The sequence below is a fragment of the Leopardus geoffroyi genome, assembly GCF_018350155.1.
Source record: "Leopardus geoffroyi isolate Oge1 chromosome E3 unlocalized genomic scaffold, O.geoffroyi_Oge1_pat1.0 chrE3_random_Un_scaffold_51, whole genome shotgun sequence".
Taxonomy (NCBI): domain Eukaryota; kingdom Metazoa; phylum Chordata; class Mammalia; order Carnivora; family Felidae; genus Leopardus; species Leopardus geoffroyi.
Window position 1 is genome coordinate 62,627 of NW_025543570.1, and position 111,164 is coordinate 173,790.

At 56.8% G+C, this 111,164-nt stretch overlaps 1 long non-coding RNA gene across 6 annotated transcripts; it reads right to left on the reverse strand.

Annotated features, from left to right (window-relative positions):
• Positions 1-2,948: 2,948 nt before the first annotated feature.
• LOC123595707 lies at positions 2,949-73,089 on the reverse strand. 6 transcript variants are annotated; one of them, XR_006711320.1, is made up of 8 exons: positions 72,156-73,089; positions 56,864-56,951; positions 39,709-39,925; positions 38,284-38,307; positions 37,259-37,282; positions 34,757-36,851; positions 29,328-29,417; positions 2,949-3,072 (listed from the first exon to the last, which is right to left on the reverse strand). It is a non-coding gene; the product is annotated as an uncharacterized LOC123595707 (long non-coding RNA). The 6 variants fall into 6 exon arrangements; XR_006711319.1 differs by having other exon boundaries at positions 34,757-34,780; positions 36,828-36,851; positions 37,760-39,925; positions 72,156-73,087; XR_006711318.1 differs by having other exon boundaries at positions 34,757-34,780; positions 36,828-36,851; positions 37,259-38,307; positions 72,156-73,081.
• Positions 73,090-111,164: the final 38,075 nt, after the last annotated feature.

Consider the following 111,164-nt stretch of genomic DNA (forward strand, 5'->3'; position numbering starts at 1 on the left):
GAAACTGAATGAACATCTGTTGATGATCTTTTGTGTGCAGATACATTCATTTCCACCCTGAGGAGAGTGAATGCCCACTCATCGCATACATTTTACAAATTCCTTATGTGCTTAACCACCTCCTCATCGCACTGACCTCAGAGACCAACATTGTTTCTGCTTCTCAGATTACAATGCTGAGGCTCTGAGTTGGCCCCACTGAGAGCTGGCATTAGGGCTGAGACAGCAGGATCACAGGCAGTGCCTCTGGAAATTGTGAGGGAAGTTGCAGAGATGTACACCTTCATGCAGGGTCATGACAGTAGGTTCAGGGGTGTGGTGACAAGATTCCAGCAGGGGCGTTTCCTGGTCAACCCTGAATTCCCTGCTAAGAGTCTGATTCAGGCTGAAGGCCAAGGAAGCCACACAGCTAATCTACAACCTTTCATCACATTTAGTCTCACAGAGGCACACAAACTTAGGCAGACAAGCATCCCATAAGAACCAAGGTAAACTACAAATCTCCAGGGCATTCTTTCACAAGGATCCAGAACCTTCAGGAGAACCTCCAAGGGAAACAACAGTCTTTATTTAGATAATGAACTAGGTGCACTTTGGCCACAATGACATTTCAGAGATGATACCTGCATGAACTATCCTTGGACCCACATAGCAGCTCTGTGTGGATGCCACTCTGCACTCACTATCCCTGCCCAGGTTGTGGGCCCTGCCACAAATGGCCTCCAACTCCATCTCACTGAGTCCAACACCCTCCTCTCTGTACCATCTCAGCTCTCCCTTCGCATGCACAGTCTCCAATTCATTCCCATGAGATTCATGTCTCCGTCTCTTATACTTGAGGACCCATTACTGGAGCTGCCAGTATTGTAGACCAGAAGCTCCATGTAATTTAACGCATGTAACTCTCTCCCCATTAGGACAGTTGAAGCCCCTGATGGTAAGGGTTTGCCTCATCTCTCACAGACCCAGGGACATGGACTGTGTGCTGGGTACATCTGCAGAACTGATATGTCTGCTTTTCTATTAAAAGACTCTTTCCTTCTCCACAAAGGATATATGCAGCCCAGCTCATAATGGAAATGACACAGCCCAACATATGTATGTCCTGAGAAACTTGAGGAATCTTAACAGTGTCCTCATCCAGCAGCACCCTTGCATTACAAAGCGTGTGAGGCCATCTCTCCATCCTCTCAAAGACTCAACAACATAGAAGCTGAACATGCTGAACATGTCAACTCATAGAGCTCAGTTCATCTCACAAATAGTCGAGGTGGAGGTGGTGGGTCCTGTCCCTGAGAACATCAAGGAGCTGGAGGTAGCCCATAGAACCCATGAACAGTGATAAAGAGTATCTGTTGGGGATGGACCTGGGAAAGAAGGAGGTCCTCTTGCATTCATAGGGACCTACAGAAGTGACAGGTGTGTTGGTATGACAGACAGAAGCAGAACTCCCACAGGAGCTGAAACAATGAAGTAGGTGTCAGCACCTGGCCCCTTGTTCATTCATGGGTTGTGTAGAACAGAGCATCAGTGTCAGAAAACTCTACCCTTCCATGAGGTCCCACCTATAGCCTGAAAGTACCAGATGCCACAAGGAAAAACTACTGTCGCCACACATCACTGCACATGTTTACAAATGCAGAAAGCCAAGGAGTCCTATTCTAGAAGATTGATGGCAGTAATGCCAGTCTAATAAAGGAACGTATTCCAGAGAGGCAGGCATCTGTGTCCAGGACCCCTCTGGTGTCCTCTTTCCACCAGATCTGAAGACTTTTTATTTGCACATTGAGAACAGATAGAACATGAAGAATGAAAGAAATGACCAGAACCACACAGGGATCCAGGGCCACCCCAAGGTCAAAGCTCTACCTGCCATCCCATGCCTGTCCTCACTCTGCTTCCCTCCCTGAAGAAGACATCTTCTGTGCAAGGCCACAGAGACCTCTGAGGAGATGGGGGTTCCTGGAGTCCAGCATTGGGTCCTGGATATGTGTTTTCTGAGGGAAACACATTACCTGTGCATATTCACTGGTCTCAAGTATGTTTATCTTAATTCACAGGTAATTCAGCTTTTAAATACAATATGAGTTGCAGAGCTATTTTGTGCCATTTTTGCAGAGGTAGAAATTCTACATAAAAGAATGAACAGAAACATGTATCAATTTCAGGTGAAAACTCCCATAAGGTATCATGAGACAAAGTACCAATTACAACTGCTCCCGGGACACAAGAGAAACTACTCATATAAACACAACTGAAGAACTCTGTGAGGTATTGGCCCTGCAGGTAATCACTGATTCTCTCCCTTCACGACTGCAGTTCCACGTACATTTTTTATTACACGTGACTCTTCTGAAAATTCAGAGTATTTCCACCTAGGGGACAACTGGAGAAATTCTCTATCGTACATTTACCAACACAGAAGGACTAGTAATGAATTCTGAAATGTTTCTAAGAACCCTCAGCACTGCACAAAGCACACAATATAATGTTGGAAAGACTTTTATCTATTCCAGTCATGAGGCTCATAGCAAACATTCTGAACAAATTCATGGCGTACACTGAAATAGGAAAAAATGAAAATAATCAGGATAATCCCGTGTAAAGAAGGTGCCGAAGGAATCAGACACTCCAGAAGACTTGAGGGTGCAGTGAAGTGTCATCCTCCTCAAGTTATTTCCACAAACACTAAGTGAGAGCCACGTGGTCCTCAGCCTCCATGCACTTGTGGTGTCCAGAGGCACTAGCTAACATGATGATGTTACATTGGAGAAGCCTGGAGGCTTGTGAGGACGTAAATCAAACAGTAAAGACAACAGTAGACAAAAAACAAAAACAAAAACAAAAACAAAAAAAAAACCCAAACAAAAAACAAAACAAAACAAAACGAAACAGACAAGGCCAGATAAAAGTTTTCAGAAAGTATTGCAACTGAAACTGGCAACAGAATTTACCTTGTCTTTTTCTGCATCCTTGGTAGAGACACAAGTGATATTTCCCATTGGAGCTGCATCACGTCTTAGGTCTCATAAAGGATGGAGGTTGATGGAGGTTGATTCTGACTTGCATAGACTGTGTGGAAGAAAAACAAACCATCCTGAACATGTTTCATTATATTCAACTCATTCACACTCTCGGGTCCCTTACCAGGGACAAAGTGTTTTTCATGTGCCTCGGGTGACCCTTGAGGACAAGAGGGAGATCTGATCCTGTCTCTTGAGGAAGGTTTACAGGGACCTGGTTCAGGTGTTTTTATAGCTAATCAAGCAGCTGTGAACAGCTCAGGTCTCAACTCGCTAGAAAGTATGTTAGGAGCGTGCTTCATCCCTCAGAGAGCCCAGCACATGATCTCTGTACAAGCTACATCCTAGGGAGTGCTATGTCTGTCAGCACGTATAAGGCCTCTTTCCTTCTCTATCAGAAACACGTGTTGCCCAGCTCACTATGTGGAAATGACTGCCCATTTCATGCATGTCCTGAGAAACTTGAAGAACCTTACAACGTCCTCACTCAGGCTGACCTGAAAGCCCTGTGGTGCCATCACTGCATCTTCTCCAACACATAACAAGTAAAAGACAAAACGTGTTTTATAAGACAACTCATACTGGTCATATCATCTTTCCACATGGTGGAGGAGGAATGTGAGGTCTCAGAGGACCCCAGTTTGGAGAAGATGGGGGTGGTCCAAAGCCCATGGGTTGTGATTAAAGTCAGCCCACGGGGTATGACATGGAGGGCACTTCGGGAAAGGAGGAAATATCCTGGAAACCACGTGGATGGACCTGAAGGACAGAAATTAAACTTTTGAGATTTGGTAGGGTAAAAGGTGAAAAATCCAACCCCAGCACCAACACTAACATACCTGAACCCCAATGAAGCCGGAATGGTACCTGTCTCCTTCCCCTCCACCTGGTTTCAACAGGGCAGCATCAGTGCCACTAAAATCCATGCTTCCCATTGGGTCCCTCCTAGAACTTCTATGAGTTGGAGGAGACAAAGCAGTGCCTTGCTGGCAGCATGGTACTAGCTGTGTCTGCAAATGTGGGGAAGGAAGTGGGTAGTCTTAAAGGATCAGAGGGATAATTCCAGACAACTAAAGACAGTCTGTTCCACACACACAGTCTTCTATGTCCAGGACTACTCTCCACCCAACCCTTCACCACCTCAACAGCTCCGTCTTGGCATAGTAAGAGATGAAACGATGAGGAAGAATTTTGTTTCCGTACTATTCATTTACATCTTTAATCCATTTCAAGTTAATTCTTGGAGTGGTATAACATAAGGTGATAAGCTTTATTCTTATACACGTGTATATCCAATTTTCCCAGCCCCAGTTATTCAAGAGACTACCCTTCTCCACTGTGTATTCTTGACTCCCTTGTCAAATACTAGTTGACTGTTCATGCAAGGGTTTAGTTTGGGCTCTCAATTTCCGTTCCATTGTCTTGTGTGTGTGCTTATGCCAGTGACATAACTGATTTCTTTGTGTTAGAATGCAATTGAAATCGAGAAGTGTGATGCCTCCTGTTTTGTTCTTTCTTGGCATTGGCCACTTGGGTTTTTTTTTTTTTTTTGTGGTTCCAAATACATTTTAGGATATGTATTTCTAATTGCATAAAAATTGCATCAGAGTCTTGATAAAGATTGCACTGAATCTCTAGATGGCTTTGGGTAATATGCACATTGTATCTATATTAATTCCTCCAAAAGATGGACGTGGGATGGCTTTTCACTGACTTGTGTTTCTTTCATCCAAATTGAATTTCTTCCATTTCAGTACACGGGTGTTATAGTTTTCTGTAGAGAGATCTTTCACTTCCTTGGCTAAATTTATTCCTATACAGTTTATTGTTTTTGATGCTATTGTAAATGGATTGTTTTCTTTTCTTCTTAGATAATTTTGTTACTGTATAGGAAAGCTACAGAATTTGATATGGTGACTTTCTAGTTTGGAACTTTAATGCATTTCTTGATTAGATATTAACAAGTTCTTTTACACTGAATTATTTTATTCTTTTACCTTATTAAAAAATCATGTTATTTGGGAATAGCTGATACAGTCTGTTACATTAGTTTCAGATGAACAACATAGTGGTTGGACAAGTGCATACATTCTGATATGCTAACACAGGTGTAGCTACAATCTGTCACCATGCATCACTATTCCAGTACCATTCTCAATGTTCCCTATGCTATATCCTCTATCTGTAATGTATTATTCCATAACCAGAAGCCTGCATCAACCAATCCCCTACACATAACTAGAGCATCCTTGTCTTGTTCCTGATCTTAGAGGACAATCTTTCACAATTTCACTATAGAGTATGATGTTAGATATGGGCTTCACATACATGGCCTTTCTTATGTTGAGATATGTTCCCTCTACAGGGAATTTTTAAAGAGTATTTTAGCACAAATGGATACCAAATTTTCTCAGAACTTTTTTTTTGTGTCTATTGACATCATCACAGGGGTTTTCTTTTTAATTTTGAAAATGTATGGGGCGCCTGGGTGGCTCAGTTGGTTGAGCGTCCGACTTTGATTCACATCATGATCTCATGGTCTATGGGTTCGATCCCCGCATCAGGCTCTGTGCTGACAGCTCAGAGCCTGGAGCCTGCTTCGGATTCTGTGTCTCACTCTCTCTCTGCCCCTCCCCTGCCCCCCCCACTGTCAAAAATAAATAAACATTAAGAAAATTTTAAAAAATGTATTTATTTAGTTTAGTTTAAATGTATTTATTTATTTCTTCAGTATTTATTTTTTCAAGTTTTTATTTAAATTCCAGTTGGTTAACATACAGTGTAATGTTAGTTTCAGGTATACAATGTAGTCATCCATCACTTACATACAACACCCAGTGTTCCTCACTTCTAGCGCCCTCCTTAGCCCATGACCCATTTAACCCATGCCCCTGCCCACCTCCCTTCTAGTAATCCTGCGTTTGCCATTTATAGTTAAGAGTCTGGTTTCTGGTTGATTTTTCTTTCATTCAAGGATGTGAGGAGTCACATTTATTGATTTGTATTTCTGAAACATACTTCCTTTACAGGGAAAAAACCCTACATCACCGTCAATGATCCTTTTTATGTGATGCTGAATTTGGTTTGCCTGTATATCACTGGGAATTATTCATCTATATTCATCATGGGAATACTGGCCTATAGTTTTCTGTTCAGGTAGTATCCTTTTCTGGTTTCCTGCCAGGGTAATTCCAGTCTCATGAAATGAGTTTATGGTGTTCATTCCTTTTGAATCAGTGAGAGGACTGCTGTTATTTCTTCTACAAACATTTGGTCACATTCACCAGTGAATCTACCTGGTCCTTTTCTTCCCTGAGAGAATTTCAATTAGTGTTTCAATTTACTTACTTTGGCTATCTTCTTGTATTGATGCAGTCTTCCTTAATGGGTCGGTGCAAACCTTCTATTTCTTCCTGATACAGTCTTGGTAGGTTGTGTGTTTCTAAGAACCTATCCATTTCTTCTAGGTAGGCGATTTGCTGGCATCTAATTTGGCCATGGTCGCCTCTTTGTCTCCTTTATGTTTCTTTGGTATCAGGTGTAATGTCTTCTCTTTTATTTATAATTCTTTTGAATTGGGTCCTATCTCTGTCTTCGCATAGTCTATGTATAATCTTGAAATTTTGTTTCACTCTTCAGAAAACCCACTTTTGGTCTTCTTCATATTTTCTATTGATTTCATGGTCTCAGTTTCATTCGTTTCCACTCTCATATGAATTACTTCCTCCCTTTTGAGAACATTGGACACTGGTAGATTGTTGTTTTTTTCTAGTTCTTTGAAGTTAAAGGTAGGTTGTTAATTTGAGTCCCAAATCTATCCTCCACACATGCAAATCCAGTGACTCATCAGAGAACCTTCAATAGGTCTCTCCTGCCCTATTTCTCATTCTCCAAACTCTGAGAAATTGAACCAGAAAATTTATTTGAAGACACAATAGATGAAAACTTCCTTAATGCGGGGAATGAAACAGATCCAGAAGCAGGAGGCAAAGAACCCCCAAAATATTCAACAGAAGAAGATCCACATCAAGTCATCTAGTAATTAAAATGCAAAATGCCATGATAAAGAAAAAAAATTTAACAGCAGGAAAACAAAAGATGACAATTACCTACAAGAGAAACCCCATAAGGTTATCATTGGCTATTTTTCAGAAGAAACTTTGAAACTGTAAGTGAGCAGCACGGTATGGTAAAGGTGCTGAATGGATAACATCTGCAGCCAAAGAGAGTCTATCCACAACATTATCATTCAGATGGAAGGAGAGATCAAGAGGTTCCCAAATAAACACTCAGCGAGTTCACAACCAACAAACCACCCCTGCAAGAAATGTTAAAGCGGACTCTTTAAGTGGAAAAGAAACACCTAAAGTGACAGTATTAAAGTGCGAAACGCAAAGGCAATAAAAATGAGTATATCTGTAAAACATCAGCCAAAGTATTCGCGATATGAAAGGTTTTGAAATATGACACTACATATCTACAACACGGGGAGGAGAGGAGTAAAGAACTGGTTCAAATTTTAACAACTATCAACTAAATATAGACTTCTATATGCACAAGTGGTGAGGTACAAATCTAATAATAACCACAAATCAAACACCACCAATACATATGCAGACTATAAAGACAAGCAATTTCAACTGTGGTACTAAAGAAACCCAGCAAACCATAAAAAGGAGAAAGAGGAGAAAGGATCAGAAAGGTTCAGAAACAACAATCATCAAGTAATAAAAGGACAAGTATATGTCTATCAATTACTTTGAAGGAAACAGAATGAATGCTCAAATGAAAGGCACAGGGTGACAGATAGGGGCACCTGGATGGCTCAATCACTTGAGATTTCAACTCTTGATTTTGGATCAGGCTATGATGCCAGGATCATCGGATTGAGCCCCAATTGGGCTCTGCACTCAGCATGGAACTTGCTTAAGATTCATCCTCACTCTCATTATCTCTCTTTCTCTCTATCTTCCCCCATTCCCCCCACCCTGCCCTCCCATCCCTGAGCTCTCTCTCCTCATAATAAAAGGCACTGGGTGAGACAATGAATGAAATATAGGACCTATCTATCCTTTACCTATAAGAGAGTAATTATAGAAGTAAATTATCAAAAGAAAACAGCAGTAGCCATACCTATATCAGACAAATAGATTTAAAAATAAAACACTAACAAGAGAGAAAGAAGGACACTATAATGATAAAAGGTATAATCCAATGAAAGATACAACAATTGTAAACATATATGTGCTCAATCTGAGAGCATCCAATACACAAAACCCTGAAAACCTAAAGAATTGATACTCATACAATCATAGAAGGGCACTTTAACACTGCAAAGACATCAAGGGAGATATCATTCCATCAGAAAATATACATTTGTATATTTTCTTTTTTTTTTCTTTTTTTTTTTTCAACGTTTATTTATTTTTGGGACAGAGAGAGACAGAGCATGAACGGGGGAGGGCAGAGAGAGAGGGAGACACAGAATCGGAAACAGGCTCCAGGCTCTGAGCCATCAGCCCAGAGCCCGACGCGGGGCTCGAACTCACGGACGGCGAGATCGTGACCTGGCTGAAGTCGGACGCTTAACCGACTGCGCCACCCAGGCGCCCCATACATTTGTATATTTTCTAATAACAGCATGCACATGGGTTCCAGAATTGATGAAGAAATACTCGACACAGAACGTGGAATATCACCATGTCATTTACAAAGCGCGATGGCAGCAGCACGAGAGGATACCTGAGGCCAACTCTAAGTGTGGCAATTACATTTGTCTAGCCTTGGAACACATAGAATAATCCTGACCAGCACACAAACTTGTGACTCCACTCAGCCCTTTGGGGAGACACCTGCTCTGCTCTGGGATAACTACCTGGAGCATCCAGGGACCTAACCCTAAACCAAATGGTTACCCTAACCAGAACACTCACCCTACACCTAACCCTATATATCATACTGACACTACAACAGATACACATCGGAGCATGTGCCCACATTTCAGCCTTACATGGAATTCAAAACACTGATGTCACTTCGACCCTGGCGACTTCCCTGGACCGAACCATAAACCTCTCACAACACCACGTGACTGGGGTCCAGAGGTGGTAAAGGGTCACTCGGAATGGAACCTGGAACCTCACCATGTCGCTTCCCAGGCCCAGCTGCAGCTGCCCGAAAGGATTCCTCAGGCTTACCCTACCACGGGGCCATATATTTGTGTGCAATTGGAAGCCAGAGAGTGATCTTGACCGGCACCCCCCCCCCCCAGTGCCCTCAACTCAGACCTTCGGGGAAACCACTGCACTGATGTGGGTTCAGCGCCTGGAACCTCCTGGGACCTAACCCTAATCCTAACCCAACCCCTAATTGGAATCCTCCACCGAAGTCTAAGCCAACATCGAACCCTAACCCTATACTTGAGCCCCACCGTCGCATACGCCCTCACTTCAGACCTCGAGGGAGATCATGAGTCTCGGGCCGAGTGGTCCTGGCAATGTCCCTGGACCGAACACTAACCCTAGCTAAACATGGAGACCCAATACCCCAGTCTGACAACACCACGAGCCAGGGGTTCAGAAGTGGTGCAGGCTCATTCGGCATGGAACCTGGAATCTCAACATGTCATTTCCCAACCCGGCTACAGCTGCCCGAGGGGATTCCTGAGGCCTCCCAGAACAGGGGACCAGAGAGGTTGTGGTCTTGGAAGCCAAAGATGATCCTGAACAGCAACCTCTCATGTGCCCTAAACACAGACCTCCGGGGAGTACACCGCACTACTGAGGGATCACCACCACATCCTCCTAGGAACAAACCCTAACTCTATCCTTACCCGTAACTGGAACACTCCACCGAAACCTAAGCTGACCACAAAACCAAACCCTAGACTTGAGCCGCACCGTCGCATGGGCCCTCACTTCAGCCCTCGAGGAAGATCATGAGACTAGAGTAGCTTCGGCCCTGGCGAGGTCCTTGGAAAGCTCTCTCCCCATGGGGACATAATAACAAAGTCTGAAAATACCACGCACCTGGGTTCCAGAAGCGGTGCACGGTCACTCAGCATGGAATCTGGAAGGTGACCATGTCGTTTCCCAGGCCCGGCAGCAGGTGTGCGAGAGGACTCTTAAGCCTCCCCTACCAGAGGCCCATAGAGTTGTGTGGCCTTGGAAGCCAGACATTGATCCTGAATGGCACCCTCAATATGCCCTCAACTCAGCCCTTCAGGCACACCACTGCACTGCTGGGGGTTCGGCGCTGGAGCTTCCTGGGACCTAACCCTAACCCTAAGCCTAACTCTACTTCTAACCACAACCCTCCACTGAAACTTAAGCCGACCTCAAAATCTAACCTTACACTTGAGCTGCCGCGTCGCATGGGCCCTCACTTCAGCCCTCGAGGGATATCACGAGACTGGAGTAGCTTCGTCCCTGGCGACGTACCTGGACAGAACCATAACCCTAGCTAAGACTCTCTCCCCATGGGTCCCAATCCCAAAGTCTGAAAACACCACGTGCCTGGGGTCCATAAGCGGTGCAGGCTCACTTGGCATGGAACCTGGAAGGTCACCATGTCGATTCCTAGGCCAGGAGCAGCTGCCTGAGAGATTCCTGAGGCCTCCCAGACCAGGGGCCCAAAGAATTGTGTGGCCTTGGAAGCCAGAGACTGATGCTGACTGGCACACTCCCTTGTGCCATCAACTCAGTCCTTTGGGGAGAAAACTGCCCTGCTGTGGGTTCAGTGCCTGGAGCCTCCTGGGACATAACCCTAACCCTACCTCAAGCCGGACCCCTGCAACAAAACCTAATCTGGCCTCGAAACATAACTCTACACTTGAGCCACGCCATCGCATGGGCCCTCACTTCAGCCCTCGAGGGAAATCACAAGAACGGAGTCGCTTCTGCCCTGGCAACGTCCCTGGACCAAACCCTAACCCTACCTAAGGCTCTCTCACATGGTGACCCAACAGCAAAGTCTGACAACACCACGAGCCTGGGGTTCATAAGAGGTGCAGGCTCACTTGGCATGGAACCTGGCAGCTCACCATGTCGTTTCCCAGGCCCAGCTGCAGCTGCCCGAGAGGATTCCCGAGGCCTCCCCGACGAGTGGCCATCGACCTATGTGGCCTTGGCAGCCAAAGACTGATGCTGACCGGCACCCTCCATTGTGCCCTCATCTCAGCACATTGGAGAGACAACTGCCATGCTGTGGGGTCGGCGCCTGGAGCCTCCTGGGACCTAAAACTAACCCTAACCCTACCGCGAACAGGACACTTCCACCGAGAAGCAAGATGGCCTCGAACCCTAACCCTACACTTGAGATGCCCCGTCTCATGGGTCCTCATTTCAGCCCTCGAGGGAGATCATGAGACCAGAGTCGCTTTGGCCCTAGTGACATCCCTGGACTGAACCCTAACACTAGCTAAGGCTCTCTTCCCACAGGGACCCAATAGCAAAGACTGAAACAGCATGCGCCTGTGGTCAGGAAACGGTGCAACCTCACTGGGCATGGAAACTGGAAGCTCTCCATGTCGTTTCCCAGGCCCCACTGCCGCTGTACAAGAGGATTCCTGAGGCCTACACGACCAGGGGCCCATCGACATGTGTGGCCTTGGCAGCCAAAGACTGATGTTGACCGACACCCTCCCTTGTGCCCTCAACTGAGCCCTTCGGTGAGAAAACTGCCCTGCTGTGGGTTCGGCACCTGGACCCTCTTGGGACCTAACCCTAACCCTAACCCTACCCCGAAATGGAACCCTCTACAGAAACCTAAGCCGGACTCGAACCCTAACCCTACACTTGTGGTGACCCATCGCATGGGCCCTCACTTCAGCCCTCGAGGGAGATCATGAGACCGGAGTCGCTTCGGCCCTGGCGACGTCCCTGGACCGAACCATAACACTAGCTAAGGCTCTCTACCCATGGGGACCCAATAGCAAAGTCTAACAACATCACGCGCCTGGGGATCAGAAGCGGTGCAGGCTCACTCGGCATAGAACCTGGAAGCTCTCCATGTCATTTCCCAGGCCCGGCTGCCACTGTACGAGAGGATTCCTGAGGCCTTCCCAATCAGGGTAACATCTATTTGTGTGGCCTTGGCAGCCAATGACTAATCCTGACCGGCACCCTCCCTTGTGCCCTCAACTCAGCCCTTCGGGGAGACCACTGCCCTGTCGTTGGTTCGGCGCTTGGAGCCTCCTGGGTCCTAACCTTAACCCTAAGCTAAAACGAATCGGACCACTCCACTGAAACCTAAGCTGGCTTCGAACCCTAACCCTACACTTGAGCCGAACCGTCGATGGGCCCTCAGTTCAGCCATCGAGGGAGATCACGATACTGGAGTCGATTCGGCCCTGGAGACGTCCCTGGACCGAACCCTAACCCTAGCTAAGGCTCTCTCCCCATGGGGACCCAATACCACAGTCTGACAACACCACGCACCTGGGGTGGAGAAGCGGTGCAGGCTAACTCGTCACGGAACCTGGCAGGTCACCATGTCATTTCTCAGGCCCAGCTGCAGCTACCCGAGAGGATTCCTGAGGCCCTACCAGGGGCCCAACCACTTGAGTGGCCTTGGTAGCCAAAGACTGATCCTGACTGGCACCCAACCTTGTGCCCTCACCTCAGCCCTTCGGGGTGAACACTGCCCAGCTGTGGGTTCAGCGCCTAGAGCCTCCTGGGACCCAACCCTCACCCTAACCATACACCGAATCGGAACTCTCCACCCAATCCTATGCCAGCCTCAAACCCTAACCCTACAGTTGAGCCCCCCGTCGCATGGGCCCTCACTTCATCCCTCGAGGTGAATCACGGGACCGGAGTCGCTTCAGCCCTGGCGACGTCCCTGGATTGGACCCTAATCCTACCTAAGGCTCTCTCCCCATGTGGACCCAATACCAAAGTCTGACAACACGACGCGCCTGGGGTCCAGAAGCATTGCAGGGTCACTCGACATGCAACCTGGAAGCTCACCATATCATATACCAGGCCCGGCTTTAGCTGTGTGAGAGGACTCCTGAGGCCTCCCCGACGAGGGGCCCATCGATGTGTGTGGCCTTGGCAGCCAAAGACTGATGCTGAACGGCACCCTCCCTTGTGCTCTCAACTCAGACCTTCGGAGAGACCATTGCCCTGTTGTGGGTTCGGCAGCTAGAGCCTCCTGGGATCTAACCTAAATCCTAACCATACCATGCAACGGACCCTTCCACTGAAACCTAAGCTGGCCTCGAAACCTAACCCTACACTTGAGCCGCCCCGTTGCATGGGCCCTCACTTCAGCCCTTGAGGGAGATCACGAGATCGGAGTTGATTTGGCACTGGCGATGTCCTTTCACCAAAGCCTAACCCTAGATATGGCTCTCTCCCCAAGGGGACCCAATAGCAAAGTCTGATAACACCATGCGCAGGGGTCCAGAATCGGTGCAGGCTCACTAGGCATGGAACTTGGAAGCTGACCATGTTGAATCCCAGTCCCAGTTGCAGCTGCCCAAGAGGATTCCTGAGGCCTCCCCGACCAGGGGCCCATCAACATTGGGGCTTGGCAACCAAAGACTGATCCTAACCGCATTCTCCCTTGTGCCCTCAACTCACCCTTCGGGAAGACCACTGCCCTGGTGTGGGTTCGGCACCTGGAGCCTCCTGGGACCTAACCCTAACTCTAACCATACCCCGACCAGAACACTCCATGGAAACGTAAGCTGGCCTTGAACCCTAATGCTACACTTCAGCCGCCCCGTCGCAAGGGCCCTCACATCAGCCCTCAAGGGAGATCATGAGACCAGAGTCGCTCCGGCCCTAGCGACGTCCTGGACAGAACCCTAACCCTAGCTAAGGCTCCCTCCCCATGGGGACCCAATAGCAAAGTCTGACAACACCACGCGCCTGGGGTCCAGAAGAGGTGCAGACTCACTCGGCATGGAAGCTGGCAGCTCAACATGTCCTTTCCCAGGCCCGGCTGCAGCTGCTTGAGAGAATTTCTGAGGCCGCCCCGACCAGGGGCCCATCGACTTGTGTGGCCTTGGCAGCCAAAGACTGATGTTGACCGGCACCCTTCCTTGTGCCCTCAACTCAGCCCTTCGGAGAGACCACTGCCCTGCTGTGGGTTTGGCGCCTGGAGCCTCCTGGGACCTATCCCTAACCCTAACCCTACCAGGAACCAGACCTTTCCACGGATACCTAAGCCGGCCTCAAATCCTAACCCTACACTAGAGCCGCGTGGTCGCATGGGTGCTCACTTCATCCCTTGAAGGAGATCACGAGACTGGAGTTGCTTCAGCCCTGGCGATGTCCCTGGACCGAACCCTAATCCTAGCTAAGGCTCTCTCCCCATGGGGACCCAATAACAAAGTCTGACAATACCACGTGCCTGGGGTCCAGAAGCGGTGCAGGCTCACTCGGCATGGAACCTGGAAGCTCACCCTGTCTTATCCCAGGCCTGGGTCAGCTGCCCAAGAAGATTCCTGAGGCCTCCTCGACCAGGGGCCCAACGACGTGTATGGCCTTGGCAGGCAAAGACTGATGCTGACCGGCACCCTCCATTGTGCTGACAACTCAGCCCTTCAGGGAGACCACTACCCTGCTGTGGGTTCGGTGCCTGGAGCCTCCTGGGACCTAACCCAAACCCTAACCGTACCCCGAACTGGACCCTTCTACCGAAACCTAAGACGGCCTGGAAACCTAACCCTACAGTTGAGCCTCAACATTGCATGGGCCATCACTTCAGCCCTCGATGGAGATCATGAGACCAGAGTCTCTTCAGCTCTGACGTCGTCCCTGGACCAAACCCTAAACTTAGCTAAGGTTGTCTCCCCATGTCGTTTACCAGGCCCGACTGCAGATGCCCGAGAGGAATCCTGAGGCCTCGCTGACCAGGGGCCCATCGACATGCGTGGCCATAGCAGCCAAAGACTGATCCTGACTGGCACCCTCATGTGTGTCCTCAAATCAGCCCTTTGGGGAGACCACTGCCCTGCTGTGGGTTCGGTGCCTGGAGCTCCTGGGAACTTCCCCCAACTCTAACCCTACACTGAATAGGAACCCTCCACCGAAATCTAAGCCAGCCTCGAACGGTAACCCTACATTTCAGCTGCCACATCTCATGGGCCCTAACTTCAGCCCTCGAGGGAGATCACGAATCTGGAGTCGTTTCGGCCCTGGCGACGTCCCTGGACAGAACGCTAACCCTAGCTAAGGCTCTCTCCCCATGGGGACGCAACACCAAAGTCTGACAACACCACACGCCTGGGGTCCTGAAGCAGTGCAGGCTCACACGGCATGAAACATGGAAGCTCATCATGTCGTTTCCCAGGCCCGACTGCAGCTGCCTGAGAGGATTCCTGAGGCCTCCCCGACCAGGGGCCCATCGACGTGTGTGGCCTTGGCAGCCAACGACTGATCTTGACCGGCACGTTACCTTGTGCTCTCAACTCTGCCATTCAGGAAGAACACTGCACTGCTCTGGTTTCGTCGCCTGGAGCCTCCTGGGATCTAACCCTAACCCTAACCCTACCCTGAACCGGAACTCTCCACCGAAATCTAAGTTGGCCTCGAACCTAACCCTACACTGGAGCCACCCCATCGCATGGGCCCTCACTTCAGCCCTCTAGGGACATCATGAGACAGGAGTTGCTTTGGCCCTGTTGACGTCCCTGGACTGAACCCTAACCCTAGCTAAGTCTCTCTCCCCATGGAGACCCAATACCAAAGTCTGACAACATCACGCGCCTAGGGTCAGGAAGCGGTGCAGGCTCACTCAGCATGGAACTTTGTAGCTTACGATGTCGATTTCCAGGCCCGGCTGAAGCTGCCCGAGAGAATTCCTGAGGCCTCACCGAGCTGGGGTCCATCATCTTGTGTGGCCTTGGCAGCCAATGACTGATCCTGACTGGCACCCGCCCTTTTGCCTTCAACAGAGCCCTTTGAGGAAACCACTGCCCTGCTGTGGGTTCGGCACAAGGAGCTTACTGAGCCCTAACCCTAACCCTACCCCGAACCGGACCCCACCACTGAAATGTAAGCTGGCCTCGAACCCTAACCCCACACTTGAGCCGCCATGTCGCATCAGCCCTCATTTCTACCCTCGAGGGATATCATAAGACCAGAGTCGCTTCGGCCCTGGCGACGTCAATGGACCGATCCCTAACTCTAGCTAAGGCTCTCGCCCCATGGGTACCCAATTCCAAAGTCTAACAACACCACTGCTTGGGATCCAGAAGCGGTGCAAGTTCACTCAGCATGGAACCTGGAAGCTTAGCATGTCAATTCCCAGGCCCGGCTGCAGTTGCCTGAGAGTTTTCCTGAGTCCATTCCGACCAGGGGCCCATCGAGTTGTGTGGACTTGGCAGACAAAGACTGATACGGACCAGCACCCTCCCATGTGCCCTCAACTCAGCCCTTAAGGGAGACCACTGCTCTGCTGTGAGTTCAGTGTCTGGAGCCTCCTGGGACCTAACCCTAACCCTAACCCTACCCCGAACTGAAACCCTCATCCAAAACCTAAGCTGGCCTCGATCCCTAACCGTACACTTTTGCCGCCCCGTCTCATGGTCCCTCATTTCAGCCCTCGAGGGATATCGAGAGCCTGGAGTCACTTCGGGCTTGGCGACGACCCTGGACCGAACCCTTACCCTACCTAATGCTCTCTCACCATAGGGACCCAATACCATATTCTGACAACACCACATGCCAGGGGTCCAGAAGTGTTGCAGCCTCACTCGGCATGAAACCTGGAAGCTCACTATGTCTTTTCCCAGTCCCGGCTCTACCTACACGAGAGGATTCCCGAGGCCTCCCCGACCAGAGGCCCATCGACCTGTGTGACCTTGGCAGCCAAAGACTGATCCTGACCGGCACCCACCCTTGTGCCCACAACTCAGCCCTATGGGGAGACCATTGCCCTGCTGTGAGTTCAGAGCCTGGAGCCTCCTTGGACCTAACCCTAACCCTAACCCTTCCCCGAAATGGAGCCGCAACCGAAACCTAAGCCGGCCTCCAACCCTAACTCTACACTTGACCGCCCCGTCCCAAGGGCCCTCACTTCAGATCTCAAGGGAGAACCCGAAACTGGAATTGCAAGGCCCTGGTGACATCCCTTGACCGAACCCTAACCCTAGCTAAGGCTCTCTCCCCATGGGGACCCAATACCAAAGTCTGACAACACCATACGCCTGGGGTTTAGAAGCGGTACAGAGTCATTTGGCATGGAATATGGAAACTCACCATGTCATTTCCCTGGCCCGCCTGCAGCTGCCCGAGAGGATTCAGGAGAACTCCCCGACCAGGGGCCCATTGAGTTGTGTGGCCTTGATAGACAAAGACTGTTCCTGACCAGCACCCTCCCTTGTGCCCTCAACTCAGCCCCTTGGGGAGACCTCTGCCCTGCTGTGGGTTCGGCACCTTGACTCTCCGGGGACCTAAACCTAACTCTAACCCCACCCCGAACCAGAACCCTCCACCGAAACTTAAGCTAGCCTGGAACCCTAACCCTACACTTGAGATGCCTGGGCCCTCACTTCAGCTCTCGAGGGAGATCACAAGACAGGAGTCGCTTTGGCCCTGGCGACGTCCCTGGACCGAACTCTAAACCTTCCTAAGTGTTTCTGCCCATAGGAACCCAAAACCAAAGTGACAACACCTCGCGCCTGGGGTCCAGAAGTGGTGCAAGGTCACTCGGCATGGAACCTGAAGCTCACCATGTCATTTCCCAGGCCCGGTTGCAGCTGTCCGAGATGATTCCTGAGGCCTCCCCAACAATGGGCCAAGAGATTTATATGGCCGTGGAAGCCAGAGACTGAGGCTGACCGGCACCCTCCCTTGTGCCCTGAACTCAGACCTTCGGGGAGCCCACTGCACTGCTGCCGGTTCGGTGCCTGTAGCCTCCTGGGACCTAACTCTACTCCTAAACGGAACCCTCTACCGAAACATAAGCCGGCCTCGAACCCTAACCCTACATGTGACCGCACCATCGCATGGGCCCTAACTTAAGCCCTCCAGGGAAATCACAAGACGAGTCGCTTCGGCCCTGGCAACGTCCCTTGACAGATCCCTAACCCTAGCTAAGTCTGTATCCCCATTGGGACCCAATACCAAAGTCTGAAACACCATGAGACTGTGATCCAGAAGCAGTGCCGGGTCATTAGGCATGGAACCTGGTAGCTCACCATGTCGCTTCCCTGGCCCGGTGGCTGTTGCCCCAGAAGATTCTTGAGGCCTCCCCGACCAGGGGCCCAGAAAGTTGTGTGGCCTTTGAAGCCAGAGACTGATGCTGACTGGCACCCTCCCTTGTGTCCTCAACTCAGCCCATCGTGGAGACCACTGCATCCCTGTGGGTAAGGCGCCTGGAGTTTCCTAGGACCTAACCCTAACCTTAACCATACCCCTAACCGTAACCCTCCATCGAAACCTAAGCCGTCCTCGAACCCTAACCCTACACTTGAGCCGCGCTGTCTCATGGGCCCTCACTTCAGCCCTCGAGGGAGATCACGAGACTGGAGTGGCTTCGGCCCTGGCGACGTCCCTGGACATAACACTAACCCTAGCTAAGGCTCTCTCCCCAAGAGGACCCAATACCAGAGTCTGACAACACCACGCGCCTGGTGTCCAGTAGCGATGCAAGGCCACTCGGCATGGAAACTCAATGCTCACCATGTCGTTTCAGAGGCCAAGATGCAGCTGCCCGAGAGGATTCCTGAGACATCCTCATCCAGGGGCTCAGAGAGTTGTGTGGCCGTGGAAGCCAGACTAATGCAGACCGGCACCCTCCCTTGTGCCCTTAACTCAGCCCATCGTGGAGCCCACTGCACCCCTGTAGGTTAGGCGCCTGGAGCCTCCTGGGACCTAAACCTAAAACTAACCTTACTGCTAACCCCAACCCTCCACCGAAACCTAAGCCAGCCTCGAACATAAACCCTACACTTGAGCCGCACCGACGCATGGGTCCTCACTTCAGCCCTTGGGGGAATCACGAGACTAGAGTCGCTTCGGCCCTGGCGATGCCCCTGGACCGAACCCTAACCCTAGATAAGTCTCTCTCCCAATGGGGACCCAATACCAATATCTGACAACACCACGTGCCTGGGGACCAGAAATGGTGCGGGGTCACTCAGCATGGAACCTAAAAGCTCACCATGTCGTTTCCCATGCCCACCTGTAGATGCCCGAGAGGATTCCTAAGGCCTCCACGACCAGGGGCCCATAGAGTTTGGTGGCCTTGGATGCCAGAGACTGATGCTGACCGGCACCCTCCAGTGGGCCCTTAACTCATCCCTTTGGGGACACCACTAAACCGTTGTGGGTTGGGTGCCTGGAGCCTGCTGGGACCTAACCCTAACCCTAACCATAACCCTCCACCAACACCTAAGCCGGCCTCGAACTCGAACTCTACACTTGAGATGCACCGTCGCATGGACCCTCAGTTCAGTCCTTGAGGGAGATCACAAGACTGGAGTCGCTTCATCCCTGGCGACGTCCCTGGTTGGAACCCTAACCCTAGCTAAGGCTCTCTCCCCATGGGGACCCAATTCCAACGTCTGACAACACCATGCGCCTGGGGTCCAGAATCGGTGCAGGCTGACTCGGCATGGAACCTGGAAGCTCAACATGTCATTTCCCAGGCCCGGCTGCAGTTTCCCGAGAAAATTCCTGAGGCCTCCCTGACCAGGGGCGCAGAGAGTTGTGTGGCCTTGGAAGGCAGAGACTCATGCTGAACTGCACCCACCCTTGTGCGCTAAACTCAGCCCTTCGGGGAGACCACTGCACTGCTGTGATTTTGGTGCCTGGAGCCTCCTGGGACCTAACCCTAACCCTACCCCGAACCGGATCCCTCCACTGAAACCTATGCCGGCCTCGAATCCTAACGGTACTCTTGAGCCGCACCGTCATATGGGCCCTCACTTCAGGCCTCAAAGTAGATAACGAGACTGGAGTCGCTTCATCCCTAGCAACGTCACTGGACCGAACCCTAACTCTAGCTAAGGCTCTCTCCCGATGGGGACCCAATGCCAAAGTCTGACAACACCACGCGCCTGGGATCGAGAAGCGGTGCAGGGTCACTAGGCATGGAACTGAAAACTCACCATGTCGTTTCCCATGCTCAGCTGCAGATGCCCGAGAGGATTCCTGAGGCCTCCCCTACCAGGGGCCCATAGATTTTTGTGGCCTTGGAAGCCAGATACTGATCCTGACAGGCACCCTCCCTTGTGCCCTCAATTGAGACCTTCAGGCAGACCATGGCACTGCTGTGGCTTCGGAGCCTGGAGCCTCCTGGGACGTAAACCTAAACCTAATCCTAACCGGAAACCTCCATTGAAACCTAAGCCGGCCTCGAACCCTAAACCTATACTTGAGCTGCACCGTCACATGGGCCCTCACTTCATCCCTCGATGGAGATCACGAGACTGGAGTCTATTCGGCCCTGGCAAAGTCCCTGGACCGATCCTTAACCCTAGCTAAGGCTCTCCCCATGGGGACCAAAAACCAAAGTCTGACAACACCATACGCCTGGGGTCCAGAAATGGTACAGGGTCATACCCGACCCTGTGTGGCCTCCCCGACCAGGGGCCCATAGATTTGTGTGGCTTGGAAGCCAGAAACTGATACTGGCCTGCTCCCTCCCTTGTGCCCTCATCTCAGCTCTTCGGGGAGACCACTCACTGTTTTGGTTTCAGCACCTGGAGCCTCCTGGGATCTAACCCTAACCTTAACCCTACCCCTAACTGGAAACCTCCACCAAAACCTACACCGGCGTCGAACCCTAACCCTACACTTGAGCTGCCTGGTCGCATGGTCCCACACTTCAGCCCTCGAGGGAGATCACGAGACCGGAGTCGCTTCGGCCCTGGCAATTCCCTGGACCGAACCCTAACCACAGCTAAGCACCCCCCCCCCCCCGATTGGGACCCAATACCAAAGTCTGACAACACCACGTGCCTGGGGTCCAGAAGCGGTGCGGGGTTACTCGGCATGGAATCTGGAAGGCCACCATGTCATTTCCCAGTTCTGGCTGCAGCTGCCCGAGGGGATTCCTGAGGCCTCCCTGACCAGGGGCTCAAAGACTTTTGTGGCCTGGAAGCTAGAGAATGATGCTGACTGGCACCTTCCCTTGTGTCTTCAACTCAGCCCTTCGGGGAGAACACTGTACCCCTGTGGGTTCGACACCTGTAGCCCCCTGGGACCTAACCCTATCCCTAACCCTTCCCCTAACAAGAACCCTCCACCAAAACCTAAGCCGGCTTCGATCCCTAACTCTACACTTTAGCTGCACCATCACATGGGCCCTCACTTCAGCCCTTGAGGGAGATCAAGAGACTGCAGTCGCTTCAGCCCTGGTGATGTACATTACGGCCCTAACCCTAGCGAAGTCTCTCTCCCCAAACCAAATTTGGGGACAACACCATGCGCCTGCGGTTCAGAATCATTGCGGGGTCACTCAGCATGGAACCTGGGAGTACCCATGCCATTTCATGGCCCAGCTGCAGCTATCCAAGAGAATTCCTGAGCCTTCCCCGACCAGGGGCCCAGGGAGTTGTGTGGCCTTGGAAGCCAAACACTGATCCTGACCCGCACCCTCCCTTGGGCCCTCAACTTAGCCCTTCAAGGAGTCCACTGCACTGATGTGGTTTCAGCTCCTGGAGCCTCCTGGACCTAACTCTAAATCTAAACCCTACCCCTAACCGGGATCCTCCACTGAAACCCAAGCCAGTCTGGAACAGTATTCCTACACTTGAGCCGCACTATCTTATGGGACCTCATGTCAGCCCACGAGGGAGATCACGAAACTGGAGTCCCTTTGGCCATGGCGAAGTCCCTGGCCCGAACCTTAACCCTAGCTAAGGCTCTCTCCCCATGGGGCCCGAATACCAACGTCTGAGAACACCACGCACCTTAGGTCCAGAAGCGTTGCAGGGTCACTCCGCATGGAACCTGAAAGTTCACCATGTCGTTTCACAGGCCTGGCTGCAGCTGCTCCAGAGAATTCCTGAGTCCTTCCCGACCTGTGGCCCATAGAATTTGTGGCCTTTGAATCCAAATTCTGATTCTGACCGGCACCCTCCTTTGTGCCCTCCACTCAGCCCTTCGGGGATACAACTGCAGTGCTCTGGCTTCAGCACTTGGAGCCTCCTGGGTCCTTACCCTAAATGTAAATCTAACCACAATGGTCAATGGAAACCTAACCCTTTCTGAGAGATTATCCTACATTTGACCCTCCTCGTCGTTTGGGCCCTCACTTCAACTCTTGAGGGATATAACGAGTCTGGATTTGCTTTCCCCCTGGGACAACCCTGGACTGAACTTCAAACCTAGCTAATACTCTCTCCCCGTGGGGATCCAATACCAGATTCTGACAACACCATGCGTCTGGTCTCAGAAGAGATGAAGGATCATTGGACTAGATCCTGGTACATTAGCATGTCGTTTCCAAGGCCTGGCTGCAGCTGCCTGAGAGTTTTCCTGATGCCTACCCAACTAGTGGCCCATACAGTTGACTGGTCTTGGAAACCAAAGACTAATATTGACCAGCATCCTCCATTTTGCCTTCAACTCAGGTCTTTGGGGAGACAACTGCACTGCTGTGGTTTTAGCCCCTTGAGTCTCCTGGGAAATAAACCTAACCCTAACTCTAAGCTTATTCCTCAACCGAACCCTATTGTATAAACGAAGGTCATGAGACTGGAGTTGCTTCAGCCTTGGTGAAGTGCCTGGATCGAATCCTTAACCATGTTAAGGCTCTCTCCCAATCGGGACCCAATTCCAATGTCTGACAACAGCACGTACATGGGTTCGAGTATCAGTACAGAAATACTCGGCATGGAACGTGGAACATCACCATGTCATTTCAAAAGTGCACCTGCAGCTGCACGAGATGATACCTGAGGCCTCCCTGAAGAGTTGACCATATTTTGTCTGGTCTTGGAACCCACGCCTATTCCTAACTCGTACCCTCCCTGTGTACTCCACACAGCCCTTCGGGCAGACAATTGCTCTCCTGTGGGGTCAGTGCCTGGAGCCTCCTCGGACATAACCCTAACCCTAACCTTAACCCTTACCATAAACCTCAACCTACACCTAACCCTATCTGTCACAGTAACTCTACAGCAGACCCACATATGCCCTCACTTCAGCCCTCCATTTAATTCACGACACTTGTGTCATTTCAGCCATGGTGATGTCCCTGGTCGAAATCTAACCCTAGCTACGGCTGTCTCTCCATGGGAACCAAATTTCACAGTCTGACAACAGCACGCACCTGGGTTCATAAATCAGTGCAGAAATACTCAGCATGGAACCTGAAATATCACCATGCCATTTCCAAACCACGACTGCATCTACAAGAAAGTATTTCTGAGTCCTACTCGAAAGGCATCCCTTAGAGTTGGCTGGTCTTGGTACCCAAAGACTAATCCTGACTGGACCCTCCATTGTGTACTCCACTCAGCCTTTCATGGACGCAAGTGCACTGTTGGGGTTTCAGTGCCTGAAACCTCCTGGGACCTAACCCCAATCCTAACCCTTACCCTAACCATAACCATAACCATCAACCTACCCCTAAACCTATCTCATTAAAAAGAACAACAGAATCATAGCGTGCCAATGATAAAGAGAGAGAAAAGGGGTAGAAGCGTTAAGTTAGCAAATCATAGCAGATAATTTTTCTTATCTGAGAAAAGGCACAGACATTAAAATCCAGGAAGCACAGAAGTCTCTCATTAGATTCAAGAAAAACCCACAAGTTAAAGAAATATTATATTCAAAGTCAGAAAATACTCAGGCAAGGAAAGAATCATGAAAACAGCAAGGAAAAAAGTCCTTAACAAACAATGGAAGACAGATCAGATTAGCAGCACACCTATTAATGGAGACTTGGCAGGGCAGAAAAGAGTGGCAAGGAATACTCAATGTGCTGAATCAGAAAACTATGAAGCTAAGAATTCCTTATCCAGCAAGTCTGTCATTCAATATAGAAGGACAGATTAAAAGTTTCCCAGAAAAACAAAACTTAAAGGAGTTTGCGACCACTAAACAAGTCCTCAAGGAATTTTCAGGGGAACTCTCTGAGGAATAAAGGATGTAAAAAAGAAAAGAAAAAAACACAAGAAGTACCAAAGACTGGATAGCACAAAAACCACCACCACAAAATCCAACTCTACAAGACACATAATGACAATAATCTCATATCTTTGAGTACTCACTCTAAACGTCAGTAGAATAAATGCTCCAATCAAAAGACATAGGGTAACAGAGTGGGGAAAAAAAGAAGATCCATCTATATGCTGTTTACAAGAGACCCACATGAGACCTAAAGACACCTTCAGATTGAAAGGAAGGGTATGGAGAACCATCTATTATGCTAATGGTCGCCAAAGAAAGCCAGAGTAACCATACTCATGAGACAATCTAGACTTTAAAAAAAAGACTGTAACAAGAGATGAAGAAGGATGTTGCATCATAATTGAGGGGGCCTATCCACCAACAAGACTTAACAATTGTAAACATTTATGCTCCCAATATGAGAGCACCCAAAAATATAAATCAATTAATCACAAATATAAAGAAGATCATTGATAATAAAACCATAATAGTATGGGACTTCAACACCCCACTATAACAACAGAAAGATCATTTAAACAGAAAATCAACAAACAAACAATGGATTTGAGTGAGACACTGGACCAGACGGACTTAACAGATATATTCAGAACATTTCTTCCTAAAGCAGCAGAATATACATTCTTCTCCAGGGCACATGGAATGTCTGCAGAATAGATATCACTGGAAACAAATCAGCGCTCAAGAAGTTCAAAAAGTTCGAGATCATGCCATGTGTATTTTCAGACCACAATGCTATGAAACTCAAAATCAACCACAAGAAAAAATTTGGAAAGAAAACAAATACTTGGAGACTAAAGAACATACTACTAAAGAATGAATGGTGGAATGCAAGCTGGTACAGCCACTCTGTAAAAACAGTATGGAGGTTCCTCAAAAAACTAAAAACAGAACTACTCTATGACCCAACAATTGCACTGTTAGGCATTTATCCAAGGGATACAGGTGTGCTGATTCGAAGGGACACATGCACCACCCCCATGAGTATAACAGCACTATCAACAATAGCCAAAGTATGGTAAGAGCCTACATGTCCATCAATGGATAAATGGATAAAGAAGAAGTGGTACATATATACAAAGGTGTGTTACTCGGCAATCAAAAAGACTGAAATCTTGCCATTTGCAACTATATGGATCGAACTGTAGTGTATTATGTTAAGTGTAATTAGTCAGTCAGAGAAAGACAGAAACCATATGACTTCACTCACATGAGGACTTTAAGAGACAAAACATATGAACATAAGGGAAGGGAAACAAAAATAAAATAAAAACAGTGAGGGGTCAAAACAGAATTAACTCAAAACTATGTAGAACAGACAGAGGGTTACTGTACAGGATGTGGGAGGGGGTTGGGCTCAATGGGTAAGGGGCATTAAGGAATATACTCATGAAATCAATGTTGCACTATATGCTAATTGGGATGTAAACTTTAACAAATAAAATTAAAAAAAAAAAGGAATGAATGGTTGAACCAAGAAGTTAAAGAGAAAATGTAAAAGTACATGGAAGCAATGAAACTGATAACACCACACCCCAAAACCTCTGGGATTCAGCAAAGGTAGTCATAAGAGGAAGTTTATAGCAATCCAGGCCTTCGAAAAGAAGTAAGAAGGTCTCAGATATACAACCTAACCTTATACCTTAAAGAGCTGGAAAAAGAACAACAACAAAAAAAAAAAAAAAAAAAAAAACCAAAAACCAGCAGAAGGCAAGAAATGATAAAGATTACAGCAAAAATCAATGCTATCAAAACTGAAAACAAAACAAAAACACACACAGAAAAAACAACAACATATAACCCCACACAAAACAAACTAACAAACAAACAGTAGAACAGATCAATGAAACCAGAAGCTGTTTCTTTGAAATAATTAATAAAATTGATAAACCCCTAGCCAGTTGGATCAAAAAGAAAAAGGAAAGGACCCAAATAAATAAAATCAAGAATGAAAGAGGAGAGATCACAACCAACACAGCAGAAATATGAACAATGATAAGAGAATATTATCAGCAAATATATGCCAATAAAATCGGCAATCTGGAAGAAACCGACAAGTTTCTACAAATATATAAACTACCAAAACTGAAAAAGGAAGAAATAGAAAACTTGAACAGACCCATAACCAGCAAAGACATTGAATTAGTAATCAAACATATCCCAAAAAACAAGAGCCCAGGTCCAGATGGCTTTCCAGGGGTATTCTACCAAACATTTAAGGAAGAGTTAACACCTATGCTCTTGAAGCTGTCCCCAAAAAAGAAATGGAAGGAAAACTTCCCAACATTTTCTCTGAACCTAGTATTACCTTGATTCCAAAACCAGAAAAGGACCCACTAAAAAGGAGAAGTATAGACAAATTTTCATGATGAACATGGATGCAAAAATCTCCCACAAGATATGAACCAACCAGATCCAACAATACATTTAAACGTTATTCACCAAGACCAAAAGGGATCATACCTGGAATTTAAAGCTGGCTCAATATCCGCAAAACAATGTGACTTATCACATCGATAAAAGAAAGGACAAGAACCACATGATCCTCTCAATAGATGCAGAGAAAGCATTTGACAAAATACAGCATCCTTTCTTGATAAAAAGCCTCAAGAAAGTAGGGATAGAAGGATCATACATCGAGATCATAAAAGGCATGTGTGAAAGACCCGACTCTAAGATCATCCTCAATGGAGCAAAACTGAGAGCTTTCCTCCTAAGGTCAAGAACAAGACAAGGATGTCCACTCTCATCACTGGTATTCAACATAATATGGGAAGTCTTAGCCTCAGCAATCAGACAACACAAAGAAATAAAAGGCATCCAAATCATCCAGGAGGATCTCAATCTTTCACTCTTCGTAGATGGCATGAAATTCTATGTGGAAATATAAAATAGTGCACCAAAAAACTGCTAGAAATAATACATGAATTCAGCAAAGTGGCAGGATATAACATCAATGCACAGAAATCAGTTTCATTCCTATGCATTAACAATGAAGCAACAGAAAGAGAAAACAGGGAATCAATCCCATTAACAATTGCACCAAAAACCATAAAATACCTAGGAATATATCTAACCAAAGAGGTGAAAAATCTATACACTGAAAACTATAGAAAGCTTAGGAAAGAAATTGCAGATGACAGACACACAAAAAGGAAAAATATTGCATGCTCCTGGATAGGAAGAACAATTATTGTTAAAATGTCAATAGTACTCAGAGCAATGTATATATTCAACACAATACCTATCAAAATAACACCAGCATTCTTCACAGAGCTACAACAAAGAATCCTACAATATGCATGGAACCAGAAAAGACCCTGAATAGCCAAAGCTATCTTGAAAAGGAAAACCAAAGTAGGAGGCATCACAATCCTGGACTTCAAGCTGTATTACAAAGTTGTAATCACCAAGACAGTATGGTCCTGGCACAAGAACAGACACTCAGATCAATGGAAGAGAATACGAACACAGAAATGGACCCACAGACATGTGGCCAACTAATCTTTGACAAGGAAGGAAAGAATATCCAATGGAATAAAGACAGTCTCCTCAGCAAGAGTGCTGAGAAAACTGGACAGCGACATGAGAAGAATGAGTATGGACCACTTTCTCACACTCAAAATGGATGAAAGACACTCAAATGGATGAAAGACCTAAATGTAACATAGGAAGCCATCAAAACCCTTGAGGAGAAAGCTGACAGAAACCTCTTTGATGTTTGCTCCCACAACTTCTTAGTCAACAAGTCTCTGGAGGCAAGGGAAACAAAAGCAAAAATGAACTATTAGCACCTCAAAAAATAAAACACTTCTGAACAGAGAAGGAAACAATCGGCATAACTAAAAGGCAACCAACAGAAAGGGAGAAAATATTTGCAAAAGACATATGAGATAAAGGATTAGTATTCAAAGTCTATAAAGAACATATCGAACTCAACACCCAAAAAACAAGTAATCCAGTGAAGAAACGGGCAAAGACATGAGAAAACACTTCTCCAAGGATGACATCCAGATGGCCAAATGAGACATGAAAAAATGCTCAACATCACTCATCATCAGGGAAATACAAATCAAAACCACAATGAGATAACACCTCACTCCTGTGAGAATGGCTAACATTAACAACTCAGGCAACAACAGATGTTGGCGGGGAAGGGGTGAAAGAGGAACTCTTGCACTGCTGGCGGGAATGCAAAATGGTGAAGCCACTCTGGAAAACAGTAGGTAGGTTCCTCACAAAATGAAAAAGAGGACTACCCTAACCCAGCAGTAACATTACTAGGTATTGATCCAAGAGATACAGATATGCTATTTCGAAGGGACAAGTGAACCCTAAAGTTTATAGCAGCACTATCAACAACAGCTAAAGTATGGAAAAAGCCCAAATGTCCATTGACGGATGAATGGATAAAAAGATGTGGTATATATATATGTATGTATATATACATACACAATTGAGTATTAGCATCCCAAAGAATGGCTGCACAACTCGCATGAATGCAAATATACTTTTTAAAACAAAGATCATTCTGAAATAGACAATCTATGCAGAAAAATCCTAAGTTCTATTTCCAACAACAAGCTCCACCCAAAGAAAGAACAATACTCTCTTAAGTATAAATAACTGACTTTCAAAGTCTACTACAGTTTTCACCAATACAGCTCAGTCATGTTACCAAGAACACATGGTAAACTCTTACAACAAAGGAAATGACCTTTTCCTCTATATTGTAGGAAAAAATAACAGCTATTATCTTGACATTATGAATTCATTGTATAATTCAGACCTGTTACAAAGGACACAAACTCTCTCAGTATTCTTGCTGGCTAAATTTTGCAAAGGGACGAATGCATTTATATAATCAATAAGGATAACAGAAATTGCAGCAGTAAAAAATAAAAGGATGTGATATTGTAATTCAACCTAAGGGTATAATTACTCAGATACTAAACTTAATCCCATTTCCTGGAATGTGATAGCAGCTTTACATGTAACGTTGCTTATAATATACCAGGCTGAAGTATGGCCTTTCCCCGTTCATCTTGGGGACAGTGTGGTAGATGAAAGAAAGTGGGCTTTGGAGCCCATGAGAACAAAGTTATCCAAAGAACAGCACTTACTACTACTATGATCTCAGGAACATGACCTACTCTTTCTTGAGCTTCAGATTGTGGATTTTCAAAATGAAAATAATCATACTTACCTCACCTAGATGTTGTGATGCCCCTGCTAAGGATGTAATTCCAGTGCCAGCCAGGATCTTGGAGTATAGAGGTAGAGGGAAGATGCAAGCCTATACAAATAAATAAACAGAGTTATAACCTAGGCTAAGGGCAAACTGGGATTAGCACTGTGTGAGCAAATAATGGGAAAAAGGGCATAGAGAAAAAAAAAACATGTAGGTAGTGACTAGGTACAACAGACAGAAAACTGTTATGGAATGCTTTTGCCCCCTAAGTCCATATATTGAAGTCCTAACTACCCATGGGACTGTACTTGGATACCAGATCTTGAAAGGTAAAGTAGAGGTCGAATGAGCTCAATTGCTGGGAGGGACCCTAATCTGATAACTGGTGTCCTATAGGAAGAGAGTGGGCACCTACCCACATAGAAGGAAGACCACGTGAAGACAGTGGGAAGGAGGTCGTCCACCAGTCATGAACACAGGACACCCACCCTGGCCACACCTTGATAAAGTGTGAGAAAATTGGGGGCGCCTGGGTGGCTCAGTCGGTTAAGCGTCCGACTTTGGCTCATGATCTCGCGGTTCATGAGTTCAAACCCCGTGTCGGGCTCTGTGATGACAGCTCAGAGCCTGGAGCCTGTTTCCGATTCTGTGTCTCCATCTCTCTCTCTGACCCTCCCCCATTCATGCTGTGTCTCTCTCTGTCTCAAAAATAAATAAACGTTAAGAAAAATAAAGTGTGAGAAAATAAATAAATCAATTTCTGTTGCTTAAGCCACCCAGTCTGTGGTACATTGTGATCGTGGACCCAGCAAAGTAATATGAAATCCCAATATTTACTTGCTCAGCAAATGGTGTTTGAGCCTTTGAAGGAGTTAGACACTGATCTAGGGCCCTACAGAAACAGGCCTAAACAAGCTAGTTTGGTCTTTGCACCCCATGGAGCCAACATTCTGGCAGGGACTGCGGTAGGTGACATCCCTCAAGCAAGAAAGAAAAACAGATGGTGCCAAGGGCCGGGAAGAAAAGAAAGCTGGGGAGGGATATCAAGTGTTCAGGTCGGAGAAGGAGCAGCTTTCGGTTTTAGATAGAGAGCTAGCAGAGACTCCACTGTGCAGGTGATGTCAGAGCAAAGATATGACGGAAATGATGGAGTATGCCATGTTGGTCTGTGGGAGAACATTCCGGACAGAGAGAGGAAAAGTGAGTGCAAAGACCTGGAGCAGGAATATGTGCCTGACATGTTCAGGGAGCAGGGAGGGGGCAGGTGTGGCCGCAGCCTAGTAAACAGGGGAGGGGAATAGGAGAAGCCTTCAGGGAGGAAGCAGAGTCTGGGGAGGGTAGCACCTTTGTGGTATACATTGGAGTCAGTAGTCTGGAGACATGAAGAGCTGGGGGCAGGGCATAAAGACTTGGAGGACCCAGCTTCTGGTAGATAGAAGCCTGAGGCTGGCTGCCATGACATCAGAGTAAGGGTGGACTGAAAGTAGATGGGGGAGGGTGTGGGAAGAAGATGAGTACCAACCAACACAGACACTGGTGAGCAGCGGCCCGGATGGTGGGAGGAGGATGGAAGTAATTTTTAAAGAAAGGGAGTAATCAAGTGAGTCTGTAAAATGGTGCCACGTCATCCACATACTGGGGGTTGAGACTTCACTGTGAGCTTTAGTGATGTATGTCATTCATTAAAGAGATGAGAACTAGGGACGAGTGGGAGAGGAAGCCCATTCAGACTCAGCTGACAGAGACCAGGGAAGGTCTGCAGGCACCGGCACATGCAATGCTAGGCATAGGAAGACCAAACAGGTGGTGCTGGATGGGAAGTGATTGCTCCCCATGGGCTGGGAGAAATAGCTGCAGGTGCACAGGAGGGCCGGGTCCTGAGAAAACTCGCGGGGTGCAGAAGAGAGAGAAGCGGTATGGGAAGCATGTTAGCAAGACATGGATTCCTCCCTTAGGAATACGACCCAACTGTGTCAACGGGACACCAGCCAGGGCCATGGGGATAGATGTAGAAAGGCGGGCGGCTGTGAGGTTGTTGGGAATGTGTGTGACTGGGAAACACGATAAAGATGCCCTACATTCTCTCTGCCTGTAGAATGGGATCATGGCCAGCATTTCATTACTGCTGCACACGAGAAACAGAACATCAAGCCCTCCATGGGGACTCCCAAGTTGTCCTCTTACAGCAGACATTCCCACCTCCTTCCTGCACCCATCAACTTTGTGATGCCTGGAAATCCCTGATTTGCTAACCATTTTTATGATTTTGTCACATCGAGATTATACAAATTGAATCGAAAAGCATGTGATCTTTTTAGGATTCGCTTTTCCACTCTGGGCATAATTCTCCAGAGATTCGGTCCTGCTGCAGTATCTCTCAGCAGTGCGTGCCCTGGCACTGCTCACAGGTGTGCGCCCACCACACGGGGATAGCATGGTTTGGCTGTCTCTCTATGGAAGGACACGTTGTACTAGGCTGTTCAATGTCACTCAAAGAAAGCAAGTCCTAATAGCTGGAATCTAACTCCCATCGATGGGATCTAGTTAAGGATCTTGAGTCCTGGGTTGCCTGAGTGAGCCCTAGATGGAATGACGAGCATTCTTAGAGAGGCAAAGGGAGACTTGACAAATAGGAGGCACTGTGTCCATGGAGACAGACTGGGGTTATGTGGTCACAAGCCAAGGGAGGTTGGTGGCCACCGGGAGCTACTAGACGGAAGGGGTACACTGTCCCCTGGAACCCTGGAGTCTCCACCGGGAGTAGAGCCCTGGTGACACCTTAGTCTCAGTAAAGGGAATTTGGGTTCCTGGCTTCCAGAACTCTGAGAGAACATGATTTTGTTCTCATAAGCCATCAAGATTGTGGTAAAAGAGCAGATGTGCGCACAACAGGCCCCCATTCCCATCTCCCTTGGACTTTGGAGTCTTCCTTCCCTGAGAAAGTCAGGGAAGTTCTGGCATTTCAACCTAGCTGACTGCAGGCAGCCATTGAGTCATTATTATGACTATTCCCCGTTCTCCAGGCAACATATTAAATTACATTTTCTGCAGGAAGAACCGTGTATCCATGTCTGGCCTATCTTATGTCACCCTCTTTGGTGTAATACTCTTCGAACCCACTCCCATACTTGTCCCCCATCTACTACCAGTGCGAAGTGGTAATATCCTGCAACTCCCCTGCATGGACACCTGATCACGTGTGGACCTGATCCCACACCTCCGTTTGGAGTACACTGGAATCCCTCTATTTTCCAGGAAGTAAACACAGATGGTAGACGTGGAGCTTGAAGATCACTGTTCTCAGTCATGATAGTATTGTCTTAGATGAAGCCATTGAAACCTTTTCTCTAGGGGTTCTCGGGTGGGATAGGACTATTTCCTCAGACAGGGGAGTTGCTTCTCTTGGCAACAAACACAAGATACTCACCTCATGAAGTCATACATTTTCTGGTGTTTTTCCCTTGCTTTCAACCTCTCCTATTTCCTGCGTATACACCAGACACCCAAAACTGACCCCAGACAGGCTCTATAACTGCCCCCCATGGCCACAGTGACAACTCCACCCATGATCCTCCAGCATGCTGTCCTCCATCACTCCACACCAGCACTAGTGATAATGTGAGCAAATGTGAAATCACCTCTTGCCACCAATGTCCAGTATCCACTTCTGCCATCAAGGAAGCTACTTGTATGTCTTCTACTGGAAGAGCAGTCCAGTCCCAGAGTTCCAGTTCCAACCGGTTTCCTGTGGCCACTCATGGTACAAATTACCACTGGTACAGGACTGCGACAGAGGCAGACAGCACACCCAAAAGCAGTGAGTGAAGAGCAGTGCAAAGGTAAGGGAACCTCCAAGAGATGGTGGAGAGGCCAAAGCAGCCATGCTAAGCAAAGACAAGATGTTTCCACCAAGAAGAAACTGCAAAGAAAAGTGGTTCCTGATCCTGTAATATTTATCTGGAGAGGAGAGTCTTGTGGGGAGGTGTAATGCAGAGAAACACGACTACAGAAGCTCCTCTTCATCCTTGGGGATATGTCCGGAGACCCCAGGTGGGTCCCGGAAACCATGATAGTACAAACACTGTAGTGGCCATGAAGGGGTGCTGTCGCCACAACCCTACATAGACCATGAAGGGGCACAGGTGGCTCTCCCCTACATAGCCCAGGAAGGGACACAAGCATGACATATATACAAGGCCAATGAAGGGGCACAGAAGGGCTGCAAGTATCAGACCCCTTTATTGCCGATGTAGGGGTATCAAGGCTGTCCTTGAAGGTCAAAATATATGATTCACACACTGTAGGCGGCTGTTAGCGATATGGCCATGAGCATTCATAGTAGATCTCAGGCACTGGTATATGATCTTAAGATCTGAGTATCAAAAATAGACAACCAACACCTAAGTTAACACTGGGTGTATTTCACAATAGAAACAATAATGCTAGTATGTGCAACAAGAAATATTTGTACTTGCCTAAGCTCTATCAGGGCGGATAACCATGGATAGTTAACCATAAGATAAAAATAACCTAACTGTAAAGTCAATATCAAACCAATTGTTGATGCAACACAGATAGGCCATTAAGGAAAGATGAAAAGAAGTAAAAGGAACTCAGGAAACACAAACCCCATCTGTTTACCAGTAAAATCACCTCTAGCATTTCTAGTTTTAGAGGCCCTGACTGCCCAGAGACATTCGTGAAATGGCCATAGTATCCTGACCATGCAAAGGTAGCATAATCACTTGTTCCCTAAATAGTGACTCATATGAATGGCCACACGAGGGTTTTACTGTCTCCTCCAATTGGTGAAATGGACCTTCCTGTGAAGAGGCGGGAATAGGGCAAGAAGACAAGTAGAACGATGGATCTGCTTTCAAATGTTTTTAGCTTCATTTTTTGGAGATAGAGATAGAGATAGAGATAGAGAGAGAGAGAGAGAGAGAGAGAGAGAGAGGGAGAGAGATATACAGAACACACATGGGGAAGGGGCAGACAGAGAGTGAGACACAGTATTTGAAGCAGGCTCCATGGTCAGAGCCATCAGCACAGAAGTGAAGCCAGGGTTCGAACCCACAAACCGTGAGACCATGACCTGAACCAAAGTGGGACACTTAATCCACTGAATGGCTGAGGCAGTGCAAATACGTGTGACCTAAAAGGAACATGAACGCTACATCGCCGATGAAGGGATGCAGAAGGGACACATGCATGATCCCCTCCATGCTGAGGTGGGGGCGAGCACATGAGTGACACCCCTCCATTCCAGAGACAATGGCGCAATGGTGACCCCCCACCCTTGATGTGGTAGGGTGCATGTTTCAACCCCTTTCTGTCCAAAGGCGGGGGAGCGCTAATGCTTGAAAACCTTCCATACCCAGGGTGGAGGAAGTATGACCTAAGACTTACCCTCCCCTTATGTCAGTGCCAACCCTAACCCTTACCTTAAGAGATGCATGTTTCTTCAGCTGTGAAAGTGAAAGAACCATTCGTGAAACATCGCGTTTAATAGTGACATCACTACTCTCTCCCTGAAGGATGGCACTGTGCATGCGTGGCCATCTCATACACCAACCAGGGACAAGGCAGAATTCTGAACCACCTCTGGCGTCAAGTGGGGTGGGGCACATGTTTGAACACCCTCCATCACTGAGGAGGCTTCCGTGCATGTGTGAACACTCTTCCCGCCAAGGTGAGTTGGGACAAGCGTGAACGCTCTCCCTTGCTGAAGGAGGGTTGTGTGCCTGTACAAATGGTCTACCTCGCAGAGAGGGGGTTTTGGGCATACCTGAACCCCCTTCGGACAGGAGGGGGGGCGTTGCATATGCGTGAACACCATTCTGGCGAGGGGAGCGGGGAGCATATGTCAAGGGCCTACCTGGCCACAGAGTTGCATGGTACATGCACGAAAGCACCCCTCCCTCATAGAGAGGGGCTTGTTCGTATGTGTGAACACCCTGCCATGTCAAGGGGGCGTGGTTCGTATGAGAACCTTCTCCCCGTGGAGAGGGCTGGGCGCATGCGTGAACCCCATTCCACAATGAGAGTGTTTGTGCACATGTGTGAGTACCCTTTTGTCCCTAGATGTGGCAGTGCCCATGCGTGAATAGCCTCCTGCAATAAGGGGGTGGGGCGCATATGTCAACACCCTGCTGTGCCAAAGTGGGGTTGGGCTCATGGGTGAACACGCTCCCATGCCAAAGGGGGACACGCTAATGCTTGGAAATCCATGCGAAGGGGGAGGAAGCTTGATCAAACCCTTACCCTACCACTGATGATAATGTTAACCCTAAACATAACCTTAAGAGATACGTTTTCTTCAGCTGTGAAAGTGAAAAGAACCATTCATGAAACATCACATTCAATAGTGACATCAGTACTTCATCCCTGAGGGGTGGCACTGTGCATGGGTGACCGACTCACATGCTGACAGGGGCCCAGGCGGAAGCCTGAACAACCTCCTGTGCTAAGTGGGGCAGGGCGCATGCGCCAATGACCTCCCTGGCTGAGGTGGTGGTTCTGCGCATGTCTGAACACCCTTCTTTGCTCAAGGGAGGGGGGCGCATGTTCAAATGCCTTCCCTCATTAAGGGGGCTGTGCGCATGCGTGAACACCCGCCGGTAAGGCGGGGGGGGGGGGTGCTGTGCGCATGCCTGTAGAGCCTACTGCAGTAGCGGGTAAGGAGCATGCATGAATGCCCTCCCTCGCTGATGGGGGTTGTGCTAATGTGGAAACGCCCTATATCTTTGAGTGGGAGTTTTGTGCATGTGTGAACACACTTCCGCCAGTAGGGAGAGCTGTGCACAAGTGTGAACAGCCCCCCATGGTATGGGGTGGGGCCCACGTGCGAATAGCATCCCTCCCCTAGCCGGGGTTGTTTACAAATGTGAACACACTTCCGCCACAACAGAGCTGGTCACATCTATGAACAACCTCCAGTGCTGAGGGGACGAGGTGCATAGGTCAACACCCTCCCTGCCAAAGTGGGTATGGGGCGCATGCTTAAACCATTCCCTTGCTGACGGATGCATGGCGCATGTGTGAACACCCTCCCTCATGGAGGGGTTGTTGTGCGCATGCATGAATACCGCCCCTCAATGACTGTGGGCTGTTTCCATGCATGAACACAACCTCCCCTCCCGGCAGAAGAGGGCGGGGCAGATGCGTGAATATTCTCCCATGGTGATGTATCAAGTCACATAGGTCAACACCTTCTCATGCCAAATGGGGGATGGTGCACATGGGTGAATGCCCTTACGCCGGGGGGGGGCTTACACACATGAGAACAAACTCCCGCGCTAGTGGGGCAGGGTGCATGCACAAACGCCCTCCATTGCGAAGGGGGGTTGTGAGTGAGAACATCCTTCTACCCTGAGGGAGGGCTGTGTACATCCGTGAACATGTGCCAAGTGGGGCAGGGAGCATGAGTGAAACACCTCTCTTGCAGAGAGGGGGAGCAAGCATGACCTAACCCTTACCCTAAACCCTAGATGTCATGCTAACCCTAACCCTTACCTTAAGTGATGCGTGCTTCTTCAGCTGTGAAAGTGAAAAGAATCATTGATGAAAAGTCACATTTAATAGGGACAACACTACTCCCCCTCCGAGGGGGGGCACTGTTAATGGGTGACACCCTCCCTCGCCGAGGGGTGAGGAGCATGTGTGAACCACCTCCCATGTGGAGGGAGACAGGGCACATGTGTCAACACCCTCACTCACCTTGGGGGGGATGTGCAAATGTGCGAATGCATGAACGCACTACCAAGTGGAAGGGGATGGGGCGCATGTGTGAACAAGCTCCCATGCTGAAAGGGGCGGGGCAAATGCATGAATATTCTCCCGCACTGAAGGGCGGTGCTATTGCGTGAATATACTCTGGTGACAAGGGGGTGTGGAAGCATGACCTAACCCTTACCCTAACCGTTAATGGTAATGCTAACCCTTACCTTAAGGGTTGTCTGCTAGTTCAGCTGTGAAAGTGAAAAGAACCATTCATGAAACGTCACATTTAATAGTGGCATCACTATTCCCTCATTGATGGGTGGCGCTCTGCATGGGTGACCTCTCCCACACCAAGGTGGGGCTGTGCACATGTGTAAAAACCCTCCCATGCTGAGGTGGGCAAGACACATGCATGAATCATCTTCCATGCATAGGTGGGGTGTGCCCATGAGTGAACACCCTCCCACACCGAGAGGTGGTGGTGCACATGTATGAACAATCTGTCCCGAAGTGGGGACCTACGTATGTATGAAAGCCCTACCCAGCGGAGGTGGAGTGGAGCACATGCTTCAATATTTTACCACTCTCAGGGGGTGGGGTGAAAGGGTGAACACTCTCCATTGCTCAGGATAGCAGGGTAATGCGTGAAACCTTCCCATGCTGAGGGGGGAGAGCAAGCATGAACTAACAGTTATCTTAGCCCCTAACTGTACTGCTAACCCTACCCTTGACCTTAAGAGATGTATGCTTCTTCAGCTGCGAAAGTGAAAACAGCCGTCCATGAAAAATGAGATTTAATAGTGGCATCACTACTCCCTTACTGACTAGTGGCGCTGTGCACAAGTGACCCTCTCCAGCGCCTCAGGGGGGCAGGGCACATGCGTGAACCCCCTCCTGCACCTAGAGGCGTGTGCGTGCACATAACTGAACACCCTCCCAAGCCAATGGGGGACTGTGCGCATGCGTGAACAACCTCCTGAGCCAAACAGGGCAGGGCGCAGGGGCAAATGCCCTCCCTCTCCTAGGGTTGTGGTGCCCATGCATTAACACCCTCGCACATGAGAGGGGTGCAGGCACATACATCAACACGCTCCCCCGCCGAAGGGGGCTGGGTCCTATTGGTGAACACCCTCTCAAGATGAGAGGGGGTGTGGAGCATGTGTGAACGCCCTCCCACTCCAAGGGAGGGTGCAGGCATGGCCTATCCCTTACCCGAACCATGAACGGCAATCCTAACCATAACCCTTACCTTAAGAAATGCCTGCTTCTTCAGCTGTGAAAGTGAAAAGAGCCATTCATAAAACAACACGTTAAATAGTGGCATCACTACTCCCTTTGTGGAGGGGAGGCAGGGTGCATGCCTGAACACCCTTTGGCATCAAGGGTGGCGGGGGTCAGGCGTGACCTTCCTCCCTTGCCAAACGGGGAGGGGGGTGCAAGCATGACCTAACTCTTACCCTATCCCTCAGGGTAATCCAAACCCTAACCCTCATCATAAGAGACGCTGCTTCTTCAGCCATGAAAGTGAAAAGACCCATTCATGAAACATCAGATTTAATAGTAGCATCACTACTCCCTCACCAAGGGGGGCCGGCACATGGATGACAGCCTCCCATGCTGAGGGGTGGCAAGGTGCATGAGTGCCTCCCTCCCGCACCTAAGGGGGGGGTGTAAGTGTGACCTAACCTTTATCATAACCCCTAACTCTAACTCTAATCATAACCCTAACCCTAACTGTAACATAAGACTGCTTCTTCAGCTCTGACTGTGATGAAAACTATTCAAGAAATGTTAGATTTAGTGGTGACATCACTACTCCCTTGCCGATGGGGGAGTGCTAGCATGACACCCGTCCAAGGCCGATAAGGGGTTCGAGCATTACACCCCTGCATCGCCAAGTACGTGTATCAGGCTGTCCTGGAAGGGCAAAAGATATGATTCGCGTACTGTAGGCGGTTGTTAGGTCTGTGGCGATGAGCGTTCATAGTATGGCTCAGGCACTTGTATATGATCTTAAGATCTGAATACAATAAAAAAGACAACCAACCCCTAAGTTATGACCAGGTTAATTTCACAAAAGAAGCAATAAGGCTAGTATGTGCAACAAGAAATATTTGTCCTTGCCTAAGCGTCTATCAGAGCAGATAACCATGGATAAACATAAGATAAAAATAACCTAACTGTAAAGTCAATATCAAACCAATTGTTGACCCAACACAGATAGGCAATCAAGGAAAAGTGAAAAGAAATAAAAGGAACTCAGTGAACACAAACCCCACCTGTTTACCAATAAAATAGCCTGTAGCATTTGTAGTTTTAGAGGCCCTGCCTGCCCAGGGACATTCGTGAAATGACCGTGCAAAGGTAGCATAATCATTTGTTCCCTAAATAGTGACTCATATGAATGGCCACACGAGGGTTGTACTGTCTCTTCCAATCAGTGAAATGGAACTTCCCATGGAGAGGCGGGAATAGGACAAGACTCTATGGAGCTTTAATTCACTGGCCTACAGAGACAACATCAATACAACAAATAGGGACAACACATCTCCCCATGGGCCAACAATTTAAGTTGGGGTGACCTCAGAGAATATCCCCTCCAAGGGATTTAGATGTACACTTACCAGTCAAAAAGCACAACCTCACTTATTGATCCAAAATACATGACCAACACCTTAGATTCAATACATGTACCCTGCTGGAGTTTCATTTTGGGGGTGGGTGGTTGTTGTCTCCACATTCAGTGCAGGGTTATGAAACGGTGGTGGTGGGTGTTTTCTCCTCTTCCATAAAGAGTTCCAAGGCGACCATTTGTGGGAGCCAAGCGGTAGCTGGTCTGCTCCTGAATCCCTCTCTGCTTAGGGTTCCCTGTTGGGCGTCGTAGCAGTGACCTAGTGGAAACATGAGAGAAGATGCCAGAAGACACTAAGGTAACCAAAGATGTGAATGAAGAACCTCCTCAAACACCATCAGAAGACTATGGGACAGTGCTACCATCCATAGTTACAGTCCAGTAGCCGGAAGCATGTGGGATGCGCTAGAGGAATGCAGTGTTACAGTGGACAAGAGGTGTCCAGCTCGTACAAGAAATGTTGCGCACCCCTGATGCTGGTTGGGGAAATGTCCGATATGTTGTCAGCTATGCCAAAGATAACAAAAGAACAATGGACGAGACAGACACCCTGCTTCTTCAGGAATGAAAGTGAAAAGAGCCATCCAGGAAATATCGGATTGAAAATGATTTTAGGTACATTAATTTTTGAAAGAGACAAAGAACACAAGTGGGGCATAGGCAGAGAGGGAGAGAGACAGACGGTATCTGAAGCAGGCTCTAGATTCAGAACCATCAGCACAGAATCCACCCAGGGCTCAAAACCAGACCGAGAGACCATGACCCAAGACAAAGTGGGACGCTTAACCCAATGAGACACCCAGGTGCCAAAGAAAACATCTGAATTAAAAGGAATATCACTGCTACATCGCGGATAAAGGGGAGCAGATGAGACACATTCGTGAAGCCCTCCCACACCAAGGGGAATTGCGACCATGACCTAAACCTTACACTGATATCTAATATTAATGCTAACCATAAAACTTGCCTTATGAAATGCCTGCTTTTTAAGCTGTGAAAGTGAAAAGAGATATTCAAGATTTAATACTGGCATCAGTATCAGACTTAATAATGGCATCAGTAATCCCAAACTAAGGAGTGGTGAGGCTCATGGGTGATACCATCGCATGCAGAGGGTGTGGAGGGTCACGTATGTGAACACAACCCATGCACCAAAATAGGAATGGGAGATATGTGAAACCCTACCATACTGAGAGAGGGCGGGGTGATGGTGTGAAACACTCCAGAGCAAAGCTAGAATGGGGCGAGGGGAAAACAACCTGCAGTGCGGAGAGACTGGGGTGATAGCATGAACACAATCCCTCGAACATTGAGGGCGGTGTCCACGCATGAACACCTTCCCTCTCAAAGTGGGGGTGCAAGCATGACCTACTCCTTGACCAACTCCTAATCCTATCACTAAACGAAATCCCACCAACTAAAGCTAACACCTAACCATAACCATAACCCTAATGCTAAATCCTACCCCTACCCTTCCCCTAACCCTACCCCTAACTCTAACTAACCATTAACGTAAACATAACCTGAACTAACCCTAACCTTAAACTTAACCGTCTAACACTAACCCTCTAACTCTAACCCTAAACCCTAACCTTAGTGCTCTAACTCTACCCGCTAACCATAAAACTATAAACCTAAGGCCCTCCCCCACGGGAATCCATATCGAAAGACTGACAACAGCATGCACATGGGGACCAGAAACAGTTCATGAACACTCGGCATGGAACGTAGAAAACACGATGTATTTACAAGTGTGGCTGCAGCTGCACAAGAGGATTCCTGAGGCCTAACCGATGGGTGACCCATGCAGTTGTCTGGCTTTGGAACCCAAAGAATAATCCTGACCAGCACCCTCCCTTGTATACTCCACTCAGCCCTTTGGGAAGACAACTGCTCTGCTGTGGGTTCAGTGCCTGGAGCCTCCTGGGACCTAACCCTAATGCTAACCAGAACTGTGTGCTAACCCTCAACCTCAACCTAACCCTATCTCTCACACTACACACACATATCTACACCAGACCGGATACAGTTGTCTATCCTTGGAACCGAAAGACTAATCCTGACCCGCAGCCTCCATTGTGCACTCCACTCAGTCATTCTGGGAGGCAACTGCACTGTTGTGGATTCAGTGCTTGGAGCCTAGGGACTGATGTGAACCCTAACCATACCCCTATACATAACCCTCAATCTAATCGTAACCCTGTTTCTAACCCTAACCCTACATTTGAGCTGCACCCTTGCATGGGATCTCAGGTCAGCCCTCAAGGGAAATCACGAGACTGGAGTTGTTTCGGCACTGGTGACTTCCCTGCACCGAACCCTAACCCTGGCTAAGGCTCCATCCCCATGGGACCCAATTCAAAGTCTGACATCAGCACGCACATGGTGTCGAGAAGCATTGCAGGAATACTTGGTGTGGAATGTGGAACATCATCATGTCCTTTCAAAAGCCCGGCTGCCACTGCACTTGAGGATTCAACAGGCCTACCCAAAGAATGCCCAAAATATTTATCTGGACTTGGAAACAAAAGACTAATCCGGACTGGCAGCCTCCATTGTGCACTCTGCTCAGCCCTTTGGGGAGACAAGTGCACTGCTGTGGGTCCAGCACCTGGAGACTCCTGGGACCTAACTCTAAACCTAACCGTAACCCTAACTATAACCCTCAACCTAAACCTAACCCTATCTCTCACACTCACTCTATACCAGACAAGGGTTCTCACTTCAGCCCTCCATGAAATTCATGAGACTGGAGTCCCTTGACCTGGTGATGTCCTGGCATGGAATCCTAACCCTAGCTATGTCTCCTTCCTCATGGGGACCCAATTCCAATAACAGATAACAGCACGCACATGGTGTAGAGAAGCGGTGCAGGATTACTCGGCGTGGAACCTGGAACATCACCATGTCATTTCCAAAGCCCAGAGGGAGCTGCACATGGGCGCTGCTGAGGCCCAACTAAGGAGTGTCCTACACCCGAGGATGGCCTTGACACCCTAAGACTAAGAAGGAATGGCACCATTCCTTGCGCCCTCCACTCAACCCTCTAGGAGACCTCTGCACTACTTAGGTTTCTGTACTTATGCACCTCCTGGAACCTACCCCTAACCCTCACCATGACCCTAGCCGTATTCCTCAACCTAAACCTCACCCCAACTCTAACACTAACCCTACCCCTGAACTGCTACCACACACAGCCCTCACTCAGACTCAATGGAGAATAATGGAATGTTGTTGCTTCAGCTTTGTTTATGTCCCTGGATCAAACTGTAACCCTAGCTGTTTCTCTATCCAGATGGGGATCCAATTCCTAGCTCAGAATATCACGCACATGGGGCCCAGAAGCGGTGCAGGATTACTCCACATGGAACGTGGACCACCCCCATGTCATGTCCAAATACCAGAGGGAGGTGCAAAAGTGCTTGCTGAGGCCCAAATGAAGAGTGGCCCACATGCAAGGCTGGCACTGGTAACCAAAGACTAATCCTGACCAGCACCTTCCCATGCGACCTCCACTGAGCCCTCCCGGAGACCACTGCACTGCATGGCGTTCATCACCTGGGGACTCCTTGGAGCTATCCCTCACCCTAATCATGACCCAAACCATACTCCTCAATCAGAACCTCACCCCAAGTCTAACGCTAACAAGAGTCTGGTCTTGGCACTCAAAGTTTCAGCATGACTGGCACCCTCCCATGCGCCCTCCTCTGGGTCCCCCAGGGAAACAACTGCACTGCCTTGGATTCAGCACCTTGGGCCTCCTGGAACCTAGCCCTAAACACAACCTTGACCCTCCCTGTACTCCTCAACCAATACCTCACCCCAACGCTAATGCTAACCCTACACCTGACCCTCACCCGCTCATTGGCCCTCATACAGGCCCTCATGGAGATAATGGGACCGGTGTCTCTTCAGCCCTACTTATGTCCCTGGACAGAACCTCACGCTATCCGTGGTTCTCTCCCAATGGGTATCCAGGTCCTAATTCTGAAACACCACACATATAGGACAAAACCCCTGCAGTATTATTTAGTATGGAAGTGGAACATCATCATTTCGTTTCCACTGCCGGTATAGAGATGCCCCAGGAGGTTACTGAGACCCAAATGGAGCGTGGCACACATGGAGGCTGGCCTTGAAACACAAAGAATAAGTCTGAACTGAAGGCTCCCATGCAGCCACCACTCAGCCTTCCGTGGAGACCACTGTGATGCTAGGGGTTCACCGCCTGGAATTTCTTGGGCCCTAATCCTAACACTAACCGTGACCCTCACCATACCCTGAACCCCAAATCATTCCAACACTAACTCTAACCCTACAACTGACCCTCACCTGCACACGGCTCATCATTCTTCACCCCATAGAGGTAAGTGGAATGGGGTAGCTTCAGCCCTGCTTATGGCCCTTGTCTGAAACCCAACTCTATCTAAAGCTCTCTCCAGATGGTGACCCGATTCTTAAGTCTAAGCATACCTCACACATGGGGTCCAGAAGAAGGGGCAGATTACTCGGCATGGAATATGACCATGTAATATCATACATGTTGTTTCAGAAGCAGCTCCTGAGGCTCAACCAAAGTGTGGCCTACAAAGGAGGCTGGCCCTGGGTCTCAAATGACTAGCATTCACGCATGGGCCCCCATTTCAGCCCTGAAGGGCAAACACGGGACTAGCGTCACCTCGGCCCTATCAATGTTCCTGGCATGAACCCTCAACCTAGTTATGGCTCACTGCCGATAGTGATCCAATTCTGAAATCTGAGAGACCACACACGTGGGGTTCAGAGGAGCCGGATTCCTCGGCATGGAACATGGAAAATGACCAGGTAATTTCCAAAGCCCAGAGGGAGCTGCACAAGGGGGTTGCTGAGGCCCAACCAAAATGTGGCCTATATCCGAGGCTGGCACTAGCCCCTAAAGATTAAGCCTGAATGGCACCTTCCCATGAGCCCTCCACTGAGCCCTCTAGGGAGACTGCTGCACTGCTTGGGTTTCAGCACCTAGGGCCTCCTGGAACCTAACCCTAAGCATGACCCGTGCCATAATCCTCAACCTAAACTTCACCCTAACTCTAATGCTAAACCTATACCTGACACGCATCCGCGCATGGGGCTTAATTCAGGCCTGCATGGAGATAACACAACTGATGTAGTTTCAGCCCTGCTTATGTCGCTATACCGAACCATATCTCCACCTAAGGCTCTCTCCGATGATGACCCAGTTTTTAAGTTTGAGGATACCACACACATGGGGGCCAGAACAGGAGCAGGATTACTCAGCAGGATTATATCACCATGTAATATCCAAAGCCCAGATGTCATTGCAGAAGGGGTTGCTGAGGCTAAACCAAAGAGTGGTCCACAAAGGAGGCTCGCCCTGGCATGCAAACACTAAGCACGACCCATATTCTCCCATGTGCCCTCTACTGAGCCCTCTGGGAGGACCACTGCACTGCTGATGGCTCAGTGCATGAGACCACCTGGGATGTAAACCCAACCCTAATACTTACCAGAACCTTACACATCATCCTCAACTCACTCTAAGTCTAATGCTAACCCTACACATGACACACACCCTGTGCATGGTCCCTCATTTAGACCTAAATGGAGATAATGGGACTAGTGTCGCTTTGGCCATACATATGTCCCTGGTTCAAAAACCATCCCTAGCTATGGTACACTCACGATGGAGATCCAATTCCTAACTCTGAGAAGACTACACATCTGGGGCCCAAAGCAGTGCAGGATTACTCAGCATGGAATGTGAAGCATAATCATATCATTCCCAATTCCCTCATGGAGCTGCACAAGGGGGTTGCTGAGTTCCAACTGAAGAGTGGCCCAAACCAGAGGCTTGCCCTCGCCTTCGCAGACAAATCCTGACCAGCACGATCCATGGGGCTTTCACTCAGCCCTTCTGGGAGACCACATCCATGCTGGAGCCTCCTGGGACCTAACCCTATCCGTGACCTTCAACGTACCCCTCAACATAAAAATCACTCCTACTCTAAACATAACCATGTAATTCACCCACATCCTCGCATGGACCCTCATTGCACCACTCCAAGGAGACCACAGGACAGCTGTCATTTCAGTCCAGCTCACGCATCTTGATTGAACCCTAACTCTAGATAAAGCTCTCTCCCAATGGTCACGCAATTCTTCAGTATGAGGACACCACACACATGGGGCGTCCAGAAGAGGAGCAGGATTAATGGATATCGGACATGGATTATCACCATGTAATATGCAAATCTCAGATGTAGTTGCAGAAGCAGTTGCTGAGGCTCAACCAAAGAGTGGCCCACAATGGAGGCTCACCATGGCACTCAAAGACTAAGCATGACCGACACCCTCCCATATGCACTCCACTGAGCCCTCTGGAGAGACCACTGCACTGCTGAGTGTTCAGCACCAGGAGCTACCTTGGATGTAACCCCAACCCTTAAAGTCACCAGAGCCATTCACATAAACCTCAACCTCACCCCAACTCTAACGCTAACCATACACCTGACAGGAACCCTTGCATGGGCCCTCATTCAACCCTCCATGGACATAAAGGGACTGGTGTTGCTTCAGCCCTGCTTATGTCCCTTGTCCAAACCCTCACCCTAGCTATGGCTCTCTCCCAATGGGGAGCCAGTTCGTAAATTTGAGAACACCACGTACACAGGGCCCAAATTCCCTGCAGTATTATTCGGTATGGAATTTGCACATCATCATGCCATTTCCACTGCCAGGATGGAGCTGCACAAGGAGGTTTCTGAGACCCAACTAAAGAGTTGCACACATGGGAGTTTGGCCCTGGCACGCAAAGACTAAGTCTGAACTGAAGGGTCCCATGCAGTCTCCACCCAACCCTGTGTGGAGACCACTGCACTGCTAAGGGTTAAGCATCTGGGGCCTCCTTGGAACTCTCTGTAACACTATCTGTGACCCTCATCATAGTCCTTAACCTAAACCTCACCCCAACTCTAACACTAACTCTATACCTGACCTTCACCCATGCATGGACTCTAATTCAGCCCTCCATGGACTTAACGAGACTGGTGTAGTTTGGACCCTGCTTGCAGCCCTGGACATAACCCTTACTCTAACTAAGGCTCTCTCTCAATGGTGACCCACCAAGGATACCACACACATGGGGTCCAGAGAGGGGCAGGATTATTTGACACAGAACATGGAATATCACCATGTAATATCCAAAGCCCAGATGTAGTTGCAGAAGCAGTTTTTGAGGCTCAACCAAAGAGTGGCCCACAAAGGAGACTCGCCTTGGAACTCAAGGACTAAGCATGACTGAAACTCTCCCCTGGCCATTCACTGAGACTTCCGGGGAGAACACTGCACTGCTTGTGGTTCAGCGCCTGGAGCCACCTGGGACATAAGCCGAACCCTACTAGTAAACAGAAAGATACACATCAACCTCAACCTCACCCCAACTCTAACGCTAACCCTACACCTGACCCACAGCTGTACATGGCCCCTGATTGAGCCCTCCACGGAGATAACAGGACTGGTGTGGCTTCAGCCCCGCTTATGTCCCTTGCCCGAGCCCTCACCCTAGCTATGGCTCCCTCCCAATGGGAATCCAGTTCCGCATTCTGAGAACACCACACACATAGGGCCCAAACCCCTGCAGTATTATTCATTACGAAATTGGAGGACCATCATGTCATTTCCACTGCCAGGATGGAGCTGCCCGAGGAGGTTGGTGAGGTCCCACTGAAGAGCGGCAGAGACGGGAGGCTGGTCCTGGCCCGCAAAGAATACGTCTGAACTGAAGGCTCCCATGCAGCCTCCACTCAGCGCTCCATGGAGACTACTGCACTACTAGAGTTTCACTGCCTGGAACCTCCTGGGTCCTAACCCTAACACTAACCATGACCCTCACCATACCCCTCAACCAAAACCTCACACCATGTCTAACCATGACCCTACTCCTGAATTGCATTCACGCATAATACCTCACATCAGCCCTCCAGGGTGATCATGGGACTCGTGTAGCTTCAGCCCTCTCTATGTCACTGGGTTGAACCCTAAACCTGCTAAGGGTCTCTCCCAATGACGACCAAATTCCTAAGTCTGATATTACCACGCATATGGGATCCAGAGACGGTGCAGTGGTACTCGCCAAGGGACGTGGAACATCACCAGGTAATTTCAAAAGCCCAGAGGGAGCTGCACAAGGGGGTTGCTGAGGCCCAACCAAAGAGCAGCCCACAGCTGAGGCAGGCCCTAGGTCCCAAGACTAAGACTTCCCGGCACACTAACATGCATTCTCAACTCAGCCCTCCAGGGCCACCACTGCACTGCTTAGGGTTCAGAATCTGGGGCCTTCTTAGACCTACCCCTACCCCTAATTGTGACCCTCACTGTACTCCTCAACGTAAACCTTACCCCAACTCTATGCTAACCCTACACCTGACCCTCACCCACTCACGGGCCATCATTTATCCCACCACGAAAGTAACGTGACTGGTGAGATTCTGCCCTGCTTTTCGCCCTGGAAAGAACCCTGACTCTAACTAAGGCTCTCTCCCAATGATGACCCATTTCTTAACTCTGAAGATACCATACACATGGGGTCCAGAAGAGGAGATGAACTACTGGGCATGGAATGTGGAATATCACCATGTAATATCAAATGTCCAAATGGAGTTGCAGAAGGGGTTTGCTGACAGCAAAGAAAAGAGTGGCCCACAAAGGAGGCTCGTCCTGGCACTCAAAGACAAAGCATGAGAGACACCCTCCTATGTGCCCTCCTGAGCCCTTGGGGGAGACCATGCACTGCTGGTGCTTCAATGCCTGGAGCCACCTGGGATATAAGCTCAACCCTAATAGTGACCAGAAACATACACATCAACCTCAACCTCAAACCACCTCTTTCACCCTACACCTAGCCTGCACCATGCATGGGTCCTCATTCAGCCTTACATGGAGATAATGGAACTGGTGTCTCTTCGGCCATGCGTATATCCCTGGATTGAACCCCCACCCTAGCTATGTCTCTCTCCAATGGGGATCCACTTCCTAACTCTGAGAGCACCACACACATAGGGCACAAACACCTGCACTACTGTTCAGGATGGAATTGGAACATCATGATGTCATTTACACTGCCGGGATGGAGGTGCACAAGGAGGTTGCTAAGTCCCAACTAAAGAGTTGCACACAAGGGAGTTTGGCCCTGGCACAAAAAGACTAAGTCTGAACTGAAGGCTCCCATGCAGCCTCCACTCAGCCCTCCATGGAGACCACTGCACTGTTAGGGGTTCAGCATCTGGGGGCTCCTTGGACCTACCCTTAACCCTATCTGTGACCCACATCATAGTCCTCAACCTAAACCTCACCCCAAATCTAACGCTAATTCTACACCTAACCCTCACACGCACATGGGCCCTCATTCAGCCCACCATGGAAATAACGGGACTGGTGTAGCTTCAGCCCTGATTTCGGCCCTGGAATGAACCCTTAGTCTAACTAAGGCTCTCTGCCAATGAAGACCCATTTGTTAAGTCTGAGGATACCACACACATGGGTCCCAGAAGATGAGCAAGATTACTCAGCATGGAAGGTGGAATATCACCCATGTAATACCCAAAACCCAGATGCAGTTGCAGAAGGGGGTTTCTGAGGCTCAACCAAGGAGTGGCCCACAAAGATGGCTCACCCTGGCACACAAAGACTAAGCATGACTGACACCCTCCCATGTGCCCTCCGCTGAGCCCTCCGGGGAGACCACTGCACTTCTGTGGATCAGCAACTGGAGCCACCTGGGAAGTAATCCCAACCCTAATAGTGACCAGAAACATACACATCAACCTCAGCCTCAACTCCAGCTCTAACGCTAACACTACACCTGACCCGCACGAATTCATGGGTCCTCACTCGGCCCTCCATGGACACAACAGGACTGGTGTCGTTTCGGCCCTTCTTATATCCCTAGACCAAACCCTCACCCTATCTATGGCTCCCTCTCAATGGGTATCCGGTTCCTATCTCTGAGAACACCACGCACGTAGGGCCCGATCCCTACAGTATTGTTCAGATTTGAATCGGAACATCATCATGTCAATTCCATTGCCGGCATGGAGTTCCACAAGAAGGTTGTTGAGGCCCAACTGAAGAGTGACACACATGGGAGTCGATCCTGGCATGGAAAAACTAAGTCTGAACTGAAGACTCCCATGCAGCCTCCACTCAGCCCTCAGTGGAGACAACTTCTCTGCTAGGGGTTCACTGCCTGGAACCTCCTGGGTCCTACCCCTAACACTAACCGTGATCCTAAACATGCCCCTCAACTTAAACTTCATACCAACTCTAACCATAACCCTACAACCATAAACCTACACAACACAGGGCCTTGTACATAGTGAGTACTCAGCACACACATGTTGAATCAATGAATGCATGCTCTGAAGCCAGACCTCTCAGATAACCATTCCACCTCCACCACTTAAGGGCTTTGTGATTGGGCAAGTTATTTAATCTCTTTATGTTTCTTTGATATTAAAAAAGTGTACCAGAATCCTTAATGAATTAGGGAGTTGTGAGGAGGAAATGAGCTTGCACATAGTAAGGGTTCCTTTAGTAGGAGATTGGCAGCAGCAGCAGCAGAAGCAGCATTCACAAGCATCATTTTCTGTCACACAGAGTTAGGGCCACAATACCCTCTGGTGACCACACAGTGTAAATGCACATGCACATGCACTTTGCCCTCCCTCCACCCTAGGTGGGAGGCTGGGGAGATATGACCCGGAAAATCTTTTTCCTGCACCTGCCTTCCAGGAGCCCAGACATAGCCATGATGCCCTCTGTGTCCTCGTCCCTACCTCCCTTTGAATTGGGTCCAGCTGCTCACCACAGCTGATTAAGCTACGGCCAGATATTCCATCAGGGCATTGTCCACCTCACTGGCCCGATTCAGCACCTGGAGGATCAATGACTCCTTCTCGGTTTCTGAGCAGCTGGCAGGGCTGGGTGACCCAGGCCATCAAGTGTCATATTTTGGAAGGTCACATCTTACTTTTGTATGTAGGATAACTATCTCAGGGAGCCCAGATACCTGTGTCCTGCCTCTGTCTTGGGCCCCATATATGAAGAATGGACACTCCATGTAGTAAATATGACAGTCACAGGGCACCTGGGTGGCTGAGTGGGTGAAGCATCCGACTTCAGATCTGGTCATGATCTAGCAGGTTGTGAGTTTGAACCCTGCATTGCATTCTGTGTTGACAGCCCAGAGTCTGGAGCCTGCTTTAAATTCTGTGTCTCCCTCTCTTTCTGCCTCTTCTCCTCTCACACTCTGACTATCTGTGCCTTCTCAAAAATAAATAAGCATTTAAAAAAAAGAAACATGATAATCACATGCTCCCCAAAGTTTCTTACCTCACTGCCTCTGGTCAGGGAAGAGGACACATGTTTAGTCCTCCCTGAGCTCTGGGGCTTCATCTGAAACCTTCAGGAAAGTTCTGCATCCTATTCCTCATTATATGAGCATGTTTTAGGAAAAAGAAGAAAAGACTGTCTATTGTCTAAATATACATGGAAATGGGGTGCTGTAGGATACTGTAAACTTTTTCCTAGAAAAATCACTTTATTTTACAAATATGACCCATTTCTCCTTCTGCCTTCTCTCCAAGACTGCCAAATATTCATTCAACAAATGTTAACTACCTGCTATGTGTCAGACATGATTCATGGTCTTGGGGACATCATAGAGAAAAACAGCAGGGTCCCTGCTCTAAGTTACATTCTCAAAATGATAAGAAGGTTACCACAGATTAAGCTGTTACAGTATGCAAGCGTGGTGCAGATTCATTTCCACACATCATGACTCTTACACTTCATAAAGGATTAGAAAGTACACAGTTAATTTCCCAGGTTCTCTGAGGTAACACAGACTCAAATGGTGAAGTAATTTGTCGCATGTCACCAGCTAGTGTTTGGGCTCAGAGTGGAATTATCACCTGTTTCATTCTCATGTTTAGGCTGCATGTTTTTGGGCACATGGACTGTAATTGCAACAAAGTCAATAAGATTTTCTGATCTGAAGTTGAAGACTGCCTCGTACATGTTCTATTGCTATTGTATTATTACCTCAGCTTATGAGCTTTCAGGTTAATGAAAATGTCTCACTCTAGGGGCACCTTGGTGGCTAAGTCCATTAAACGTCCGACAGTTGATTTCGGCTCAGGTCATGATCTTAACGTTCATAGGATCAAGCCCCACATAAGGCTGTATGCAAAGTGTGGAGCTTGCTAGGGATTCTCTCTCTCTTCCTCTCTCTGTGCCCCTCCCTCTCCATGCACTCTCAAAATAAACCAATAAACTTAAAAAAATATGCCTCACTCCAACGGGTAGGCAGGTAACACAGAGGTATGAACAAAGTCAACATTTCTTATACTTTGAAGGATTTTCTAAAATAATGTGGAGATACTCTGAACTTGAGATCCAAGACCTAGTTTTCCCGTGTGCTAAGGAACAACTGAAGGAACATGCAAAGGTTCCCCTCATCCTTGTCTGTATCCAAGCTTCTGATTCATTCACTCATTCATTCATTCATTCATTCATTCCATGAATACTAACAGAAATCCTATTCTCTTCTAAGCAAAGTACATCGTGGTGAACCAGAACACATGGCTCAGCCTCATGGGAATCAGATACAGCAGAGGAAAAAAAATAGCCTAATAACCATGTAGTAAGAAAATAGCCACAAATGAAAATAAGTGCTATTAAGGGAAGGACCAGATAAGGCCATGAAGATACATTTAGAAGGAAATTACCAATTTTAGGAGAAAAATGATACCTTCCCTAAAAAAGTCCTTCTTGCCCTGACATCTGAAGGATAAATGGGAATTTACCAGGTGAGATGGGGTGCCTGGAAGGGGGGCAGCTCTCACCAGAGGAACTCTCAGAAGGGTCATGCACACACTACTGAGTGTCGGGGGTTGGATGTCAGGGGTCACCGAGAGGTGGGCTTGGTCTAGACCTTCCAGACCATTTAGAGCCAAGATGATAACTGTCACCCAACATCCATTCCCCCTTCTTTGTCACAGTAAGACAACACTCTGAGTGGAGGATGAATAATCTGAAGCTCCAGAGAAGCTGAACAACTTGTAATGATCACAGAATCACTCCAGGTTGGATATTTTAATTGACATATTGACATACCATGGGATAATTCATTGAGCACTTTTACGTAGATATTTTGTACTTCAGTTAGTTATTTTTAGAAAACGAGAGAAAAAGGTATTTCCTCACCATGAAATTTATCATGGTGGATTTTAGTATATTCATAAGGTTCTACAACCATCACTGCTAGATGCACTTGCTTTTAAGTACTCTTCATTCTTATCAAAATTTTTTTCAAAATACTATTTGAGTTTATAAAATACACAATTTAATTTGCACACATATTGTGACACAGCTCAACGAAATTTTTACATGTGCATTCATCTATGGAACCACCTACCACATCAAGATGCTTAGGACACCTCCTGCCACCTAGTTGGCTCCCCGGGTCTCCCACTTGGTATGTCCTCCCAGAATGACCACTAACCATTCTTAAAGCCCCTTATAGTAGAGAACAAGAAGGCAGGGACTTAGAAGGGTCAGGTGTTGATCCCACCTGTGATGCAGCAAAGAAGGGCTGAGGAGATCTTCCCTTGCTCCCTCAAACAGGCTTCCTCCTGAGAAGTGAGTAGAAAAGTCCTGAGAGGCCTTGTCCATCTCAGAAGGGATGAAAGCAGCAACTATCGTGGCCCTGGTGGTGTGGGCATTAGAAAATTTCACCTTAGCCCTTAAACAGTCAGTTGCTTCAGACTGAACCATGGGGAAGGGATCATCCGGATCCTCATTAGGATCCATGGGTAGGATGATGCTGAGGGAACGAGCACTGGCCACTACACAATGATATATCCTATGGAACCTGTTGCATATATCACTGATCACTGTAATGGCTTTGTCATGCATCAGCACAGCACCACACACATTTCCTAAACCCACATGTAACCTCCACACAAACGCAATGACCAAGTAATGCTTCTCCCAGGATCCAACTAAACCTTGTACAACTGAAAACACACTAAATTCTTTCCCTAGAAAGTTTTGTCCTTGGGTAATGTTCTCATGTATTCCTCTCTAATTCATTCAAGTGGCTATTCCTCACCCTCCTTGTAACATTCTTTTTTTTTTTTTTTAATTTTTTTTCAACGTTTATTTATTTTTTTGGGACAGAGAGAGACAGAGCATGAACGGGGGGAGGGGCAGAGAGAGAGGGAGACACAGAATCGGAAACAGGCTCCAGGCTCTGAGCCATCAGCCCAGAGCCTGACGCGGGGCTCGAACTCACGGACCGCGAGATCGTGACCTGGCTGAAGTCGGACGCTTAACCGACTGCGCCACCCAGGCGCCCCTCCTTGTAACATTCTTGATGCTGGCCTCTGCTGCCAATAGTCTATGAGTGTGAGATTTCATGATGCTAAGAGGACTGATGCTGGAAAGTATTGAAATCATTCATAAAGTGACAATGGAGGGTGTCATAGAGTTCGATCAGAAACATCTGAAGTAGAGAAAATGAACAGTAGGAATGATATGACAAGTCCTTTAAGAAAAAAGAAGACGAGCAGATTCCATGACCTGAGAACATTTCTGAAGCCTCCAAATATTGTTCATTAAACAAGAACCATTTTTGGGTTGCTTGAGTGGCTCGGTTGGTTGAGCGTCTGACTTCATTTTGGCTCATGTCATGATCCCAGGGTCATGGGATGGAGACTTGCGTTAGCCTCCACACTGAGCATGGAACGTGCTTGGGATTCTTTCTCTCTCCTTCTCTGCTTCTCCCCCTGCTCATGTGCGTTGTCTCTCCAAAGAAAAATTTTAAAAAGAACCATTTTCATGACATTATTGTACAATTAGGAATGGATTTCAAAACATTAAAGTACGGATGACACATAATTTTTGTCAGAAAATTTGCATCCAAGCTCTCCTGCATCAACACTTGACTCAGTATGTCTTTATGCCAGGAATGAGCACATAGTTGCAACTATAGCTTCAAAGTTATTACATAAAGTAAGCTAAAATACACAAGATGTTTTCAGGGCAAAGTCTTAACCCAGTATTCTCAACCCTTTCTTTTCTCAACCCTAGTATTAAGTTTTAGATTCCAATGCTTCAAATACAAAATTAAGGAGCAAAACCAAATAAGAAGTCAATCTCATCAAAAAACAAAAAGAGAATCCAGAGACTGGTAGAAAATATTTGTAAAGCACACACCTGCAAAGGACTGTTATCTACAATATGCCAAGTACTCTTCAAACTCAACAGTAGGAAAACAACCTGAGAGAAAAATGGGGCTATGACTTTAATAGATGCTTCAACAGAAAGATATACGCATAATAAATAAGAATATGAGAATGTGCTCTACCTTATATGTCACAAGGTAGATGCAAATTAAAGCAACAGCGAGATATCACTACACCTGTTAGAATGCCAGAATCTAGGGCACTGATGACACCAAATGCTGTCGTGGATGTGGAGCCACAGAAACTTGAGGTGTCTGACTTCATTTCAGGTCATGATCTTGTGGTCTGTGGGCTCGAGCCCCGCGTTGGGTTCTGTGCAGACAGTTCAGAGACTGGAGCCTGCTTTGGATTCTGTGTCTCCCTCTCTCTCTGACCCTCCCCCATTCACGCTATGTCTCTGTCTCTATCTCTCGCTCTCTGATAAATAAAAAAAAACATAAAAAAATAAGAAAAAATGAAAGAAAATCGAAGTACATCCAGACAATGGAATATTATTCAGGGCTATAAAGAAATGAGGTATCAAGTTGTGAAAAATCTTGGAGGAAAACCTAAACAGATGTTATTAGGTGGAAGAAGCCACTCTGAAAATGCTACATACACTATGAATCCAACTATATGACATTCTAGAAAAGGAATGATGATGGAGATAGTAAAAAAGTCAGTGACGGTCAAGGCTTAGGAAAGAGGGAGGTGGAGGGATGAATAGGTGCAGTACAGAGGACGTTTAGGGCAGTGAAACTAGTGGGTATGATAGCATAATGGTGGATACATGTCATCAAAAATTGTCCAATCCAACAGAATGTACAATCCAAGAGTGAACACAAATGAAATCTATGGTATGTCATACAGAGGTTCCTAGTGTCAAAGATATATCCTGTGTGGGAGTCCACCCAGGATTTGGGGGGGTGGGAGGTTGGGAGCAGGGGCGCGTATGGTGTGGATTTTTGGTAATGGACCTTCTCTACCTGCTTCGTTGGTTCCCAAGGACTCTCCTTTGGCCTACCTTTCAACTCACTGCAACCAATTAGGATTGCAAGGCTTACAAAAGGACTGGTCTTCTGTAACATTGAAAGACCTCATTATTCCTTAGGATATGAGGAAAAATGGCCCATTAATGGCATATTAAGCTTCAGTATAACTTTCTGTTAGATCTCTTCTGCAGGAAATGGGGCACATGGACTGAGGTACCCTATATCCAAGCCTGAGTGGCCCTAAATCAGGACCCCGCTCTAAGGGTCTCTTGCAGAATGTGTTTGGCCACTAACCAGGCTGATAAATTCCCTCCTGATATATTGGATGATTGTCTCAACAAGCCTCCTCTGAATAAACCCAGCTTGCTGGAGGAAACACAGGTCATCCCTAACAAAGGGGATGCTGACATTCTTCCTTCCTCCTTACAGACTCAGGTTCCTCTAGCTGTAAGTGGGAGCATCTCCTTCCTTCACTTTCCAGGTTAATGGCTATGATAATTGGAGCCAAGTGTCTCTGGTGAGTCTACCTTGGGACAGGGAGTTTAAGGAATATTCTCAAGCAGCTGCCAAAACTCCTTTTGTTTTAGGAAAATTCCCTGTCTTCTCTGGCCAGATATGGACTGCCCGTTTGATTGTGATGAAAGGTTTAGGGAGAAAATATGTGATTTCATGGTGCTCTACCCATGGTCCTGTACCCTCATGTCTCATCAAATTATACCCTTTAACTTGCGGTTGTATGTAAATTATACCTCATTAAAGAGAGTTTCAAAACATAAAATACTAGAAGCAAATGTTGCAAAGTTCCTTTAAAATCCTGAAGTGCATTGGTGATATGAGTCTGCCTGCCCATGTCTCAAAAATCCAAAATAATAAGACATTTAAAAAATTAATAATAGAAGAGTAAGCGGATCCTGAGCTCACCTTGTCCCATGTGTTCAACTACATAACATCCACATCCAAGTCCACGAACCAGAGAGCAATCCAAAGACTGGCAGAAGAAACTCCACACCTAAATAGAGAGAACCTGCATCAGAAAGGTTACGAAGGTCAGAAAGGTAGAGTCTGGCTGCCTGCAGAATGGGCAGAGAACGTGAGCCCTCACACCATGGAGCTCACACAGTGAAGACTAATCTCCATAACGTTTGGCATTAAAACCCAGAGGGGTTGAATTCCCTTGAGTTTAGATCCTGGAGGTTTGGAGGTCAGCCGGCCCAGCACTGGATGATATAGGAGGATGAGTGATAGCCAGGTACCTGCCTGTGTAGAGAGGCAATGTAAACGTGGCATTTTACACAATGCAGAGGCAACAGGAGACAGATGCATTCATGCTGATTACTGAGTGTGTTGGGGGACTTCTCCAACAATGAGGGAGCTCACAGACACCATTCTTCTCCCCCAGCCTCCCAGAATAAGCATAGAAGCACCCACCAGAGGGTGAGGCTGCACAGACACTTGCTAACTAACCCGTTAGCAGCGCACCAGTCCCAAGGGTTCACAGAAGGACTCACCACACCAAGTCTGCTGGTCTCAGGGCAAACATTCTTAAAACCACAAGGGCACCCTATCCAACAAGCTGCATGCATAGCTGCCACAGCACGCTGTGCACATCTGCACCTCACTCAGCTCTGCATATCTAGGCAACCTCATCTGTCACACCCAGTCACATATCCCCAGGCACAGACATGCTCTGTGCATATCCTCAAGCCCCTAGTTTCCACCGCTGGTTCACAGCCCCCAGCCACCAAAGGACATTGGGAAATCTGGCATAGGACTAGTACCCCTGTGCAATTTTGCTAACACTCCTGCACTGGTCCCAAGTTACTCAGTGGGCATACTACCTCACAGCTGGCTTGCCTGAGTCCCACTGACACTACTGATTGTAAGCAGAGCCCACAAGAGGCACGCAATCAGCGCGGACACCTACACTAAAAGGAAAAGCAACACAGACACAACAGCATGGAATGAGCAATACCCATGCGATATCCTCCTGAAGGTCCAGGTCCTATAAATGGATACGTGAACTATTGAGGACTCCAGGACCTCTTTTTCATACCGTCATTAATTTCAAGATCAAGAGGCACAGCTGACTTTCTTAACACAGAGAAATAGAGCCCGAGAGACAGACAAAATGGACACACAGAGATGTTTACCCACAATGAAAGACCTAGTCAAAGTCACAGTGAGAGATCTAAGCCAAAGAGATATAAATAACATACCTGATACTGAATTTAAAGCAATGATCACAAGGATACTCAATGGAGTTGTGAAATGAGTAGAAGAGTGAGACCCCTGACATAGAGATAAGAAATAACACAGTACACATTGAGGACACAATAAAGGGGAACCAAGCTAGCTGGAATGAACAGAGGGATGGAAGAAGCAGCCGAACAAACTAGTGACCTCGAAGACTGAGTGATGGAAATTAATCACACTGAACCAAAGAGAGAGCACAGAATTCTGCAACGTGAGATGAGACTAAGGGAACTCAGTGACTACAAGAAAGATAATAATATTCATATTGTAGGACTCCCAGAAGGAAGAGAATTTGGGGCTGAAAATTTATTTGAGGAAATAATAGCTGAAAATGTCCCTAATTGGGGGAGGGAAACAAATATCCACATCCAGGAGTCTAAAGAACTCCCATCAACATCAACAAAATCAGGCCAACACACAAACATAATGCAACCAAACTTGCAAATTACAGTGACAGTAAAGAAAAACTCTTAAAAGCAGCAAGACAAAAGACCTTAACTTAGAAGGGAAGACCCATAAGGCGAGCTACCCAATTTCTGAACAGAAACTTGGCAAGCCAGAAGCTAGTGACATCACATATTCAAAGTGCTGAATGGAAAAATCAGCAGCCAACAATATTCTATCCAGCAAGGCTATCCTTCAAAATGGAAGGAGACACAGACTTTCCCAAACGAAAACTAAAGGAGTTTGTACCACTAAACCCTTCCTGCAAGAAATATTAAGAGGGATTCTTTGAGTGGAAAGGAGAGACCAACAGTGACAGTCTAGAGGTAGAAGACACAAGTCAAGTAAAAAATGAATATGTCTGCAAAAAAATCAGTTAAGGATCTCAGAGAAATGAATTTGAATTGTAATAACGTCTACCAAAAACCTAGGGAGGAGAAAATAATGGGTGCGAAGGTAAATGACCATCAACTTAATACAAACTGCTAAATGCAGAAGAGGTTATATAGACACCTAACAGTAACCATATACTAAAACCAATCATAAATATGCTAAGAATAGAGATAAGGAAATCAAAATATATCACTAAAGAAAATACACAAAACATGAAAGAAAGGCAAGAAAGGATCAGAGAAAATCATTAGAAACCACAGCAAAACAGGCAATAAAATGGCAATACGTACATCCATATCAATCATTACTTTGAAGGTAAATGGAGTGAATGCTCCAATCTAGAGACGTAGGGTGTAAGAATGGATGAAAAAACAAAACAGATTTATATGCCTATAAGTGACCGACTTTATACCTCAAGAATGATAGTGAGAGGATAGAGAAACATTGCACACATCAATGTCAAATGAAACCTGGAGTAGCAATACTTGTATCAGAAAAAAATACACTTAAAAAAAGTACATAACAAGAGACAGAGGAGGACACTGTATAACAGTAAAGGCTACAATCCAAAAAGAAGATATAACAAGTGTAAATATATCCCACAATTCAGTGGGATTTATTCCCAAGCTGCCAAGGTGGTTCAATATTTGCATATCAACCAATGTGACACAATACATCAACAGGAGAAAGGATAAGGACCATATGAACGGGGCACATTGGTGGCTCAATCCTTTAACAGTCTGACATCAGCTCAGGTCATGACTTCATAATTCATGAGTTCGAGTCCCGTGTCAGACTCTGTGCTGAAAGCTCAGAGCCAAGAGCCTCCTTCGAATTCTGTGTCTCCCTCTCTCTCTGCCCCTCCCCTGCTTACGCTCTGTCTCTCTCAAGATTAATAAACTTTAAAAGAAAAGAACCATACGGTCATTTCAATACATGCATAAAGGAGCATTTGACAAAGTACAACATCCACTCAGGATTATAACCCCCTAAACTAGGTTTACAGGAAACATACATCAATGTAATAAAGGTTATCTATGAAAACCCTGCAGTTATAATCAACCTTAATGGGGAAAATCTGAGAGGTTTTCCTGTAAGGTCAGGAAGACAAGGATGTTTACTCTTACCACTTATAATAAATTACTGGAAGTCCTAGCTACAGCCAGCAGACAAACTAAACTAAACTAATCTAAACTAATCTAAAATAAAATAAAAACAACTCCAACTTTGGAGGAAGTGAAACTTTAACACTTTGCAGATTACATGACACTATATATAGAAAGCCCTAAAGAGTCCACCCAATAACTGATAGAACTGCTAGAATGAATTCAGCAATGTCACAGGATACAAATCACTGTACAGAAATCTGCTGTATTTGTAGAACACAATACTGAAGCAGTAGAAATAGAAATTAAGAAAACAGTCCTATTTACACTTGTACACCAAATAATAAGATATCTACGAATAAATCTAACCAAAGTGGTGAGTGACCTATACTCTGAAAAGTATAAAACAGTGATGAAATTCAAGATGACACAAAGAAATGGAAGGACATTCCATACTCACGGGTCGGAAGTACAAATATAGTGAAATGTCTATACTTAGCAAAGCAATGGACACAATTAATGCAATTTCCATCAAAATACCAACAACATTTTTCACAGAACTAGAACAGTCCTAAAATGTGTATGGAACCACAAAAGACCCCAATCATCAGAGTGAACAACCTTTATGTGAAGTGGTAATTATGGATGGCGTTATGCCTCTGGATCTTCTGCTCCAAAACATGGTAACTCTGGCCTAAGCATTTGAACAAACGTTAGATATATCAAAACCAAGGATCATTCTACAAAATACATTCTACACACGTACACTCAAAACTTTGCAGATTATGTAAAATATGGAAAAATCTAAAAATTATCATGGCCATGTGGAGCCTAAGGAGACAGGATGACTGTCATGTGCCAGCTGGGATGAGTCTGGGACAGAAGTTAAACCCGAAGAAATCTGAATACAAATATAAACTTTAGTTAATACTACCATATCTCACAGGATATTGATTGTGATCATGTGTCAACTCATATAATATCAATAGTCAGAAATCAGTCTGTTGTATGTAGAGACTCAATAATATCTTCCCAATTTTTCTGGTAACTAGAAACCCATCATGAATGAAAAGATTATTAGTAATCATGGTTTTATGTTTGCAACACATAATATTATATGACTAGTTCTAGTATTAGTTACTAGTGATGGCCATGTACCTATTCATGTTGTTCTTACATTGTTTAATTTAAATAACAGCATTCATGGTAGAGAAAACTGAATGCATGATAAACACTTCATAGAAACATCTATTTTATATATTTTAAGATAATAACGCATGTGTATACCACTGTATTATGTGGTATGTAAATTGTTTTTCTGATCTTGAACGAGCATTTCATTGAATGGCTTTCCATAAACGTGGTTATCCTAGATAATGAATGATACTCAGATATTACAGGATATACTTCACTTCATGCCTGAACATTGTGAAAACTAAAAATGTACACACGGCCAGATGAATCATTGTGACTGGCTCACTGATTGTAAAGAATCCTTGGTTTAATATTTTCACACATATTTTTTTATCAGGAATACAAGAGAATCAAATGTTTCCAAATCAAAGAGATATCCAAAGACTGGAAGAACAATAGGGAATTCAAGGGGTTTCAGAAGGATAAGATGTGACCATGAAGTGGCAGTCACAAGCAAGCATATTTTTCTGGTCCACTTTGACAGGTTTGCATGAGGATATGTGACTTGCCAAAGCGTAAGTCCCGGAAGTACCACAGGGAAAGACAACGCTTTAGGGAGAGGTGACTTGGAAAGTGTGTTTCTGTGCCTAAATGATGGCTCAGCAACCTCGCTGGGGGTCCCTGGGTGAAAGACATCAAAAGGCCAAGAGTAACATAGACTCACAAAGATCTTAGTAACACAGATCAAAGTAACTTAGAGCCACAAAGATCTTAGAGTCACAGAGTTTATCTTCCTCTATGATTAGGAGATAGTTACAGTTTCACAGGATATGATCACCGGGCCGGCAGTAGATGGCTAAAATATTATTTAGGGCTATACACTTAATAAAAAATGTATACATAAAAATTGGCTTTGGAATGTTAAGAAAAATCACAGGCCCATCATGGAGTTACTTACGTTAAGGCCACATGTCACTAAACCTAATTTCATTCCTGTAGGAATGTAACCTTTAACCAGTCAGCAAAGAATTTCCTAGCCAGTACTGGAAATAGCTCATAGATCCTTGCCATTCCCCTCAGAGAGGCAGTCTTCCCTAAATAAGGTATTCCATGCCACTAATTTTTTTAAGTTTATTAATTTTGAGAGAGAGAGAGAGAGAGAGAAAGAGAGCACATGCAAGGGAGGGCAGGACAAGAGGGAAAGAGAGAATCCCACGACCAAGAGGTCATGATCTGATACAGGATCAAGAGCCAGACACTTAACCAAGCCATCCAGGTACCCCGAGACTGTGGAGTTTCAAAGGTTAGAAGACTTGGCTGGGATACAGCCCTGAGGACACTGGCCTACTCCTGAAAAGAAGGCAGCCAACAACTTGCAGGCAGATGGCATGGAAACAGTGATCTGTACAAAGCCTGGTGCACACAGTGGGGAGATTATACACTCATCGTGGAGAACATCCCTGAGAAGCAGTGTTCACAATGAGGGGACAAAGAGCTAGGACAGCGGAGCTGGGTGGGGCTATTTCCCTGCTCTGCCCCCTGCCCCCTGCCCCCCAGCATAAACACAGAGCCGTCTGCTGGAAACAAGGCAGTTCCCACACTGGCTGCCTAAGCTGCTTACACCAACCCCACCTTCCTGTGCTCTGGCAAGACTGGCCTTCTAGGTCATTCAGGGTTGCCTCAGTCCCAACGGAGCTGGCCCCTTCCCCAGAAGACCAGGTGAAGCCCATGACCACACCACCTCTCTTGACCAAAGAGTTGTGCAGGGCTTCACTTCTAGGAGCAGTCGTTTCAAGTCTCATTTAGCAAGCAGATGAGAGCAGACCTAGATAAGACTCACCACATTCTGGCCAAGGACCCTACCTTTCCCATACAACTGACCTAAAGGATAGTGCAACCAGAACACAAAACAGTGCATGCAACACACACCACAAACACTCCGTGATGTGCCCGGCCCTGGACATTGGATGACCTCCTCTTCATAAAACCATTCAACTCACAGGCAGGTAACACAATGAGCTTTGGTAACACAGAGATGGCAAATACTCAACCAAAATTCCAAGACTAGAGGAAGGTATCCCAAATGAAAGAACAAGATAAGGTCATGGGCAGAAAAATGGAGGGAACACTTCCAAACTCATTCTATGAGGCCAGCATGGCCTTGAGTCCAAACTGGACAAAGACCCCAATAAAAAGGAAAACTACAGACCAATTTCCCTGATGACCATGGATGCAAAAAATCTCAACAAAAAGTGGCAAACTGGATCCAACAACACATAAAAAGAATTATTCAGCACAGTGAGGTGGATTTTATTCCTGGGATGCACAACCGATTCAATATCTGCAAATCAACTGATGTGATATATCACATTGATAAAAGAAAGGATAACAACCACATGATCCTCTCAATAGTTGCAGAATAAACGTTTGACAAAATGTAGCAGCAGCCTTTCTTGATGAAAAAAAAAAAAAAAAAAACCTCATGAAAGGAGGGATACAAGGGTCGTGCCTCAATGTGAGAATGTCCAGATACGAAAGTCCCACAGCTAATAACATCTTCAATGGGGAAAAACTGAGAACTTCCCCCTAAGGTCAGGAACACGACAGGGATGTCCATTCTCAGCACTGTTATTCACCATTCTGTTGGAAGTCCTAGCCTCAGCAATCAGACAACAAAAAGAAATACAAGGTGTCCAAGTTGGCAAGGAGGGGTCAAACTTTCCCTCCTCACAGATATCATACTCTCCGTGGAAAATCCAAACGACTCCACCAAAAAACTTCTAGGACTGATACAGGAATTCAGGAAAGTCTCAGAATATAAAACCAACATACAGAAGTTGATTGCATTTCTATACACCAATAATGAATCAACGGAAAGAAAATTAAGGAATTGATCTCATTTACAACTGGACTGAAATGCATAAAATACCCAGGGATAAATCTAACCAAAGAGGTAAACGATCAGTACGTTAAAACAATAGAGGGGTACCTGGGTGGCTCAGTCGTTTAAGTGCCGACCTCAGTTCAGGACATGATCCCGCGTTTGTGGGTTTGAGTCCTGTGATGGGCTCTGTGCTGACAGCTTGGAGCCTGGAGCCTGCTTCAGATTCTGTGTATCCCTCTCTCTGCCTCTCCCCTGCTCACGGGCTCTTGCTCACTCGCTCACTCTCTGAAAAATAAATAAACATTAAAAAAATTAAAAGAACAAACCATACAACATCTATGAAAGAACTTGAAGAAGACACAAAGAAATGGAAAAACATCCCATGCTCATGGATTAGAAGAACAAATATTGTTAAAATGTCAATCCTACCCAAAACAATGGACAAATTCAATGTAATTCCTATCAAAATAACACCAGCTTTCTTCCAGAGCTAGAACAAACAATCCTAAAATTTGTATGGAACCAGAAAATACCCCAAAGTGCCAAAGTAATGTTGAAAAAGAAAAAAACAAACCTGGAGACATTACAATTCTAGACTTTATGGTGCATCAGAAAGCCGCAATCATCAAGACAGTATGGGACGGGCACAAAAACAGACACATAGATCAAAGGAACAGAATAGGGAACCCAGAAATGGACCCTCAAAATTATGGCCGACTAAGCTTTGATAAAACAGGAAAGAATATCCAAAGAAAAAAAAAGAGTCTCTTCAGCACATGGTACTGGGAAAAATGGACAGTGAGAAGAATGAACTGGACTATGTTCTTAAACCTCTGGGTCTCTCCCTGTCTGTCTGTCTGTCTGTCTCTCTCTCTCTCTGACTCTCTCTCTCTCTCTCTCACACACACACACACCTCAAAATGAATGAAAGATCTAAGTGTAAGACAGGAGACCATCAAAATCCTAGAGGAGAGAAAAGGCAACCTGCCTCTTTGATCCTGACTGCAGCACCATCTTTCTTATCAAGTCTCCAGAAACAAGGGCAATAAAAACAAAAAGGAACTATTGAGACCTCAAGATAAAAAGCTTCTGCACAGCAAAGGACACAATCAACAAAACTAAAAGGAAACTTAATGGAATGGGAGAAGATATTTTCAGGTCACATATCAGATAAAGGGTTACTGTGCAAAATCTATAAAGAACATATCACACTCAACACCCAAAAACCAAATAACCCTGTGAAGAAATGGGCAAAAGACATGAAGAGACACTTTAACAAAGATGACATCCAGATTGGTCATACATGAAAAGATGCTCAACTTCATTCGTCATAAGTGAAATACAAATCAAAACCACAATGAGATGTCCCCTCACGCCTATCAGAATGGCTAAAATTAACATCTCAGGAAACTACAGATGTTGGAAAGGATGCAGAAAAAGGGAACACTTTTGCAGTGCTGGTGGGAATGCAAAGTGGTGTAGCTATTCTGGAAAATAGTATGGAGATTCATTACAAAAATCAACAAAAGAACTACACTACGACCCAGCAATTGCAGTAATAGGCGTTTATCCAAAGGATACACTAACGCAGACTCGAAGAGGCACATGCACTCCAATGTTTATAGCAGCATTGTCAACAATAGCTAAATTATGCAAAGAGCCCAAATGACCATTGAGAGATGAATGGATAAAGAAGATGTGGTATATTCATACAGTGGAATATTACTCGGCAATCAAAAAGAGTGGAATCTTGCTATTTGCAACAAGGTGGATGGAACCAGACTTTATTATGCTAACCATAATATCTCAGAGAAAGACACACATCATATGATTTCTCTCATCTGTGGAATTTAATACACTGATGAACATAGTGAAAGGAAAGCAAAAATAAGATACAAACAGAGAGGGAGTCAAATGATAAGAGACTGTTAAATAGAGGGAAGAAGCTCAGGACTCCAGAAAGGTTTCTGAACAGGGGTATGGGCTAAATAGGTGATGGGCACTCGGGGGGCAGGCACTTGGGATGAGTACTGGATATATTTTGTAATTGATGGATCACTAAATTCTAATCCTGAAACTGTATTCCACTATAAGGTAACTAACTTGGGCTTAAATTTTAACAAAGAAGAAGTATAAAAATAAGTAAAGAAATGTACTACCAGTCAAAAGAAAATAATATTTACTTCTTTTTTTTTATTTTTTTTTATACTATATGAAATTTATTGTCCAAATTGGTTTCCATAAAACACCCAGTGCTCATCCCAAAAGGTGCCCTCATCAATACCCATCACCCACCCTCTCCTCCCTCCCACCCCCCATCAACCCTCAGTTTGTTCTCAGTTTTTAACAGTCTCTTATGCTTTGGCTCTCTCCCACTCTAACCTCTTTTTTTTTTCTTTTTTCCTCCCCCTCCCCCATGGGTTCCTGTTACGTTTCTCAGGATCCACATAAGAGTGAAACCATATGGTATCTGTCTTTCTCTGTATGGCTTATTTCACTTAGCATCACACTCTCCAGTTCCATCCACGTTGCTACAAAAGGCCATATTTCATTTTTTCTCATTGCCACGTAGTATTCCATTGTGTATATAAACCACAATTTCTTTATCCATTCATCAGTTGATGGACATTTAGGCTCTAAGAAAATAATATTTAAATCAGACTCTTGGAGTGGAAATGAAAGACCAAAAGTGTTACAGACAAGAAAGGATCAGAGAAAACATCAAGAAACAATGGCTAAACAACTAGTAGAATGTCATTAAATATGTACCTATTAATAATTACTCTGAATGTAAACCGACTACATGCTCCAATCAAAAGACAAGGATAGGGTGTCAGAATGGACCAAAAAAAAAAAAAAAAAAAAAAAAAGAAAAAAGAAACAAAGAAACAAAAAAAACAAGGTCTATCTAGATGCTGCCTACAAAGCCTTATTTGGACACATGTCACCTGCCTTTTAAAGGAGGGAATGAAAAAACATTTATCATGACAGTAATGTAAAAGAAAGCCAGTAGCAATACTTATATTTGGCAAAATAAACTTTAAAACCGAGAGTGTAGTTTGGTACCCTTTGGGTCAATACCTAGTAGTAAAATTGCATACACCCAATATTTATAGCAGCATTATCAACAGTAGCCATACTATGGAGAAAGCCCAAGTATCCATCAACTGATGAAGGTATAAAGAACTTGTGGTGTGTGTGTGTGTGTGTGTGTGTGTGTGTGTGTGTGTGTGTGCGCATGTATACGCATATGTACTCACGTATATGCTCATATATACATACATATATACATATGTATATACAATGAAATGTAACTCAGCTTCAAAAAGAATGAAATCCTGCCACTTGCCACGATGTGGATGGACCTAGAATGTATTATGCTAAGTGAAATATGCCAATCAGTGAAAGACACATATGATTTCACTCATGTGGAATTTAAGAAACAAAACAGATGAAAACATGGGAAGGGGGCAGGAAAAGAGAAGAGTGGTAACAAATCACATGAGTCTCTTAACCGTAGAGAGAAAAAGTGAGGGTTGATAGAGGGAGATGTGTCGGCGCTGGGCTAGATGGAGGATGAGTATTAAGGAGAGCACTTATTGTCATGAGTACTGGGTGTTGTATGTAAGGGATGAATCACTGGATTCTACTCCCGAAACAGAGAATGCACTATATGTCAACTAAGACTTATATTAAAAAAATAAATAAAGCTGTAACAAGAGGTGAAGATAGACACTATCTCATACTAAAGGGGATAACCAAACAAAAAGATCCAATGATTGTAAATTTTGATGCACCCAATATGCAATCACCAATATAAAAGAAATTAACAAAACCACAAAGGAATTTATAATAATATAACGATAATAGAGGACTTTAACACATCAGTCACATCAATGGACAGAACCTGTAAACAGAAAATCAACAAGGAAACAATGGCTCTGAATGACACACTGGACCAGATGCATTCAACAGATATATTCAGAACACTCCATACTAAAATGGCAGAGTACACATTCTTTTCAAGCGCCCATGGGGCATTCTCCAGAAATGATCACATATTACGTCACAAATTAGGCCTCAACAGGTACCCAAAGACAGAGATCAGACCAAGCATCTTTTCTGACCACAAAGCTAGGAAACTTGAAGTTAACCACACTCATACACACACACACACACACACACACACACACACACACACACACACACAAAGGGGGAAAGGCCACAAATAAAGGGAGGTTAAATAACATGCTACGAAATGAATGGGTCAAACAGGAAATCAATGAGAAAATACACTGAAACTAATGAAAATGAAAATACACTGGTAAAACCCTTTGGAATGCGGCAAAAGCAATCTAAGATGGAAGAATATAGCAATATAAGCCTACCTTAAACAGCAAGAAAAATCTCAAACCCTCCTAACTTACAACTAAAGGAATGAGAAGAACAGCAGAAGGAAGGAAATGATAGAGATTAAGGCAGAAATAAGGGATATACAAACCAAAAAGACACTAGACCAAATCAATGAAACCAGGGGCTGGTTCCTTGAAAACTAATCAACATGAAAACCTCCTAGGCAGAATTTTCATAAAGAAGAGAGAAAGGACGCAAATAAAATCACAAATAAGAAAGGAGAAACAACAGTCAACACTACAAAAATACAGTTAGAAGATAATATTATGAAAAACTATATGCAACAAATTGGACACTCTGAGAAAAATGGACAAATTCCTAGAAACACAAAAATTACCAAAACTGAAACAGGAAGATACATAAAATCTGAAAACAGAAAGAAATCAAATCAGTAAGAAAAAAAAATCTCCCCCCAACACAAGAGTTCAGGGCCAGAGGGCTTCACTGATCAATTCTATCAACCATTTAAGGAAGAGGTAATATGTATTCTCCTCGAATTATTACAAAAAGTAAAAAAGAAGGAAAACTTCCAAATTCATGTCATGAGGCCATCATTACCCTGATACCAAAACCAGATAAAGCCTCCACTAAAACCGAAAATGCTGGGGTGCCTGTGTGGCTCAGTCGGTTTACTGTCCAACTCTTAATTTTGGATTAGGACATTAACTTGCGGTGCATGGGTTCGAGTCCCACATTGGACCATGCATTGACAGTGTGGAGCATGGCCAGGATTCTCTCTTTCCCTGTCTCTCTGCCCCTCCCCCACTTTTATGTACTCTTTCTAAGGAAAGAAATAAACATTTAAAAAAAAATGTTAAAAAATTTTAAAAGAAAACTGCAGACCAATAGCCTGAGAGTATGTATGCACAAATTCTCATTAAAATACCTTCAAATTAAAGTCAACAATACATTAATAGAATCATTTACCATAATCAACTGGGATATATTCCCGGGCTGCAAGTGTGGCTCCACATTCACAGATCAATCAACATGATGCACCACAGTAATAGAAGAAAGGATAAGAACAATATGATGCTTTTCGCAAATGCAGGAAAACCATTTGACGAAATGTCACACCCATTCATGATAAAAACCCTCAGCAAAGTAGATTTGGACTAAACCTACCTACACATATAAAGGTCATCTAGGAAAAACCCACAGCTCAGCTCATCCTCAATGGGGAAAAATTGAAAGTGTTTCCTCCAATGTCAGGGACAAGACAGGGATGACCCCTGTCACCACTATTATTCCACATAGTACAGGAAGTCCTAGCCACAGCAATCAGACAAAAAAGGAAATGAGGCATCCAAATTGCAAGGAAGAATTAGAACTTTCGCTGTTTGGAACTGACATGATGCTCTCTATAAACAACATGAAAGACTCCAATGAAAATTGCTAGGATTGATATATGAATTCGACAAATCACAATATACAGAAATCAATGTACATAAATCTATGGCATTTCTATAGACGAGTGATGAATTAACAGAAAGAGAAAGTAAGGGATCCATCCCGTTGACAGTTGCACCAAATACCCCAAGATACCTAGAATGAACCTAACCAAAGAGGTGAAAGACCTATACTCTAAAGGCTATGAAACACTGATGAAAGAAATGGAAGAGGACACAAAGAAAAGGAAACATACTTCACCCTCATGGATGGGAAGCATAAAATACTGTTAAAATGTCCACACTCCTGAAAACAATCTACATATGTAATGAAATCCCTATCACACTAACAAAAATATGTGTCACAGAACTACAACAAATAATCCCAAGATTTGTATGGAACGACAAAGACTCCAAACAGCAAAAACAAAATTGAAGAAGAAAACTAAAGCTGGAGGCATCACAATTCCAGATTTCAGGTTATATTAAAAAGCTGTACAGAACAGAACAGTATGGTCCTGGCCAAAAACAACAACAACAACAACAACAACAACACAGATGCAGAGATCAATAGAACGGAAACGCAGAAATGAACTCACACCTATATGGTCAATTAATTCTCAACAGAGCAGGAAAGTATATCCAATGGAAAAAAAAAGATAGTCTTGGGACACATGGGTGGCTGTAAAGCATGTGATTGTGGATTCAGCTCAGGTCATGATCTCAGGGCAGTGCAGAGCATGTGTGGATTCTCAATCCCCATTTCTTTCTGCCCCTCTTCTGCATTCTCTCTGTCTCTCAAAAATAAATACACAAACTTAAAAAAAAATCTCCTCAACATATGGATTTGGAAAAATTAGACAGCAACCTACAAAACAAAACAAGACCAACAACAGACTACCTTACAACATACACAAAAATAAATCCAACATGGATAAAGGCCTATGTGTGAAACCTGAAACCATAAAAATCCCAGAGGATAATTAACACAGGCAGTATCTTATTTGACATTGGCTGTACAAACATCTTTGTAGATATATCTCCTGAGTTAAGGGAAACACAACCACAAATAATGGGACTTCATAAAAATAAAAAGCTTCTGTCACAAAGGAAATAATCAACAAAACTAAAACACCTACAGAATATTTGTAAATGACATCTGATAAAGGTTTACTGTCCAAAATATATAAAGTCATACAGCACCCAAAAAAGGAGAAATCCGATTAATAATGGGCAGAAGACACGAATGTACATTTTCCCAAGGAAGACATACACACGGCCAAGAAACATATGAAAAGATGCCCAACAATACTGATCTTCAGGAAAATACAATTCAAAAGTACAAGGAGATAACACATCACATCTGTCAGAATGACTGAAATCAATGAATGATGAAACAGCAGGTGTTGCCAAGGATGTGAGGAAAGAGAATCCCTCTTGCACTGTGGGTAGGAATGCAAACTGGTGCAGCCACACTGCAAAACCTCATGGAGATTCATCAAAAAAAAATGGAAAAGGAACTACCTTAAGATCTAGCAGTTTCACTACGAGGTATTTACACAAAGAATACAAAAATAATTCCTAAAAGGGATACATGCACCATGATGTTTACAGCAGCATTTTCTACAACAGCCAAATTACGGAAACTTCCCAAGCATCCATCAAGTGATGAATAAGTTGAGATGTAGTATATGGAATGTAATATTATTCAGCCATAAAAACATGAAATCTTGTCATTTGCCACGAGGTGGAGGAGTGACAGTATGTTATGCTGGGTGAAAAAGAGCCTGTCAGAGAAAGACAAATACCAGATGATTTCACTAACACATGGAAATAAAACAAAACAAAGGCGGGGGCAGTGAAGGACACAGCGACAAACAAACAGACTCTTAACGAGGAAACAAACTGAGGGCTTCCACAGTGAGGTGAGGGAATGGGTGAAACAGCTGCTGGGGATTAAGAAGTGCACCTGGGATGAGCTCCGGGTGACGTGTGGAAGGGTTGCTCTATATTGGACACCTGAAACTAATATTACACTGTGTCTTCACTCACTGGAATTTAAATTAGAAGATAACATAAGGTTAATGACACCTACCTACCAGGTTTTCTGTAGTTTTCAATCAGTTCACTAGGTTGGAAAAATAACCATGACATTTTTAAAAAAGCATGTATGATGTGGGGGCAGTTTGTGCCCTTACCTCGGTCTCTGGTTCCAGCAGACTCAGAAACTGGGTCCCAGCTCATTCTTCTAGAAGGTCGTGAGAGGAGCATTTCATGTATTCACGTCCTAACGGAATGCAGCTCCCGTTCTTCTGAACTTCTGTCAGGGCTTCTTCCCGGAAACAAGCCTGAATCTGGAGCAAACCATCGACTGCATCGATGAGGTGATGTCGTGGGACCCCGCAATCCACGAGCTCTTTAGTAAAATATGTCTTGCTCAAATACTGTCCAGGAAGTGGAGGAATGAAACACGGGAACAGCCCAGAAAATGCAAGTGCCTGTGCAGCTCAGCAACCAGCTTGCCCAGGGAAGCCACCCAGCGCCCCCTCCTCAGCACTCAGTACAACAAGCAGATACTCTGTGGGCCTCAGGAGATGCCAAGTTGCTGCAAAGCTCCCCAGATCTCCCCTGGGGTGGGCGGCAGAACACGCTGGAAAGGCAGCTCTGCTCTCTGTCCTGAGGCAGCAGCAGAGGCGCTGCGCTCTCTGGAATAAATAGAAGCCCTTCCTGCTCTGAAGTGCCCTGGGTCAGAAAAGCCGATGGTGAGCCCTCTGCTGGCCATCACTGCCTCGGCAGAGGAACCAGCGCCTCCGGGTGTGTGGTGCTCGAGCTCTCTCTGCTGGCCACCATGGGAATTCCTGCAATGTTGAAGACCCTGGTGGCTCAGCTGAGGGACCGAAGGTGCTCTGGGCAACTAAGCCTGTTCTCTACACTGGGAAGGATCTTAGTGACAGGGCCTAGGGCACAAAGAAATCTTTTTCTTTTCCTTTCTTGTGAGTGAAGAATGAAACCAAATTTATTAACGTAATGACATCATTTGTAATGCTTTCAGCAATGTTCCCAGAAAAATAGACTGCCAACTTACACATGCTGAACAAGAGGTCATTGTGTTGACCACCTAAGTGTTTAGGTTAGATAAAGAATGCACACCTTTGAGAGAGAGATACCGGCTTCCAGCTATGGAATGAATGTGTCCTAGGGATACTAGAGACAGCCAATGGAAGAGAGTCAATCCTGTAATAATACTGTTGCATGCTTTCACATGATAGCTACACTTGTGCTAAAGTACAACATAATTTATAGACAAATGGAAGGACTACAATGTATGCCTGAAACTAATACAACAAATCTGTGAAGAATATTTCAATTAAAAGTCGACATCCTTTATACTATCTTTAATTTCTCTTTCTTTGCCAATAAACTATCATTCCTGGGCGCTTGGGTGGCTTACTTGGTGAAGCGTCCGGCTTCCACTCAGGTCATGATCTTGCAGTCCATCAGTTTGAGCCCCGCGTCAGGCTCTGTCCTGACAACTCAGAGCCTGGAGCCTGCCTCAGATTCAGTATCTCCCACTCTCTCCCCCATCCCCAGCTCGGGTTCTCTCATAAAAGGAAAAAAAAAGAGACATAAAAAATGAAAAATCATTCCTAATTTAGAATCTGTGAAATTCCATTTATACCAGATTCTCTAACATGACCATCTTGATGTTTGGAGCTTATCTGAAAAGTCACTAATAATATCTGAAGACACATATGTGACAAGGTCAGCATGTAACTTACAGGGAGCTACACACCTGTTATGTATTTACGACATGTATCCGTGGCTTATATTTCCAATGAAATGTGCTTTAGGGATATGGATGGATGAAATAATGCCCATCAGTCATGTAGGTCAATTTCCTACAGGACCATTATGCCTTCAATTAGTAATTGCCATCATCTCTTCAAAATTAAAAGAAAGCTTGGAAAACAAATTGTCTTTGAATGATGTAAGAGAAGACTACGGTGTGTTAAAGGGTTCACCTACCTTCTGGAATCCTCATATTGGTTGTGGACAGGAGGATAGCAACCCACGATTTAGATGCACACCACTCGTTCCAGAGGGAGAATATGGACCTTATTGTCAAATATGTTTTTTTTTTTTTTTTTTATCAACAGTCCACCTCTGCCAGGTCCAGTCTGCAGGACCTGGAGGCAACACAATGCCTCATGCCTGGGTTCAGAACATGAGGAACGCCAGCTGGTGGGGGGAGGGGGGGAAATCCAACAGGGCCTGGGGTCAGTGAGGGAGATGACCCAGGGACACCTCCCTGCAGGGAGGGCTCTGGAGTTTAACTGCCAAAGAGCAGCACACTCTCCCTGAAGACATTCTTCTCCATGACAGAACATAACGCTGAGCCCCACAATTCCAGGAGAAATGACGGATACCCATCTTTTCAATTGCAATGGCCACTGCAGAGCTTGGCCCCAGGAATGTTGGAGTCTTAGAGTCATGAAACTATGATGCCCATGATATCAGCCTTTTCTGCCCCAGCACTCAGAGCCACTTCATACATCCCCTCTCCCCTGGCCCATCTCACCCCATCCACATACCTGGACCACGTCTTCACTTTTCTCCTTGTACTTCCTCTTTGTCTCTGTTTCTCTCTAACCACACCTCTCTGTGTTTCTTCCTTTCACTCTCTAGGACTTGCCCAATTCCCCTATCACTCATCCAGTTTCTCTCTCCTTACCTGTCTCTTTGTCCACCTCTCCCCAGGCTTCAGGCTATCTGCTCTGTGCATGCAGCCCTGTCCAGGACCACAAGGAACTCCTCTCTCTCTCTCTCTCTCTCTCTCTCTCTCTCTCATATCATGTTTTGCCCCAGGCCCTGATCAAAATGGAGGAGAATCCCCTATACAGCAGCTGCTCATATTGACATTTGCTAAAGCAATGTTGGCAGCAGGTGGACAGCCAGACATTTACCGTTGGTGGCCCAGCCATGACCCAAAAGCTGCTGGAGGGCTGGCTGCTTCCCTAAGCTGGAAGGAAAAAGGGGCTCACAGGGTTGAGGGTCCCTGATGTAGATTGGATTGGCTGATGTAGAAGGAGCCGTATGCTTACACCCAACTCTCCTGGATGATGTCGAAGGAACCTATCTCAGACTATGGACTTCTGCCCTCCCCATGCCTCAATATGGCATCAGGGGGAGCTTTATGGGACACCATGTGACTCGCCACAAAAATTGCGCCATTTGCCCCCTTGGAGGCCACCTGGATTGGTGCTATTGGTGGCAGCTGGTAAGGTGCATGAGGGCACAAGAGCTGAGTTAATGCAGGGCCTCCTTACTGGTCACCTGAATCCATTCCTCATCACTGGAGGAGACCCTGGAGGGGCTGCATGGGATTCTGGGTCTCCCATTCCTCGGACCTTCCCGGGGAGTTTCTGAGCTGACACCAAAGGATCTGGAGGCTGTTTGGGATCCTGTGATTCCTTTCTCTCAGGTACAGGGAGGGGCTTCAGCTCCCTGACAGGGAGTGCCGTCACCCATAGTAAGTGACTCAGAACCTGGGGGCCCGGGGCTCGCGGTGGCTGCTTAGGCTTCTGTGTCTGGCATCCCTCGGACCTATCCGGGGAGTTTCTGAGCTGTGACCACAGGGTCTGGAGGCTTTTTGGGATTCTAGCTTGTGTCTCAGTTGCGATTTTGTGCTAGCTGCACAGGCCCTGGAGGGGCTGCTTGGGATTCTGTGTCTCCCATTTCTCAGACATTCCCGGGGAGTTTCTGAGGTGAGAACCCAGGGTCTGGAGGCTGTTTGGGATTCTGTGACACCTTTCTCTCATGTACAGGGAGCGACTTCAGGCATGATGAGGCGTGGTAAGTGACTCAGAGCCTGGAGGCCCGGGGCGAGCAGCCCGGGGCCTGGAGGCCCAGGGCGAGCAGGGGCACTCCACATTCTGTGTCTCCAATCCCTTGGACGTTCCCCGGGAGTTTCTGAACAGAGAACCCAGGGTCTGGCGGGTGTTTGGGATTGTGCGACCCCATTCTCTCAGGTACAGGTATCGGCTACAGCCAAGGAAATTTATGGAAATTGACGCCGTGCCTCGAAGCCGGGGCTCACAGCAGCTGATTGGGATTGTGTGTCTCGCAATGATCTGACCTATCCCAGGAGTTTCTGTGCTGAGACCACAGGGTTTTGTGATTCTAGCTCAGGTCTCCCTTGGGATTTTGAGCCTGATGCACATCCCTGGATGGGCTGCTTGGGTTTCTATGTCCCTCTGATTTTTCTGACCATCCCCGGGATATTCTAAGGTCGAACCCAGGTTCTGGAGGATGTATGTGATTTTGTGACCCCTTGCTCTCAGGGACACGGAGCGGCTTCAAACATAGGGAGCCATAGCGAGGAGCCCCGGGCGTGGAGGCCCGGGGCGAGGAGCCCCGGGCGTGGAGGCCCGGGGCGAGGAGCCCCGGGCGTGGAGGCCCGGGGCGAGCAGCCCCGGGCGTGGAGGCCCGGGGCGAGGAGGCCCGGGGCGAGGAGGCCCGGGCGAGGAGGCCTGGGCGTGGAGGCCCGGGGCGAGCAGGGGCACTGTCCATCATGTGTCTCCAATCTGTTGGAACTACCCCGGGAATTTCTTAGCAGGGAACCCAGGGTCTGGCGGGTGTTTGTGGTTGTGTGACCCCTTTCTCTCAGGTACAGGGAGTGGCTACAGCCAAGGAAAGGCATGGTAATTGACTCCGGGCTTCGAAGCCACGGCAGCAGCAGCTGATTGGGATTGTGTGTCTCCCATCCATCTGACCTATCCCAGGGGTTTCTGTGCTGAGACGACAGGGTTTTGTGATTGTAGCTTATGTCTCCCTTGGAATTTTGGGCCCGCTGCACATCCCTGGATGGGCTGCTTGGCTTTTTGTGTCCCTCCGATTTTTCTGACGATCCCCGGGTAATTCTAAGGTGAGAACCCAGGTTCTGGAGGCTGTTTGGGATTCTGTGATACCTTGCTCACAGGTACAGGGAGCGGCTTCAGCCTTAGGGAGCCATAGCGAGCAGCCCCAGGCCTGGAGGCCCCGGGCGAGCAGGGGCACTGCCCATTATGAGTCTCCAATCTTTCGGAACTTCACCGGGAGTTTCTGAGCAGGGAACCCAGGGTCTGGCGGATGTTTGTGATTGTGCGACCCCATTCTCTCAGGTACAGGGAGCGGCTACAGCCAAGGAAATTCATGGAAATTGACGCCGTGCCTCGAAGCCGGGGCTCACAGCAGCTTATTGGGATTGTGTGTCTCGCAATGATCTGACCTATCCCAGGAGTTTCTGTGCTGAGACCACAGGGTTTTGCGATTCTAGCTCATGTATCCCTTGGGATTTTGAGCCTGATGCACATCCCTGGATGGGCTGCTTGGGTTTCTATGTCCCTCTGATTTTTCTGACCATCCCCGGGATATTCTAAGGTCGAACCCAGGTTCTGGAGGATGTTTGTGATTTTGTGACCCCTTGCTCTCAGGTACACGGAACGGCTTCAGGCATAGGGAGCCATAGCGAGGAGCCGCTGGCGTGCAGGCCCAGGGCGAGGGGCCCCGGGCGTGGAGGCCCGGGGCGAGGGGCCCCGGGCGTGGAGGCCGGGGGCGAGGGGCCCCGGGCGTGGAGGCCGGGGGCGAGGGGCCCCGGGCCTGGAGGCCCGGAGCCAGCAGGGGCACTGCCCATTATGAGTCTCCAATCTTTCGGAACTTCACCGAGAGTTACTGAGCAGGGAACCCAGGGTCTGGCAGATGTTTGTGATTGTGCGACACCATTCTCTCAGGTACAGGGATCGGCTACAGCCAAGGAAATTCATGGAAATTGACGCCATGCCTCGAAGCCGGGGCTCACAGCAGCTGATTGGGATTGTGTGTCTCCCTTCCATCTGACCTATCCCAGGAGTTTCTGTGCTGAGACCACAGGGTTTTGTGATTGTAGCTTATGTCTCCCTTGGGATTTTGGGTCCGCTGCACCTCCCTGGATGGGCTGCTTGGCTTTTTGTGGCCCTCCGATTTTTCTGACCATCCCCGGGTTATTCTCAGGTGAGAACCCAGGTTCTGGAGGCTGTTTGGGATTCCGTGACCCCTTGCTCACAGGTACACGGAGCGGCTTCAGGCATAGGGAGCCATAGCGAGGAGCCCCGGGCGTGGAGGCCCGGGGCGAGGGGCCCTGGGCGTGGAGGCCCGGGGCGAGGGCCCCCGTGCGTGGAGGCCCGGGGCGAGGGGCCCCGGGCGTGGAGGACCGGGGCGAGGGGCCCCGGGCGTGGAGGCCCGGGGCGAGCAGGGTCACTGCCCATTATGAGTCTCCAATCTTTCGGAACTTCACCGAGAGTTTCTGAGCAGGGAACCCAGGGTCTGGCGGATGTTTGTGATTGTGCGACCCCATTCTCTCAGGTACAGGGATCGGCTACAGCCAAGGAAATTCATGGAAATTGACGCCGTGCCTCGAAGCCGGGGCTCACAGCAGCTGATTGGGATTGTGTGTCTCGCAATGATCTGACCTATCCCAGGAGTTTCTGTGCTGAGACCACAGGGTTTTGTGATTCTAGCTCATGTCACCCTTGGGATTTTGAGCCTGATGCACATCCCTGGATGGGCTGCTTGGGTTTCTATGTCCCTCTGATTTTTCTGACCATCCCCGGGATATTCTAAGGTCGAACCCAGGTTCTGGAGGATGTTTGGGATTTTGTGACCCCTTGCTCTCAGGTACAGGGAGCGGCTTCAACCTTAGGGAGCCATTTCGAGTAACCCCGGGCGTGGAGGCCCGGGGCGAGGAGCCCCAGGGGTGGAGGCCCGGGGCGAGCAGCCCCGGGCGTGGAGGCCCGGGGCGAGGAGGCCCGGGCGTGGAGGCCCGGGGCGAGGAGGCCCGGGCGTGGAGGCCCGGGGAGAGGAGGCCCGGGCGTGGAGGCCCGGGGCGAGGAGGCCCGGGGCGAGGAGGCCCGGGCGTGGAGGCCCGGGGCGAGCAGCCCCGGGCGTGGAGGCCCGGGGCGAGCAGGGGCACTGTCCATCATGTGTCTCCAATCTGTTGGAACTACCCCAGGAATTTCTGAGCAGGGAACCCAGGGTCTGGAGGGTGTTTGTGATTGTGCGACCCCTTTCTCTCAGGTACAGGGAGCGTCTACAGCCAAGGAAATTCATGGAAATTGACGCCGTGCCGGGCTCACAGCAGCTGATTGGGATTTTGTGTCTCGCCTCCATCTGACCTATCCCAGGAGTTTCTGTGCTGAGACCACAGGGTTTTGTGATTGTAGCTTATGTCTCCCTTGGGATTTTGGGCCCGCTGCACATCCCTGGATGGGCTGCTTGGCTTTTTGTGGCCCTCCGATTTTTCTGACCATCCCAGAGATATTGTAAGGTGAGAACCCTGGTTCTAGAGGCTGTTTGGGATTCGGTGATCCCTTGCTCACAGGTACAGGGAGCGGCTTCAGCCTTAGGGAGCCATAGCGAGCAGCCCCAGGCCTGGAGGCCCCGGGCGAGCAGGGGCACTGCCCATTATGAGTCTCCAATATTTCGGAACTTCACCGGGAGTTTCTGAGCAGGGAACCCAGGGTCTGGCGGATGTTTGTGATTGTGCGACCCCATTCTCTCAGGTACAGGGAGCGGCTACAGCCAAGGAAATTCATGGAAATTGACGCCGTGCCTCGAAGCCGGGGCTCACAGCAGCTGATTGGGATTGTGTGTCTCGCAATGATCTGACCTATCCCAGGAATTTCTGTGCTGAGACCACAGGGTTTTGTGATTCTAGCTCATGTCTCCCTTGGGATTTTGAGCTGATGCACATCCCTGGATGGGCTGCTTGGGTTTCTATGTCCCTCTGATTTTTCTGACCATCCCCGGGATATTCTAAGGTCGAACCCAGGTTCTGGAGGATGTTTGTGATTTTGTGACCCCTTGCTCTCAGGTACACGGAGCGGCTTCAAGCATAGGGAGCCATAGCGAGGAGCCCCGGGCGTGGAGGCCCGGGGCGAGGGGCCCCGGGCGTGGAGGCCCGGGGCGAGGGGCCCCGGGCGTGGAGGCCGGGGGCGAGGGGCCCCGGGCGTGGAGGCCGGGTGCGAGGGGCCCCGGGCGTGGAGGACCGGGGCGAGGGGCCCCGGGCGTCGAGGCCCGGAGCGAGCAGGGGCACTGCCCATTATGAGTCTCCAATCTTTCGGAACTTCACCGAGAGTTTCTGAGCAGGGAACCCAGGGTCTGGCGGATGTTTGTGATTGTGCGACCCCATTCTCTCAGGTACAGGGAGCGGCTACAGCCAAGGAAATTCATGGAAATTGACGCCGTGCCTCGAAGCAGGGGCTCACAGCAGCTGATTGGGATTGTGTGTCTCCCAATGATCTGACCTATCCCAGGAGTTTCTGTGCTGAGACCACAGGGTTTTGTGATTCTAGCTCATGTCTCCCTTGGGATTTTGAGCTGATGCACATCCCTGGATGGGCTGCTTGGGTTTCTATGCCCCTCTGATTTTTCTGACCATCCCTGGGATATTCTAAGGTCGAACCCAGGTTCCGGAGGATGTTTGTGATTTTGTGACCCCTTGCTCTCAGGTACACGGAGCGGCTTCAGGCATAGGGAGCCATAGCGAGGAGCCCCGGGTGTGGAGGCCCGGGGCGAGGGGCCCCGGGCGTGGAGGCCGGAGGCGAGGGGCCCCGGGCGTGGAGGCCCGGGGCCAGGGGCCCCGGGCGTGGAGGCCGGGGGCGAGGGGCCCCGGGCGTGGAGGCCGGGGGCGAGGGGCCCCGGGCGTGGAGGCCCGGGGCGAGGGGCCCCGGGCGTCGAGGCCCTGAGCGAGCAGGGGCACTGCCCATTATGAGTCTCCAATCTTTCGGAACTTCACCGAGAGTTTCTGAGCAGGGAACCCAGGGTCTGGTGGATGTTTGTGATTGTGCGACCCCATTCTCTCAGGTACAGGGATCGGCTACAGCCAAGGAAATTCATGGAAATTGACGCCGTGCCTCGAAGCCGGGGCTCACAGCAGCTGATTGGGATTGTGTGTCTCGCAATCGTCTGACCTATCCCAGGAGTTTCTGTGCTGAGACCACAGGGTTTTGTGATTCTAGCTCATGTCTCCCTTGGGATTTTGGCCCTGCTGCACATCCCTGGATGGGCTGCTTGGGTTTCTGTGTCCCTCTGATTTTTCTGACCATCCCCGGGATATTCTAAGGTGAGAACCCAGGTTCTGGAAGATGTTTGGGATTTTGTGACCCCTTACTCTCAGGTACACGGAGCGGCTTCAGGCATAGGGAGCCATAGGGAGGAGGCCCGCGGGTGGAGGCCCGGGGCGAGGAGCCCCGGGGGTGGAGGCCCGGGGCGAGGGTCCCCGGGCGTGGAGGCCGGGGCGAGGGTCCCCGGGCGTGGAGGCCCGGGGCGAGCAGCCCCGGGCCTGGAGGCCCGGGGCGAGCAGCAGCGGCACTGTCCATCATGTGTCTTCAATCTGTTGGAACTTCCCCGGGAATTTCTGAGCAGGGAACCCAGGGTCTGGCGGGTGTTTGTGGTTGTGTGACCCCTTTCTCTCAGGTACAGGGAGTGGCTACAGCTAAGGAAAGGCATGGTAATTGACTCCGGGCTTCGAAGCCACGGCAGCAGCAGCTGATTGGGATTGTGTGTCTCGCATCCATCTGACCAATCCCAGGAGTTTCTGTGCTGAGACCACAGGGTTTTGTGATTGTAACTTATGTCTCCCTTGGGATTTTGGGCCCGCTGCACATCCTTGGATGGGCTGCTTGGCTTTTTGTGTCCCTCCGATTTTTCTGACGATCCCCGGGTTATTCTAAGGTGAGAACCCAGGTTCTGGAGGCTGTTAGGGATTTTGTGACCCCTTGCTCACAGGTACAGGGAGTGGCTTCAGCTTTAAGGAGCCATAGCGAGCAGCCCCGGGCGTGGAGGCCGGCGTCGAGCAGCCCCGGGCGTGGAGGCCGGCGTCGAGCAGCCCCGGGCGTGGAGGCCCGGCGTCGAGCAGCCCCGGGCGTGGAGGCCGTCGTCGAGCAGCCCCAGGCGTGGAGACCGGCGTCGAGCAGCCCCGGGCGTGGAGGCCGGCGTCGAGCGGCCCCGGGCGTGGAGGCCCGGGGCGAGCGGCCCCGGGCGTGGAGGCCCGGGGCGAGCGGCCCCGGGCGTGGAGGCCGGCGGCGAGGAGCCCCGGGCGTGGAGGCCGGCGGCGAGGAGCCCCGGGCGTGGAGGCCGGCGGCGAGGAGCCCCGGGCGTGGAGGCCCGGGGCGAGGAGCCCCGGGCGTGGAGGCCGGCGGCGAGGAGCCCCGGGCGTGGAGGCCGGCGGCGAGGAGCCCCGGGCGTGGAGGCCCGGGGCGAGGAGCCCCGGGCGTGGAGGCCCGGGGCGAGGAGCCCCGGGCGTGGAGGCCCGGGGCGTGGAGCCCCGGGCGTGGAGGCCCGGGGCGAGGAGCCCCGGGCGTGAAGGCCGGCGGCGAGGAGCCCCGGGCGTGGAGGCCGGCGGGGAGGAGCCCCGGGCGTGGAGGCCCGGGGCGAGGAGCCCCGGGCGTGGAGGCCCGGGGCGAGGAGCCCCGGGCGTGGAGGCCGGCGGCGAGGAGCCCCGGGCGTGGAGGCCGGCGGCGAGGAGCCCCGGGCGTGGAGGCCGGCGGCGAGGAGCCCCGGGCGTGGAGGCCCGGGGCGAGGAGCCCCGGGCGTGGAGGCCCGGGGCGAGGAGCCCCGGGCGTGGAGGCCCGGGGCGTGGAGCCCCGGGCGTGGAGGCCCGGGGCGAGGAGCCCCGGGCGTGGAGGCCGGCGGCGAGGAGCCCCGGGCGTGGAGGCCCGGGGCGAGGAGCCCCGGGCGTGGAGGCCGGCGGCGAGGAGCCCCGGGCGTGGAGGCCCGGGGCGAGCAGCCCCGGGCGTGGAGGCCGGCGGCGAGGAGCCCCGGGCGTGGGGGCCCGGGGCGAGGAGCCCCGGGCGTGGGGCCCGGGGCGAGCAGCCCCGGGCGTGGAGGCCGGCGGCGAGGAGCCCCGGGCGTGGAGGCCCGGGGCGTGGAGCTCGGGCGTGGGGGCCCGGGGCGAGCAGCCCCGGGCGTGGGGGCCCGGGGCGAGCAGCCCCGGGCGTGGAGGGCGACGGCGAGCAGCCCCGGGGTGGAGGCCCGGGGCGAGCAGCCCCGGGGGTGGCGGCCGGCGGCGAGGAGCCCCGGGCGTGGAGGCCGGCCGCGAGGAGCCCCGGGCGTGGAGGCCCGGGGCGAGCAGCCCCGGGCGTGGAGGCCGGCGGCGAGGAGCCCCGGGCGTGGAGGCCCGGGGCGAGCAGCCCCGGGCGTGGAGGCCGGCGGCGAGGAGCCCCGGGCGTGGAGGCCCGGGGCGAGGAGCCCCGGGCGTGGAGGCCCGGGGCGTGGAGCCCCGGGCGTGGAGGCCCGGGGCGTGGAGCCCCGGGCGTGGAGGCCCGGGGCGAGCAGCCCCGGGCGTGGAGGCCGGCGGCGAGCAGCCCCGGGCGTGGAGGCCCGGGGCGAGCAGCCCCGGGCGTGGAGGCCGGCGTCGAGCAGCCCCGGGCGTGGAGGCCGGCGTCGAGCAGCCCCGGGCGTGGCGGCCCGGGGCGAGCAGCCCCGGGCGTGGCGGCCCGGGGCGAGCAGCCCCGGGCGTGGCGGCCCGGGGCGAGCAGCCCGGGGCGTGGCGGCCCGGGGCGAGCAGCCCCGGGCGTGGAGGCCGGGGGCGAGGAGCCCCGGTCGAGGAGCCCCGGGGCGAGCAGCCCCGGGCGTGGAGGCCCGGGGCGAGGAGCCCCGGGCGTGGAGGCCCGAGGGGCGTGGAGGCCCGCGGCGAGGAGACCCGGGCGTGGAGGCCCGGGGCGAGGAGCCCCGGGCGTGGAGGCCCGGGGCGAGGAGCCCCGGGCGTGGAGGCCGGCGGCGAGGAGCCCCGGGCGTGGAGGCCCGGGGCGAGCAGCCCCGGGCGTGGAGGCCCGGGGCGAGCAGCCCCGGGCGTGGAGGCCCGGGGCGAGCAGCCCCGGGCGTGGAGGCCCGGGGCGAGCAGCCCCGGGCGTGGAGGCCCGGGGCGAGCAGCGGCACTGTCCATCATGTGTCTCCAATCTGTTGGAACTTCCCCGGGAATTTCTGAGCAGGGAACGGCCCGGGTCTGGCGGGTGTTTGTGGGTGTGTGACCCCTTTCTCTCAGGTACAGGGAGTGGCTACAGCTAAGGGAGTGGCTACAGCTAAGGAAAGGCATGGTAATTGACTCCGGGCTTCGAAGCCACGGCAGCAGCAGCTGATTGGGATTGTGTGTCTCGCATCCATCTGACCAATCCCAGGAGTTTCTGTGCTGAGACCACAGGGTTTTGTGATTGTAACTTATGTCTCCCTTGGGATTTTGGGCCCGCTGCACATCCCTGGATGGGCTGCTTGGCTTTTTGTGTCCCCCCGATTTTTCTGACCATCCCCGGGTTATTGTAAGGTGAGAACCCAGGTTCAGGAGGCTGTAAGGGATTTTGTGACCCCTTGCTCACAGGTACAGGGAGCGGCTTCAGCTTTAAGGAGCCATAGCGAGCAGCCCCGGGCGTGGAGGTCGGCGGCGAGGAGCCCCGGGCGTGGAGGCCGGCGGCGAGGAGCCCCGGGCGTGGAGGCCCGGGGCGAGGAGCCCCGGGCGTGGAGGCCCGGGGCGAGGAGCCCCGGGCGTGGAGGCCGGCGGCGAGGAGCCCCGGGCGTGGAGGCCGGCGGCGAGGAGCCCCGGGCGTGGAGGCCCGGGGCGAGGAGCCCCGGGCGTGGAGGCCCGGGGCGAGGAGCCCCGGGCGTGGAGGCCCGGGGCGAGGAGCCCCGGGCGTGGAGGCCGGCGGCGAGGAGCCCCGGGCGTGGAGGCCCGGGGCGAGGAGCCCCGGGCGTGGGTGCCCGGGGCGAGGAGCCCCGGGCGTGGAGGCCCGGGGCGAGCAGCCCCGGGCGTGGAGGCCTGCGGCGAGGAGCCCCGGGCGTGGAGACCCGGGGCGAGGAACCCCGGGCGTGGAGGCCGGTGGCGAGCAGCCCCGGGCGTGGAGGCCGGCGGCGAGGAACCCCGGGCGTGGAGGCCCGGGGCGAGTAGCCCCGGGCGTGGAGGCCCGGGGCGAGCAGCCCCGGGCGTGGAGGGCCCCGGGCGTGGAGGCCGGAGGCGTGCAGCCCCGGGCGTGGAGGCCGGCGGCGAGGAGCCCCGGGCGTGGAGGCCCTGGGCGAGGAGCCCCGGGCGTGGAGGCCGGAGGCGAGCAGCCCCGGGCGTGGAGGCCCGGGGCGAGCAGCCCCAGGCATGGAGCCCCGGGCGTGGAGGCCGGCGGCGAGGAGCCCCGGGCGTGGAGGCCCGGGGCGAGGAGCCCCGGGCGTGGAGGCCCGGGGCGAGGAGCCCCGGGCGTGGAGGCCCGGGGCGAGCAGCCCCGGGCGTGGAGGCCCGGGGCGAGCAGCCCCGGGCGTGGAGGCCCGGGGCGAGCAGCCCCGGGCGTGGAGGCCCGGGCGTGGAGGCCGGCGGCGAGGAGCCCCGGGCGTGGAGGCCCGGGGCGAGGAGCCCCGGGCGTGGAGGCCCGGGGCGAGCAGCCCCGGGCGTGGAGGCCCGGGGCGAGCAGCCCCGGGCGTGGAGGCCCGGGGCGAGCAGCCACGGGCGTGGAGGCCGGCGGCGAGGAGACCCGGGCGTGGAGGCCCGGGGCGTGGAGGCCGGCGGCGAGGAGCCCCGGGCGTGGAGGCCGGCGGCGAGGAGCCCCGGGCGTGGAGGCCCGGGGCGAGGAGCCCCGGGCGTGGAGGCCCGGGGCGAGGAGCCCCGGGCGTGGAGGCCCGGGGCGAGGAGCCCCGGGCGTGGAGGCCGGCGGCGAGGAGCCCCGGGCGTGGGTGCCCGGGGCGAGGAGCCCCGGGCGTGGAGGCCCGGGGCGAGGAGCCCCGGGCGTGGAGGCCGGGGGCGAGGAGCCCCGGGCGTGGAGGCCGGCGGCGAGGAGCCCCGGGCGTGGAGGCCCGGGGCGAGGAGCCCCGGGCGTGGAGGCCCGGCGGCGAGGAGCCCCGGGCGTGGAGGCCCGGGGCGAGGAGCCCCGGGCGTGGAGGCCGGCGGGGCGAGGAGCCCCGGGCGTGGAGGCCGGCGGCGAGGAGCCCCGGGCGTGGAGGCCGGCGGCGAGGAGCCCCGGGCGTGGAGGCCCGGGGCGAGCAGCCCCGGGCGTGGAGGCCGGCGGCGAGGAGCCCCGGGCGTGGAGGCCCGGGGCGAGGAGCCCCGGGCGTGGAGGCCCGGGGCGAGCAGCCCCGGGCGTGGAGGCCGGCGGCGAGGAGCCCCGGGCGTGGAGGCCCGGGGCGTGGAGGCCGGCGTCGAGCAGCCCCGGGCGTGGAGGCCGGCGGCGAGGAGCCCCGGGCGTGGAGGCCCGGGGCGAGGAGCCCCGGGCGTGGAGGCCCGGGGCGAGGAGCCCCGGGCGTGGAGGCCCGGGGCGAGCAGCCCCGGGCGTGGAGGCCGGCGGCGAGGAGCCCCGGGCGTGGAGGCCCGGGGCGAGCAGCCCCGGGCGTGGAGGCCCGGGGCGAGCAGCCCGGGCATGGAGCCCCGGGCGTGGAGGCCGGCGGCGAGTAGCTCCGGGCGTGGAGGCCCGGGGCGAGGAACCCCGGGCGTGGAGGCCCGGGGCGAGGAGCCCCGGGCGTGGAGGCCCGGGGCGAGCAGCCCCGGGCGTGGAGGGCCCCGGGCGTGGAGGCCGGAGGCGTGCAGCCCCGGGCGTGGAGGCCGGCGGCGAGGAGCCCCGGGCGTGGAGGCCCTGGGCGAGGAGCCCCGGGCGTGGAGGCCGGTGGCGAGCAGCCCCGGGCGTGGAGGCCCGGGGCGAGCAGCCCCGGGCATGGAGCCCCGGGCGTGGAGGCCGGCGGCGAGGAGCCCCGGGCGTGGAGGCCCGGGGCGAGGAGCCCCGGGCGTGGAGGCCCGGGGCGAGGAGCCCCGGGCGTGGAGGCCGGCGGCGAGGAGCCCCGGGCGTGGAGGCCCGGGGCGAGGAGCCCCGGGCGTGGAGGCCGGCGGCGAGGAGCCCCGGGCGTGGAGGCCCGGGGCGAGCAGCCCCGGGCGTGGAGGCCGGCGGCGAGGAGCCCCGGGCGTGGAGGCCCGGGGCGAGGAACCCCGGGCGTGGAGGCCGGCGGCGAGCAGCCCCGGGCGTGGAGGCCGGCGGCGAGGAGCCCCGGGCGTGGAGGCCCGGGGCGAGGAGCCCCGGGCGTGGAGGCCGGGGCGAGGAGCCCCGGGCGTGGAGGCCCGGGGCGAGCAGCCCCGGGCATGGAGCCCCGGGCGTGGAGGCCGGCGGCGAGGAGCTCCGGGCGTGGAGGCCGGCGGCGAGGAGCCCCGGGCGTGGAGGCCCGGGGCGAGGAGCCCCGGGCGTGGAGGCCCGGGTCGAGCAGCCCCGGGCGTGGAGGCCGGCGGCGAGGAGCCCCGGGCGTGGAGGCCCGGGGCGAGGAGCCCCGGGCGTGGAGGCCCGGGTCGAGCAGCCCCGGGCGTGGAGGCCCGGGGCGAGCAGCCCCGGGCATGGAGCCCCGGGCGTGGAGGCCGGCGGCGAGGAGCTCCGGGCGTGGAGGCCCGGGGCGAGGAACCCCGGGCGTGGAGGCCCAGGGCGAGGAGCCCCGGGCGTGGAGGACCGGGGCGAGCAGCCCCGGGCGTGGAGGCCCTGGGCGAGGAGCCCCGGGCGTGGAGGCCGGAGGGGAGCAGCCCCGGGCGTGGAGGCCGGCGGCGAGGAGCCCCGGGCGTGGAGGCCCTGGGCGAGGAGCCCCGGGCGTGGAGGCCGGAGGCGAGCAGCCCCGGGCGTGGAGGCAGGCGGCGAGGAGCCCCGGGCGTGGAGGCCCGGGGCGAGGAGCCCCGGGCGTGGAGGCCCGGGGCGAGGAGCCCCGGGCGTGGAGGCCCGGGGCGAGGAGCCCCGGGCGTGGAGGCCCGGGGCGAGGAGCCCCGGGCGTGGAGGCCGGCGGCGAGGAGCCCCGGGCGTGGAGGCCCGGGGCGAGCAGCCCCGGGCGTGGAGGCCGGCGGCGAGGAGCCCCGGGCGTGGAGGCCCGGGGCGAGCAGCCCCGGGCGTGGAGGCCGGCGGCGAGGAGCCCCGGGCGTGGAGGCCCGGGGCGAGCAGCCCCGGGCGTGGAGGCCCGGGGCGAGCAGCCCCGGGCGTGGAGGCCCGGGGCGAGCAGCCCCGGGCGTGGAGGCCGGCGGCGAGGAGCCCCGGGCGTGGAGGCCGGCGGCGAGGAGCCCCGGGCGTGGAGGCCCGGGGCGAGGAGCCCCGGGCGTGGAGGCCGGCGGCGAGGAGCCCCGGGCGTGGAGGCCCGGGGCGAGGAGCCCCGGGCGTGGGTGCCCGGGGCGAGGAGCCCCGGGCGTGGAGGCCCGGGACGAGGAGCCCCGGGCGTGGAGGCCCGGGGCGAGCAGCCCCGGGCGTGGAGGCCGGCGGCGAGGAGCCCCGGGCGTGGAGGCCCGGGGCGAGCAGCCCCGGGCGTGGAGGCCGGCGGCGAGGAGCCCCGGGCGTGGAGGCCCGGGGCGAGGAGCCCCGGGCGTGGAGGCCGGCGGCGAGGAGCCCCGGGCGTGGAGGCCCGGGGCGAGCAGCCCCGGGCATGGAGCCCCGGGCGTGGAGGCCGGCGGCGAGGAGCTCCGGGCGTGGAGGCCCGGCGGCGAGGAGCTCCGGGCGTGGAGGCCCGGGGCGAGGAGCCCCGGGCGTGGAGGCCCGGGGCGAGGAGCCCCGGGCGTGGAGGCCCGGGGCGAGGAGCCCCGGGCGTGGAGGGCCCCGGGCGTGGAGGCCGGAGGCGTGCAGCCCCGGGCGTGGAGGCCGGCGGCGAGGAGCCCCGGGCGTGGAGGCCCTGGGCGAGGAGCCCCGGGCGTGGAGGCCGGAGGCGAGCAGCCCCGGGCGTGGAGGCCCGGGGCGAGCAGCCCCGGGCATGGAGCCCCGGGCGTGGAGGCCGGCGGCGAGGAGCCCCGGGCGTGGAGGCCCGGGGCGAGGAGCCCCGGGCGTGGAGGCCCGGGGCGAGGAGCCCCGGGCGTGGAGGCCCGGGGCGAGGAGCCCCGGGCGTGGAGGCCGGCGGCGAGGAGCCCCGGGCGTGGGTGCCCGGGACGAGGAGCCCCGGGCGTGGAGGCCCGGGGCGAGCAGCCCCGGGCGTGGAGGCCGGCGGCGAGGAGCCCCGGGCGTGGAGGCCCGGGGCGAGGAACCCCGGGCGTGGAGGCCGGCGGCGAGCAGCCCCGGGCGTGGAGGCCGGCGGCGAGGAGCCCCGGGCGTGGAGGCCCGGGGCGAGGAGCCCCGGGCGTGGAGGCCCGGGGCGAGGAGCCCCGGGCGTGGAGGCCCGGGGCGAGCAGCCCCGGGCGTGGAGGCCCGGAGCGAGCAGCCCCGGGCATGGAGCCCCGGGCGTGGAGGCCGGCGGCGAGGAGCTCCGGGCGTGGAGGCCCTGGGCGAGGAACCCCGGGCGTGGAGGCCCGGGGCGAGGAGCCCCGGGCGTGGAGGCCCGGGGCGAGCAGCCCCGGGCGTGGAGGGCCCCGGGCGTGGAGGCCGGAGGCGTGCAGCCCCGGGCGTGGAGGCCGGCGGCGAGGAGCCCCGGGCGTGGAGGCCCTGGGCGAGGAGCCCCGGGCGTGGAGGCCGGAGGGGAGCAGCCCCGGGCGTGGAGGCCGGCGGCGAGGAGCCCCGGGCGTGGAGGCCCTGGGCGAGGAGCCCCGGGCGTGGAGGCCGGAGGCGAGCAGCCCCGGGCATGGAGCCCCGGGCGTGGAGGCCGGCGGCGAGGAGCTCCGGGCGTGGAAGCCCGGGGCGAGGAACCCCGGGCGTGGAGGCCCGGGGCGAGGAGCCCCGGGCGTGGAGGCCCGGGGCGAGCAGCCCCGGGCGTGGAGGGCCCCGGGCGTGGAGGCCGGAGGCGTGCAGCCCCGGGCGTGGAGGCCGGCGGCGAGGAGCCCCGGGCGTGTAGGCCCTGGGCGAGGAGCCCCGGGCGTGGAGGCCGGAGGGGAGCAGCCCCGGGCGTGGAGGCCGGCGGCGAGGAGCCCCGGGCGTGGAGGCCCTGGGCGAGGAGCCCCGGGCGTGGAGGCCGGAGGGGAGCAGCCCCGGGCGTGGAGGCCCGGGGCGAGCAGCCCCGGGCATGGAGCCCCGGGCGTGGAGGCCGGCGGCGAGGAGCCCCGGGCGTGGAGGCCCGGGGCGAGCAGCCCCGGGCGTGGAGGCCCGGGGCGAGCAGCCCCGGGCGTGGAGGCCCGGGGCGAGCAGCCCCGGGCGTGGAGGCCCGGGGCGAGCAGCCCCGGGCGTGGAGGGCCCCGGGCGTGGAGGCCGGAGGCGTGCAGCCCCGGGCGTGGAGGGCCCCGGGCGTGGAGGCCGGCGGCGAGGAGCCCCGGGCGTGGAGGCCCGGGGCGAGGAGCCCCGGGCGTGGAGGCCCGGGGCGAGGAGCCCCGGGCGTGGAGGCCCGGGGCGAGGAGCCCCGGGCGTGGAGGCCGGAGGCGAGCAGCCCCGGGCGTGGAGGCCGGAGGCGAGGAGCCCCGGGCGTGGGTGCCCGGGGCGAGGAGCCCCGGGCGTGGAGGCCGGCGGCGAGGAGCCCCGGGCGTGGAGGCCCGGGGCGAGGAGCCCGGGCGTGGAGGCCGGCGGCGAGGAGCCCCGGGCGTGGAGGCCCGGGGCGAGGAGCCCCGGGCGTGGAGGCCCGGGGCGAGGAGCCCCGGGCGTGGAGGCCCGGGGCGAGGAACCCCGGGCGTGGAGGCCGGAGGCGAGGAGCCCCGGGCGTGGGTGCCCGGGGCGAGGAGCCCCGGGCGTGGAGGCCGGCGGCGAGCAGCCCCGAGCGTGGAGGCCGGCGGCGAGGAGCCCCGGGCATGGGTGCCCGGGGCGAGGAGCCCCGGGCGTGGGTGCCCGGGGCGAGGAGCCCCGGGCGTGGAGGCCGGCGGCGAGCAGCCCCGGGCGTGGAGGCCGGCGGCGAGGAGCCCCGGGCGTGGAGGCCCGGGGCGAGGAGCCCCGGGCGTGGAGGCCGGCGGCGAGGAGCCCCGGGCGTGGAGGCCGGCGGCGAGGAGCCCCGGGCGTGGAGGCCGGCGGCGAGGAGCCCCGGGCGTGGAGGCCGGCGGCGAGCAGCCCCGGGCGTGGAGGCCGGCGGCGAGGAGCCCCGGGCGTGGAGGCCCGGGGCGAGGAGCCCCGGGCGTGGAGGCCCGGGGCGAGGAGCCCCGGGCGTGGAGGCCCGGGGCGAGGAGCCCCGGGCGTGGAGGCCGGAGGCGAGGAGCCCCGGGCGTGGGTGCCCGGGGCGAGGAGCCCCGGGCGTGGGTGCCCGGGGCGAGGAGCCCCGGGCGTGGAGGCCGGCGGCGAGCAGCCCCGGGCGTGGAGGCCGGCGGCGAGGAGCCCCGGGCGTGGGTGCCCGGGGCGAGGAGCCCCGGGCGTGGGTGCCCGGGGCGAGGAGCCCCGGGCGTGGAGGCCGGCGGCGAGCAGCCCCGGGCGTGGAGGCCGGCGGCGAGGAGCCCCGGGCGTGGAGGCCCGGGGCGAGGAGCCCCGGGCGTGGAGGCCGGCGGCGAGGAGCCCCGGGCGTGGAGGCCCGGGGCGAGGAGCCCCGGGCGTGGAGGCCCGGGGCGAGGAACCCCGGGCGTGGAGGCCGGCGGCGAGGAGCCCCGGGCGTGGAGGCCGGCGGCGAGGAGCCCCGGGCGTGGAGGCCCGGGTCGAGGAACCCCGGGGGTGGAGGCCCGGGGCGAGGAACCCCGGGCGTGGAGGCCGGTGGCGAGGAGACCCGGGCGTGGAGGCCCGGGGCGAGGAGCCCCGGGCGTGGAGGCCCGGGGCGAGGAGCCCCGGGCGTGGAGGCCGGGGGCGAGCAGCCCCGGGCGTGGAGGCCCGGGGCGAGCAGCCCCGGGCGTGGAGGCCCGGGGCGAGCAGCCCCGGGCGTGGAGGCCGGCGGCGAGGAGCCCCGGGCGTGGAGGCCGGCGGCGAGGAGCCCCGGGCGTGGAGGCCCGGGGCGAGCAGCCCCGGGCGTGGAGGCCCGGGGCGAGCAGCCCCGGGCGTGGAGGCCCGGGGCGAGCAGCCCCGGGCCTGGAGGCCCGGGGCGAGCAGCCCCGGGCCTGGAGGCCCGGGGCGAGCAGCGGCACTGTCCATCATGTGTCTCCAATCTGTTGGAACTTCCCCGGGAATTTCTGAGCAGGGAACCCAGGGTCTGGCGGGTGTTTGTGGTTGTGTGACCCCTTTCTCTCAGGTACAGGGAGTGGCTACAGCCAAGGAAAGGCATGGTAATTGACTCCGGGCTTCGAAGCCACGGCAGCAGCAGCTGATTGGGATTGTGTGTCTCGCATCCATCTGACCAATCCCAGGAGTTTCTGTGCTGAGACCACAGGGTTTTGTGATTGTAACTTATGTCTCCCTTGGGATTTTGGGCCCGCTGCACATCCCTGGATGGGCTGCTTGGCTTTTTGTGTCCCCCCCGATTTTTCTGACCATCCCCGGGTTATTGTAAGGTGAGAACCCAGGTTCAGGAGGCTGTAAGGGATTTTGTGACCCCTTGCTCACAGGTACAGGGAGCGGCTTCAGCTTTAAGGAGCCATAGAGAGCAGCGGCCCGGGCGTGGAGGCCGGCGGCGAGGAGCCCCGGGCGTGGAGGCCGGCGGCGAGGAGCCCCGGGCGTGGAGGCCGGCGGCGAGGAGCCCCGGGCGTGGAGGCCGGCGGCGAGGAGCCCCGGGCGTGGAGGCCCGGGGCGAGGAGCCCCGGGCGTGGAGGCCGGCGGCGAGGAGCCCCGGGCGTGGAGGCCCGGGGCGAGGAGCCCCGGGCGTGGAGGCCCGGGGCGAGGAGCCCCGGGCGTGGAGGCCCGGGACGAGGAGCCCCGGGCGTGGAGGCCCGGGGCGAGGAGCCCCGGGCGTGGAGGCCGGCGGCGAGGAGCCCCGGGCGTGGAGGCCCGGGGCGAGGAACCCCGGGCGTGGAGGCCGGCGGCGAGGAGCCCCGGGCGTGGAGGCCCGGGGCGAGGAGCCCCGGGCGTGGAGGCCGGCGGCGAGGAGCCCCGGGCGTGGAGGCCGGCGGCGAGGAGCCCCGGGCGTGGAGGCCGGCGGCGAGGAGCCCCGGGCGTGGAGGCCCGGGGCGAGGAGCCCCGGGCGTGGAGGCCCGGGGCGAGGAGCCCCGGGCGTGGAGGCCGGCGGCGAGCAGCCCCGGGCGTGGAGGCCCGGGGCGAGGAGCCCCGGGCGTGGAGGCCGGCGGCGAGGAGCCCCGGGCGTGGAGGCCGGCGGCGAGGAGCCCCGGGCGTGGAGGCCCCCCGGGCGTGGAGGCCCGGGGGGCGAGGAGCCCCGGGCGTGGAGGCCGGCGGCGAGGAGCCCCGGGCGTGGAGGCCCGGGGCGAGCAGCCCCGGGCGTGGAGGCCCGGGGCGAGGAGCCCCGGGCGTGGAGGCCCGGGGCGAGCAGCCCCGGGCGTGGAGGCCCGGGGCGAGCAGCCCCGGGCGTGGAGGCCCGGCGGCGAGCAGCCCCGGGCGTGGAGGCCCGGGGCGAGCAGCCCCGGGCGTGGAGGCCCGGGGCGAGCAGCCCCGGGCGTGGAGGCCCGGGGCGAGCAGCCCCGGGCGTGGAGGCCCGGGGCGAGCAGCCCCGGGCGTGGAGGCCCGGGGCGAGCAGCCCCGGGCGTGGAGGCCCGGGGCGAGCAGCCCCGGGCGTGGAGGCCCGGGGCGAGCAGCCCCGGGCGTGGAGGCCCGGGGCGAGCAGCCCCGGGCGTGGAGGCCGGGGCGAGCAGCCCCGGGCGTGGAGGCCGGGGGCGAGCAGCCCCGGGCGTGGAGGCCCGGGGCGAGCAGCCCCGGGCGTGGAGGCCCGGGGCGAGCAGCCCCGGGCGTGGAGGCCCGGGGCGAGCAGCCCCGGGCGTGGAGGCCCGGCGGCGAGCAGCCCCGGGCGTGGAGGCCCGGGGCGAGCAGCCCCGGGCGTGGAGGCCCGGGGCGAGCAGCCCCGGGCGTGGAGGCCCGGGGCGAGCAGCCCCGGGCGTGGAGGCCCGGGGCGAGCAGCCCCGGGCCTGGAGGCCCGGGGCGAGCAGCCCCGGGCGTGGAGGCCCGGGGCGAGCAGCCCCGGGCGTGGAGGCCCGGGGCGAGCAGCCCCGGGCGTGGAGGCCCGGGGCGAGCGCCCGGGCGTGGAGGCCCGGGGCGAGCAGCCCCGGGCGTGGAGGCCCGGGGCGAGCAGCCCCGGGCGTGGAGGCCCGGGGCGAGCAGCCCCGGGCCTGGAGGCCCGGGGCGAGCAGCCCCGGGCCTGGAGGCCCGGGGCGAGCAGCCCCGGGCCTGGAGGCCCGGGGCGAGCAGCCCCGGGCCTGGAGGCCCGGGGCGAGCAGCCCCGGGCCTGGAGGCCCGGGGCGAGCAGCCCCGGGCCTGGAGGCCCGGGGCGAGCAGCCCCGGGCCTGGAGGCCCGGGGCGAGCAGCCCCGGGCCTGGAGGCCCGGGGCGAGCAGCCCCGGGCCTGGAGGCCCGGGGCGAGCAGCCCCGGGCCTGGAGGCCCGGGGCGAGCAGCCCCGGGCCTGGAGGCCCGGGGCGAGCAGCCCCGGGCGTGGAGGCCCGGGGCGAGCAGCCCCGGGCGTGGAGGCCCGGGGCGAGCAGCCCCGGGCCTGGAGGCCCGGGGCGAGCAGCCCCGGGCCTGGAGGCCCGGGGCGAGCAGCCCCGGGCCTGGAGGCCCGGGGCGAGCAGAGCCCCGGGCCTGGAGGCCCGGGGCGAGCAGCCCCGGGCCTGGAGGCCCGGGGCGAGCAGCGGCACTGTCCATCATGTGTCTCCAATCTGTTGGAACTTCCCCGGGAATTTCTTAGCAGGGAACCCAGGGTCTGGCGGGTGTTTGTGGTTGTGTGACCCCTTTCTCTCAGGTACAGGGAGTGGCTACAGCCAAGGAAAGGCATGGTAATTGACTCCGGGCTTCGAAGCCACGGCAGCAGCAGCTGATTGGGATTGTGTGTCTCGCATCCATCTGACCAATCCCAGGAGTTTCTGTGCTGAGACCACAGGGTTTTGTGATTGTAACTTATGTCTCCCTTGGGATTTTGGGCCCGCTGCACATCCCTGGATGGGCTGCTTGGCTTTTTGTGTCCCCCCGATTTTTCTGACCATCCCCGGGTTATTGTAAGGTGAGAACCCAGGTTCAGGAGGCTGTAAGGGATTTTGTGACCTCCAGCTCCCGGGTACGAGGACCCGGCTTCAGCTTTAAGGAGCCATAGCGAGCAGCCCCGGGCGTGGAGGCCGGGGGCGAGCAGCCCCGGGCGTGGAGGCCGGCGGCGAGGAGCCCCGGGCGTGGAGGCCGGCGGCGAGGAGCCCCGGGCGTGGAGGCCGGCGGCGAGCAGCCCCGGGCGTGGAGGCCCGGGCGCGAGGAGCCCCGGGCGTGGAGGCCCGGGGCGAGGAGCCCCGGGCGTGGAGGCCCGGGGCGAGGGAGCCCCGGGCGTGGGGGCCCGGGGCGAGGAGCCCCGGGCGTGGAGGCCCGGGGCTGGAGCCCCGGCGTGGAGGCCGGCCGGGGCGAGGAGCCCCGGGCGTGGAGGCCCGGCGGCGAGGAGCCCCGGGCGTGGAGGCCCGGGGCGAGGAGCCCCGGCGTGGAGGCCGGGGCGGCGAGGAGCCCCGGGCCGGCCAGGCCCCTGGCGAGGAGCCGCCCGGGCGTGGAGGCCCGCGGCGTGGAGGCCCGGGCGTCCGAGGCCCCGGGCGAGGAGCGCCGGGCGGCGAGGCCCCGGGCGTGGAGGCCGCCGGCGTGGACGCCCGGGGCGCCCCGGGCGTGGAGCCCGGGGCGAGGAGCCCCGGGGTGGAGGCCCGGGGCGAGAGGCCCCGGGCGTGGAGGCCGCCGGCGTGGAGGCCCGGGGCGTGGAGGCCCCGGGCGTGGAGGCCCGGGGCGTGGAGCCCCGGGCGAGGAGGCCCCGGGCGTGGAGGCCCCGGCGAGGAGGCCGGCGGCGTGGAGCCCCGGGCGTCCAGGCCCGGGGCGAGGAACCCCGGGCGTGGAGGCCGGCGGCGAGGAGCCCCGGGCGTGGAGGCCCGGGCGGCGAGGAGCCCCGGGCGTGGAGGCCCGGGGCGAGGAGCCCCGGGCGTGGAGGCCCGGGACGAGGAGCCCCCGGGCGTGGAGGCCCCGGCGAGGAGCCCCGGGCGTGGAGGCCCGGGGCGAGGAGCCCCGGGCGTGGAGGCCCGGGGGCGAGGAGCCCCGGGCGTGGAGGCCCGGGGCGAGGAGCCCCGGGCGTGGAGGCCCGGGGCGAGGAGCCCCGGGCGTGGAGGCCCGGGGCGAGGAGCCCCGGGCGTGGAGGCCCGGGGCGAGGAGCCCCGGGCGTGGAGGCCCCGGGGCGAGGAGCCCCGGGCGTGGAGGCCCGGGGCGAGGAGCCCCGGGCGTGGAGGCCCGGGGCGAGGAGCCCCGGGCGTGGGTGCCCGGGGCGAGGAGCCCGGGCGTGGAGGCCCGGGGCGAGGAGCCCCGGGCGTGGAGGCCGGCGGCGAGGAGCCCCGGGCGTGGAGGCCCGGGGCGAGGAGCCCCGGGCGTGGAGGCCCGGGCGTCCACGCCGGGGAAGCCCCGGGCGTGGAGGCCCGGGGCGAGGAGCGGCCCGGGCGTGGAGGCCCGGGCGAGCTTCGCCCGGGCGTGGAGGCCCGGGCTGCTCAGCCCCGGGCGTCACGCCCCGGGCGTGGAGGCCCGGGGCGAGCAGCCCCGGGCGTGGAGGCCGGCGGCGAGCAGCCCCGGGCGTGGAGGCCCGGGGCCCCGAGCCCCGGGCGTGGAGGCCCGGGGCCGGGCGTGGACGCCCGGGGCGTGGAGCCCGCCGGCGGCCACGCCCGGGCGTGGAGGCCCGGGGCGAGGAGCCCCGGGGCGCCGTGGCCGCCGGCGGCGAGGAGCCCCGGGCGTGGAGGCCGGCGGCGAGGAGCCCCGGGCGTGGAGGCCCTCCACGAGCCCCGGGCGTGGAGGCCCGGGGCCCACCACGCCCGGGGCGTGGTCGCCCCGGGCCTCCAGGCCCGGGCGTCCTCGCCCCGGCTCCAGGAGCCCCGGAGCGTGGTCGCCGCGGGCCTCCAGCGCCCGGGCGTGGAGGCCCCGGGCGAGGAGCCCCGGGCGTGGAGGCCCGGGGCGAGCAGCCCCGGGCGTGGAGGCCCGGGGCGAGCAGCCCCGGGCGTGGAGGCCCGGGGCGAGGAGCCCCGGGCGTGGAGGCCCGGGCGGCGAGCAGCCCCGGGCGTGGAGGCCCGGGGCGAGCAGCCCCGGGCGTGGAGGCCGGGGGCGAGGAGCCCCGGGCGTGGAGGCCCGGGGCGAGCAGCCCCGGGCGTGGAGGCCCGGGGCGAGCAGCCCCGGGCGTGGAGGCCGGCGGCGAGGAGCCCCGGGCGTGGAGGCCGGGGGCGAGGAGCCCCGGGCGTGGAGGCCGGGGGCGAGGAGCCCCGGGCGTGGAGGCCGGCGGCGAGGAGCCCCGGGCGTGGAGGCCCGGGGCGAGGAGCCCCGGGCGTGGAGGCCCGGCGGCGAGGAGCCCCGGGCGTGGAGGCCGGCGGCGAGGAGCCCCGGGCGTGGAGGCCCGGGGCGAGGAGCCCCGGGCGTGGAGGCCCGGGGCGAGGAGCCCCGGGCGTGGAGGCCCGGGGCGAGGAGCCCCGGGCGTGGGTGCCCGGGGCGAGGAGCCCCGGGCGTGGGTGCCCGGGGCGAGCAGCCCCGGGCGTGGAGGCCCGGCGGCGAGCAGCCCCCGGCGTGGGGCCCGGGGCGAGCAGCCCCGGGCGTGGAGGCCCGGGGCGAGCAGCCCCGGGCGTGGAGGCCCGGGGCGAGGAGCCCCGGGCGTGGAGGCCCGGGGCGAGCAGCCCCGGGCGTGGAGGCCCGGGGCGAGCAGCCCCGGGCGTGGAGGCCCGGGGCGAGGAGCCCCGGGCGTGGAGGCCCGGGGCGAGGAGCCCCGGGCGTGGAGGCCGGCGGCGAGGAGCCCCGGGCGTGGAGGCCCGGGGCGAGGAGCCCCGGGCGTGGAGGCCCGGGGCGAGCAGCCCCGGGCGTGGAGGCCCGGGGCGAGCAGCCCCGGGCGTGGAGGCCCGGCGGCGAGGAGCCCCGGGCGTGGAGGCCGGCGGCGAGGAGCCCCGGGCGTGGAGGCCCGGGGCGAGCAGCCCCGGGCGTGGAGGCCCGGGGCGAGCAGCCCCGGGCGTGGAGGCCCGCGGCGAGGAGCCCCGGGCGTGGAGGCCCGGGGCGAGGAGCCCCGGGCGTGGAGGCCGGCGGCGAGGAGCCCCGGGCGTGGAGGCCCGGCGGCGAGGAGCCCCGGGCGTGGAGGCCCGGGGCGAGCAGCCCCGGGCGTGGAGGGCCCGGGGCGAGCAGCCCCGGGCGTGGAGGCCCGGGGCGAGGAGCCCCGGGCGTGGAGGCCCGGGGCGAGCAGCCCCGGGCGTGGAGGCCCGGGGCGAGCAGCCCCGGGCGTGGAGGCCCGGGGCGAGGAGCCCCGGGCGTGGAGGCCCGGGGCGAGGAGCCCCGGGCGTGGAGGCCCGGGGCGAGGAGCCCCGGGCGTGGAGGCCCGGGGCGAGGAGCCCCGGGCGTGGAGGCCCGGGGCGAGGAGCCCCGGCGTGGAGGGCCCCGGGCGTGGAGGCCCGAGGCGAGGAGCCCGGGCGTGGAGGCCGGCGGCGAGGAGCCCCGGGCGTGGGTGCCCGGGGCGAGCAGCCCCGGGCGTGGGTGCCCGGGGCGAGCAGCCCCGGGCGTGGAGGCCCGGGGCGAGCAGCCCCGGGCGTGGAGCCCCGGGCGTGGTGCCCGGGGCGAGCAGCCCCGGGCGTGGGTGCCCGGGCGAGCAAGCCCCGGGCGTGGGTGCCCGGGGCGAGCAGCCCCGGGCGTGGAGGCCCGGGGCGAGCAGCCCCGGGCGTGGAGGCCGGCGGCGAGCAGCCCCGGGCGTGGGTGCCCGGGCGAGCAGCCCCGGGCGTGGGTGCCCGGCGCGAGCAGCCCCGGGCGTGGAGGCCCGGCGGCGAGGAGCCCCGGGCGTGGAGGCCCGGGGCGAGGAGCCCCGGGCGTGGAGGCCGGCGGCGAGGAGCCCCGGGCGTGGAGGCCCGGGGCGAGGAGCCCCGGGCGTGGAGGCCCGGGGCGAGGAGCCCCGGGCGTGGAGGCCCGGGGCGAGGAGCCCCGGGCGTGGAGGCCGGCGGCGAGGAGCCCCGGGCGTGGAGGCCGGCGGCGAGGAGCCCCGGGCGTGGAGGCCCGGGGCGAGGAGCCCCGGGCGTGGAGGCCCGGGGCGAGGAGCCCCGGGCGTGGAGGCCCGGGGCGAGCAGCCCCGGGCGTGGAGCCCCGGGCGTGGAGGCCGGCGGCGAGGAGCCCCGGGCGTGGAGGCCCGGGGCGAGGAGCCCCGGGCGTGGAGGCCGGGGCGAGCAGCCCCGGGCGTGGAGGCCCGGGCGAGCAGCCCCGGGCGTGGAGGCCCGGGGCGAGCAGCCCCGGGCGTGGAGGCCCGGGGCGAGCAGCCCCGGGCAGCCCCGGGCGTGGAGGCCCGGGGCGAGCAGCCCGGGCGTGGAGGCCCGGGGCGAGCAGCCCCGGGCGTGGAGGCCCGGGGCGAGCAGCCCCGGGCGTGGAGGCCCGGGGCGAGCAGCCCCGGGCGTGGAGGCCCGGGGCGAGCAGCCCGCGGCGTGGAGGCCCGGGGGCGAGCAGCCCCGGGCGTGGAGGCCCGGGGCGAGCAGCCCCGGGCGTGGAGGCCCGGGGCGAGCAGCCCCGGGCGTGGAGGCCCGCGGGCGAGCCAGCCCCCGGGCGTGGAGGCCCGGGGCGAGCAGCCCCGGGCGTGGAAGGCCGGAGGCGAGCAGCCCCGGGCGTGGAGGCCCGGGGCGAGCAGCCACGGGCGTGGAGCCCCGGGCGTGGAGGCCGGCGGCGAGCAGCCCGGGCGTGGAGGCCCGGGGCGAGCAGCCCCGGGCGTGGAGGCCCGGGTGCGAGCAGCCCCCACGGGCGTGGAGGCCCGGGGCGAGCAGCCCCGGGCGAGGTGGAGGGGCCCGGGGGCGAGCAGCCCCGGGCGTGGAGGCCCGGGCCGTCGAGCAGCCCCGGGCGTGGAGGGCCCGGGCGAGCACGCCCCGGGCGTGGAGGCCCGGGGCGAGCAGCACCCGGGCGTGGAGGCCCCCCCGACACCGGGGCGAGCAGCCCCGGGCGTGGAATATACGGTACCCGGGTGCGAGCAGCCCCGGGCCTGGAGGCCCGGGGCGACCAGAGCAGCCCCGGGCCTGAGGGAGGCCGGAGGCGAGCAGCCCCGGGCGTGGAGGGCCCGGGGCGAGGCAGCCCCGGGCCTGGAGGCCCGGGGCGAGCAGCCCCGGGCCTGGAGGCCCGGGGCGAGCAGCCCCGGGCCTGGAGGCCCGGGGCGAGCCCCCGGGCCTGGAGGCCCGGCGGCGAGCAGCCCCGGGCCTGGAGGCCCGGGGCGAGCAGCCCCGGGCCTGGAGGCCCGGGGGCGAGCAGCCCCGGGCCTGGAGGCCCGGGGCGAGCAGCCCCGGGCCTGGAGGCCCGGGGGCGAGCAGCCCCGGGCCTGGGAGGCCGGGGCGAGCAGCCCCGGGCCTGGAGGCCCGCGGCGAGCAGCCCCGGGCCTGGAGGCCCGGGGCGAGCAGCCCCGGGCCTGGAGGCCCGGGGCCGAGGAGCAGCGGCACTGTCCATCATGTGTCTCCAATCTGTTGGAACTTCCCCGGGAATTTCTTAGCAGGGAACCCAGGGTCTGGCGGGTGTTTGTGGTTGTGTGACCCCTTTCTCTCAGGTACAGGGAGGGCTACAGCCAAGGAAAGGCATGGTAATTGACTCCGGGCTTCGAAGCCACGGCAGCAGCAGCTGATTGGGATTGTGTGTCTCGCATCCATCTGACCATCCCAGGAGTTTCTGTGCTGAGACCACAGGGTTTTTGTGATTGTAACGTATGTCTCCCTTGGGATTTTGGGCCCGCTGCACATCCTGGATGGGCTGCTTGGCTTTTTGTGGTCCCCCCGATTTTTCTGACCATCCCCGGGTTATTGTAAGGTGAGAACCCACGTTCAGGAGGCTGTAAGGGATTTTGTGACCCCTTGCTCACAGGTACAGGGAGCGGCTTCAGCTTTAAATGAGCCATAGAGAGCAGCCCAGCCCCGGGCGTGGAGGCCGGCGGCGAGGAGCCCCCCCGGGCGTGGAGGCCGGCGGCGAGGAGCCCCGGGCGTGGAGGCCCGGCGGCGAGGAGCCCCGGGCGTGGAGGCCGGCGGCGAGGAGCCCCGGGCGTGGAGGCCCGGGGCGAGGAGCCCCGGGCGTGGAGGCCGGCGGCGAGCAGCCCCGGGCGTGGAGGCCCGGGGCGAGCAGCCCCGGGCGTGGAGGCCGGCGGCGAGGAGCCCCGGGCGTGGAGGCCCGGGACGAGGAGCCCCGGGCGAGGGAGGGCCCGTGCGATGAGCCCCGGGCGTGGAGGCCCGGCGGCGAGGATCCCCGGGCGTGGAGGCCCGGGGCGAGGAACCCCGGGCGTGGAGGCCCGGGGCGAGGAGCCCCGGGCGTGGAGGCCCGGGGCGAGGAGCCCCGGGCGTGGAGGCCGGCGGCGAGGAGCCCCGGGCGTGGAGGCCCGCGGCGAGGAGCCCCGGGCGTGGAGGCCGGCGGCGAGGAGCCCCTGGCGTGGAGGCCCGGGGCGAGGAGCCCCGGGCGAGGAGGCCGGCGGCGAGGAGCCCCGGGCCTGGAGGCCCGGGGCGAGCAGCCCCGGGCGTGGAGGCCCGGGGCGAGGAGCCCCGGGCGTGGAGGCCGGCGGCGAGGAGCCCCCGAGGCCGTGGAGGCCCGGCGGCGAGGAGCCCCGGGCGTGGAGGCCCGGGGCGAGGAGCCCCGGGCGTGGAGGCCCGCGGCGAGGAGCCCCGGGCGTGGAGGCCGCGGCGAGGAGCCCCGGGCGTGGAGGCCCGGGTCGAGGAACCCCGGGGGTGGAGGCCCGGGGCGAGGAGCCCCGGGCGTGGAGGCCCGGTGGCGAGGAGCCCCGGGCGTGGAGGCCCGGGGCGAGGAGCCCCGGGCGTGGAGGCCCGGGGCGAGGAGCCCCGGGCGTGGAGGCCCGGGGCGAGCAGCCCCGGGCGTGGAGGCCCGGGGCGAGCAGCCCCGGGCGTGGAGGCCCGGGGCGAGCAGCCCCGGGCGTGGAGGCCGGCGGCGAGGAGCCCCGGGCGTGGAGGCCGGCGGCGAGGAGCCCCGGGCGTGGAGGCCGGCGGCGAGGAGCCCCGGGCGTGGAGGCCCGGGGCGAGTGGAGGCCCGGGGCGAGGAGCCCCGGGCGTGGAGGCCCGGGGCGAGGAGCCCCGGGCGTGGAGGCCCGGGGCGAGCAGCCCCGGGCGTGGAGGCCCGGGGCGAGCAGCCCCGGGTGGAGGAGGGCCCCGGGGCGGGAGGCCCCGGGCCGGGCGGGGAGGCCCGGGGGCGAGAGCCCCGGGCGTGGAGGCCCGGGGCGAGGAGCCCCGGGGCGTGGAGGGAGGCGAGAGCCCCGGGCGTGGAGGCCCGGGCGAGAGCCCCGGGCGTGGAGGCCCGGGGCGAGGAGCCCCGCGTGGAGCGAGCCGGCGAGCAGCCCCCCCGTGGGAGCAGGGGGCCGGCAGCCCCCCCGGGCGTGGAGGCCGGCGGCGAGGAGCCCCGGGCGTGGAGGCCGGCGGCGAGGAGCCCCGGGCGTGGAGGCCGGCGGCGAGGAGCCCCGGGCGTGGAGGCCGGCGGCGAGGAGCCCCGGGCGTGGAGGCCCGGGGCGAGGAGCCCCGGGCGTGGAGGCCGGCGGCGAGGAGCCCCGGGCGTGGAGGCCCGGGGCGAGGAGCCCCGGGCGTGGAGGCCCGGGGCGAGGAGCCCCGGGCGTGGAGGCCCGGGGCGAGGAGCCCCGGGCGTGGAGGCCCGGGGCGAGGAGCCCCGGGCGTGGAGGCCCGGGGCGAGGAGCCCCGGGCGTGGAGGCCCGGGGCGAGGAGCCCCGGGCGTGGAGGCCGGGGCGAGGAGCCCCGGGCGTGGAGGCCCGGGGCGAGGAGCCCCGGGCGTGGAGGCCGGCGGCGAGGAGCCCCGGGCGTGGAGGCCCGGCGAGGAGCCCCGGGCGTGGAGGCCCGGGGCGAGGAGCCCCGGGCGTGGAGGCCCGGGGCGAGGAGCCCCGGGCGTGGAGGCCCGGGGCGAGGAGCCCCGGGCGTGGAGGCCGGGGCGAGCAGCCCCGGGCGTGGAGGCCCGGGGCGAGGAGCCCCGGGCGTGGAGGCCGGGGCGAGGAGCCCCGGGCGTGGAGGCCCGGGGCGAGGAGCCCCGGGCGTGGAGGCCCGGGGCGAGCAGCCCCGGGCGTGGAGGCCCGGGCGAGGAGCCCCGGGCGTGGAGCCCCGGGCGTGGAGGCCCGGGGCGAGCAGCCCCGGGCGTGGAGGCCCGGGGCGAGCAGCCCCGGGCGTGGAGGCCCGGGGCGAGCAGCCCCGGGCGTGGAGGCCCGGGGCGAGCAGCCCCGGGCGTGGAGGCCCGGGGCGAGCAGCCCCGGGCGTGGAGGCCCGGGGCGAGCAGCCCCGGGCGTGGAGGCCCGGGGCGAGCAGCCCCGGGCGTGGAGGCCCGGGGCGAGCAGCCCCGGGCGTGGAGGCCCGGGGCGAGGCAGCCCCGGGCGTGGAGGCCCGGGGCGAGCAGCCCCGGGCGTGGAGGCCCGGGGCGAGGAGCCCCGGGCGTGGAGGCCCGGGGCGAGCAGCCCCGGGCGTGGAGGCCCGGGGCGAGCAGCCCCGGGCGTGGAGGCCCGGGGCGAGCAGCCCCGGGCGTGGAGGCCCGGGGCGAGCAGCCCCGGGCGTGGAGGCCCGGGGCGAGCAGCCCCGGGCGTGGAGGCCCGGGGCGAGGAGCCCCGGGCGTGGAGGCCCGGGGCGAGCAGCCCCGGGCGTGGAGGCCCGGGGCGAGCAGCCCCGGGCGTGGAGGCCCGGGGCGAGCAGCCCCGGGCGTGGAGGCCCGGGGCGAGCAGCCCCGGGCGTGGAGGCCCGGGGCGAGCAGCCCCGGGCGTGGAGGCCCGGGGCGAGGAGCCCCGGGCGTGGAGGCCCGGGGCGAGCAGCCCCGGGCGTGGAGGCCCGGGGCGAGGAGCCCCGGGCGTGGAGGCCCGGGGCGAGACGAGAGCCCCGGGCGTGGAGGCCCGGGGCGAGCAGCCCCGGGCGTGGAGGCCCGGGGCGAGCAGCCCCGGGCGTGGAGGCCCGGGGCGAGCAGCCCCCGGGGTGGAGGCCGGGGCGAGCAGCCCCGGGCGTGGAGGCCCGGGGCGAGCAGCCCCGGGCGTGGAGGCCCGGGGCGAGCAGCCCCGGGCGTGGAGGCCGGCGGGCGAGCAGCCCCGGGCGTGGAGGCCCGGGGCGAGCAGCCCCGGGCGTGGAGGCCCGGGGCGAGCAGCCCCGGGCGTGGAGGCCCGGGGCGAGCAGCAGCCCCGGGCGTGGAGGCCCGGGGCGAGCAGCCCCGGGCGTGGAGGCCCGGGGCGAGGCAGCCCCGGGCGTGGAGGCCCGGGGCGAGCAGCCCCGGGCCTGGAGGCCCGGGGCGAGCAGCCCCGGGCGTGGAGGCCCGGGGCGAGCAGCCCCGGGCGTGGAGGCCCGGGGCGAGCAGCCCCGGGCGTGGAGGCCCGGGGCGAGCAGCCCCGGGCGTGGAGGCCGGGGCGAGGAGCCCGGGGGTGGAGGCCCAGGTACAGGGAGTGGCTACAGCCAAGGAAAGGCATGGTAATTGACTCCGGGCTTCGAAGCCACGGCAGCAGCAGCTGATTGGGATTGTGTGTCTCGCATCCATCTGACCAATCCCAGGAGTTTCTGTGCTGAGACCACAGGGTTTTGTGATTGTAACTTATGTCTCCCTTGGGATTTTGGGCCCGCTGCACATCCCTGGATGGGCTGCTTGGCTTTTTGTGTCCCCCCCCCCCGATTTTTCTGACCATCCCCGGGTTATTGTAAGGTGAGAACCCAGGTTCAGGAGGCTGTAAGGGATTTTGTGACACCTTGCTCACAGGTACAGGGAGCGGCTTCAGCTTTAAGGAGCCATAGCGAGCAGCCCCGGGCGTGGAGGCCCGGGGCGAGCAGCCCCGGGCGTGGAGGCCCGGGGCGAGCAGCCCCGGGCGTGGAGGCCGGCGGCGAGCAGCCCCGGGCGTGGAGGCCGGCGGCGAGCAGCCCCGGGCGTGGAGGCCCGGGGCGAGGAGCCCCGGGCGTGGAGGCCCGGCGGCGAGGAGCCCCGGGCGTGGAGGCCCGGGGCGAGCAGCCCCGGGCGTGGAGGCCCGGGGCGAGCAGCCCCGGGCGTGGAGGCCCGGGGCGAGCAGCCCCGGGCGTGGAGGCCCGGGGCGAGGAGCCCCGGGCGTGGAGGCCGGCGGCGAGGAGCCCCGGGCGTGGAGGCCGGGGCGAGGAACCCCGGGCGTGGAGGCCGGCGGCGAGGAGCCCCGGGCGTGGAGGCCCGGGGCGAGGAGCCCCGGGCGTGGAGGCCGGCGGCGAGGAGCCCCGGGCGTGGAGGCCCGGGGCGAGCAGCCCCGGGCGTGGAGGCCCGGCGGCGAGCAGCCCCGGGCGTGGAGGCCCGGGGCGAGGAGCCCCGGGCGTGGAGGCCGGCGGCGAGGAGCCCCGGGCGTGGAGGCCCGGGGCGAGCAGCCCCGGGCGTGGAGGCCGGGGCGAGCAGCCCCGGGCGTGGAGGCCCGGGGCGAGGAGCCCCGGGCGTGGAGGCCGGCGGCGAGGAGCCCCGGGCGTGGAGGCCCGGCGGCGAGCAGCCCCGGGCGTGGAGGCCCGGGGCGAGGAGCCCCGGGCGTGGAGGCCCGGGGCGAGCAGCCCCGGGCGTGGAGGCCCGGGGCGAGCAGCCCCGGGCGTGGAGGCCCGGGGCGAGCAGCCCCGGGCGTGGAGGCCCGGGGCGAGGAGCCCCGGGCGTGGAGGCCCGGGGCGAGCAGCCCCGGGCGTGGAGGCCCGGCGGCGAGCAGCCCCGGGCGTGGAGGCCCGGGGCGAGCATCCCCGGGCGTGGAGGCCCGGGGCGAGCAGCCCCGGGCGTGGAGGCCCGGGGCGAGCAGCCCCGGGCGTGGAGGCCGGGGCGAGCAGCCCCGGGCGTGGAGGCCCGGGGCGAGCAGCCCCGGGCGTGGAGGCCCGGGGCGAGGATCCCCGGGCGTGGAGGCCCGGGGCGAGCATCCCCGGGCGTGGAGGCCGGGGCGAGCAGCCCCGGGCGTGGAGGCCCGGGGCGAGCAGCCCCGGGCGTGGAGGCCCGGGGCGAGCAGCCCCGGGCGTGGAGGCCCGGGGCGAGCAGCCCCGGGCGTGGAGGCCCGGGGCGAGGAGCCCCGGGCGTGGAGGCCCGGGGCGAGCAGCCCCGGGCGTGGAGGCCCGGGGCGAGCAGCCCCGGGCGTGGAGGCCCGGGGCGAGCAGCCCCGGGCGTGGAGGCCCGGGGCGAGCAGCCCCGGGCGTGGAGGCCCGGGGCGAGGAGCCCGGGCGTGGAGGCCCGGGGCGAGCAGCCCCGGGCGTGGAGGCCCGGGGCGAGCAGCCCCGGGCGTGGAGGCCCGGGGCGAGCAGCCCCGGGCGTGGAGGCCCGGGGCGAGCAGCCCCGGGCGTGGAGGCCCGGGGCGAGCAGCCCCGGGCGTGGAGGCCGGCGGCGAGGCAGCCCCGGGCGTGGAGGCCGGCGGCGAGCAGCCCCGGGCGTGGAGGCCCGGGGCGAGGCAGCCCCGGGCGTGGAGGCCGGCGGCGAGGAGCCCCGGGCGTGGAGGCCCGGGGCGAGGAGCCCCGGGCGTGGAGGCCCGGGGCGAGGAGCCCCGGGCGTGGAGGCCGGGGCGAGGAGCCCCGGGCGTGGAGGCCGGGGCGAGGAGCCCCGGGCGTGGAGGCCGGCGGCGAGGAGCCCCGGGCGTGGAGGCCCGGCGGCGAGGAGCCCCGGGCGTGGAGGCCCGGGGCGAGGAGCCCCGGGCGTGGAGGCCCGGGGCGAGGAGCCCCGGGCGTGGAGGCCGGGGCGAGGAGCCCCGGGCGTGGAGGCCCGGGGCGAGCAGCCCCGGGCGTGGAGGCCCGGGGCGAGGAGCCCCGGGCGTGGAGGCCGGGGCGAGCAGCCCCGGGCGTGGAGGCCCGGGGCGAGGAGCCCCGGGCGTGGAGGCCCGGGGCGAGCAGCCCCGGGCGTGGAGGCCCGGGGCGAGCAGCCCCGGGCGTGGAGGCCCGGGGCGAGCAGCCCCGGGCGTGGAGGCCCGGGGCGAGCAGCCCCGGGCGTGGAGGCCCGGGGCGAGGAGCCCCGGGCGTGGAGGCCCGGGGCGAGCAGCCCCGGGCGTGGAGGCCCGGGGCGAGCAGCCCCGGGCGTGGAGGCGGCGGCGAGGAGCCCCGGGCGTGGAGGCCCGGGGCGAGGAGCCCCGGGCGTGGAGGCCGGCGGCGAGGAGCCCCGGGCGTGGAGGCCCGGGGCGAGGAGCCCCGGGCGTGGAGGCCCGGGGCGAGCAGCCCCGGGCGTGGAGGCCCGGGGCGAGCAGCCCCGGGCGTGGAGGCCCGGGGCGAGGAGCCCCGGGCGTGGAGGCCGGCGGCGAGGAGCCCCGGGCGTGGAGGCCCGGGGCGAGGAGCCCCGGGCGTGGAGGCCCGGGGCGAGCAGCCCCGGGCGTGGAGGCCCGGGGCGAGGAGCCCCGGGCGTGGAGGCCCGGGGCGAGGACCCCGGGCGTGGAGGCCGGGGCGAGGAGCCCCGGGCGTGGAGGCCCGGCGAGGAGCCCCGGGCGTGGAGGCCCGGGGCGAGCAGCCCCGGGCGTGGAGGCCCGGGGCGAGCAGCCCCGGGCGTGGAGGCCCGGGGCGAGCAGCCCCGGGCGTGGAGGCCCGGGGCGAGCAGCCCCGGGCGTGGAGGCCCGGGGCGAGCAGCCCCGGGCGTGGAGGCCCGGGGCGAGCAGCCCCGGGCGTGGAGGCCGGGGCGAGCAGCCCCGGGCGTGGAGGCCCGGGGCGAGGAGCCCCGGGCGTGGAGGCCCGGGGCGAGGAGCCCCGGGCGTGGAGGCCCGGGGCGAGGAGCCCCGGGCGTGGAGGCCCGGGGCGAGCAGCCCGGGCGTGGAGGCCCGGGGCGAGCAGCCCCGGGCGTGGGTGCCCGGGGCGAGCAGCCCCGGGCGTGGAGGCCCGGGGCGAGCAGCCCCGGGCGTGGAGGCCCGGGGCGAGCAGCCCCGGGCGTGGAGTGCCCGGGGCGAGCAGCCCCGGGCGTGGAGGCCGCCCGGGGCGAGCAGCCCCGGGCGTGGAGGCCCGGGGCGAGCAGCCCCGGGCGTGGAGGCCCGGGGCGAGCAGCCCCGGGCGTGGAGGCCCGGGGCGAGCAGCCCCGGGCGTGGAGGCCGGCGGCGAGCAGCCCCGGGCGTGGAGGCCCGGGGCGAGGAGCCCCGGGCGTGGAGGCCCGGGGCGAGCAGCCCCGGGCGTGGAGGCCCGGGGCGAGCAGCCCCGGGCGTGGAGGCCCGGGGCGAGGAGCCCCGGGCGTGGAGGCCCGGGGCGAGGAGCCCCGGGCGTGGAGGCCGGCGGCGAGGAGCCCCGGGCGTGGAGGCCCGGCGGCGAGCGGAGCCCCGGGCGTGGAGGCCCGGGGCGAGGAGCCCCGGGCGTGGAGGCCCGGGGCGAGGAGCCCCCGGGCGTGGAGGCCCGGCGGCGAGGAGCCCCGGGCGTGGAGGCCCGGGGCGAGGAGCCCCGGGCGTGGAGGCCCGGGGCGAGGAGCCCCGGGCGTGGAGGCCCGGGGCGAGCAGCCCCGGGCGTGGAGGCCCGGGGCGAGCAGCCCCGGGCGTGGAGGCCCGGGGCGAGCAGCCCCGGGCGTGGAGGCCCGGGGCGAGCAGCCCCGGGCGTGGAGGCCCGGGGCGAGCAGCCCCGGGCGTGGAGGCCCGGGGCGAGGAGCCCCGGGCGTGGAGGCCCGGGGCGAGGCAGCCCCCGGGCGTGGAGGCCCGGGCGAGCAGCCCCGGGCGTGGAGGCCCGGGGCGAGCAGCCCCGGGCGTGGAGGCCCGGGGCGAGCAGCCCCGGGCGTGGAGGCCCGGGGCGAGCAGCCCCGGGCGTGGAGGCCCGGGGCGAGCAGCCCCGGGCGTGGAGGCCCGGGGCGAGCAGCCCCCGGGCGTGGAGGCCCGGGGCGAGCAGCCCCGGGCGTGGAGGCCCGGGGCGAGCAGCCCCGGGCGTGGAGGCCCGGGGCGAGCAGCCCCGGGCGTGGAGGCCCGGGGCGAGCAGCCCCGGGCGTGGAGGCCCGGGGCGAGCAGCCCCGGGCGTGGAGGCCCGGGGCGAGCAGCCCCGGGCGTGGAGGCCCGGGGCGAGCAGCCCCGGGCGTGGAGGCCCGGGGCGAGGAGCCCCGGGCGTGGAGGCCCGGGGCGAGCAGCCCCGGGCGTGGAGGCCCGGGGCGAGCAGCCCCGGGCCTGGAGGCCCGGGGCGAGCAGCCCCGGGCCTGGAGGCCCGGGGCGAGCAGCCCCGGGCGTGGAGGCCCGGGGCGAGCAGCCCCGGGCCTGGAGGCCCGGGGCGAGCAGCCCCGGGCCTTGGAGGCCCGGGGCGAGCAGCCCCGGGCCGTGGAGGCCCGGGGCGAGCAGCCCCGGGCGTGGAGGCCGGGGCGAGCAGCCCCGGGCGTGGAGGCCCGGGGCGAGCAGCCCCGGGCGTGGAGGCCCGGGGCGAGCAGCCCCGGGCGTGGAGGCCCGGGGCGAGCAGCCCGGGCCTGGAGGCCCGGGGCGAGCAGCCCCGGGCGTGGAGGCCCGGGGCGAGCAGCCCCGGGCGTGGAGGCCCGGGGCGAGCAGCCCCGGGCGTGGAGGCCCGGGGCGAGCAGCCCCGGGCGTGGAGGCCCGGCGGCGAGCAGCCCCGGGCGTGGAGGCCGGGGCGAGGAGCCCCGGGCGTGGAGGCCCGGGGCGAGGAGCCCCGGGCGTGGAGGCCGGGGCGAGAGCCCCGGGCCTGGAGGCCCGGGGGCGAGCAGCCCCGGGCCTGGAGGCCCGGGGCGAGCAGCCCCGGGCCTGGAGGCCCGGGGCGAGCAGCCCCGGGCCTGGAGGCCCGGGGCGAGCAGCCCCGGGCCTGGAGGCCCGGGGCGAGCAGCGGCACTGTCCATCATGTGTCTCCAATCTGTTGGAACTTCCCCGGGAATTTCTTAGCAGGGAACCCAGGGTCTGGCGGGTGTTTGTGGTTGTGTGACCCCTTTCTCTCAGGTACAGGGAGTGGGCTACAGCCAAGGAAAGGCATGGTAATTGACTCCGGGCTTCGAAGCCACGGCAGCAGCAGCTGATTGGGATTGTGTGTCTCGCATCCATCTGACCAATCCCAGGAGTTTCTGTGCTGAGACCACAGGGTTTTGTGATTGTAACTTATGTCTCCCTTGGGATTTTGGGCCCGCTGCACATCCCTGGATGGGCTGCTTGGCTTTTTGTGTCCCCCCGATTTTTCTGACCATCCCCGGGTTATTGTAAGGTGAGAACCCAGGTTCAGGAGGCTGTAAGGGATTTTGTGACCCCTTGCTCACAGGTACAGGGAGCGGCTTCAGCTTTAAGGAGCCATAGCGAGAGCAGCCCCGGGCGTGGAGGCCCGGCGGCGAGGAGCCCCCGGGCGTGGAGGCCCGGGGCGAGGAGCCCCGGGCGTGGAGGCCGGCGGCGAGGAGCCCCGGGCGTGGAGGCCCGGCGGCGAGGAGCCCCGGGCGTGGAGGCCCGGGGCGAGGAGCCCCGGGCGTGGAGGCCGGCGGCGAGGAGCCCCGGGCGTGGAGGCCCGGGGCGAGCAGCCCCGGGCGTGGAGGCCCGGGGCGAGGAGCCCCGGGCGTGGAGGCCCGGGGCGAGCAGCCCCGGGCGTGGAGGCCGGCGGCGAGGAGCCCCGGGCGTGGAGGCCCGGGGCGAGGAGCCCCGGGCGTGGAGGCCCGGGGCGAGGAAGCCCGGGCGTGGAGGCCCGGGGCGAGGAGCCCCGGGCGTGGAGGCCCGGCGTCGAGGCAGCCCCGGGCGTGGAGGCCCGGGGCGAGCAGCCCCGGGCGTGGAGGCCCGGGGCGAGCAGCCCCGGGCGTGGAGGCCGGCGGCGAGCAGCCCCGGGCGTGGAGGCCCGGGGCGAGCAGCCCCGGGCGTGGACAGGCCCGGCGGCGAGGCGCCCCGGGCGTGGAGGCCCGGGGCGAGCAGCCCCGGGCGTGGAGGCCCGGGGCGAGCAGCCCCGGGCGTGGAGGGCGGCGGCGAGCAGCCCCGGGCGTGGAAGGCCCGGGGCGAGCAGCCCCGGGCGTGAGAGGCCGGCGGCGAGGAGCCCCGGGCGTGGAGGCCCGGGGCGAGCAGCCCCGGGCGTGGAGGCCCGGGGCGAGCAGCCCCCGGGCGTGGAGGCCCGGGGCGAGGAGCCCCCGGGCGTGGAGGCCGGGGCGAGGAGCCCCGGGCGTGGAGGCCCGGGCGAGGAGCCCCGGGCGTGGAGGCCCGGGGCGAGGAGCCCCGGGCGTGGAGGCCGGCGGCGAGGAGCCCCGGGCGTGGAGGCCCGGGGCGAGGAGCCCCGGGCGTGGAGGCCGGCGGCGAGGAGCCCCGGGCGTGGAGGCCCGGGGCGAGGCAGCCCCGGGCGTGGAGGCCCGGGCGAGGAGCCCGGGCGTGGAGGCCCGGGGCGAGGAGCCCCGGGCGTGGAGGCCGGCGGCGAGGAGCCCCGGGCGTGGAGGCCCGGGGCGAGGAGCCCCGGGCGTGGAGGCCGGCGGCGAGGAGCCCCGGGCGTGGAGGCCCGGGGCGAGGAGCCCCGGGCGTGGAGGCCCGGGGCGAGGAGCCCCGGGCGTGGAGGCCCGGGGCGAGGAGCCCCGGCGTGGAGGCCCGGGGCG